Raw genomic sequence first — 115,415 nt, 5'->3', positions numbered from 1 at the left:
ATCCCCACTATCAATCAAACCCACTCCTTATCGCCAAGGTAGCCGTAAAGGTCAAAATCTCATTTCCTATGACCGTAATGAACGTAAGTGGTTCAGCGTCTCTAAACGCAAGGCTGAGCTCAGCCCTCTCCTTCCACCTCCATTACCTCCCCTGCTGAATCAGACCGCCATCAACTTGTTGGAAGGGGTAGAAGACCTTTTCTAGCCATATGCCCTAGATGGCTCTGAACCAGCTGCCTTCTGCTCCACAGTCCAACGCACTAACTGCCAGTCGATGGAGTTATCCAATCACATCGCGAGGAGACTCACCCACCGTGAGGTTCTCTCTCGTATCAAACCGTTCGTACGAATGGGAAATAATCCAGGAGTGATGATGGGTCAGGTGTGTATGAGATGAGAGGAGGATGGGAGGCAAGGCTGGGGAAAGTATAGGTGGCGCTGGCTGGCGTGTCGTGCAAGCTGCCATGGAGGACCGAGGTCATGACCCGGCAGTCTGACATTTACAATAATTTGGCCAGCGGCGGAAGAGGATAATAGAGACTGATGGAGTTCAATGAGAGCGTTCTACTCTGGAACACGTTTGTTTTATTTTCGCTGCCAGCTGCACAGACAGGAAGCCGCCAATCGCCTACTCCCACACTTTAAAAAAAACAACAACAAAAACAACAAAACAAAAGCTTTTTTGGATGGGAAGTCCTTAGCAGAAGTGAAAAGCCCCCTGGAAAGCTGTGAAATCTGTGGTGTGGGTACACCCTGAGCTGAGGGATGGAGAGACCTGGAAGTCAACAGGAGAAAAAGGGAGCTATTTTTAGAACTTGACAACCTCCAAGATATTTGAGGAAGAAATGTCGCCTGGAACTCTCCTCCTCCTCCTCCCCACACACCTTTCCTACTCCCTGACCCTAGTTTTCAACAGCCGAGCTTTTTCTTTTCTTGATCCTGGCATGGTGAAGCAGGGCAACGGTGCTTTCAATTTAGAAAAATAAAAAAAAGTATAACCCTCCCGTGGCTTAAGAATCAATTTCCGGGTTACAATCGAGGACTGGGCAGATCGTGGAAGGGATAAAGTTTTGCCTTCTACCGTATCTGCCCCTCTCTCTCTCTCTCTCACCTAGTTCAGGTACCAAAGGTTCGAATCTAGTCTCTGCTGTTCTTTTTCAACAGGTGGCTTCTGTTTACCGTGATATAATCTTAGTTTGTTAAGTGATGGCTCGGCAAAAATACCCTCCCTCCTGGCATGCCACTTTTTTTTCTTCCCGTCTTTTTGGTTTTCTGTAGACATTCTTCTTTGCATACTATTTCTAACCTGTCTAAAACTGTATTCTTATCTTCTCTTCATTTTTTTTTTCAATGCTTTGTATTCGTTTTTTTAATATTTTGATTAGACAGGTATTTCAATGACTAGAGAAGAAGGGAAAAACTAAATAAAACTGAAGCTGGTAAATATGGCGGAAAGACTTCTTGACAAGATCCGTGGATCATAGACCTATTTTGAAACTCGTAAAATATTGGCTTCATGTTGTTCCCATCTTTCACATCGCCTTCACACCTTCACAGTAATGAAATGACGATTGTGTGGCACTGGCGGACACGCACCACTAAAGAAGAAAGTAGCCTTATCTACATCTTTCTCCACCAGAGTGTGTCGGACGGGGCAGGGAGTGCGGACACGGTGGAGAAAATCCGTTGCAGCCAGAGGCTGACTTCTGCGGAACGAAAATATCGAGCGCCCCATCAGGCGGTCGGACGTGAAAAGCGAACGCCGCTGGTTTGTGGTGGAGCCGCACACACTTCGCTTGACTGACCATGCGCGAGCGTTTAACGTGCTCGGCGTGACGAGGCTGGAGTGTTTTTCTCAATGCTGTCAGTTCACTGCTGCCTATGAAGAATGAACTTAACTTTTTTGTGGGGAGAAAAAAGAGTAAAAGGTGTTGCTTCTCAAAGAGATGCAGACACGAAAAGAAATTATCAGACGACTTCCAAGAGCCGACTGGTCATGGAGTGCGAGACACAAAAAGATGACATACCGAGGAAGATGCGAAAGTTGTCGGTATTAAGATTGGGATAAAGGATGTCTTTGATGATGATGATTGATGATGCACCTTATCAGTGTAAAATAACGGTCATTGGGATTGAAATGTCACACTTATCTTGGGACTTTTTGTGATGCTTGTATTCATTTCTTCTCCTTCGCTATTCTACATTCCGAAACGCTCTAAGGAATCAGGAACATATTCCATAGTCCATCAATTGAAGCAAGCACACTGCGCATCACAGGTATCGAACCGGTGAGTGTCTGCGCCTTGACGGATACACAGAAACGTCACATGTTTGTGGAAAGCAAGGGTGACGTATTACAACGATTATGTGTCACGCAGGTCAGAGGAGCTCAGGCTTTCTTTACTGACTGTGATGTCGATGATATGCTATTTTAGGCTAAACAAACATCTATCTTCTCGCTGTAATCGATGATATGCCGGTTTTAAGCTGGGCAAACACTTATCTTCACATCGCTTTCCTCTCGGCTTTGTCGCTAGGCAGCCATCTTTACGAGGCCAAAGCCCTGCCCTTTGACCCCCCACCTCCTGCTTCCATGTCGGTCTTGAGCTGCTTGCCTCCACGCCTCCTTGTAATCCATGACACACACACACGCATAGACACACACACACGGATACACACACACACGCATACACACATGCAAATGCACACACACGCGCACACACGCATACGAGCGCACAAGTACTTCCCGAAAAATCTGAAAACTCCGATCTTCAAGTGCAATTTTCTCCTTCTGCCTCTCACTTTAAACATCTATCCAAAGTGACGTCATCGCAAACATCAGCAACTTCCGGTGGCTCCCCATTGGCGAGCGTCGGAGGCCAGTGCTGTCCCCTGTGACCACAGGCGTCCGAGGTCTGGGAAGGGGAGGTGACTCCGCTTCTTGTCTCGAAGTCATCGACCGCGACTGGCGTCTTTGAGCAGAGGTGGCGGCCAAATAATGGTGAAAACATTTCTGCTGCCTCGTAAACTTTTTTTGAACTTTGGGAAATGACATCTTGTTTTTTTTTTTGTTGTTTTTTTTTTTGTTTTTTTTTTTTCTGTTGTTTTTTTTTTTTTAATAATTGTGAATAGGACAGGCACATTATTTGCTCGTCCCCATACCCCCTCGAATCATTGTCATTGTTATTGACAGAATTATTACCATCGATGTTTTCATCGCTCACACATCTCTTCTTCTTTGTTTCACGAGTATGTACAATTTCAAAATCTTTGTCTATGACTGATAAAGCTGATTGACTTCCTGCTTTTCACCCGTGTGTGTGCTTTTCTTGAAGAGATCGTAAGAGGAGGATGGAAGGAACAAACGTGTTATATAAAATATTAATGGGAGGTCACGTGAAGAAATGTTTAGACCACAGAAGGTCTCATTTGCACTCTTCATTGTCAAGGGGGGACAACGCACCATCACTCCTTAGTAACAGGGAAGGACAACTGTGCTCTTTAGTGACAATCAGCGGCCCAAGCATCGTGATCCTCGCCATTTGCATGACAGTACACCTTACAGACGGTGAAAAATCTCTCCCCTTTTCGAAAAATCTGCTAGTTCCCAATCTCCGCCTGTTTTGTGTCGAGAGAAAAGCAGAAAAAGATGCGACTTTAACCAAACAATGGCTTTCCTACATCAAAGCTTCCCCTCTTGGGCATTCCCTTTGCAAAGTCTGTTTTATGCGCCGAGCGTTGAGCGATTGCATTTTACTCACAAAATTTTTTTTCTTTATTTCTCTCTCTCTCTCGGAATCCGCCACGAAAAGTCGCTTCAGCCAACGCTTTGTTCTGAGATCAAAGACCACCGTGAAATTTCCCTCCACTGATCCATGTTTCCAAAAGGCCGATAACCCCAGCAGGCGATGCATTAGTGAATTAGCTGCAACACGGCAAAATGGCGCCCTCTGCGCAGGCAACTCTTGAACACCCGGCCGCCGATAAGATCATCGGGTGCACCGTTTGGCACGAGACCCGTAAAAATTACCGGCTGACCTTTACAGATATTATCGTTCTTATCGGTCATCATCGCCATATGCATCATCATCATTGCTACCATGATACATTGCTGCTGGATAATTGTGTTATTAAGACAATTACGGGAAGATCTTTAATTTATGACTTTGACCTTTGGATAGTTATGTCCTGACCTCTTTCCTTTTTTTTTCTTTTTTTTTTCTTTTTTTGTGAGGAGTTGAGGGGGTGAGGGTTGGACAAGAAAGAGGGTAAAGAGTGTTGCTTCTTGGGTGTGCACCCTTCTTTCCAACTGACTGACCAGTCATGCGCATGATCACGTGATCTGAAATGTATGGCTAAACCGTACTGTGATGAGAGAATAATCAGAAAAATATTTAGTGTTTTTTTACAATTTAGGATAGAAGAAATTTTAATTTTCATTAAATTACTTCCTTTTTTATAATTCTCATCGCCATCAAATCACTGTCGACATAATCATTATTATCAAAGATTTCTTTCATTTGGAATTGGCAGTAACAACATTTTAAAAAGATTTGCTATTCTCCCACTTCATACCTGACCTCCGACATTTATGAAACCTACTTTGCACCTGTCGGCGACAGGTGTCAGACGCGAGAGCTGAGTATATGCAGAAACGCACTCCACTTTGACATATCATCAGACATTTAATCCACAAGATAAACACTTTCTTGCAGCAAACCTTTTCTGTATTAAAAATACTTGATGTTTGCTTTAGATCATCATTTAAAGGGTGAGTCAAAGCTCCTCATTTCGAGATATATTCTGTAAAGCAGTGCAGACCTTTTTGACAGACAGACGAAGGCCTCGTTATTTTTTCAATCACGAGAGTGCAAGAAAGGGTATGATGGTTCTGATAGCATTTTCAGTAAACAGCTCTCAACACAACTTTTCTCAGTTCCGCCAAAAAAAATTTTCAAATGTTAAAATATTATTCAAAGATTTCTTTTAAAATCGTTCAACTTCTGAAGCTGAAGATTAACGAACTGCTGTGGGAAGTCTGTTCAGGCCGGTTACCGGAAAACCCGCCCTTCTTATGAATAGAGTTTGTTTGTTTGTTTGTTTGTTTGTTTGTTTGTTTGTTTGTTTGTTTGTTTGTTTGTTTGTTTGTTTGTTTGTTGGGTCGGGTTGGGTTGGGTTGGGTTGGTTGGTTGGTTTGCGTCTTTAGAGAGAGAGAGTGAAATAGGTATATGATTATTCAGTGAAGGTAAAGAATGAGAGGGTTAAACCCCGCAGTCATATGCCATGCTCTAGACACGGTGAACCACTTACAATCATTGCTCCTACGGGCACTGGGCTATAAGACCACTGCCACTTACTCAAGTTGAAAACGAGTTCACGTGGCGCATCATACTGGTACTATAGTTGATTATCAATGGAAATAAGAAACAAATAAAGTGCGGGTCTCGGCACATTTACCTCTTCACTATCAAACCACCAAAAAACTAGAGGCTCTTGTACTAAACAGAAATTCTACACAACTCATTCTCTTGAGCGGTCTAGTTGATTCTGATGTTCGATGTTGTACGCAGGGTATCGGACAGACACTGATCTGTTGTTGTTTTGAGTTCTATACACACTCCCTTTGAACCTCTCAACTTCTCCTCCACAGACTTGTCCTGAACATCTCCACACTTTTCCCGCTCAATTTGAGAGAAGAGAGCGTGTATATCCTTTTATCATCTCGCCATCGATGTCCAGTAATGTTTCACCTGCAGGATAAAGTCTCAAGGACCTAAAACTACAGTCCATTCATTTGCTTAATAGTTGCAGACGACAAGCGATCGAATCGGAGCAACGAGGTCGTAATGGGCGCGCTGGACTCTGGGAAATCTACTTTGGCCCCCAGTAAACGGCGGCTGCATTGGCTGAAATGTCATGAAAATGGAGGGCTTCCACGGCTTCCGGTGCAGCCAGCTGCATGACGTCATGTTCGCAGCCAATCTCTCGTAACGAACTTTTCTTTAAGGTCATCAGGTTAAACAGAAGTAGGAGGCATTCGTGGATGCCTTTCCCCACCATCAAGACCTTTCTTTCGTGAAGGAGTGGAAACATGGCGACTTCCTAAAACGAAGTTATATTTTTAAGAGACGAGTAAAGCGGTTTGTTTGAGACCAGGAGCAAGTAATGGAAAAAGTCAGAAACTATCATTTAAGCCCAACTGCCATTTCACTTGACTTTCCTTTAAAAGTTTTACTAAAGCAATAAATCTTAGTTTATATAGTTGAACAGCTACAAATTCGAAAAAATATTTCTTTCAGTGCATCAAAGCGGAAACATTTGCCATTCACAGCAAATAGGTTCTGGGGATGGTACTCTCAGGACAAGCTTTTAACCGCTAAAAGCCTGTCAACCAGTAATTTCAGTGCTTTCCCTTTTGCCTTTTAAAAGTGTCCTTCAGTACCTGCCGACATGACAAAATTACAGCAAATTTATGACAAGGTTTGGGCTCGCCACACCGCAGAAACAAAATTAAAAATCCCATTCCTGGTCAAAAAGCGATTTATTGACTTCGTTGTCCTGCCATACTTTGCTTTCTCGTGTCTGCGCGCTGGTGCAGCCAGGTGAGACTTTGGCTGTTGGGGGATTCTTTCCCCTTCTCTTGGCAGGTATTTTCTTCAGCAGTGGGGTATGATGTTACTCCACCCGAGATTGCTTGTTCCCCTCCCCCAGCCGATCCTCCTGCTGTGTTGCAGGCTGTAACACTGAGTACAACCCTCGTTTACCGGAGGACCTTTCAGGACGTTAGCAGCATCCTTCTCCTCCCGACATTACCGGAACAAAGCATCGGAATACTTGTTTATCGATCTATATACTGTATAATAATTCCATAATTGACAAATATATGCAGATATGGAGGACTGAATAACATGAATCATGGCTAACCCATGACCTTTGACATCTATGACCCCTTAACGCCGTTTCTCTCTTTTTTTCTCTCTCTGTGCGTTTTGTTCGCAAGAGAGGGAGAATAAAAGATAGATATAAAGATAATTCATTGTTGCATGCATTGTTAATACACATTAACTGTAGAATATCTCTAAGGTGACTGGGTGCGTGTTGCGAGGCTGAGACAAGTCCCAACTCCCATCATGCTCTTGTCTGGCGGAGTAATGGCGCCGATAATTCTTTTCCTGCATGATCACTGCGCGGCATGCTGTAATCCATAAAACACAATAATTTCATTAGAGACCTTATGGTAGATTGTTCCGATACATTTCAGACCAGAGTCGCTGGTCCGTGACGAGGTGACACTCATTCACTCCAAGCTCGGTTGACGATGAGATGAACGAACACGACACGGTCCGTGGGTGAGTGGTGTCCAGGGCGGTGGTGCGTGAAAGGTCGCATCTTTGTCCACACATTGAAAGGTAGGAAACATTTACTGCCAGAAATTTATGAGCAAAATTATGTGCCACTGACATCGTGATTTTTAATAATCAGATTTTTTTTTTATTGTTATTAAATGTCAACAAATTCTAGCACAATGCTGTTAGGTACAGCCGTAAACATTTCCACTAGCTCCAATGTGATAAGAAGAAAAAAAAAGGGGAAAAATCATCATTAACGCAGAATAAAGGCTGAGAGTAAACATAAGTAAAGTTGTCGAGAGGTAAAGGACTACAAGTTTACTTGTGAAGATCAACCTATTCGGTAACATTTCCCGAAATGCCTAGAGTCCACTTGGTGCCGAGGCTGTGGAGGCATTCTCTGGATGAAAACGAGGTCGTTTCCGGCGATTAATCGTGATTGATGATTAATGTTCTCCCTTTCTCCCTCCTTCTGTCTCCTCCTCTCCATTTCCCATCTCTCATTTTCTCTCCCTGCTCGCTGTTCCTCCCTGTAAGTCGTCTATGAAAAAAATGTGAGCAAGTGCGCAAATGGATGTCTCCTCGCAGATTAATTACCTGGGAAATGTCGGAGGGCGGATGAGGAGCCAAACAAAGGAATAACGGAACGACAAGGAAGTAGTCCGAGCAGCGACACAGGTTTAATCACGATAATCCGATGGTATGAACGATCGCTGCGATGATGTCCTCTACAGAGTGCGGGTCAGGGTCGGCACTCCCATACCTTCAATCCCTTTGACAGAGCATTAGCTGGAGGATTTGATGATGATCGTGGTCTTGAATCATCATCATCATCATCATCATCATCATCATCATCGTCGTCGTCGTCGTCGTCGTCGTCAGAAAGAAGAAAAGGAAGAAAAAAATAATAAAAGTAATCCATCATCTTTCAATCATCTTTAAGGACACGATGACTCCTCTACGTGGGAAGAAGACCAAGGAAGGATAACTCGTGTGAATTTCCGGCCGAAACACAGGGGAAATCAGTGATGACGTTGTCAGCGCCGACAATCTGTCCCCTCCACCGGTGACGATGCTTTCCTCTCGGTCTTTCTCTCAACATCACAGCTCCTCGCCAAAGCTTGGCTTTCATTCTAGAGTTTTACAAACCTGTTGTTAGCTTGTGAAACAGAGCCGCTCGCCGATGCACGTGCGTCTTTTGTTACACATTGTTTCTTATGTTTACAATGCTGCTATCGTCACCGCCATTGCGAAACCACCACCACCACCACCGCCACTACCGCCGCCGCCGCTGCCGCCGCTAGCTGCACAATAACCACCACATGCTACCACATAGCAGGATCTTGCCTCTACACCCACCTCACCACTCGCACACACAATGGAGAAAATTGGATTGCGGTTATTACTGGTCATGCATCGCAACATTTAATTTCTCGAGACATCAACAAATTCTTTCATCCTCGGCGACTTCGCGTTTGCAGCGCTCTCCAGCACCGACACTCGCGGCTTGTAATATTGCCGGCAGTGGTAAATCCATGGACTGTTACATACAGACGGTTGGTGCACGAGCAGGACGGGACCCCTGCCGATAACTCAATAACAGCGAGATCTGACACGCTGGACATGTCTTTTGGGGCGATTCGTCAAACAGAAGTGGGTCAGACCTCCCATTTATATTTCCTTCATAATTAACTCGCGTCCCAGGGTGCCACTCTCTCCCACTCACCCATCCACTCTGCTTCTTTCTCTCACTTCCTATTTTTACCCTAATAACGCACGTCTTTTAGTTGTCTCCCTTTTTTTTCCTTTTATGGTATTTCTCACCTTTTCTCATTATTTTTTTTTTTCTTCCAGCCATGTTGCTTTCCCCCAGTCTTCTTCCTCTCTCCTCCTGGACTTTCCGATCCGCGATGGCGTCTGAGGGCAATAATGGACTTGCGCCGCGACTTCAGCGCGTGCCCCCGGCTCCTGCGCCCGCGGGCAGCCCCGTTCTCTGAAAGCAGCAGCGAGAACTCGCGAGGTTTGGCGTGGAGAGAGAATGGGGGGAGGTAGAAATGAAGGGAAGAAGGAGGAGAAGGGGGGAAGGAGGGTCTTGGAGGTAGAGAGTGGGGGAAGCGTTCGACGCATTGCTTACGCCGCCGAACCACTCGAGGGAAAACTCCATCGAGCAACTGCCGAGACCACGTCCTGCTTCACGTTGCGCCGGAAGTCTACGTGCGTCGCTGACTTACGGCCCTTGTCGTTGTGGTGTATACTGTTTGTGTGAATACTTCACAGGACTGTTAATCTATGACCTGTGTTTTTCTCTGGCATCATTGAGAGGTTCGTGAAGAGACCAGTGACACTCTTACACGAAGAACTTCAGTCATTCTGCGGACGAGTCCCGTTGGTGCGTTCTCAGTGTCCACACAACGAAATTTCAGTCAACTGTGACGATGAGGTTTACCTGAAAGGACTGTTATCGATATGGTGTACAGTGTTCTCGATGTTTAAAGCTGGAATTTTTTTTCAGCAGTGTGAACAGCAAGGAAAAGAAAATAGAGGAAAAAATAACAAACAAGCTCCACTCGACAATACGGCAACTTGGAATTAATTTCATGTAAATATTTCGCAGATAAATTTGTGAAGATTTTCTCTTCTTATTCATTTTTTCTTAAAGATTCTCCACGAGATCATCACAGTGTCCAAAAAAAGAAAGGGGAGTGTGTGGGAGTTACTTAGAATGATTTGAGGCTTCCAACCCTAGTGATGAACATGTCCTGCAGCAGGTCAAACATTGGATATGCCTGTGACCTTTCACCTGTTGCCTTGGGCACCAATCGACTGCTCTCCTGAGTTCTCTCCCCCCCCCGTGATTGTGAAATTCACGTGAAATTATTGAGCAGCGTGTAGTCTGGTCGTCAGCAGCGGTGCACGGAGATAATAAAGCGGAATGATCGGGGGCCACGGAGGCTGACTTCACATCCAGAGGCAGGTAACTCAGATAACCTATTTCTTTTCTTAATTCTCCTCGTCGCTTATTTCCCCTTTCATTACTCTTAATAACATTTTTTTTAAATTTATATCCATATATAAGTGTTGCTATACATTGATAACTTATTCTACTAATAATAATAATAGATAATGAAGATTTGGAAAGTTTTAACAAATGTTATTATTAAACACATTAGAAGAATGTATTATACAATAGTGGGTTTTTATTCTTTCTCTTTTACGTCTTTCTCTCTTTCTGTTTTGTCACTGCTTTTTTGTGTCTCTGCTCTAAATCCTTTTTTATTCTTTTCTTTTTCTCTTTTTCACTCTTTCCCTCACCCGTTTTCTCGTTCACTGGCTCGTTCGCTTTTTACACACATTCTTTCGCGATGTGATCACACACACACAATGTTCCACACAAAATGTAGCCTTTTCTACCCCTGTAAACACCAAGTAATAAATAATAAACAAATGCCTGTATAATGGTATCCTCTTCCCAATTAGCCTATTTTCCAGGATTAATTGAAAAGAAGTATGGAAACCCCATTTTTTTCTTAAAACATCCACGTTTCATCTCGTCTGTCTGCAAATGAGGTTTCTACAATTCTTTATGAGTTTATGCGAACGGATATTTCTGAACGAACAGCGTGACTAATGGGGCTGTGGCTATCTTTCATCTGTTGCGGCCATGCGTGTAGCAAATAGCATGTGATGATCATCAGACAGGTGGGCAAAGCTCCACACCTGTAATGTATCGCCTCTGACGGTGCTGCTGTTGGTGGCGGTGGTGATGATGCTGCTGTTGGTGGCGGTGATGGTGATGATGCTGCTGTTGGTGGCGGTGATGATGACGACGGCGGGCTGTGGTGTGTGTTGGGCGAAAGTACAACACAGTATTCCCATAGCAACATCAGCAACAGCTACAGCCACAGCTGCAGCACAATCCACAAGAAAAAGAAAGAGCAGCAAACGAGAAGTAATGACCCAGGCAGCAAGTGATTTAATTTAATTTCAACAACAGCGATGAACGAGGCGGGTGGCATCGGGATGGAGGTGAGGAGAGAGAGAGAGGGAGCGGGAGCAGGTTTGCAGCAGATGGAAGGTGGGAATTAAGGATGGGGAAGGGTAGAGAAGTGGTGAAAGCATGATAATAGCAAAGACGAAAGAAAAAAGAAAATAAATTTAATCTGTATGAGAAAAGGATGGAGAGGTGAGCTTCTATTGACCTGTCAGTACGATGCCACGTGAAATCGATTGGAGGAACACAAAAACTTTCATTATTAGGAGACATGCAAAATCCGGGTCTCAACACTTCATTCAGAGGTCTACACACCCTCAAGACACTAGTCACTGCCACTGTCGGCTTTTTCATTATTCTTGGTTCGAAACCTGAGTAGGTCAGCTGAAATATTAATATTTAGCCAAGGTTTTTGCTAGAAAGTTATTTTTAAAGATGAACATGAAATCTGGAAACTCACTTCTTGTGTCATTTCACGAGAACAAACAAAAGTTTATGAAACTTTGAAAGTTTTTTTTTTTTAAGAAGTCGAAACATAAATTGTCGAAAGGGGGATCTCGAGTACACTCGCTGGCAGATTTCCTAAAAGCAGTTGTTGAACCCGCTTCTAGCTGTGAAAGATGGCGAGAGAAGTGGCAGTCATGAACAAAAACTGATTTCATCCTGTAAAAATAGCAACTAAAAATAATTTATGTAATCTTTGTCTGTTTGGAAAAACAATAAAAGTCATTCCTGACATCCTCCTGTGGCAAAGCAATTTGGTTGGATGGAGGGTTACGTACGTAGGGTGTGTGTACCCCTTAGTCTGGCAAAGGTAGTAGACAGGTAGGTTCAGTCCTTTGACATGTGACCGTAAGAGGACATGAAGGATAAATTATCTGTCGAGTCCATCTTGGTCTGTCAAAGTATCCGACAGAGCAACAAAAATCATTTTTCATTTTATTCTTTTCTATTTCTTGTAGTAAACTTGCGAAAGTAAACATTCATCCTTCTTTTCTTGTGAGTTTTCCAAGCTCATCCTTACTGACCTGTATATCAAACGATACAGTTGCCCTATCGTCATAACATCAGTTCTATCCGTTTATCCCGATGTTAGAAGAAAGCAGTAATGGCCCCTCATCGCACTTTCCACGAACTGCTTCGTATCCTTTGACCTCTGCCATCATTTCGATTCGTATTAACGCTGACATATGCTTGAACCGCCAGACAGGTGGTAATTCTTCTGCTGTTGCAGGTAAAGGATAGGTAAGCGACTTGCACTTACCGCAACTTTCAGTCTGGATGCGAGACTGCATTCTTCACTGTCAACAACAAAACAAAAATCACTTTCGCTGCAAAAAAAAAAATAAATAAAAAAAAATAAAAGAAAGAAAAAAAGCGAGAAGGGAGAAACTGTCGATTGTAAATACGATGCACATGTTGCTGGCGGTGAAAAAAAAGAGAGAAGAGTGTGGTATCGGCCATGATGGCCCGGTGGCCGGACCGCTATCAATCTAGATATAAACCTTTTCGATCACTCGCCATGCTTAACAGCGTTAGCAGCTTCATCGCGATGCCCGTACAGTCGGCTTAACATGATTAACCACAACAGGAAAGAGCACTTCCCACCCCACCCCACCCCAACCCTGCCTCCACCCCTTCCCCCAACCCCACCTGCCCATCCAGCTCATTGTTAGCCGCGCATGCGCAGAGGATGGCCCCTTTTGGCGATAGATTGCACTGCATCTCCGGAAAATGAATCAGAGAGCGTGCGCTGAAAAGTGGTTTTGAGTTTCTGGTGGGTAAAGGTCTGGGGGACAATGGTAGGTTGGAGGAAACCGTTTAGAAACGGGGAGGAAGAGAGAGTGTGGGGGTAATGTGGGAGAACGGGTTCAAAACCAGAGCACTTTTTAGATGATTTTAAGAAGTTAATCGCATAGTATAAATCAAGAACTTAATAAATAGCTTCCTTTCATTTATTTGACTTTGTTTCAACTACGGAGAGGAGGGTGGAAACTCGAGTACCTGAAAAAAGACAAGTGTCCTGAGTAAGTGTCACAAACAGGAAGTGGCCCGAGAAGGGATTCGATCAGAGGACGCTCCGAGTCTCATTGAAGTGTTAGCAAGTGAGGGTTTTGTGTCCTCCCGTCCGTTTGCGATATGCAAGCCATTTATTGTGCTGAAATGCACATTGAAGTATGGGAGGGGAGGATAGAAACCCTTCAACATTAGATGTTATCAGCTCTCCGACTGCGTTTTATTAAGGGTATCTATGTAGTTTAATATGGAGTTCTATCTGCGCGCATTCCAACGCCTCAATGAAGGAATAAAACAAAAAAGAAAAACCCAGAAAACTGGAACTTTTATTCCTTCATTCCACCACCAGTTACTAACATCACGGACGTGTATAGGTGGACTGCTGTCTGCCGAGACCAACGCTTAGCCTCTTGCGAAGTTATCTGCTGTTAGTCTCGGCGAGCCTGAACAAAGAATGTGACTAAACCGGAAGCTATGTAGTATCATGCCTCGTTTTAGTAGTTAACTGGAAAAAAATCGTCTGTCAGCAGTCCAGTAATACAAGTTCGTGGTAACATGGCCAGCTCGCACCTTCCGCTTACAAATGCAGTGTCGAGATGAGAAGCTCATGGCGAACTTTTCTTTCTTTGACAAACGTTTGTGTCACTGGCTGACGTATGAACACTGCTCACTATTGTTTCTGAACACTGTTCACTAGCTGACATTGTGTCGAACTCTCACGAACTGTTGTATCGTTCACTGATCTTAAACTGTGACAAGGTCCCTCCACGCGCAGTAACAGAACATGCTAGAGCCATCTTACCACTCGTAATACCGTTAAAAGACTTCCAACATGGCGGACAGTGGGTTCCAGCAGAGCCAGCCAGGAATTTTTCAGTTAGTTTCACATCAGTAGGTCTCGCTCGCTGGCGAACGTTTGCACTGCAGCACTTTGCTGTCTCGTGTTGCCTTGCGCCACCTCTCGGCCCTGACAAGGTTCGCTATTGACGTCGCGCGGGGAGACAATCGTTTCAAGGGAACCAATTCATTATTTTTTCATGCCCGGAAAAGGTTATCGTTCCTGCGTCAGCCATCAATCTTACTACAGTTTTAGGTAATGCCGCATTCTCTTCTCTGCTGCGACGTCTGACGCTTGCAACGTGGATGGTCGTCCCTTGTACAAAAGTAGTGCTCTCCCCTGAGTAAGTGAGTGACACACGTATCTGCTTCTGTTATTAAAATAAATTTCAGTTTAGTTTCATTCAGTCGCTTTATTCTATGCATAACCATGTCTTTGTTTACACTGTGCACAAATAGTTTGTCGAACACTTTTCAAATGTCTGTTTGTCTCTGTTTGTCTTCTCTCTCTCCCTCCATCTCTCTCTCTGTACTTCACACATGTGCAGACTGTTGAGCATTACCACTCATGATTTATTCATCTGGTTGCTACGCTTGTGCGTCTGTCTGCATTGTCCTCCTTTCTCTGGTCTCAACGATGTCTGCTTCAGTTATTTCATCATGTCCAACTGTACAGTACCTGACAATTTGCTAAACCTCTTTTGTTTCTAATTTTTCTTTTATTTTGTTTTCTTTAATTTTTAAAGCTGTTTGGGTTTTTCCGTTGAATTTTGTTTAGTTTTGTTGGTTTTGTTTTGCTGTGGTTTGGTATTGATTTGGTTGGAATAGTTCTGTTCAGTTTGGTATATTTGGTTTGGTTTTGGTTTTGGTTGAGTTAGTTTGGTTTGATGTAGTTTGGTTTTTATTAGTTTGGTTCTGCGTGGGTTGGCTAAGTCTCGCTTGGTTTGAATTTATTTGGTTTTCGCTCCCTGCCTGTCCTCCATCGGTCTTTCAGCTCTTTGGCGAACACAGATTGGTTGCGAGATAAATGTTCTGACAAAATTCAGCATTTCTTTTTATGTTGAAGGGGCGAGGAGGTCGGAGTGTAAGATGTGATGCCTTCACCCGTGCTGCTGCTGTGGTCGCTGCTGTCGGTGCTGGTGGCTGGCACGTGCACTTTCACCTTCCTGCAGCCCTTCTGGCTGGTCCACAGCGACCTGCTCCACGCTTTCGGACTCGTGGCCTATTGTTATTCCGGTTCCAGTCACCATGACGACCGAGAAACGTGCAGGTGCGCAAACCCTTTCAGCTGGTCGTGGGTGTATGTCTTGTTGGCGTAGGTGTCAGCCTTAAATATGTACATGGATAAATATTATAATGTCATATGAATATGAACAGTGACAATTAGCACAGTACAGCTTGGGTAAGAAGCTCATCCTCGTTTTCATACTAAAACACACAGTTACCCACACTGACAGAAAGATAAATACAAGTATGTGCAGTTGCATGAGTCTTTGTACGTGTTTGTTGGCATAAGCGAGTGAGGAAGAGGGGTTGGTGGGAAGGGAAGGAGAAATAGTGTTTTCAACCATCGGACACCACGGTACAGGTCCAAGCAAATGGCCGCTATCTTCCTCAATCATGTCTAAGCCAGTACAGATTGCAGGAAGATGATCTCTCCTCATCGATTTACAACAAACAGGTTAACATGCAGTCAGACAGAAACGAACCCACGACAACCAAAACGGATTGATGACTCAGCATGTATGCATCTTTCTTTCACGCATGCGCACCAACGCTTTTTAGTCTATTTTCAGTCGATGACCTCATCCAAACCACGTGGTCTTTCTTTCTGTCGTAACCAAGTTTAGTTCTGCGAAGTTTAAAAACATTGACAGAATTTAAAGAAAACTCCAATGGGCATTGATCACTCTGCAAATTCATCGATGAATTCTTTCTGTGCATGTCAAGCGCGTACGGCGGCAACTTCCGGTTGGGCAGCATCCCTTCCGGTGCCTGGCAGGCGGCGTGCGTGTTGTATGGCGCGGGCTGCGTTCTGGCCTGTTTGGGGGCGCTGCTGTCCCTGTGCAGCGCGTGCATGCCGGGACACTGCCGGAGGAGAGTGACAAGGGCTGGAGGCTACGTGCAGACCGTCTCAGGTGAGCAAACAAGGAATTGTGGGTAATTCCAACTTCTAACTAAAAAAGACATTGTGTATGCCACGTGATGTATTTAAGGGAGACAACTTTATAGTCCAAGTGCAAAACTATTTCGGTGAGGGTCATTCCAACCTTTGACCACAAAATGCATTATTGGGGTCGCCTCGTAAATCGTGATGCATCGTGGGCAACTAAAGAATAATTCGAGTGACAAATTATTTTCAAATCAGTGTGATTCGCGAATGGAAAAATTCCTTTCACTCTGATTGAGCAGCTCAGCTATGTTCACATGGCTTGTGGAAAGAATTGAAGACCTCATTTCCTGTCACACAGATAGAGCAGCACCTCATGAATATGTGCTCAAACGTTCCACATTGGCTGCTGTCAGAGGTTATAGTTCAGATCAATCCACTTTTGGGTTTCTTTAAAAAAAAATCGTATGTATCTCACATTTTTACAAGAGACTAATGAATCGCCTGTGATCGCTTAAGACATTGGGATTTTTTTTTTTTTTTTTTTTTTTGTTCTTTAAATCAGGAAGCATCGGAAAACTAATTACAACTCGGTAAGTAGATAGGTCAGTACTGTATGTCAGCAGTGTTAGAGAAAGGAGAAAGGTACCAATGGAAAATTTGAGCTGAAGGCGATCGAACTGCTTCACTCATCCATTCTTCATTCCTTTCGTCTCTTTCTATCTCCTTCCTTGTGCATGTTCTCTTTACATAAAAAAGGAGCAGATGGAACGCAAGATCCTTGGCTTCCTGTCGGCAACAATGCGACTTCTTCGACACTTTCCACGACCAGCAACTTTTTGCCGACTGTTGCGTGTAATGTGAAAGTCATGAATGTCTTGACCTCTTGCCGAAAGGGGGAGACAAGTCTGAGTGGGCACGACGCTGGCGGAATGGCGAATGTTGGTGCGTTAAACAGATGAGTCTGAGTGCGGCAGACGTAGAGAGAATTTTGATAATAAGATATTAAGAGATGAACCACACGCTCAGCACAAGAGACAACTATCGACCCCAGCTACCCGCCTTCCTCTTGGCCGTCTGTCTGTCACGCACTCACACAGAGCTTCATTTTATTCTTTCTCACCCTTTCTGTCTTTCACAGTCTCGTTTTATTCTTTCTCATTCTTTTTCTCGCTTCTTCGCTCTCTTTCTCACTCTCATAAACACTTTCTCTGCCCCTCCCCTAGCCTCCACAGAGAAGAATCCGTCAGGAGACATTTTCAAGGTGGGAGGCAAATAAGATATCTGCGTCTGTCACACAGAGGACCGTTAATCTCACTGTCCAATTATTGGACGATCTCATTTGCATACCCGCTCCTCGCTCGGCCGCTGATTGGTCACGAGAGGCGTGCGTGAGTAGAGAAAGGAATAGTCTGCGCGCGCATTCCGTTGACGTTTGGTTATGTCCTCCATCCTTTCTACACAATGAGTTCGATGATCTTCATGTCCTCGATTGCCCCATATCCTCTTTATCCCTCTGTTTTGTTTCCCTCCCACCTGTATCCCCCTCCTTCTCTCCTCCCGTCCTCTTATCCACCCCAATGCCTCCTCGCTACACCTCTGTCCTCAATGAACTTTGCCCTCTCCCCCTACCCAGGCTTCCAGTCCGTGACGACCTGTCACTGATGACACTCCATTATTTTTGTCATCGCGTGCTGTCGCGTTCCCATCAGCACACGCGCGTAACCGTGTTCTCTTGTAATGAAGTTACAAAACTGTTTTTTTGTGTTTTCTCTTCTTCATTACAATGATTTTTTTTCCCTCATCTTCATGTCCCAATGTCGTCTCTCTTCTGAATATTCCTCCTTTTACACCTTCTTCCTTGTCTTTCCTAGTCCTGCCTCCTGATAAATGTTCTTTTCAAAGATTTTTAATTATTTGGGGTTGGGGGTTGTTCGACCCTAGTTGTCACCCTTTTCCCAATTCCTCTTCTCCGCTTCATTCACTTCTTCTTTCTCCTTCACAATCATTTTTATTTCTCCTTCTCCTCCTTCCATTCCTTTCAATCATCTTCGTTTATCTTCCCTCTCTCTTGCCCTTCGATTGGCCATTCTCTGAGATTGCAAGGTGTTCTTCATTACAATTCTACTGAACCACGACCTTTTTTTTTTTTTTTTTTTTGAGTTTGTTGATCTTCTGGAGGGACGCAGAACAGATCCGGCTGGCACACTTACAAGACTATTGTTGTATCTCACCATACCATCCCAACGACTGGACCACCTGCTATTTCTTTTGACTGTTATCATATTCTTTTTTCTGAGACCATAGCTATGAAGCGAAAGTAAGTCGTTTCCCCAGAGCAAAATGAGGAGCTCAAGGGGAAGAGTCTCGTTTCCAAAAGTTGTAAAGGGATTTCTAGACCCCGCGGGCTCTACTTCACATTTCTTTGCCCTAGGACACTTTTGCCACCGCCTTATAACTACGGGTTCAAGGGTCAGACATCTGCAGGGTCTGAACACCACTTTATGACTGCGGAAACAGGACATTTCCTTGATCCCCCAACACTATCCCAGGGCAACCACTTACCCTCGCTTCATAGCCTCGGCCCCAGGAAACTTTCTGCAATCTCTCAATATAATAGATTAATATTAGGCCTTAATTATGTATGCTTAGTCCTCTGTAAACACTCATTCCACGCTCATTTCACCTTCATTTACATAAATAATCAAAATAATTCACATTACAGTATCAGGAATAATGACCTCGCGAGTAGAAAAATTCAAAGATATAAGAAGCAGCTTCTTTGTTAAGTGCTAAAGAGCTCAGCCATGTATATCAGGATCCCAGGTATTTTAAAATCATCAAACTTTAAAATAAAATAATAAATCATGCACGTAGCCCTAACATCAATGTGATCAACCCCCCAAAGCCTGTCGGTAACCAAACTGCCAGGCAATTTGAATCTTGCTGATAACATCTGCATTCTGTCCTCGTGTCTCTGATGTATGAAAAATGATTGGCTTCTAAACGAGTAACCGGTCTCTGTAAAAATAAAAATAAAAACACGAAGCTGGTTCAATCTATCTCCAACCACATTGTTTATACACTAATCTAAAAAATAGCTTCTCAGTTTGTATCAGGATAGAGATCATTTAGTCCAATTCCCAGAGGGCTCATGACAGGATGACGGTTACAAGATAACGGACAGATGGTAAGGTATCATAGCAAATGACTGTCCATACTAGAAGGGGGAAATTATTCTAGAATAATGGAAAGAATCATCGTGCAGGCGATTTCCTGTGACTGCCGGCCATTTGGGTTGGAGGGTGTGGTGATCATTGCTTGGGCTATTAGCCGGTGATATATGATTTCATCCTTTTGCTACCAGTTCCCGGAGCCTGTCATCTGCTGAGCTTAAGTTCAATGAAGCAAAGTATGTGTGTGTGTGTGTGATTTGTGCATGCATGTGTGCTTACTTTCAAGTATTTGTATGTGCTTACTTGTCTGTATATCTATATATTGTGTTTGTCTACTCGTGTGTGGGGTCAAATGTTGAGAATGAAGCTTGAAAACTAGCAACAAATATAATGGAATTACTCCTCTTCAGCTAATTAACATATTTTCCCAGATCTCCCATTGGCTGAGGACTTCACAAAGTAAACATTTCCGTGTACTCTCTGACCTCTGTTTTCTTCACCTGTGTAAGGATGTTTCTGGAAGTGCATCTCGATAACAAAAATATTCCCCAAATTTCGGGGAAACAGTATCTTACACTGAGCATTGCCAATCCTTAGAACAAATCTTGAACCCCGCCAATCCTTTAATTATAAGAGGACAACGCCTCCTACACTACACTTTCATGACTAATATTTTTTTGTGTCAAGAAAACTGTCAGTGAATTTAAAACTCGATGACAGCGACATTTACTTTTATCATTCAGAATCCCATTCAAGTCAAAGAAACTGTAGTCCGTTGATTGGCTTTGAAATGAAACAGCCACTGCACTCTGCGATCCAAAAGCAAGTGCACAGTCCTCTTCGTCGACCTTTGACCTCACTCTTGATGTCCCGCGCTACGGAGGGCTGTGATCGATGCCAGGATCCGCCAGGAGCCCCAGAAGAAGCCGGCGGTATCTCATGATTGGTGCCTTACGTCAGCTTTGCAAGTAAAATGCGATTCTCTGTTACCATCCCGCCTGCAAATGTTCTCTGTCGGTAATGACCATTCTGCTATTTCCCTCTCTTCCTCCGAGGTCTGATGACTCCATTTCGCTGCGTGGTGTCGGAGGGAAAGTCTCTCGGTGCACGTGCTGCGCGAGGAAAAGGGTCATGACGCACTTCCGCCGTGTGATGGTCAATGGCGCGTGAATGGCGGTGCGAGTGTTTCAGGTCTCTCACACCTATTCTCAATGCTTTCCTGATAGTTTAATGATGTGTTGTACTTTTGTATTATGATGTTGTCATTATCTGTTTATCTCCTTAAGAAATCCACGCTTGATGTCAATGTGTTGAACTATTATCGTCCAGTTTCCATCTTGCCTTTTCTCTCAAAGATAATAGAGAAAATAGTTTTAACAGCTCTGGGGTTACTTACAAGACCATCAGCTCATCCTCCATGTTCAGTCAGCATACAGACCTTTTCACAGTAGTACAACTACTTTAATTAAAGTGACCACCCACATATTATCTGTCCTCGACAGTGGCGATGTGTCTACTGGACCTGTCTGCTGCATTTGACACCATGGACCACTCTCTGCTCCTTCATAGACTACACACCCTCTAAGGGATTTCTAGCGGGGTTCAGCTCCTATCTCACTGATAGGACGCAGACTGTTTGTTGATGATCAAACATCTCGCCTGCTCCTTGCTGTGTCCCTCAAGGTTCAGTACTCGGCCCAGTTGATGTTTATTCTGTATCTGAACTCACTTTCATCCTGCATCCAGTCTCACAAGGTTTCTCATCAATCAGATGCTGATGATAAGCTGCTGTACTCTATATCTGCTTCTAGCACCATAAAATTCTTGTATCAACGATGTCAGAGACTTAATGTTAACAAACAAGCCCTCCTTTGTCACTTGGATCCTCTTTACCTTTTTTGTTTTTGTCTTTTATTCGTCATCAGTACTGTTGTTTATTCTTCCGTTGGTCATGTTATTTGTTTGTTCTATTCCTCGTATGTTGCTCATGTTCGTAGGCACTAAGAGCATGCTCCTCAGGACTATTGCATTAGTATTATTAATTAGTATCTGTTTCATATATATATATATATAAAGACATAGATATAAACACAGAGACGCGAACAACCACAACAAGAGAGACCCACACAGAAATGCACAAACATTCAGTACAAATAAAATACATACATAAACACACACACACACACGAGAGAGAGAGTGAGAAGGTCAAGTGTAACAGAAGGCTCTTGAATACCAAATACTTAACATTTAAAGGTAAAAGAACAAAAGACTTGGTGCAAATGCTCGTGCTGACACAAATGTCAACTTGATTAATATTTCAGAATAAGAGTGTTGTTTGTCAAACCCAGTTCTCACTTCAGAACGCTACAAGAATGGATTTCTGAAGTTAAAAAAAAAAAACTCGTATTGGCTGTCTGACAATTTTGACATTTCGCAGAAAGCTGATATCTCATTGAATATGCTCCCCTTCTCCTCTTCCCCAGTCTCCAAGTAGTGTCTGATGACATGAGGTTTATTTAAAATAGTTTTTACCTGATGTTGGAGGCGCTGCTCTCGCGACTCCTCACACAACCCTAAGTCCTCCTCCAGCTGTCAACACCACTGCCACTTGAGACAGCCACAGCCATCTATACACTTATCCATTCTGATCTCATCATCCTTCTTTCACTCAAGCAAACAGCTCCAGTGCCTGTATCAGTCACCCAACATATGATCTATTCCTACTTTCTTTTGCACTCCGAGACAATATTTATACATTATAAAATATCGTGTTTCGGGGGTTTTGTTTGAGATGTATAAATATTGACAGGCCTGTAAATTATTTTAAAAAAATAAGACAATATAGGGCTAAGAAATTTACTGGACGGAGCAGTTAACATCTGTATCTTTTATGATAATTTTTTAATGTAGTAAAGGAAGGACTCTAAGACAAAGTATATATCAATGGCATTGGTCAGAACTTTACAACTGAAGGTAGTTTCAAAACCTACTTAGCGATAGAAGAATAGTGATTGTTTTTCCCCCCGAAAGAAGCTACCATTATGATAAAGTTTAAAACTTAATCATAAAATGTCAGTTAAACTATAGTGTTAGTCAGTGTACACCCGGGATGGAGCGAATATATCAAAAATGTACTGCTCGTAATTTAGGAGACAAACTTTATTATTTATTTGTATATCTTTATTCCGAAAATAGAAAATATTATCTCAAAAGTATCATTACTAGCATCCAAATAATAAAATAATACACACACCAATTAAAATTTTAAAAAGTCATTTGTTACCATTAGTCGAGTTTATTCACAATCTATCTTCCCATTTATGGTCTTTTGTACCTGTATTTAACTTCAACTTTTAATTTCAAAATATATCAATTTTTTTATTAATCCTTTGTGAATCTACCGGGTTTTGTGAATAAAGTTGAATGAAACATTTCCTGGCCTAGCAATCTTCATGCTTTGGACCCCAACTTGACACGTGTCACCAGGAATATTCGATTACTGATAAAGTAGATATACACAGGCTCTCGGCCAAAGCTCCTTCGTTGGCCAAATACATAATCTCGTTAGCAAAGCTCTCAGAAACTTTCCTCAGCCTGCTCACAAAACTTTTTTTCAAGTGTGAAATCTGTGTCAACGGTTCCCACGGATCGATTCCAAGAGAAAATTTTTGCAACTATGGAGGATAGAAAGATGTCATTATATTCTATTTGCATTGTCTGTATAACAGTTATGTCTATATATATTACCGATTATCTATAAAATACCCATGTTATATTAAGAATATATACATATTTACTAACCCTAAATCTTGGTGATGGAAGACATACTTATTTTATCATTTAGGGACAATAAAAATAATACCTAGGATTATGGACAGAAGGGAAGGTTTCCTTAAACAAGTGTGGGATGTTTTATACATGGAATAGTGTACACACAGATACAGGGATGGCCAGCATGTGTCGGGTGTAAAAAGCAGCAGCTGATGGACTGCACCGGAGCCAGATCCACCCAGAGATGTATCTAAACAGTAGCTGATGCCCTGCACCGATACGCAATAACAGGGCGATGTTATCGGCATCTCATCATACCTTGTATCTCTTGTGGTGATTCCTGCAGTCTAAACATCTTTCACTCTGTCTTCTTATCTCCTTTCTCCCATCTCTCTCTACTGAATTTTTATTCCTCATTTTCTTTCTCTCTCTCTCTCTCTGTTCGTTTGTGTGTTTTCGAGCGCGCATGCATGCCTGACTGCACTTACATTCGAAGCAGCTAGAAAGATTTCTGCAACTGATACCTGCTATTTTGGTTTGGACCTGTGCCCGTCATAAGCAAAGAATTTCTTTCATTTTCTTCTTTGCTTTGCTTCAAAACAAAAAAAAAAAAAAAAAAGAAAGGAGGAGAGAGTTTGAAGAAGAGTGCGAATAAGGTGGAGTGAAAGAAGAGAGGAAAAAGCAAATAAACGAATGTCAGTTTCACTCGGAACCCTATCAACGAAAGAAGAAAATTAAGATGTTGCTGGTGCCGTCAGCTCTGAGGTTTAATTTCCGTCTCCTTTTCTGCACATTAAAGTGCCCACAGACCTATTTACTCCCTGATTGTTGTTGCTGTGCGTGTGTAAGGGACATCAAGCACTCATGTACCCCTGTGATTTACTTATTAGGATAATGTACACAGTTACTGTTCTTAAATTGACAAAGACAGACTATCTAGATATCTACCAGGCTTCTCTTTCTCTCTCACACACACTCACTGAAAGAAGGAAAAACAAATGACAAATCTTTATTAACGACTAGGTCAAACAATTTTACTCCCTGTCGATTCAGACATGAAACCAACCTTTTGAAAATTTTATAATTTTTCTCTTTTGAGATTTTAATGCCTTTGTTTTGGAATAATCGAGTGTTTAAGTTTCTTCTCCTGAAAGATAGATGTAAAACAAGAAGCATAGACTGTAGACCTCTGTAATATAATAATTATACACAGTATAGACAAAGTGGAATGTGGTGGACATCAGCAACTTCTGTGGGCTTTGTCTGGACTGCACGTGCCTGTTAGTCGTTTGTCGCCTATCGACAGACTTGACCCTCCCCGCCCTCCGAGTGGTAATTGATGAGGATTACCCGCCCACCTACCACCCAGTATGGGTCTGGCATTTGGTCCGTCCTGGAAATGAGACAAGAGAGAAAGAGTGGTATTTATTTGTAGGTTGAGAGACGGGATGGGAGGAGGAAGGGAGGGAGGCAAGCTGCCGGGGCATTGTTTTTGTATACAAGTGTGTTTGTGTGTGAAATGGGAAGACAAGTTTTACGATTCCTTCCCTGCAAAAAAAAAAAAATGCAACCGAAGTACGTTGTGGGGAAATATCGATAAACTAGTTCGTTCGTTCATTCGTTTGTTTTCCTGCTCGCTCGTTCAATTACTGAATTTTTGTGAGTTCGGTCGATCGTTTGCTGGCTCCTTTATTCGGGTGACAGAAATGGTGTCCGGCGTTTGTCGTTAACAGAAATGGTCTTCTCGGCGCAAATATGCAATGTTCTTTATATTTATTTCTTGAAATTGACCAATTTGCCTCCCAGGGGACGTAATTTCATCGTGAAATGCTGACAGCTGGAACGAATATAATGTTTGAACACATGGGAGAGTAGCAGTCTGCCCATTTTTTTTCCTTCGTTCTTTTGAGGCACTGAAAAACAGAAATAGTTTCACGTGCCCAGCTTTTGTTGTTGTTTTTGTTTTTTGTTAACATTTTAACCTACTGTAACCCTACGATAAGTTCTCTGATACTGAAAAAAAAACAACAGATGGGATTGTTACAACAAACTATAGTGACAGTGCAATGTTCTCTGACACTCCCTTTATCTTAATTTTATGTATGACATTTTATCCTTTAATTCATCAAACATTTAAACTGTCCAAGACCAGGAACTATTGTTACCAATCCAAAGAAAAAGTCTCTCCTGAGGTTGTACTAGAGGAAGGTTTTTTTCTGACATGGAAAGTAGATGGCTGAGGGACAAGGGATAATGCAATCTAAAGCTTGTTTGTGAGGATGAGGGAGGCAGAATTACAAGTTTGAATGAGGCCTTGGTGGGAGCTTGCACATCAATCTCGCTGTAGACGTCACTGATGTCTTAGTCTCGCGAGAAAACTCGTGCTTTACAGTTTGCTGCGATGGGAATAGGGATGTGATTTTTGGATAAAACAATGGTAAAATTATACAGCAGTGCAATTCATTAAGTCTGGGGGTCGGAAGTCAAGAAATCAAATCGTTGTCGAATGTCAGGAGGGCTTGTATCCCTGCTGCTTAGTAATTCAATAAATATGTGTCATTTGCCGGCAAGGAAAGTTGCATGTTATCGCTCCCTAACTCTGCCATACCGCAGACAGCAACCGGAAGTCTCTGTCTTCTTTTTGGCTGATAGCAAATTCCATGTCTGATAAATGTTTTAAGAAGTATGACTCGTATCTTTGATATGTAGTACATGTAAAACTGTTATGCTAGATTGTTTTTAAAAAATAGATATTCTTTAAAATAATTTTTTTCTATTCCTGCACGCTTTTATGCTACCAAGACTAAAAAAGAATTTTAAAAAATAAATAAAAAGTAACAAGTAAAAAGAAATGTTTTTGAAAGTCTATTGTTGACTTTAAGAACTTTATCGCGGTTCCGGATATTAAACTGTTGAAAGGTTCGCCGAGACCTGACAGCCTACAATTTTCCGAAAGGTCTCGGCAGATAGCCAGCAGTCCAGAGATGTACCTCCGTGGTCTGACCAGGGACCAAGTCGATCTACTTCGAGGGTCAGGGTAATAAGGTTCGTGAAGTGTCCTCAGGCGGGAGCGAAAAGATTGTCGGCCATGTCATCAGGACCAGACAGGGAAGAGGAACACAGACAGAAGGGCAAAAGAGAAAGAGCAGGAATGAGAGTGAGAGGAATGAGGTGCCAAGAAATGTCAAAACACGGTTTTGAAAGTTCTGTGTTTACATGACATCGCCATGAGATTAAATTTCTTTGGGTTAATTATCTAGGCAAAGACTTTTTAACCCCAGACGGCAAATCGAGAGTGACAGAGACGTGCGCTGCCATAACTGGCTTGGCTGACAGATTACCTGTTCTTTAGCACTTGGCCTTGTTCCTCGTTGGATGAGAGATTACCTGTTCTTTGGCATCAGCTTAGGTCATTAGTCAAGCTTGTAGGAGCGGGACTAAAATGGGGGAAGGATGAATAGTTGTTTTACACCGAGCCAGCAACCTAAAGCTATATCACGGCAAGGCAGCCAGCCCTGTAAACAGAAACCATATGCAGAGAAAGATCAGCGTTCCCGAGACGAAAGCTGAACCCAGGACAGCCAACCCTCGCTGTATTGGTGACCGGCACTAACTGAGCCACCCTGGCTAAAGGATAGATTATTCCATAGTCTTTCAGTTACACGTTACATTTCGTCTCCTTGTTTGTTGTTGTGATGAGAGAGAGAGTACTGAGCATGCAGTGGCATAGCTTTAATTATACCTTATTATCGCTTAATTTTCTATACAATTGTAAGACTTCGAAAGTAAAGCTCTAGGTTTCTAAATGTTTCAGCGAGGAAGAAAATGGCGTTAATCTAAGAGGTTTAATTCATTCTCATTGATTATATTTGCTTTTAAAACGTTTCTTAAAATTATTATTTCTCATCTTTTATGGAGTCTGCAGAGGTTACGTAACATAACAGCAGGATCGGAAGTTAACAGGGTTACTGGGCATCCAGTGCCATGCACACTTACCATAAAGCTTTGCTTAACCAAAATAAGGTTTGGCTCTTAGAAATCTGTTGTTGTTGTTGTTGTTGTTGTTGTTGTTATTGTTATTATTATTATTCCAGCGGGATTGTAAAAGAAATTGAATCTGTTTATTTTCAGTTCTCATCATGATCGCCGGGCTTCTCATCTTCCCTCTAGGCCTCAGCTCCAAATTTTTCCGCCATTACTGTGGCGACAGCGCCGCAGCCTACAACTCTGGACACTGTTTGATTGGCTGGAGCTACATGCTAGGCATCATGGGAACGGCGCTGTCTATCTTCTGCCCCTTCCTCTCCCAGTTCACCGACATGAAGGCGTCGGACATCTTTTCTTGATGGATTTTTTCTGAGTTAGATCGGTGTGTCGTGGTTATATCCTCCGGCTCATACACAAAATATTATTTACAATTCCGTTGCTCAGTCGTGTAAATGCAAAGATATGCTTCGATGTGTCTGTAGTTTTCATTCTGGTCACGTGATTCATTCTGGTCATCAATGGGTCAAACAAACGTGTGTGGCTCGGTGACATACTGTGTGGTGATCGATGTTGTTTTGTGATTTCCAGGATACTGCCGAAGCAGACGACAGAACTGTTGATCATGATGCATCATTTTTCTTGTATTCCTTTTTGTACCACCATGAAATCTTTCTGGAAATATGTACAGTAGAAAAGTACATCTTTAACAAGCATTATAATTTACCCTATCATGCAGTTTCGATGCAGATTTGTTTGAAAAGCATAGATTGTACTAAGGCGAAGTGGAATAGGTAAACCTAGAATATGTGTGCGCGCGCGCATTATAGAAATTAGAAAGTGTATGAGAAAAATTGTGTGTGTGTGTCAATGGGAGGAGGGGTGGATGCGGGACTTCTAGTGAGAAACCAACAAAAAAAGAGAGAACATATTTCTCTGAGCTGCGTCACAGAGGTCACAGGGGCATCCCTTGCTGCGCGGCAGGAATCGTTCTTCTCGTCTCTAATGTTTCCCATCCAGCAACCGCTCACAGGCTACAGGACATCAGCGTAATTTCAAACCCTGAGCTTGGATCCAACTGTAGTCGTTAAGCGACCTTTGGTCCCTCGACATTAACCATTAAGACATAAGAATTACACAGTGTGAGTGCGGGTCGAGTGAGTTAACACTTTGCATCCAAAATTTAAGTTGGTATAAAAGAAAAGTGGCATGAACTTCATATATTTCGAATCACATAAAGGTTAATAATGATGTATCTCGGTGTGAACTAAGTTGGAAGATAACAACGGGTGGGTGGCAAATGTTTACAACTAGATACAATGTCTATGAGGTACAGAAATAATTAATGTTTTTGGGCGGGAGGGCGTGGTGGAAGCCAAAGTACATGGAATAAAACTGACTGTCAGTTCTGCAAAAAGGTGTTTCGAGACAAGATGTGATCCCAGGACCTCTTGGTTCTCACTGCAATGGCGACAAGCGAGTGATTTATCACTCACTGCTGAGCGTCTCTGAAGGGGCAGTAATTCGACCAGACTGCTTTATAGTGCAAGGGAAGTAATGCACCAAATTAGGAACCGCCTTTTGAAAGAGGAAAGCCATAAGTACTCAATGTAAGTCACAGAGGTGACGATTAAGTGTTTATCAATCACCATTTTTTTCAAGCCAACAAAGTAAGAGGGAGCGCTGGCCAAGGTAGAGATCCAGGCACGAGGTTATTAGTTTCGACTCTCAAATTGCTATGGAGACAAATCGATGACCAGCCACTCAGGAATGTGTTCTGGACAATAAGACGCATGTAGGTTTAAAGCTTCAAGAGCAAAATATGACCGAAGAAAATATAGAAAGTAATACCATCAGACAATGGGGATAATAGACAAAATTCATGAATTGCCATCGGATTATTTTTGGTCTGGGTAGTTCACTGTATGCGGCTGCAAGTTTTTGGCCCAGGGGTGGCTGTCATAAGACTGACGATCAATGGGCGACACAGAAGCTTCTAACATCTCACTCACCTACGACTGCATTGTCTTGGGACTATCTTAACCTTTTTTCAGTCAAAGATCAGCTGTAAGAAGTACAAAGCTTCACGCGGCGGTCCAGACGGCTCCCAAAACTGGATAGGGCTTCAAGGGAGGAAAGCTGCATCGGGGGACACGATACGAGTTGATACGAGTAGCATCCCTTTTTGTCCCCCGTATGCTGTGAAAAAGGTCCGCGCACAGTGGGCACGAGACATTTTGTGGACTCTTAATTTAACGACCTTTTCATCGTAATCGTTTACAAATTTCATAATTTATATGTAAAACTCATGATGTGTTAAATTCATGTTTCAACGAAATAAAATTAATATTTTTAAAACGGAGTTTGGTGTTTTGAAGATTTGGTTATATGTGTACTCATTGTAAGGGTCTTTATCTGAAAAAGGACCAGTCTTCCCCCATCATGAAATCACTCAATAAAACAAATTCAAAAGTACATGCTGAAAAATCAGTCAAGAAAGCAGCCATAGAGCAAATGTTTTAATTCATTTGTCATTAATAAATAAAAGAGTTAAAAGCATGTTTAAGAATTCAGTTCTGAATAAAAATGTTGTTGTAACCTGAATGCCATTTTTTAAGCAACTTTAATTTCTCATCACAGTTTTATATAAATTAATGCACTTCTTGAAGATTGCATGTCTGTTAAAGATGGGAATGACACTTTTTTAAAACCCACTTGACATGTATTAATGAAGAAAGAAAAACAAATGTTTTTAACATTATCATATCAAAGGTGCCATACTGCAAGATCAAAACATTTGGAATTTCCTTTGATTTAAAAAAAAAAGTAAAACAACTTTTCTTGAAATTGATATGTAATGTATAAAGATTCTGCATAGACAGGTCTCTTTTATAGTACAGAATGGCAAGCTGCCTTATAAATTACAGCAATCAAAAATACCAATATGAAATCCCAGAAAATACAACCTTTCACATTTCTTTGCAACCAGCATGGACATTGTAACAAAGAAAGAGAAATATTGCTGGGACTGTAAGTACTGCAGTCAGATTTCATTTACAGTAGAAAAAATTATTATGGCATCTTCATTCATTATCTTGAAGTGAAACCCTTAAAGCATTTAAACAATGCCATGATTATAGTTCATAAAGGAATTTTGACTAAAACATGAGGAGGGAACATGTCAAGCACTCAGCGGTCTAAAGAACTAGATAGCAACCAACCAACGTTTTCTCTACATTTAACTGGTGTATCAGGCAAAGCAAATTCCATAAAACTCTATTGTTAAGAAGCATGCATAAAATCAATGCACTCAGGAAATAAAAGAAAAGTATAAACATTGAGGCAAAGTAGCAAATATATTACAGGGAGGCAGGATTAAGTAAATGATAAACATGGGCTCTGAAAGTTGAGCCAATAAGGAATGTTTGCCCAAGTGGTCACTGTGTGCTGGAAATGCTGTACTATCAAAGAGACATAAACTATATGTTTCAGGGGTTGAGATGCAATAGAAAAATGCAATAAGATTGGGTGGAATGTAAACCTGTTATAGCACAATTGCCATTTTTTCTTTTCATTAATAATAATCACAAGCTGAAATTTACTCACTAACTCCCTGAATGCAAATGTAAAATTCAATTGTAAAATGTAATTCATATCCTTTTGCTTTCATGCAACTCTGATGCCAGATCTCTAGAGAAGGTAATAAGCTGCTGACAGAAAAAAAAGTAATGCAAGCAGAAATACCAAAAGCTTGTAGATAAGGCTTAGCAGTCAGTGGACTAATCAACTGCTCCAAAACAGAAGCCTCATTTCAAGGTAGACATCACAGAGCCAATTGCAAGTCACAACCACTTTAAAATTTGTGTAAATAACATGCACATAAATATTTCTATGTGCTAAATCAAATTATCATGATTTTAAGGCACACCTACCACTCCCATATTACTATTTGGGACATGATCTATTGCCTGTTACAACTTTTAAACTCAAAGTTAACAATGTTCATGATATCCAAATCTCATCAATGTAATAACAATAATAATAAACAAACAGTTTACGGTAATACAACACGAAAGTATCAAACCATATCACAAACTTAAGTAAAATTCTAAAATAAAACAGGGCTATGCTGACAATAATGTTTTAAAATGGTAATCACATAAAACAGATCTGGTCTTGCACATTCAAAAACAGTTATATCGAAGGTATTTACTTAAATAATGAAATAATCTTAGGGCAGCATTGGATCTAAACTTAATGGAATTTATTTTCTTTTTCTTTTTTTCAAAAACTAATAATGCTTACAAGTATATGTGTGTTGTACATAATTTATGCACTGGGTACATTACTGTTATAACAAATCGAACACAGACAACTTATTGACACACTACAATACCTCATGAAGATTAGTGGTACATTGCACCATGCAGATATACATTTTCAGTCTCTTGATAAAGGTTCACCGGTAGCTGCACCATACACATATGCAGTCTCAAATTACAAAACTAACAAACTCCAAAGTCTTTGTCCCCAATATTAAATAATTTATCAACAGCTTTCCAACCATTCTGGGGAGCATTGCCAGCAAGGACGGTGGAGCGGATGACGACATCAAATGATGCATCAACAAGGCAGGCATGCTTTCAACAGCCTACCGCCCATCTGGAACTCCTGAGCATTATCCTTTAGCAGCAAGATCCGCATCATCAACACAAATGTGAAAACTCTCCAACTGTATGGTTCTGAAATCTGGAGAGTGACAAGCACCATCAACAAGCTTCAGATCTTTACCAACTGATGCCAACGCCATATTCTGAATAAGATGACCTTAAAAGATCTCCTAGAGTGGCCTGTGGAAAAAAACCAACCAGAATGCCACTATCCAAGACATCAAAATGCACAAATGGAGCTGGACAGGACACCTTGCGCAAACCAGCTGACACCATTGCCAAGCAGGCACTTGACTGGAATCCTCAGGGGAAGAAGAGAGTTGGGAGACCAAAGCAGACTTGGAAAATAACAGCAGAGAGCGAGGCAAAGGACGTCAGAACCACATCGGCCCATCTGAGAGACGATGTTGCGGCCCTATGCTCCTCAAGGAGAAACAAGGAATAAACTAACTAAACTTGCCAACAATTTGTGAAGTGCAAGAATATTTTGAAAATTTACATTATCTAACAGTTATCACAGATATTCTGCTAACATAGATATGCATGAAAGGCCTGTCATAACAGTAACTATTAATTTTAAAACAAAATCTACAATTCCCAAAAGTTATGTTTTGTGAGCTCACATATCCAATGCATCATTTGTATCACGGTTAGGGTTAGACTCTGTAGTTCCAGACTGCATGCAAAGCAAGCTTAATTTGCAGCTGCAGCATAAATTCAATTTAACAAAAAGTCCACAGTGAAGCGCATTTAAAATATATGCAATATTAGTTAAGTACACTGTTTGCAAAAGCAGAAAGAGTAAGAGAGCAATAAGAGAGATCACGTTTTTCAGTGGATCTACACCCTGTACGAATGACACACTTTCAAAGAATTGCTTCATTGCAGCAAACCAGAAATAACTGCACAAAAGCAAAGATAAGATGATACAAATGCTGCCACATTTTTGAAAACCTGCTGTTACTGGTAGTCAACAGAATATTTCTTTTAATCTCTTTTTTGTCATTAATATCTTTAGAAACCACCCAGTTTATCATGAACAAAAATACTTCAGAGTTATACCCATGATCACACAAACATTTGACGGCATGTATTTTGTAACTTTGTTTAAAAAAACAAAAAGGCTGCCATATATTCGGAATGGTGCTGTAAGCCAAACATATTTTGAATTCACAAAAAAATTGCTTTATCACAATGATTTGCTTATTTCAAAGCAAAAATTTGTTTGCATAATTCATCTGAAGAAACATGGTGTGGAGAAAGTTACAACAATATGTGATCACATCAGAGTGATTTTTTCTTTTAAAGATGCTGCAAAGGCTTTTCTAAGCCTTTTCATCTTCATTTCTGCCATAGTAATTTATTTGTTTTTCCATCAGCTGTAATGTAGCCCACAGGTTAACATCATACAACTGAATATCTTTCACTACCTGGAAAGTAAGAATAGAAACAACGTAAATGAGGTCAATTTTTATCCAAATCTCTTTTGTTGTTTTTGTTCCTTTGTCATTTCCTTCTTCCACTCCTCCCCCGTACACTTTGAGCTTTACTCTATGCTTTAAAATAACACATCAGAAAAATATTTCAGCAGGTAATAATAAGACAGACAAGGGAGCTCAGTATTAGTCACAAGATCTTAAAATTCTGTTCCAAAACAAAAAAGTCATGCAACTTTGAAACATGCTACAGGTACTTTAGTACCAAATAGTAGTTAATAATTTTCCGTTTTTAAGAAATGCTGTCATCACTGACAAAAAAAGTTTTGTTAGGAAAAAGTAAACAACTAAACCAGTCCCAGCATACAAATACTTACATTATCAACAGTCGCAGAGTTATGTAGAAAAAGACGCCTCAAAAACTCTTTTCTTCCAGGCAATATACGAGTTATACCCTGTTAGCAAGCAGAGCCAAAGAACTTCCATATTTTAATATCAAAGTGTTTCATTTAATGGTTCACCCTGATCCAACATATTTTCAAAGCATTAACTTCTATGCTAAACTTGACCCTAACCCAGTCAAATCTTTTAAGTCTAACCCACACTCACTCATACACCAACTCCTTTTTCTCTCCCTTTTAATTTAGCCAGGGTTAGGGTTAACCTTGTCAGAGAATAAACCAATGCATATAAACATTTCTGTTACTTACTGAAATAGTTTTTTGCATCAGCCACCCATGATAGGCTCGAAGTGATGCATCATAAGCTCGCCTGATGGCTGGTCCAATGTCATCACTTGTTACTCCATTCCTGTGATCCTCAATCAGCTCAAAAAAGAGACGATGGACGAACATAAGCCCCCTGAAAATGTTAATTATTTATTTTTTTTTTTGTGATCTTCAATCAATTTGAAAATGAGACGAAGGATAAACATTAAAACGTTAGCTCCATAAAAATGTTCATAAACTTTTTATATAAGTCTGTTTGAAGACAAAAGCACAATCTACATCATGTGTCAACATAATGAAAATGTATAAAAGTAGGCTCCCTATTAAAGAATAAATTTAAACTTTTCCAGATTAATTCATGCTTTTAGTTCATTCAGTCTGTTCTAAAACCATGTTTACATAGTAAAGTGAAAAGTCCTAAGTTTTGAATGTCTTTCTACAATATCACAACTTTGGAAAAAAAAAAAGAGGAAAAGAAGACACACAATTCTTTCCACCTAGTTTGTTCTTGTACTCTGTTTCCCAAACAACCTTTAAGAACAAAATGTGGAAAGCTGACCTCATCAACCACAGCAGCCCAACACACCCCTCTGACATCTTTTTCCCAGCATCCTCTTCTAAAATGGCTCTGATAAAATGATACCTCGTTGGATCTTTGTAGAACCGCCTTTCTATTTTCTGCACAAAAAATCAACAGCAAATCTTACTATTTGTTACTCACATGCAGGGATAATGTAAAAAAATCTAAAGGAATTCATATAGTCACTGTAACACATTGTCATAACACAGCCAATTACTTATTTTGAAACATAGTTTCTTCAAGCTTCTTTTCTCTCTTAGGCATCTAAAAAAATCATAACACAAAGCTGCTGAAAGTTTTGATGAAAGAGTAAGCAAAGCACACAGATATTATCTTGTCTGAATGAAGCAAAGTGATTGGCAGCAGAACTGTATTGGCTGCTTTCAATGATCTTAAAGGTCATGGGGCCATATTCATAGTTTGTTGACACACCAGTCCAATAAAACATACATGCTCTCACTCCACCCCAAAGCACATCACCCCTATTTGTCCACCCATCAAAATATGGTCAGTCTTTTAAATGAAAATAGTATTTACCTCAATATTTCCCAACACATCATTTCTCACAAATGTAAAAGCAGTTCCAAGCTTTTCTGAAAAAAATACATATCTAAAATTGCACAGATGCATATAAGAGCATTTCCTAATCACATAAATATCAACATCTCTGCTGAGACAACCCTTTCTTAACTTTAACAAGCCTTTAAAAAATGTCATTACAAGCAAAACAAAACACTGCTTTTCAATTTTCAAAAAAATACAAACTCATGTGAAGTGCGGCAGTGATTTGATTTTAAATGATAATAAAATAAATAACCACTCCGCCTGCTAAGTAACAGATGTCTTACTGACATTTTATTTTTGCCCAATAACACTTTCAAAAGCTAGGAAAAGTGGTGATTAAGATCACATTGATTTTGGCAACTCAGAAATGGCAAAAGGAAAGGTCAGCATGAGAGGTTATGCTGGCATTTGACAACCATAAGAAAGACAAAGACAATCATCGGTGATCACAATGATAAGAAGAAAAATGAATGTCTTCCTTGATGCTATTCATCTTCTTGCTTTATGAAGTGATGTGCCATGAAGGGTAAGCTAAGTTTTAAATTATTTTCAAAGGAGTGGGTTTAGTTCCCTTCAAGATAATTCTACAAACTGAGAAAATGTCTCCTTTATTTTCAACAGATCCAGGCCTGTGAACATTAGATTTCTCCCTTGCACCTTGTAAAGAGCTCAAAACCTCATTTCCTGCAATGTCACAAGAGCAGATTTGGTGTAGAATAATAAAATTAAAAAAACCTAGCCAATGGTCTTCTACAATGACTCCAGAAGTCCCCTGAACCAGGTTTGATACTATCACTCCCAATGAACAACAAAATTATACATAAACTGTAGCTAGGTAATATCTGACAATGATAGTAAATTCTTGTGGAGTTGGTCAACGGTACTTATATATACTGTCATTTATTTTAAATGAATTTAAAATTGAAACAGTTTTCATAACAAAACAGGCTTGGCATACACTCAACACCCACACTGAATGTTTGTATCTTTGTCTCCTCATATTTTTCAAAATCAAAGCTTTCAAAGGGTTTTTTTTCTTTTTTATCACTTGCAAACAAAAGAAATGATAGTTTGGCCAGCATATCATATCTGCCATCACATGTACAAAACAGATCAGAAGTGCGAAACCATGAACCGTGGTGAAACTCTCTGCTATTTTTCCCCATAACCATAAGGCCCACAGACTTCTATGATTTCAGTCTGTGACAAAGCCCATGAAGCCTCGTTCTGGAAAGCCGGAAGTGCAGTGCACGAATAAGACCTATTTATATATAATATAACAGAAAGGTATGGCAAAAAACAATAATGAAAGTTGTAAAACAGCATCAAAATTGAAACATTATAGATTTATAAACAATGACTTGATTTTCTCATTTAGCTTTTAATTATGTTTGTTGCAATGGCTTCCGTTCATGTCATGTAAAAATTAGGTGTTTGCATTCAACCAGGAGTTCCGTGCTGTCTCCGATCACGAACTTGTATTAAACATCCGTGCTCAGACATAGGGCTGGCGATCATACCTAACGCTCAGCAAAATTAGGCCCACTGCCTGCTGCCAAGTCAGTGCTTCAAATAAAATGCACAACTCGCAATCCCAACGATATATTCTTAAAATCTCATAATGTCATCATTTTAAATTAAGCTTAAATTAAGAACATGAAGATTGACAATTTGTTTTTAGAATTACCTAGGAATGGTAAGATTTGTCTTGCCGCTTGCGTGAAAGGCTCTGTTTCAATATTTTCATCTGATGTTGGCAGAGAAAACTTTGGTGTACAAGCTCCAAAATATGTGATGTTTGTGTATTCTCCTTGGGCTGATAGGTGTTCTGCCATATCAACAGGCATTAATCTCGTTACTAATGCACCGGGTTACCTGCGATCTTTCCTCTGACATACAGAAGCTGCTTGGCACAACAAGCTGTATGAGGACAACAGAAGCGATATAAAGATTCCAGTCTACGATCAAGAACACAGAATAAATTTAAGACTTTTACAAAAAAAGAAACATATTATTGTTATTTCTAAAGCATTCTTTGTTGAATCGACAGCGAACTTTTGTGTGATATAATGAATGATGCACAACTTGATTTGCTTTGACATCATACTGCTCAGTTGTATAACAGGGCTAGCTTAAGCATACTGCCGCCATCTTAGTTGACATTCACAACGAGATAGAATAATCGAGGGAAGCGTGTGGTTTGAATGATAGATAGAGAGACAAAGAAAAGGAGATTCAGATAAGTATGTACACTTTAATAGTAACAAAGTAGTACGTCCTTATATTATCGTAGTTTTCCGTGGATATTACATTTCATTGTGATCTGAAAGAGAATTGCATGCAGTGACAAGTCATATATATAATTATATAGGAGTCAAAAATATAATTAAATATGAAAACAGAATGCGATATCTGAAAGAATAATAAGACATTTCCGTCTTCGGCAACAACAACAACAACAACAAAGAGAGTAGCATGGATTAAATGTCTGGGATCCGATTGCAGTCACATAAAATTTAATTATTCGCAGGTAAATCTTTTGGTTGAACCCAGCGAGACTAAGAGAATAGTATAGAGAAACAGAATGCAGAAAGTAAAATGTTTATATTTAGGCTAAATTTACTTTTCGTAGATTAGTAGTGGTTTTTTTTTAAATATGCAGTTTTAAGATGTAATGCTTCTTTGTGAATATTTTTTTTTTCTTTCAAATTATGAATCATTATTCTACGTCTGTACTAGACATCTATTATTTCTTTTATTTTTTTAATTTTGTTTGAAGTCTTATGGCTTTACCGACCACTCCACGTTACTGGATGAACAGGAAGGAAGCCTATGAACACTCCATTGCAAGGCATCGGAATCAGGAAAGTGACTTTCGCCATCAATGGGAAGAACATGCAGATTATTTTAAGAAGAACAATGTTGTGGCAGCCAAGCAGCAAGCATGGGAGTCAACTCCAGCATATAAAGATAGATGGTGGGATGACCTTTTTTATTTAGTAATGTATACTGTAATGTAATGTGTAATATGTAATGTAATGTGTATCATTTATATGGCATATAGTATGTATGGTATATAGTAATGATATATATATCTTCGCGATGACGATCGGGGTCCGTCAAGGGTGCCTACTCTCTCCCATCCTTTTTAACATCTTCCTTGAAAAAATCATGCAAGACACCCTCCACAACCACCTTACCTCAATCTCCATTGGTGGCAGACCCCTGTGCAACCTCCGCTTTGCAGATGACATTGACCTCATGGCAGGCAGTAACAACGAACTTCAGGATTTGACGGACAGACTCTCCAGGCGAGCGGGGGCCTATGGCATGGAAATAAGCTCAGAAAAAAAGCAAAGTAATGATTATTTCCACCACCGACAGCAGCAGCAACATCGTCATGAACGGCCAGAAACTGGAGGAGGTCAACAGCTTCAAGTATTTGGGTGCCACCCTGACTAGAGATGGTTGCTGTACAGCAGAGATCCGTATCAGGATTGGTATGGCAACATCCGCAATGTCCAGGCTGGATAGGATCTGGCGAAGCAACTCAATCAGCTTCAGTACCAAGCACAGGCTGTACAAGTCCCTCGTAGTGTCAATCCTACTCTACGGCTGCGAGACTTGGACGCTGCTTGCCGCAACGGAAAAGAAGCTCCAGGCCTTTGAGAACAAGTGCTTGAGAAAGCTGCTCCGCATCTCGTACCGCGAACACAAGACCAACGCATACGTACGGAGCACCGTAACCTCCCTCGTGGGCCCACATGAGCCCCTTCTGGCAACAGTGAAGCGGCGCAAGCTCGCCTGGTTCGGTCACGTCACCCGCCACAACACCCTGTCCAAGACGATCCTACAAGGAACCCTCGAAGGGAGCCGTCGTCGTGGTCGTCCGAGGAAAAGCTGGGTCACCAACATTAAAGAATGGACCGAACGCGAGATGCCAGACCTGCTCTCATCTGCTCAAGACAGGACCGGGTGGAAAATTCTGTCTGTTGCTGCTGCCGGACGGTCCCCCCTACGCCCGGACCGGGCATGGGACTGACCTGACCTGACCTGAATGCAACAGGTGTATTACTTCTTTGAGCCCAATTATTACATCTAAGTCATATGCCAAAGTATTGATTAAATGTCTTTAAGCTGTTACATTAGTTGGTTTATTTCAGTTTTAATTGAGCGCATTGAGCGCATCTTTGTGATGCGGATACTAGCGCGCTATAAAACTACATCATAAAACTACATCATAATTAAATTGATATTTTACGATTTTCATTTTTCTTAAGTAAATATTGTCGGAAATATTGTCAATATTTTATCAAATAGTCATGATCTGAAAGGCTGCAGCTGTCTAGTGGGCAGTCATGATATTTAATGTTTACATTATCAGCACCGATGCCTTCAAGAAATCTTCAGAGAGAGAGATGAAAGCTCTAAACTTAAAACAGCGACAGGAAAAACTACGGGCCATGCTGCTTGAAGAAAATCGCCAATGGGAAGTATGTACTACCGACATAGAAAATGTAAATTCAAAAGCCATTTTATCCCTGGGATACAATGTTGTGATGGACTATTTCAGGTGTAGTAAAATGTATTACAGGAAGCTCTAAAAACTAGCTATTGTAATTTTATTAAAGTAAAGTGTTTTAGGGAAGAGTCATTTACTTGTTGCAATGATGGCATGAAAATTTATTTTGTATAATTTAATGGAAATTTACTTCAACGCAGGCTGAGCTGAAGCAAGTGTCAAGACAGAACTGTGACAAAATAGAAAACATGAAAGACAGGGCAGAAGAACTTAGAAGTGCCCGTGAGGAGAAAAGAAAAAAGGTTTGTTGAACTCCTTGTATGCACACAAGCATTTATATATGTGTGTTTGGGTGTATGGGTGTAAAAGAAGTATGCATGCATGTAAGCATTTCAGGATATTTTTATATCTGGTAAATAGGAATGCTAGACATTGAGAAATTTTTATATAATATCAAATATTATATCCAACAACAGCTTTAAGAGGTCATAGGCTATATATGTCCCACATAAAAATAGAAAACAAGATATGGCAGAATTTGTTGCTCCCTAGTCATTTTATTTTTTAGTTCATGTTTAAGTAAGAGTTTTGCATCTAACATATATTAATTGTAGAAGATATAGTGACAATGCCAGTCAGGTTTCTATGTCATTTCTAAGAAGAATTTGTGAATATAGGTTATGAAATTTGACCTGTGAAAGACTGTGATCATATTGCCCAGTTTAAGTTACATATTGCCCAGTTTAAGTTACAGAATGCCTGATTTAGGTTACGGATTTCCATTTAATTTTACAGATTGCAGAAGACAAATTGTATGATCACTGGCAGCAAAATAACCCAGACATCAGAAAGGTGGGGGAAATGTCATGTTCTGATTTCAAAATGGCTTTACTGTCAACTGCCTTCTGAATCCAAAAAAAACTTTTTTTGTTGTTGAAAGATTTAAAGATATTTCACATGAATGTGGCTAAGAAAACACAAGTGCACTTCTTCTTGTGTTTCCTGAACATACAGTTATCAGTTTGATTTACATACATGTCAACTTTCATACTGAGTCCTTTTTTCCTGTTCTTTTTATGACAGGTTAGGTCAGAACTCCTCAAAGATTATGTAGTTGGACAATGGCCCACACAGATTGAGGAGATGAAACAGGTAAAAAAAATTAACTTGCACATATAATGCATATCCTACTAGTGGCAAATGAAGTTTATCTTATTTTAACAGATTAAGAGATTTTAGCAAGAAGAAAAAGAGTAACAAAAGATATGTGCTTAAGTGGTAGCAGAAGAAAAAAAAAGAAAAGAAGAGTGGCTGATTAAACAAGAAAATGGAGTGTAGCCATGTGTGCATATTTGTGTGCGAGAGAGAGAAGCAATAGCTTGCAGATATATGTTAAACCACATATTTATGGTTTAATTCATTAATGGTTAAGCGTCCAGACTTTGCTGCAGTGTCAGTGGATTATTATTTACAGAAAGAAGAAGAGGCAAGGCGTGAAAAGGAGGCTATTGAACGACAAATGGAAGAGGAACGGCTAGCTGCCTTGGAAAAAGAACGGCAGGAAGAGGCCAAACGATTGAAGGAGGAGAGACAACTGAGGGAACATCTGAAGCGGCAAATACAAGAGCTGAGGCAGAGAGAGGCAGAGGTGGGCTTGTGGAATATTTTAACATCTGTTTAACCAGTTGCAGAGTTTTAGAAAATTAAAGCCCACATAATGTAAGAGATGAAATGTGAGTGCACAGACTTTCCCACTAAATCAGTCAAAGGGTTAAAAAAAATTCTTGTGGTGACATTTACAATGGCTGTGATAATTACGTGACTCCTCTTGTGGTGGTGATGATGTTGAGATTATATCTGTCTGAGCTACTGATCCCCTGCCAACCAAGTCAGTCTCTTTGATGTGCTTCTGCATTTATAATGACCACTATAGTGACATTACTTCTTCGATAATGGTGATGATGCTGACATTATACCTGTCCAAATACATTTCATAGTCCAGCCAACTCTTCTGCTCACTTCTCCATTCCTGATTTTCATCCATGCGTTTCTTTCATGTTCACCACAATGTATTTGCTCCTGCTTGTGTTTCTTTGTTGTATGGCTTATTTGTACTCTTTCATCCACAATGCATTGAGCTACCTCCACACAGGAAAATTCACAAGGAAAATTCTATTGTTATTATTACTATTATTATTATAGTTACATTAGCATATACATGACGACTGATAATGCCTTTGCCATCCTCTTTCTGAACCACAACATTTTTATGGTCATTATTTCAGGCAGAGCAGCTAAAGCGCCAGCAGGATGCCTTGCTACTTCAGCAGTGGGAGGTGGAACAACTGGAGGCGGAGCGCAAAGAAAAAGAACAACAGCGGAAACGTTCAGACCTTGGGTGGGTGTTTGCTCAGGACAGTTTGAATGCAGCAGTTCTTTCCTTTACACATTCTCAAGTAAAACAGTTTCAAAATCATTGTGAATCTCCCCTGAGATGAATCACAAAATGCTGTGTTCCTTGTCACAAATGAAGTTTTAAGTTGCCTCAAGTGAGTTAAGGTCATTGAGGTTTTCATGCACCTGAGAATTATTTACTTCAAATGCTGATGGTTTCTTTCCGTACCCCAAGCATCTTGTGTTTCAAGAAATGTAGATCTAAATGATGAATGTTAGACCATTTTCTTTTTAAAAAAAAAGAAAACAAAAGCTGTTTATTTTCATGATAACTTTTCCAGGCGGATTTTGCTACGCCAGCACAAGGCACAAATGATGAGCAAGTCACGAAGAATCCAAGAAGAACTAGTGGGTCATGCTTCTTAACTATTTTAGCATTCGCATGAACAATAATCAGCATATCTTATCCCATTTGTTTAATTGTGATTAGCAGATGGAGATGCTTGCTTATCAAGGTTATAGTCAATTGGAGATCTGGGAATGAATGTTAATTAAGTGCATCTGTGCTCCAATATAACATCATAAGTTTTTCCTTTTATACGGCACAGGTGAGAATGTGCATACTTGAAGGTATAAGGGAAGTCGTATGCTCACATTTTGAAAACTAGTAACCTATAATGAACTTAACTTAGTACTTTGATCAAATTTTTTACAAGAAATAATTTTTAAGGATGTGTTTAGTCTTAAATTTTTATTAACCACTTAAGAATGAAGCAAAAGGATAATCTAAATGGCTTTGTTGTTAAAAGATCAGCACCCTTGACACAGTGGCAGACTCTAAGAACCTTGTAGATTCTTATGGCGTAAATGAGCTTTGGATGACACCACAATATTGTTGCCTGTATGCCTTCCAAAGGTGGGTACTGTTGTTGGAGTGTCTTGTGCTATGCTGCACGAAGATGACGATTGCTTAGTATTTGCGAGTTGGTCTCCTTCATGGTGAACTTTACTATCTTCAACAGGAAGAAGACAGGCTGCTGTTAGAGATGCTAATCAAGAAGGAAGAGAAAGAGGATGTGCTGCAGACTGCTCGCAGGGAGAAGGCTAGAGCAGATGCTCAGTGGATGAAACAGGTGGGCTTTCGGTATTGTGGCAAACTGTGGGAATTGTTTGCAATGAGTTAGCGGTTGTAGGTATTGTATAGTATTATGTAGTATTGTATGGTATAGCATCCAAAGTTGAAAAAAAATTGTGATGTTTAACTTTTTCATGAAGTGTTTGAGTGTGGTTTTGAGCAGCTGTTGTTTGCTTCCTGCAGGTGATTGAGGACCAGATACGACTAGAGAAAGCCAGAGAGGCTGAACTCGATGTTCTCTTCCAGTAAGTTTCAGTAAAATTCTTCCCAGCTACATTTCTCAATACTAGTTCTTCATATATTATTTTTGCTTTATGCTCCTCCATTTCCTCAAATAATAGGATATTAGGAGTGTCGCAGACTATTATGAGTTGTTGTTCATCCTTCTTTCAATTGTTGATCTTTGGTGCTCTGACCTTTTCTCCTCTTATGCGCTTTTTTCAGAGTTTGAGAGATTTATTGAGATGTGGATACTATTTTTCCTTACACCTCTGGAAATTTTATAGCTGATTTATCAAAATTCTGTCTGCTTCCTTTCAAAAATAAAAAAAGGGATGAAGCTGCTCGCATGTGGCAGAAACGAGATGCTGAATGGGAAAGAGAGCGGCTAGCGAGAGAACGACTCATGAAAGAGGTAAGAAAATGTTCATAAACATGAACACTGTCTTGAAAGCTCTTAAGACCATAGTCAACCAGACAAGGTTTCACAACCCACATGATTCTTTTGATTTCATTAACTGTTGTTTTCGAGGGGGGGGGGGTCGGTCAATAAAAAATGCATTCCTCATTTCTGCAGTTTTGGTTATTTTCTGTTTTCTTGTTAAATGAAGAAAGGGAAACAATCCAGGGAGGGACCTTAATTTACTGTCAGTGCCGCTAATTCTTTGTAGACTTTATCATTTCTATGACATTATAATACTGATAGTAAAAACCATCCATGAAGGATATCACCCTTAAAATGCTTCATCACAGGTGCTTGAAAGCCGCCAGGAGCAGATTGCCGTCAAGCTGGAAGAAATAAAACAGCAGCACCAGGAGTCCATTGAACGTCGGGAGGAGCTGCTGCAGGAAATTGAAATTGCTAATCAACTGACTCAGCGTGAGCAAAAGGAGGCAGAGGCCACACAGAAGGCTTTCAAGCATAGTCTGGAGGAGCAGGTGTGCAGCTTACAACACTGATGATAGTTAAATTGCCTGATCATTTTTGTTTTGTTTTAATGATGATGATAGAAAAATAAATCATTTAAAGCACCCACATTTAAAAACTCTTGGCACATCAATTTAATTAACTGCAAAAGATACCTTTAACAACATATTAGAGAAAAGAATACTTAACTCTTACCTATGCATGTGCACTAGTTAGAGGATAAAGTAAAAATTGAAGGTAAGTTCATGGTTATGTAAGTATTTAAAACTGTTTTCATTGTATATAAAAACATGAATGATGCAATTAGGATTTTTTAAAAAAAAGAAAATGTGAACCTTGCTGTCTTTTTTTGTTCTTGTTGTTATTATTCATGGTGTAATATGCAAACAGTGCTCCTTGTGGTATGCTTGATTTATGAGAAATAAATGTTGAGATTTCATTGCATCTTTCATGTCTATGCAGGCGGTTATATATTATAAAAAGTGTTTAACAAAAGTTCAAGACATGGAGAAAGGTGTAAATTTTCTTCTTGCTTGGAATGTGCAGATAACTGAACGGCGCGAGCAAGAAAAACTTGCTCGTCTCAAGCTGCAGGAGGAAGAAGAGGAGGAGGAGAAGGCAGACATGGAGTACCAAGATTTTGTGCAGCAGGAAACAGAACGACTGAGACAGCGTGGCTACAAGCCAGAGGTATGGACATGTAAACAAGCTTTGTACTCACAGCATATTATTGTCAGACATTGTTTATAACAGGTGGATTGTGGATAGAAGGAGTGAGTGGGACTTACTGACTGAATACTTGAAATAGGAATAAAAGGAAGATGATTCTCTGACGCTTTCACCTGCTTCATCAGTTCATATTTTGTTTCATTAACTGTATAGCGTTATTTATTCTTAATAGTGTGTCTAAGATTGAAGATCAATCTGTTTTTCTACGTTTAGCTTCAAGGCAGGAAACAAGCATGGACGTGAAGCTCATTCGACATATGACAAGAGTGTTACTTCTGCCTTTGTCAGAACAGCAATACCAACATCTACATAAATCGCCATTGCCCAGTTAGCAGTTTAATATTTGACCAGGACTACCATGTCATTCGCATGGAATCTTAGGCTAAAAAGCTTGCTCTTTTTAGTCTTCATCTTTCTTCTCATTCTTACCATCTGAGTCTCTTCATAGTCATAATTACTAGTAGTAATAATTAAATTAGTTATAATGTGTACAAAACTGATTCTATCTGCTTAGGTAAATAACAGCAGAACCAAGAATTTTTTGCTTGTCTGCAACACATAATTGAATGTTATTTCTATCTGGTTACCTTAAGATGCATGCACAAAACTAAAAGGTTCACTTTTCTCTGCACACGCTATTAAAGTTAACACTTTGTCGACATTTCTTTTATGTATAACAAGGACTACCTGTCCAATAGGCTTGAAGCTATTTGATCACTCATATTTTGCAGATGTTTAAACCTGCACTTCTGACTATATTTCTTAAAATAAGCAAGTGTTAGTTAGGATGGAGGTCACAGGTTAAAATGTCTTTTGGCTGTCCACCAGATAAAAAGTTAGTTTTTTTTAGTGGAAACATGTTTGTGTGTAACATATTGCTGAAAATATCTATATTTTCTGTTATTTTGTTTAACTTATTCCTACTGTTATGGGCTTCAGATGCATATTCATGTTATCAGTGATGTCCAAAAATGAGACTGAAAAATGTAAGTAGTAAAAGTACAAGTCATTGTATTATAAAAGTTTTAACACTTTTCAGTGTTTATGTGCTCATTTGAAAGAATTTTTCACAAGACTTGTGAAATCTCATTAAAAGGTGGAGGGGAAAAAAAAAAGCTTCATTGGAGGGAGAAGGGAGGGGGTGAGGTGTTAGAGACCACTTTTCTTTTTGATCAGCTTGTTTTGCAATTTGTTTATGGAATCAGGTGCCCATTCCCACTCACAACAGCTGGGTTGAATGGGAAGGTTTTCTGCGCTACACTGGCATCCAACTGGTGAGCCTAAGTGTTTGGATGTAGTGCTCTGACCCCTTGGCTCTCTCCTTCCTCTAAATCATTAACACAAAAACACAAACATACAGTTGTTTACAATCTGGTTCGTTTCATTTATTGTTAAAAGTGTAAGTGGGCAAATTGCCATTACACTGGCATTCTTTCACATGCATGAGGTCCCCTGAAAATGACTTGGACATTAGTGTACAAATGAAAATGATGAAAAGAGAACAATTGCAAAAACAGATTCAAAACTGTACAGCTCATACTTGGCCCATATTTTTTGCAGACAGAATTTTAAGTTACAAGTAAAGAAGCACTTCCATTTTTGATCTTTCGGGCATCATGTGTACAGCTTATCGCCCAGATTAAAGTCAAGAACAGACAATACAACCAACACAGACATCAGAATCTCATTTGAGCAGCCTTTTTTTTTTTTTTGCATAATGGGTGCTGTGAAGAGTGGGCTTGGAATTAGGAAATACTGGTGCAATGAGAAATGAATTTGGTAGAGGAAGGGGCTGGGAATCAGTTCTGCCCCAGGATCTCGCTACTGGTGACATGACAGCATAGATTTTCCATTCAATAGCATTAGAGCTTAATGTATAATCTGCATTGTGGACAACCATATAGCAACATGATGATGAAAGTTGAGCTGATGCGAATTTACCAGTTTTTTAATCAGGGGAATGGATATTTTAAGCCTATCCTCCTTATTTTTGCGAGGAGTATATAGTACACAGTTTCAATTTACAATCAGCAGACTACAAATTTCATTTAAAATTCTGACCAGACTGAGCAAAACAAGACATAAATATAAATACAGATCTTCAACGTCGCAAACGTTCCAGGACATCCTGAGCTTAGGATATTTTGGTTGTTGTTTTTTTTAAATCACAAACTTTGCCATTTCCATTTGCCATTTGCCAAAGTTTGCACCTGCAATAAATTTGCTGTCTAGAATACTGCAGAAACCTTTTGTAGAGAGAAATGGTTGTGAATCAGTCTCATGCATGTGCCAACAGTAACAAGTTAATAATAAAGCAAGTTTTCCTTAACAAACCTAAAATCTTTGACTGGAATTTCATGTATGAACAGTTACCATCATGTCCTGTTGCCTGCAAAAATTTACTTTTAATAACACAAACACTAAATATAGATCAGAAAAACAAGTTTAAGTAGCCAAAATCATTTACAGTTTAACTTTCACATGAAATAAACTCTTTCCCCTCATAATGCACAGCTCAAGCATATAATTTGGTCCTGCATTCACCTGCTTTCTATACAAAACAGATCTGACCAGAGAAGCCTTAAAACAAAGCCCAAGAAGAACCACAAGAAACAAATCAACGTGGGTCAATATCTGGTCGTTGAAAAATAAACCGCGTGTACACCCTACTATTTGGCAATGTTGGTACATGAAAAACTTGCAACACTGACATGCGATAGCAACATAACAGCCAAAAAGATAAAACCCAAAGATAAAAAAAGCTAGGACAAAATAATTTCAGCATAATTTATGGTATACCATGAAAACTTGCAAGCCAAAATGTCCTCTATCAAAGGAGAAAGTGCAAATGCTCAACATCATGCTTGACGCTAAAAAAAATGTAGGTGATGTTATCAGTCTCATTGCTAGCATTGCACGTTATACAATTTCAAGGAAAAACAAGAATTCTTCATATATTGTATTTCAAGTTGTCTTCCATTTGGATACTTATAACGAGCCAGTAAATACTGCCAATTGCTGTACTGTCACTTTGGTACCATTGCTGTACATGCAAACGAGGGAAGACGCAAACTGACAGCATGGCTTAGGGGTGCATAATCAAAACACTTCTTCTTCATGACTAAGTCTCATGATGCATCAGTCTTGACAAGAGTGTTGAAGCAGGTGATCCAAAGCATCGTGATTCAGTGACTCTTATGGAAGCAGTGTTACCCCAAGACAAATGGACTGACAGTGGTAAGTGGTGATAGAGACACGAGATGATGATGAAGTGTCTAGAGGAAGTAGTCTGGCTGTGGTTTCTTGGATGGTATACCTCGAGCCTCCTGCAAAAGTTTTTTCTAAATATAAAGTCATCAAGTGCTCCAAACTTTCCAAAATTAAGACAGTAAACTCTCACTAGCAGCCATGCATTTGATTATGCTGCATTCTGGCCCTGTCAAATTTGTATTTCTACTTCTGTCACATAATTTCAATTAACTCACATAGAAAAACTAGCCATATAACCAATTAAGGCCAAATCAAGCAAAAGTTGATACATCAAGATTAGCTGTCTAATTAATGATGAAAAAAGCACAAAATTGATAAAGGTTCCTCATCTGCAAACTACAGCAAAACAAAAGCAGCTACAATTCTTGTACATTATCACAAATAGGAATTTGGAAATCCATTAAACTGTGGCTGAAAATTGTAATACCCGGCTATTCTTATAAAAAAAAAAAAATGTACGGGGGCACTTACCTGGGGAGCAGCTTCAAATATTGTGAAATCCCTTTGTAGGTGCTCATCCAGCTCTAATATAGCTGCCACATTTCCACACCTGCATAGGTTGGGTTAGTGTTAATAATAACCATCATTATCATCACTTATGTAAAGCATTTCTCTGCTAGGCAGTGAGCATCATATGCCTGAACAAAAAGCAGCACAAGAAATATATAAACAAACCACAGTTACAAACAAGAGGGGCAGGAGGAAGGGAGAGAATAGGCAATGGCCCAAAGTAAAGATCTGTCATAATTCTGGTAAGCACAGCTTTGACTGAAATGGGACACAGCTGATATAATGGCTGCTTTTAAATGTGAGTTGGTATTTGATGTTTGAGACAAAGTGGTGCAACTCTCGGCTTCATTTGCATTTTGGGTTTGACAATGGTGAATCCTGAAGGTTAGGGTCATCAGAAACACTAGCTGTAGAAGTACTTGCTGTCTCAAAAATTCCAACACTAACTTGTCCCATTTTTAGTCTTTTTTCTCACTGTGTAGCCACAGCTTTTTGATAGTGTGTCTTTTGCACTGCTTTCCACTTAGGTGTTGTCTTTGCTTTGAAATAGAAATTTTGTCACAGTCCACCATAATCTGCTCAGCACCAGGAGACAAACATTTTTTTTTTCAAAAATAAAAGGGAAGCAGCTACCAGTAAGGGCTCAATCCAATTGGATTACACAAAATTTTAACCAAAAACTACAAGGAAATCATGGAAATAAAATTAAGATTATTGCTTGGCTTTTCCATTTAGACCATAATGTTGGGGAGAGAATATTACAATGGTCTATACAACGTCAGGTAGAGGGAGACTAACATGCACATAACCAAGTCTCAAACATTATTTCCAGGATCAGTACGAGGCTTGAAGATAATCCATCGGGAATATGATTTAATTCATCATCAAAATGCCCATTTTTCAACAAAATCATATATGAACCTGTTTTAACGTATTTTTCTATATATATAGCATTAACTATACATTTCCTATCTCTAAGCACCAGAAGTGCAGCAAGGGTTCTGTGCTTTCTGGAGTTTGTGAAGAAGGTATGCAGGACAGCTAGCAAGCAAGGAGTTGCAGTAATCAAGCCTGGATAGAAAAAACGCACAGACAAGAGTGGTGGTAGCGCAGGTAGAATGTGACAGATAGTGCTGACCTTGTGTTGTTAATAATAGGCAGACTGACAGCTTTAACTTGTTTAGCAAGAGTCATGTCTGTAGAAACAATAAATCCCAGAACCAAAGGTGATGTTGGTTTCACCCACCTTGATGTGATTTGGTGGACAAACGAGTGGAGATGAATCTCTCCTTTTTGAAAATAGGAGGGCTTCTATTTTTTCCTCATTGAGTTTAAGTTTGTTTAAATGGTTTAGGGAAATTAGCCTTGGCACACTGCAGAAAGATGAGCAACTGACACTGACCTGTAACAGTAGTTGGGTGCTGACCACACTGTCAAAACTGTTTCATTAAAATGCCACTTGTAGCCCTCCATCACCAGCTGATGGGCACGACATATGAGGTCAATGTCGTTAGCTGCATTAAACTGCGACACCACATCACTTCCAAACAAGTAGCCTGCCCCTCGTGGACTTACTCCCCATCCTTGCATATCTGTCAAAAGGAAAATTTTCTTTGAAGTCTTTATTAGTATGATAAGATGGATATCAATGTCTCGACAAACTTACACTAACCAGACAACCTGTTTTAATCGAACCTTAAATAAGCAGAAAGCATCTTACCCTCTGGATCTGACCAAAGCAAATCACACATAGGACCATCATGGGGAACTTCTTGTTTGCGATCGATTGCACGGATCTGATCAAGAGTCTGAATGGAAGGCGATAGTCCACCATGAACACAGAAAATCTGGAAAAGAATTGTTTATGAACTTTGAAGCTGGTAGTTGTACAGGCATCAATATCTCACACTTTGCAGACCCTTAGTTCTGCAAAAAGCAGATTTCTGCAAATTTTCTAGTTCAAAATATACTCTTAATTAAAACTAGTAAAAAAAAAAACCAGTGCTATAACCTGAGGAATCTTAGAACACCCCCTTACCTTTCCATCAATGATGGCAGAAAGACTTAGATAGTCAAAGATTTCTGTGCAGTAACGCCAAACTGTGATTGAACCATATTTCCTCAAGCACTCATCATAAAAACCATACACTTGTGTTATCTGTCTACTTTCATGGTTTCCACGGATTAGCGTGATTCTGTCTGGGTACCGCACCTGAAAGAACATGAATATATATATATGTCTCTGCACTTTTCACAAAATCATGTCATGGGACTGAAAATGATTATAGCAGAAAATGAATAGGAAAATAATTAAAACAAAAACACTTTTCCCATCTTTGCAGTGGGTAGGGTTGAGAAAGAGAGTTAAAGACACCTACTTTGAGGGCGAGGAGAAGGAGAAATGTTTCCACACTGTAAAATCCTCGATCTACAAAGTCTCCCATAAATAGGTAGTTTGTGTCTGGGACATCCCCTCCAACTTTGAAGAGCTCTTTCAAGTCATAAAACTGTCCATGGATATCGCCACATACCTGAACACATAAACAGTCTCATCATTGCAAAACAGAAAAAGTCTAAACGTCTAAATTTGTAGTGACGAACGAACCATATTACATGCTTATTTTTTTTAAATATCATATAGAATAATGATATAAAAGCAGGTTTAACTCTAATGAAGTCACTGAATATTTGACAGAACTGTAAAGATTTAAGCAAAGAACACTCCACACTATTGCCCCTTACTTCAGCATACACATTTAAAATAAATAAATGAATAAAAGTGCTTACTGTAACCGGAGAATCAACTCGCTGAACATTACTCTCCTCCACAAGAATTTCTCGGGCTTTTGCACAGAGGGCCTTTACCTCACTTTCTTTTATCACTTCACACCTTCGCAACTGCTCTATCTGCCTGTTTAAATAAACATTATAAAACTGCAAATAAAATTATTGATCCCACTCAATATAGAGGGTGAGGTGTTGAGTACAATCCAAGCAAACAAAGGGGAGCACGGTCATAAACTGCCTTTAATAGCATGGGGGATAGGGATCTTTTGTTTGTTTTTCAGTATCAGTGCCAGGACATGGTGTTGTATGCTGCTAATAAACTGCTTTTAATAAAACAGGTGATATAGGGTTTTTTTTCTTTTTTGCAGACTTTTATAAACTGATGACTTACTGCAAAATGTAAAAGATGGTATTTTCAAAGCTCTTCTACAGAAATAATTTCAACTTCATTCCTGATAAAATTTTCTTTTTATTATTAAAAATACATTTCTTCCCTGAATATGTGTTAGATTTTTGCTTAGCACTTAAACATAAAACTTCTATTATTAGTATTAATTCAATTAAATTGCTAAAAAGAAAATGGTTATGGAAGCTTGATGGCAAAAGTGAAAAATAAAGAGAAACAGATGTGAAAACAGATTTCATACCTGTCTAGGTCACTGATGTCTGTCATGATGATCTGCAAATAAAAAGTACTAAGAACTAAAGTATATTCACTGTACAAGGCATTTACAACAAACTACAGCACAGACCACTTGGGATTGCTTCTTGTTTATGATTTATGTCAAATTAACAAATACAATTCACGACCGAACTTTGTGACTACCAATTCCACTGAATGATCATCCACTGAGAGTCAGTTTTTTTACCTTAATACTATTCTCAAGAAACTGTTTATTGCTCAATCCAAGACACTGAGTGAACAAAACGCAAAGCAAAAGTCTAGGGAAATGTAATTCTGAAGGATGACTGTTATGACTGATTCAGACGTTACAAGTTAGAGAGAAATGAGCCAGAGCCAATATTTTCATGATCCCGAACAGTAAAAAAAAGTCAATACAAGCGAATATATTAATTGATCCAGCAACCTAACAACCACAAACGTGCTTCCAAACTAACAAACTATAATAAAAATAAGCAAGAAACGTGACGAAACAAGAACTTACAGAATTAGAAGGAACTCGTGATGTGAAAGAACAAGCTCTACAGAGCTGAAGCAACGAGCGCGCGGGATTTTATTATAATGTGAATTATTTTTTAGTATTAGTAAACTTAGATACTATATTACGTTTAGTTTATCTTGAAAATTTACCTAAAATATACTTTAATTGCATAAATTATAAATTTTGTAACTATCGCGTACAACGAGATGTCATGTAATTGGGCAACAGTTTTCGAGCAGAAGACGACCTGAAAACACAGAAACCTTGCAGCTTTGTGTCTGACGCCTGCTTATTTATAAGCCATGGGTAACATTCACACAGTCGGGCCCAATGAAGCGCTTGTCATTTCGGGTTAGTACAAATTTACTGGCTTATGATTCGTTTGTGGATGATTGCAAATGTGTATTGTTGTAAACATTATGCATGACCTGTGGCCTTCACCCGCGAACCACAAACTTTACATTCTTTACGATTAATTAGCAAATCAATGAGAACAAAAAAACTGATGAAATATCTTAACTTCTGAATGCCACTCGCTTATCTTCTCAGCTTTTCCACAGCCATCCTAACAGAGTAAAAGAATGTATGTTATCACAATCAGAAAAATAACTTTCACCGATGAAAAGCGCATTGCGAAATGTTTAACGTTTTCCATGTTTATAGCATATAGTATAGACAGCATTTTTGAGCAGCATATAAAGTATATGCCGATTCATCCGGTTTATTTTTAATTCAATGGTAATAGTAGAAAAATATAAGAAGGTCCGATCATCTAAGTGTTTTTCATGTGTTGCATAATCTGGAATAATTCAGTATATGTGGCCATGACTGAATTAAGATGAAGGAAATTATAGAGGGTAGTATCCGGGACTGCATAGGATTAGGTAGAAGTGAAAAGAATATAGTGATTGAGTGATTTTTAGTTTGCCTCAGAAACTCGATCATTACTGAATGTGGGTGTAGAACTTCAGTTTATCTTTGAGCTGATAATTGTAGCATCTAAGTCCTCCTCTCAAATTTTGCTCCTACTTTGTTCAAGTGCAAGAGAGAGATTTATTAAAGGACAAGACGTTACAGTAATATTACTAGTTTTATAGAATTAAGTTATGACTGTTTTGCATGGTCCTTGTGCATAGCCACGCATGCTTTTTTTTTTTTCCTGCCAGGTGGCTGTTGTGGAGCAGAAGGCCGAAAGTACATCATTGGTGGATGGGGCTGGGCCTGGTGGCTAGTTACAGATACTCAGAGGTAAATTGTGGTACCCCCCGTTCTTGTCTTTCTCCTTTTATCACTATATCAATGTCATCAGATGGTTTATATCTATGGACAAAATACTGTGAGAGATACATCGCAGGGAAGAAAAATGTTAATAAATAAAAATAGCAGACTTTTATCATGAATAAAGTTGAAATTATTTCTGCAGAACTTACTTTATTTATGCCATTTTTTATTTCGCAGAACGTCATCAATTTATAAAAGTCTGTTAAAATGTACCTGTTCTAAATCTTATGATAGTGCTTTGAAATTAAGAAATAATAATTGATTCAGATTCATTATAGCGCTACAATCCTACAAGGCCTTGTCTACATTTACTGATAGTTTTGCAAAAATGACTCTGATGAAGAGAAATTTTGTTTATATTTAGAGGTCAGAGTTATTTGTTTATATCAATATCATGGACTGTAATATTTAAGATGATATACATCTACTTTATTCTTTCTCTTCAGTATCTTTTTACTCCTGTATTTTTTATTACTGCAATCTTTTATATCTTTTGTGTGTTTGATAGCATTTCGTTGGAAGTTATGACTTTGAATCCTGTCTGCGAGAGCGTAGAGACATCAGAAGGTGTTCCAGTGACTGTAACAGGTGTTGCACAGTGTAAGATCATGAGGGCTCCAGATATTCTGAAAAATGCCTGTGAGCAGTTTTTGGGCAAATCATCAGAACATATCCAACGCGTCATTCTGCAGACACTAGAAGGCCATCTTCGTGCTATTCTGGGTGAGCCAGTCTTTGCACTTGGATGCTTTCTTTATTCAGTTTCAGGTTTTCTTTAAAAACTGCTGCAGTATAAAATTTAGTGCATAATGTATAATTCCTTTTCATGTGATCGTCGCTTTGTTTTATTCAGCCATTCTGTTCCTTTATTTGCTTCACTTGTGAAGCTATATTATTATTACCATAAAGCACATTTCACACGACCGGGTGCCCGGTTGTGTGAAATGTACTTTATGGTAATAATATAAGAACCATTCTTACTGGCAGTCGTGGCAGAAGGGGTGCAAGGTCAGTGGTTTGTTGGTAGGTTTTAGAGTATTCAGGAATTTAAGAATGAGAGAGTCAGGCAGAAGTAAATATAGTGCTTAAGACACTCACCTGTAACCACAGCAGTCAATAGGTCCTTGCTTCTGATTTCTTTTTTGACACATGTTCACATGGCTGGCCATTGGGAATTTTCTCTAGGTACTCTGGTTTTCTCCCCCTCCATCATCCTTCTCCTTCGTAGTGCGAAATCTCAAGATAAAAGCACTTTCCTATTTAGCCGACCAGCCAATCAACCAAACAGCCTGTTGACGAGCATAAAAATGGTACCAATGTCCCATCCTTTAAATGAAGATTAGACATATGTAGTGTATGTTTAGCCTTTACCAATACCATTGACCAGCACATGATAAGCATACCAGGACACCACAATTTGTGTTGTTGACAGGAACAAGGGACTGTGCAACCACCCGTTTCCCCCAACGACCCCCTCCCCCATCTCCCAATTAAATGGCATGTAAAAACATAGATCAGAATGAAAAAGGTAGGGCATTGATTTCTCGCAAACAAAAACACTCACACTCTCTCTTTCTCTTCCCCTTTGGGTATAAAACTCCCCATTGTTACAACAGGAAAAGGAAGAGGGAAATAAAAACCTGAATGAAGAAAAAAAAAGGGGGGTGGCATATAGGTTCAACAAGACTGCCCCTGTTCATCAAAGGTCACCAGTTTTATATTATAAAGGCCTAGACCTCTCTCAGCCTTCATTTCTCTGGACACTTCTCGTAGTGATGCATACAAATTTGAAATACTTTGCCATTGTTACTGTATATGGTCCATTACTTTGTGAGTGAAACTAAAACGTATCCTCACTGTACAAAATGACAGAAACAGGCACCATTTCATCATCATTGAGGTTGTTTGTTTTGTTAGAGCTTTTACCAATAGGAGTCAAAATTTCTTTTACTTGATGTTTTTAAGAGAGATAGAATTTCTAAAATTTTATCATCATGCTTTATTCTGTGCACGTCTTTTAAGTCATTTGATAAGTATATTCTAAGCATTTTAAAAGTTGAAGAGTTTTGTTTATTGGGCTATTAAGACTTCTGAGTCTGAATGCTTCTGTTTTTATCATAATTAATTTTTAGTCCTGATGTCTTACCAAATTTATCTACTATTCCAATTGTTTTTTAAATGAAATTTGATCAGTTTTTTAGATGCTTTAGATTCCAAAATTTTAAGAATGTCAAGATTTTTAATGGGGGATAAGGAAAGGGGGTTATCCTTTGGGATAGGAAAATAAAAATAAGCCTTGTCCTTTAATGATAATATGGGAATTTATAAAGGGCAATATCTCCGCCAAAGGTGGACTCAAGGCACTGAACAAGATCACAGAATAGTAACACAGATGTAAAACAAGTTAATAAAACAGTAACAAAGATGTGGAACAAGATCACAAAAAAGTAACAAAGATGTAGAAAGAAAAACAATGTCAGGACTCTGCGAGTACTTGCTGTGTTCCTGGCAGCAAAGAGGGATCACTGTAGATTTAATGGTAACCACTCCAGAGAATAAGGTTAGTGACATCAGGAGAATACTGGGAAGATATTGAGTAATCTTGAGAATATGAAGAAATGTTATCATATGAAACTACAAAAGGGTGATCATCACTTCAGTTTATTCAATACAGCTCAAGGTCGCTGCCGAAGTGAGTGAAGCATGGCGGAGTGGAAACCAGTCTTTCTGTTAATTTTTGTCTGAAGCACATCTCTTGAACTATTTCCCAAAATCTACTATGTATAATTTTACATCTGGTTGTAGATGAAAATTGTAATTGTAATTGTCAGGCACACTGAGTGTGGAGGCTATCTATCAAGATCGTGACCAGTTTGCAGCCCTTGTTCGTGAGGTTGCTGCCCCTGATGTTGGTAAGATGGGAATTGAGATTCTCAGCTTCACTATTAAGGACATCTATGACAACGTGGAGTATCTTTCCTCCCTTGGACGTGCCCAGACAGCTAATGTCAAGCGAGATGCTGACATTGGTGTTGCTGAAGCCAACAGAGATGCTGGAATCAGGGTAAAGAGCTGAAAATTGTTATCCATTTACCTTGTTCACTTGTGTATCAGACATCTGTCTTACCACTGAAAGTAATTTACAATCCTGCTGTGGTTGGAGAAGCTGTCGGCTTACTTGCTTAGTAGCAACAGCTGGCTTTCTGACCTTATATACTCGAAGCTGTTCCAGATCATGTAAACATGGAAAACAGTTAAATAATCAGTCCTTACGTTTTTCTTTCGTTACCCTTAAATTAAAAGCTGTCTTTTGGACCATTTTCTATGCTAGTAAATATAAACATTAAAACTTGTGACATGTGATATGATTCTGGTTCTCCCCCCACCCACCCCAATGTTTGCTTTTTTTTATATTATCTGAGAATTCTATATTGCAAGCATTAAGACTCAGATTTTAAAATGTAAGTTACCATTTATAACTTGTACTGGAGGCGATGCAAAGAATTTTGTTTGTGTTTAAGCTTTATTTTGGAATCTATAAAAATGATGATTGGCTAGACTATTGAGACAGCTTAGTATGTTTCAAAGGGGTTTTAAGTCTAAGTAATCACCTCCATTTCAGGAAAAATGTCTACTTCAGGTCACTACATTTTGGCCATAAAAATATATAACTAGAGAAATACATGTATGTCACAAAAGTATAGTTTCGTTTTTTTTTTTTGTTTTTTTTTTGGGGGGGGGTACTTATTTTTAAAATCTTCCCTTATCAATTTCTGTGGTTGCATTATGCTTAGTCTGATAATGTGATGCATGAATAGCCTTGCCACATACTAGGATTCTCTGCTATACAACATCATTAATGTTGTTGCTACATACTTAAAGAATTGTGACTTCTGGAAGGGAGTAGCAATCGAAATGGTAAGTTGTGCTTAAATGATAGATACTGAGTCATTTCTGCTCAGACTTTTGGATGTCAAAACAATTGTTTTACAGTTCTATGTAAAACACATCTCTCAAGCAGCATAAGTTGGCCACTATGTTGCAGTCAAGCTATATCACTGAATTTATCCAGTCTAAGAGTTAATGCTGTCTCCTAGGAAGTTGGAGTGGGTTATCAAAACACTGGCATCTGGGATTTAAAGATAACACCATAAAATGTTGAACCAGAGCACAGTAACGAAAAGCTGAGCAAATTGGAGTGGCATGACAGAGGACGAGGCTAACATCCAGTAGAGTTTCAAAGTGGCAATTGTATGCTTCATTATGGCAATCCTCAAAGAAACTGTTGGACTAACCATATCTGTTTAACATCGAACTGTCATTTCAAAACATAATCTCCTTCTGCATCTATTGCATTCAGACCTGTTGCACTGGAAGTAGAATTTTTACAGGTCCTTGCATATAGATAAAGCATGCACTCAAAGGTAAGAAACAACAAAGACTAATCTGTTGGCATCCATCATACAGGCTAAGCCTTTTTGCAAGCTATAAATCAAGGTCACACTGGGCAGTTAGCAAAACTGTAAAAGCACGCATGGTCACTCAGCACTTTTGCTGTCCAATGGGGCTGCTTCTGTCATGTCCGTATAGTCTGTTTTCCTTTGGATTTTGCCCAAATCTGTTTTAGACATGATTGTAAGTCAACAGTTTTTCAATGAATCAATATGTTAAAATCTGTCATTAAAGCCTAATATATTAGTTCACTTGCCTGTTTATTTAATAAATGTCATTTTTAAAACAGGAGGCGGAGTGTGAAAAGCTGCGAATGGATTCCAAGTACAGGGCAGATGCCCGTGTTGCTGATTCTGCACGTGAGTTCCAGATGCAAAAGGCACATTTTGATAGCGAGGTCAACAGCAAGGTTGGTACTTAGGGGTTCTTGATGTCAACTACATATTTACTATGTGAGGAAAACTTCACATAAAATGTTCACTCCCTGAATTTTAAATCATGATATAAAAAGAAGTCTTCTCAGACTTTACAAATGCAAAATATCATAATGCAGATTTACCTTAGGCATATAGTTCTCATATTTCTGAGTGATACAAAACAAGGAGGCAAAAAGAATGTTTCAAGTGAAGTAAAGAGATTTTCTTTTTTAATTTGCTAATTGTACACACTTTAATTTTACTAATTTAAACACACTTTAAAATATTCCATTTTGTATCATTTTGATGCCTTTGTTACTTCTACCTTATCACAGTAGTTATGCTCTAAATCATGTACTTCAGAGGGCTGAAGCTGAACTAGCTTATGAGCTCCAAGCAGCAAAAGAGAAGCAAAGAATTCGCGGTGAGGAGATTGAGATTGAAGTTGTGGAACGTCGTAAGCAGATTGATGTGGAGGAGAAGGAAATCATACGCAAGGAGAAGGAGCTGATTGCCACAGTGAAGCGTCCAGCAGAGGCAGCAGCATACAAGATGACACAGATTGCTGAAGGACAAAGGTTGGTAGCGTGAAATTTACACCAGGGGTGTACCCTCTTACCGAGTACATTTGCTCTGGTTTAGACTGAAGAATCATGGATTTAAAGAACATATGATTATTCTTCTTTGCCCTGATCAGAACCAAAGAAGGTCCATTTGTTACTGTACCGGACTTTTCTCTTTGCCCCAACCCAAGTCAACGTAAAGTTTGAAATGCTGACATAGGGCGATTTTCCTTAGGGTAAACTAAACCACTAGTCTTGTGAGAATCAAAAACTAAGGCCAAGACATTTTTGAGCAACTGTTCAAAAATCTGTTCTTTGGAATATATGAAATAAAATAGTTATTCATTATCGACATTATTTATTGCAAAGTCTTCAACTCTGACAAAGAGTACCCACAGCTTATTTATATCGTGTTAAATACTCTCACCTGTTATGCCGTGGACTGTGAAAACAGTATGTACTATATCTGCAATGTGAAGGATCAGATTTATGAAAAGAATGTTATTCTGTTGTCACCTTTCTTTATCTAAGTTGATTTATGTAATTTCAGGTTTCAGACCGTCGAAGTTGCCAGAGCAGAGGCAGACAAGATCCGGTTAACTGGTGGTGCAGAAGCAACAGCCATTGAAGCTGTTGGCAAGGCTGAGGCTGAGCGTATGCGGTTGAAGGCAGCAGCATACAAGCAGTATGGAGAGGCCGCCATGTTGAACCTTGTGTTAGAGACCCTTCCACTGGTCAGCTCTGAGTTTTTCTTTGTTAATTTTCTTTTTCTTTACTGTGAGAGATAAAACGTGTATGCAGGCAAAGTTATATATGACAACATGAAGGCCTTCAGGAAGGTTTCTGCATATAGAATTTTTGTGTTTTGTTGTTGTCTATTGATACCCTTTATTTTAACATTTATGTAGATGAACCTTATTTTCAAATGTAAAAACTAGCAGATAACTTTATAATAGGTAACCATGCTACAGATTTCCACATTTTATGAATTTTTGCTGGGTTAAAAGCAAAAAGTTGGATTTATATTAGAAGGCAATCATGCAGAAAAGGATATTAAAAAAAATTTGCTTTAGCATCAGACAGAAGACACCACGATGAATGTACAGGCAAATATTTTGATTAATCCAATTTATTTACATTGGGAAGGAAAAGCAGAAGTGTAAGTAAACTAAACAGAATGATGTTTGCAGATTGCGGCAGAGGTGTCTGCCCCGCTGTCCAAAACAGATGAGATTGTAATGGTGGGAGATGATCGCATGACAAGTGAAGTGTCGCGTCTTCTGAGCCAGCTTCCACCTGCCGTTCATGCACTTACAGGAGTTGACGTGTCTAAGGTAAAAACCTTCATAATTTTTTTATCATATAATTTCTGTAGCAAATCTCATTTTCCTCGCAAAGAATTATATAAGAAATCCAGGCATTGAGCTGTTTGGATTCAAAGTAAAAAAATAGAATAGACCACTATTTAGAATGTTTTTGCAACTAGGCCCTTGATATAGGAGAACAAAGTTTGAAAAACTTCAACGTAAATCCTATGATTGTTAGGGAGCAAGGTATTTCAGACTCCAGGACCAGCATTTAGAGGGGGCATTGCCTGCCTTCTCTCCCTTTACTTTTAGAGTTTATTTGGATAATACATGTAGAAAGATGATGTGGAGTAAGAAGTCACCCATCCTGTGTCAGAATGTACATTTCTGTTGTGGATGGGGGAGGGAGAGAAAACATTAATGATATAACCTAATAGTTAATTAGTTTGAAAATGAATGAAGTACCACAGTAGTCTAACCATTAACTCAATACAGATGTCATATTTAGGAGATTATTTTTTCTCAAAAGAAAGCACATTTTATAACTTTAAAAAATTGTTTAATAAAAAATATCAATAGTAAACTTTCATCTAAAACATGTTTTTAAACAATAAACAGTTCTTCCTTATATCTTTGATTTGCTTTGTTTTTAATTATATCCAAACTGAAACAAGGACTTTGCGCAGTCCCAGATGTAGTCCAGGGATTGGAGGGAAGTAATATGGATAAACCAATGCTTTTATGCATCCTCGTGGGGCATCACCAGAAGAAATTTTAGAACAAATGTGATTGATGGAGATTTGGTTCTCAAGAGGTGACATCCTAGTTTTATATTATTTCTATGTACACACACAGGTTCTTACAAAGTTGCCTGGAGCACAGTCCTAGGTCATGTCCACAAGAGCAGAGACCTGATTGCAAGACCGCAACAGGCGTGTGCAACATTGATGTGTCCATATGCTGTTGAGCCTTTTACTCTGCATGTTCTAATTATATGTATTGGTACATCAGAAATGCTAGTCTAATTGTTTCAGAGCATAATGAAGGTAATAATCTAGTATGTTCTAAATGGTAAAGGCAAGAAGGGAGTTGTTATGAATTCCCAACCTTGAACCCTTTCTTATACTGCTGTTCTACCTCAGAGAAAATTAAGGGGCATAAAGATTTGTAGATCTGCATGAATTACAAAGTGTTGCCTTTTCTCCTCTCAATATAATATCGTCTGACAAGATCTGAGATGTTAAATAGCAAAATGAATGTTAAAAGTAACTTTTATGAGCAGTATTAGGACAAGTGCTGAGAGAAATTTAGAAATTCTAACTTTACTGGCATTTGTTAAATGCCTATCTTCTAGTGCATTCTACTTGCAAAAAGCCAGCAAGCATACCTGTGTAATGCTTATTTTTATGGATATTCTAACAGTTGTAATGTCCTGTCATAAATATTATGTGAGCATTCAGTGCTGGTGGTTAATATATTTTATGGACAAACATTGTGTGTGAACACCATTTCTTTCCTTTGATAAGCATAACAGGAAGATTTGGTTAAGAAATAACCTTGTATTAACCTCAATTTATGCCTTTTTACAAAATAAAATTTGTGCAGGTTGAGTAGTACCTGCATATTCTTCTTTTACATTTCTTAGAATTTTCAGTAAAAATTGAAGAATGATTTGTTTTAATGAACATTACTCTGGCAGCATAAGAGATTGAGTTTTATGTATGTGCAAAGTGTGTTTGCTTGACAGCTGGATTTTCTTTTTCTCCAATTCATACTAATACTCCTTGTTGTGTATACATGTATTTAAATTTTTTATACAACAATGTTGAGATTAATCAAGTCTTTAGCTGGCAGGTAATTTTTTTTAATTTCTTAGTTTTTACCTAAAAATTGTTTTCTGTACATGTCCCTTTGACTACTATTTCTATCTACTGTAAATTTTTATTCAGATTTTGGCAGGTGCAATAGAATTGTGAATGATGTTTAAATAAGTGAATGATCTTTGAATCGGCATTGTTTCCAGTGTTTATAATCTCTTTTTAAAATGATAAACTTTTGTGAGACTGCTAAATGTCAATAGCAGAAATACAAATGGGTCTACAGTTACTGAAATGGGCTCAGCAGGAAAAGGCATTTGCAATTTAAAGATCATTGACTCCCTATTAAGTTACCAGGAAGGAGCAAACCTGTGTTGCTGAATTACAGTGGTATTGGAATTTGGTCTTTCTTGGTAAAAGTTAAAATATGACTATGATCAAGCAAATAATCTTGACACTCCCGAGTTATCATCGCTGTTCATCAGATGTTGATTAAGGCATTAAAAATGTACAAAAATAGTTTCAAAATAATCATGATAAATCAAGCAATTAATGGGGGTCCATGTGATTCTTTTTCAGACTTTCATTTTATAAACATGTCATGCTGAATGGCACTTTACAAAAATGTATCAGAAGTTGAAAATTGCTAAAATACTGCTATGGCAGTGTCGTACAGGGAGTGGAGCAGACGTTGAATATTCTTGAAACAACATGGCAGTAGATAAAGACAAGTTTAGTTACTTGGCTTAAATAGGCTGATGTTTGTAGCATTTGTGGTCTGGAAGAAAGGAACAAATTCTAGCAGGATGCATAGATGTTTGCATGCAAAAATGCATATACGTGTTAGAACTATAATCTAGTAGTATGGCAGGAAGGAAATTGGCACCAATGCAAAACAAGTGCACAGCACACTAAGGAGCACAACCATTTTGTTTAGCCACATCTGTGATTATGGTTTTTTTTTTTTTGGCAAATGATGCCAGCATATGCTCAAAACCTTTTGTTTGTAATGAACTGAGCATATAAATTGTTATTATGTCAGTAAATGGCTTTGCAGAATATCATAGTTTCCCATTATGTTGGTTTATACAGAAGTATTAAATGCAGAAAAATGCTTGCTCAAGATCAAACACACAAAGTTACATATATACATTGTCATGAGCCATTCTTTTTTTTATGTTGTAGAATGAGATGGATGAATTAATGGATATCTTCTGGAGACTGAAGATTGAGAATAATCTTTGTTATACTGTTATTTTTTAAACAATTTATATTGTTATCGAGCAATTTAAAGCTTTCACGTCATACAACATTCAGGTTTTGCAATCTTACACCATGTTTGATGTCTTTGGTAATTTATTTATATTTTTGTTACTATTTTTATTAGCCTTGTGTATTTTTTTGTGCAGTATGTCATTTCATACAAAATTTATATCTTATGTAATAATACTTCTTGTACGCAAAGTAAAGCCATCTTTTAAAAAAGAAAAGTTTGCAACATTTGTATTTTTTCCTCATCTTTACCTTTCCTCAAACTATTCAAAACAGTAAACAAAATTACAGAGAAAAGATAATTTTGAACACATATCGCATTCTCTAGGCAAAGAATCTTGCAACAGGATTTTGTCAGCTGAATTCCAGAAACACAAAGAAGAAAACAAGTTCAAAGGAAGTTTTTACAAATCTAAATGGTGTACAAATGAATTAACAGGACATTCACTTTCTGACTACATGTACAGTTAAATTTAACACTGATGAGCTACTCCAGCAAGGTGTCCAGCTGAAAAGGACTGCATGCATTTAGTATTCAGTGCCTCTATAGAGCAGCTATTATGCATTTTAGCCTTTCAAAACAAAACACCAATTAATCTCAATAGTTATCCATGATATAAAATAAGTTGCATAAAACATTAATGTGCACTTTATATCCTTGTCCATGAATTCTTTTTGTGATTTCAGGTCTCATTTATTCCACTTTTGATTATTTTTGGTACAAGCCAGCATTCAAATAAAAAAAACATTTTAAAAAGAATTCTTCAAAATGGTTTATTAAATTCTGTCAAAGGTCAAGTGAAGTTCATTCTCAAAGTTCTCCAAGAACAGTGGATGATGCTGAAAAGGAGAACAATAACCTTATTTGACCCTTCTTGAACATCATGCCTAGCCAAAACCAGATTCACAGAAAACTAAATAATAAATGTATAAAAAATATATAAATATACAGGTAACAGAGTGATAACTGAGTATGCTCATTCATACTTGGCAAAGAATTAAATAGTTAATTCTAATTTTAACACTGAACGTCCCTCCCATCTGAGTTCCAGATTGTAACATTTTTATTTCTATTTTGGCACACATTTACTGAAAATGTAACTGGCCATGGATTTCTTCTATTTAACATCTGGGTGTTGTTAAGAAGATAAAAATAGCACATTACCTCAGGAAAAGTTAAACAAGGTAAAAGGCAGAAGTTATCCCCTAACAATTTTTAGGTGTTAGCAACCCCACTTGTCTAAGGGCTAGCTTGTTTGTGAGGGGCAAGCCCATCTCCTCTTCCCCAACCCAAGCTGAGTCAGCTGGGGGAAGTTCACCTTGTCATTTGGGTATCAAACTAGCATGCCTTCAGTTTTGGACAACAGCGCTCTTCCAGTCGTTTGTCCTTTGGCTTGTACAGGTCACTGTGGGGAGCATTGCAGCTGAGAAGGCCTTCCACTCATGCCTGTTTTGGGTGATAGTGAGCAGGTCCTGCACAGGGTAACCAGTCCATTCCTTCATATTCTTAAGCCAGTTTTTCCCCCAGCCACTGCAGCGTTGATCATCCTGCATGGTACTTTGCCTTCTGCAAGGTGTCATCCATGATGACATCGCCAAACGCATTTTAACTTGTGAATAGAGTTCCTGACGTCCCAAAAGTGTGGAAATAGTGCTTCGTACAAAGTCATTGGTTTTTATGTTCTTTGTACGAAATCTGGAGCAGCCTTCTCAGGCACTTGTTTTCGAATGCCTGGATTATCCTCTCTGTATCAGCAAGCAAGATCAATGTTTCACATCCGTAATGCAGGATAGGTACTATGAGGGATTAGTACAGATTATGCTTCCTAGTAAACCTGATGTTATGGTTGCGCTAGACCAGCGGTTCTCAACCTTTTACTTGTGACGGCCCCCTGACGAACAAAGGTACGTCCGCGCGACCCCCTTAGCCAGCAATGTAAGCTAATTTCACTAATACTGGTATAGGAAACTTTTAAAAATGACCACCTTCGCGCCACCCTTGTAAGCACGTCGCGCGCCCCACCGTTTGAGAACCGAGGCGCTAGACCCTGTCTAGCTTAGCATTGCTGCTGTTGCAATCCTGATGTGGATATCTGGTGGAGGTGCCATCTTTGGAGAAGGCTGCTTTCAAGTACTTAAAACTGTTTACCTCTTCGAACCATACCCCATTCATGTAGATCTTTGCTTTGCTATTGCCTGCAACCATGATTTTACTCTTGTCAGTGCTGGTCTCCATTCCATATGTGTTTGAACTTTCTGTCAGTCTGTTAGCAAGATCTTACAGTTCGTTGTTATTGTTTACTACCAGATTGATATTGTCTGCAAAGTATAGGTTGCAAATTGGTCTTCCACCAATGGAAATGAAAGTGTGATGATCGTAGAGGGTTTTAAGCTTGATGTTCACCAAGATGATGTTGAGCAGCACAAGTGATAGGTGACAACCTTGATGTAAACCTACTGTCCAATGAAAGTAAGCTACTAGTTAGCTATCCAGCAATACTTCACTAGTTCTTTGTGCCAGACTGACAAAACCTTTTTAAAGTCTGTAAAGTTGTGACAGAGGTCCCACTGATGTGAAGATGTTTCTCTACCAGGATGCAACAGTTGAAGATATGCTCAAGTGCGTTCCTAACTGGTTTCAAGCCAGCCAGTTCTGTCATCAGTTCCTCAGTGGTGTTGCTGTTGCGTTCCTGTATTACTTTCAGCATGACTTTGCTTGTGTGGCTGACAAGGCTTATGGTTCTGTAGTTCTGGCACTGTTTACTGTTTCCATTTTTTTGTTTTGACATGGGGCAGAGAGGTTCTTCATCTCCATGCAGAATGAGCAGCTCAGTAATGGCACTTTCAACACCAGGTGACTTTCCTCCCTTCAGACTGCATACTGTTTTTTTACCATCATCTGCCTGTAGGAATGATAGGTCTGCTGGTTCTAGTCTAGTTGTTTTGAAGGATGCTAGCATTTCTCTTCAGATGGAAGTTATACATTTTTGCAATATTCAACCCATCAGTGCTCTAAGGACTAGACTATTTTCTACCACTGAAAAGTTAACCATGTAAAAAATTTAACATCAATTTGATAAAAATATTGTTTTAAAAAAAAACTCACTTTGCCTGCTGACTTAAACTCCAACAGATGATTGAGTTCAGACTCCAGTTTTTCTACTTCCCTGCGATAAGAGAAAATGCTTATATATATATAAGGCTAAGCCAGAGTTTCTTATTCATAAAATGAAAGAGGTTTTTAGACTCCAACTGAAAATTGTTGACAATTTTAAGCCCTCAGATACAATACCAAGAGTTTTATTGACCAGCCACAGAAGACAGTGTTATGTTATCATCCATGAGTTAATGCTGAAGTGATCTTCATTCATTTGATCAAGAAATGGTTTTGATTATCAGCACCTTATACTTGTGTAATTAAAATTGTGCCATTTGTATTTGATAAGATATATCAGACTTTTATGCCAAAGGAAACTAGCAGAACGTAACGATTTTAGCTTGTGTCCCTGAGGCACTTGTACATAGTGTCTCTCGTTCACTTAAAAGCATAATCAAGCGCACTCTTTTTCTAATTATTAGGTAAAGCTTAATGCAAGATGCTATTTTGTCAAATCTCAGTAAATACATCCCTTTCAGATGATAACAGTTTTTCTGTTCTCAAGATACCTTGCACAGAAAGAGGTCAACAGTATAGAGGTCAGGATTGTGAAGACCTGAGCCAATGGGAGAGCTGGCACGTGTTAATTAGGCATAACATTGCAATCATGGTGTCACAATTTTGACCTCTGTGCATGGGGATGCTTCGACTTGTGTGTCTTGAGAACAGAAAGAGATGTGTTCACCTAGATTTTCTGAAATAAATCTTTGTTCTTCAATCTATCTTCTCCTAGCCCTATAAGCAACATAGCCAGATCTTACTTGCTTTGAAGATCAACAGATTCTTCAAGAGACTTCAATCTACGATCCAGCTGCTTTCTTTTCTTGCGTAGTTTCACCTGTAACAGCAACAGATTATCTTTGAAATATCAAAATTCATATCACCTTGTATGTCACTACTGTTGTAAGATTGATGGAAATGACTTCAGCAACATAGGTTCAATGCAACATGTTATTATGGATGCAAGAAATTCAGAAGTTTGAGATGATATATATATCAAATTACTTCTTTACACCATCAGTTACAAAACAGGACGAAGTTGTTGTTTTGTTTTTTTTTTAAAAAGTGAGGGGAGGGGACAGAAAATCCTAGTCTCAAAGTGACCTAAACATTTCACATTTCAAAAGACTTGGTGAACGCAAGATGTCACAGTATCATCTCATCATAACACAACAAAGTTTCACTCACTCGTGACTTCGTATAAGAAATCAATTTACACACAAGTAACAATATATAATTTATTCTACTTTTGAATGCAGATCCTTCCCTAGACGAGCAGACAGTTCTTCAGTACAAAACTTTCAAACAAAGTCCAGTTGCTGGTCAGCAGTAAATGCTTATACTCTAATGTACTTGGCACTCCAGGGTGTCTACTAACCCTAAGCAAAATGTTCACTGACCAATGGCACTCCTGGATGTATTAATTGTTACTCTAGGGTGTCACAATTGAGTTAAAACCTTAACTTTTAACCAAAACATTCACTGACCAATGTACTGCCATCACTGATGTAATCATGGCTACCAGGTGGCACTTTTAATGTTTCCAAGTTGACGGCCACCCTGTTGCATGTTTAAAATAAAGTGACTGCTTTTAGAACTTTTGATGAACATAAATGTAAATGAGACAACATTACATTTTATGAAAACTTTGTGTTATGTGTCCACATAATGTGTAAATTTGTGTGGTGCACAGCTAATTACATTTTTCTCTGCATGGTACACATTACAACCTTCCTGAATTTTACCAGAATCTGTAACTAAGTTTACAGTTTCTAGAAAATGAAAAGCTTAGCATCTACAACAGATGATCACACTGACAAAGTAGAGATATACTTCAATGTTAATAAAGAATTTTAACCTTAGATTTCAACTTGTAAATAAAAATATCAAAATTAAAAGGTAAGAAGTAGCTACCCCTTTCACTATAGTCAGATGTAAAATAAATATAACAGTATTATTTTTGTTTTAAAAAAAAAGATGCTTAAAACCCCAGTGCTGCCAGGACAATAGGAGCTGAGTTGACAAAAGTGACTGGCCAACGATAGGAATGAATTTGATGTTGTAACAGACTTGCCTATTTCTTGCATCAGTAAGAACTCTGTGCACCTTTTCTGACGACCTCTTTGGAATCTTAAGCATCAGCAAACTGTAAAGGAATAAAAGGTTGATATTTCTTGGAAAAGAATTAGAAATCAAGATCTACAAGTTTACTTGCTTACAATTGAGAGTAAAACTGGCTGAGAGAGAGATGAGGGTGTATGTGTGTGTATACAGTATATGCCTGATTCCATGCATATTAAATATAACATTTAAACAATTTCAAAACAAAATTTAAAAAAAAAATTAATATGCAGCAACAGCATACAAAAAATTTTATGTAAGTTTTGCATTTGAAGAATGTACACTTGTGCATATGCATATTTTGCACTTCAAAATTAGCCTAGCTTCTGTCCTCATGTGCAAAATGTTTCTTTAAAACACACACACATACATCTCTAATATTCCAGTCCCTGGCTGAAACAAACAAAAAAAAAAAAAAGATAAATATAAACTGACGTACATAGAGGTACCAGAGCAAATGCAGGCTGTTAAAAAGTAGCGATGCTGACACTAGACACTCAATTAAACTCACCGTATTCCGTCATCGAATAGACGTAAAATAAATGACTTGGCGGAGTCACTCAACAGTTTCCATGATGATGGGATCGCACCTGCCTTTTGTGGTCTTCTTTCTGCACAAAACCATCATGACATTGTTCTAAAACAAAACTTTCGTTTCTTAAAATCGTGACATTTTGTTTTTGAACTGTGATAATAGGTGCGCATTTCTTTTAAAAAAATTATATTTTTCTGCGTACATTACGTTTTATCACGGACTGATTAAATGAATAGACCGAATCGCCATCAATATTTTAAATCATGAAATGCTGTTCTCAAAATTTGAGATTTATACTTTGCAAAACAACTCACTCGTTTTAACTGGACTCCGTTTCGCCTGACGTTTCTTTGTCTGAAAAAATGTTGAATTTACTTCGCGTTTATCTACTTTATGAGCTCTTGGTGGCATTGTGTTATATACCTATCACATTTATCGCTGTGAGTCTTGGATCTTACAGTGTACATAGTCACAGGGGCTACAACCATGAGAGTTTCGATGTTAGTGATCTCCCTTTATCGATCTCTCGCCGGAAGCGCAGGGTCGCCGGCGTCATCTGCATTGTTGCCCGTCTACTCGCAAATTCTGACTGTATTAATGTAGTTTCAGATATGAACGAATCGCTGTACAGTGCAACAATGTGAGCCGCGAATGTTCATAATTACCCATCAATAACTTTACAAGATGTCGTTGGACATTGCTCTGTGACACCTTAGGTCACAAAGGCTATTTTGTGGATTATACTGTCAAACTAATATTTTAAAAATTGAAGTAATTAGTAGAGGCAGTGCAGCAGACAGGTAGTTCCCTGTTTGTTCTTTGTACTTTTTCAGATCAGATTTTCAGTCACAGCTGGCCTTGGGCGTCAGGGTTTAGGTGACACAGACATCTTAGACACAAAGGTGAACAAAGAAATCATGTATGTGCTGATGCAACAAGAGGAACTGGGCAGCATTGATTCAGAAATCGGAAGATATTACATTACTGTTGACATAGCCCACACAGGCGTCAAAAGGTTGCTGCAGATAAAGGTTTGCTGTTGGCGCGATACCATCCTCGTTAAAGCTTAGTCCGGAAGCCGGCTGTCACGTAGAGTTCAGCCCCTTTGCTCCACCCTGTAGTTTCTTCGTGACGTTTTCATTACCCGTGAGTTTGTCTTGAGCACCTGTTGTTAAAGAATGTTACACGAGGGAAAAAAGTTTGAATGCACTAATAGGTTACCTGTTTGCACAATTTACTTACTTGAATGTGTGGACTGTCATGGGTGAAGAATGGATGAGGCTGAGTGGTGATGATGATAGGATGCTAGGAGAAAGAATTTAAGTACTCAACCTAAAGTATTGTTAAAAAAAGAGTGACGCCTACGTCATCCTCCATTGCAGGGCGCGGTGGAAGTGTAGACGATGTGTTCATACAGATTAAGTTAGATTCATCACACTGTTTACAGCGCAAGCAGTCGTAAGAAAATCACATAGACATGCCCAGCGTAGTTTTGGAGGAGTGGTTGCACATTGCGCCATGTCTAAACAGTGTATCTTTACAGGTGGCCGGTATAACATTTGCCTGAAATTTTCATCCGTCTTCTCGGAAACAAAACAAAACAAAAAAAAAAAAAAAAAAATGTGAGCGAAAAGAGTATCCAAAAGACTCAATAAACTGGTATCCAGTTTCATGGTTACTGGTTGCGGCCCTATGCTCCACTGGGGGAGAATGGAACAAGAGGAAGACGAATTTTCATGCTACTTTGCAAAGAACGATTCACTTTGAATGGCTTTTTCAGATCTGAAGACTTTCTGTCACCTAAATTTGCCTCCGCTTGAAAAATGGCAAAACTCTGAATTCCAAAATTATTAGTATGGTGCTCAGTGCTCACAAGCAACCGACGCTTTAGTCACCGCACTTGTTAGCTGACTAGTGTTGACCGTTCCTCCTGTTTTTGGTTCTAGGGAAGAGGTTCGAAGTTACCAAGAATTCATCTCGAAAAATCTTGCTCTTTAGTGTCGTATTTTTCCAAATTCCTCGCTTTGTTTGGTTTTGGTCTTATTTGTTGGGTTTTTTTGTTGTTGGTTTTTTTTGTTTTTTTTTTTGTTTTTTTTGGGGGGGGGGGATGGGCGGTTTTTTTCCCCGCCGTTTTTATTCGAAAGTGTAGTTTTATTCCGGATGGCTTCTCTGACTCGTCATATGTGCTTCTCGGATTTATACATTCACCTACAGTCATAAGATATATTTCCTTACAAATAAATTAATATTATGGCATGTATCAGACAGGGATAGAGTTTTATACATAAAGGGGCAGATGTAGATCGCCACTAACATTTTAAAGGACTTTTAGCTGGCTGTTAGGTGCGAGCCATCCTGCTGTGCACCTGGCTTCTTAAAGGTCGAATGTCTTTAAAACTCTTGTTTGATGTTCTTAAAACTGGCGTGCAAACAGTTCGCTGCTGTTTACACAAATATTTTTACATGTTTATGATTGTGAATACAACCGGATAATTGTATTTACAAGGATGTGCAGTCTGCGTACACTGCGGACAGGTTTCAAGTTTTGAGATCGCTTAATTGTAACTAAGTTAATCTCTAGAGATGTAATACGATATCAGATATAAAACTCGTCCGTAGCAAAAATCTGGCTATGTGGTGTTTCTCAAACACAATAATACGGGGAGTCCACTGTGAACTGGAATGTTCATAAGCTCCCTTTCTCTTCCGTAGTAATAGTCTGTTTACAAAGTATACATTGGCCGTCTGTTGAATCTATAGCCTGCTTGCTGGGGCGTATGGCCATATCTTTTGTCGAAGCACGTTTTCACTACCTTCTTTTCGACAGTGTGGGCGCGGGTGATTAAGAACGTTCCGTTTTTTTCCAAAGATGAGTGAAAGAAAAAAAGAGCGATCGCTCTTTGCTACGACTCCACCCCCATGAGAATTCCCTCCGTTTTGGCACGCACACAGCTCGGCAAAGGGAAAAATGCTCCTTCAAGAGAAGACTTCAGATCCTTACTCCCGACCCACAACCCCCCGATTTCGATCGCGAGGGACAGAATGAATGGCACGGGGCGGAAGCTTTTGTCTGTGAGTAAACCTTCATCAAAGATGAGGCTTGCCGCACGGTTTACTCACTTCTGGGGTGGATTACAGTTCCTGTCCACTCGTTTTAGGATTTCAGTGGCTAAAATTATTTATCTCATTAGCAACGATTGTTGAAATAATTTATCCCTAGATTTTTGGAAAAACATTGTTGAAAAAGTAGAAACCTGAAGAAAAATGACCGTAGATTATAAAATACACTCTGCTGCGTCCTTTAAAAATAAACAAAAAGGAAAAGAACAAAGTCAGGAAGTATAGGAAGCCCCAAAAAATGAATAAAGAACAAGTGGAGGAGGAGGAGGAGAAGAAGGTTGAACCTTTTAATCTTTGTAACAAAGTGAGGGAAATGCATCAAAGAGGTGCCAGCCGTTGTTCTTGACAGCGACTTTAACTACTTTAAGTGAGGAGCTGTCACACTAGTCCAAAAGATTTGTTTGAAAGGGGCATCCAGTACACGCTGAACTGCCGTCTTCATTTTTGTGGATGTGTGTTTCACAATACAGGTGTGAAACTGCGATTAAAATATTACTTGTTAGAAGGATTTATTTTAGCTGCATGTGCCACTGCTGAACGATTACCAAATTTTAAAGAAACCCAGGCCAAAGCAGATTGGAATTTTAAATTTTTTTTTTAGACGTTTCTTAAACATTGCATCTTGGTTTTGCTTATTGCAAGTTATAATAACTTGCGAATGGATGAGCAGTGCATAATGCAGTTCTTACATCTGCAGCATCACTACAACTGGAAGAATTAGCTCCGGGATTCGTAATTACGAACCAGGTGCACATCCCTACATCAGGATTTGATTTACTTCTCTTCTGTACCCACAGCCTGTAGACCACAAGACAGGGGCGTCTAAATTGTCAGCAGACCACCTGGGTTTTTACCCACAATACCCCTTAACGGTTCCTGTTCATAGCTAACCTGTTTGTTTTCTTATTCGTTACTCATGTCAACAATTCTCATTTTCTTTATTTGTGTAAGAAGGGTGGAGCGGTAGCGCAACATTAAAGTGTTTATCATCAACACGGGAAGAATCGTCGGCAGTGGGTTCAGATTTTGCTTCGGCACACATGTCATTTCTTTCCGGATATAACACCTACTTAAAGGGATGGTCTAGTTCTCCGTTTAAAGTACCAGTAGCTAGCTCGGTCAAAAATAAGTAGCAGAGACGTTGTGATGGAGATACCGGTCCAATGTGTGACATGCATGTCACAGACCGAGCACCTTTAGTTGTATTCATAGTACTACAAAGAGAATCACAAGCAGAAATAGTCTCTAGAGCATATATACTTACAGACAAATTGTGAACCCAGGGACAAAGTAATTGCACATTAGAAATGCTAGCCAAATGACGAGGACATTTTGCTAGCTTAACGACACCCGTTGACATCATTAAATGTATATTTTAATCAGGCCCGTTCTTAGCCCCCACGGGGCCATAGGCATACGGCATGCGCGACCCTCGACGCCACGGTCGCCACGATGTTAATTAATTAAAAGCGAGGGGCCCTAGGCAGATGCCTTGTCTGCCCACGAACCAATATCCCTGGATTGCTTGCAGACAGTTAACTGCTAAAACGAGGCATAAGACGACATAGCTTCCGGTTTATTCACATTCTTTGTTACGACTCGCCGAGACTAACAGCGGATCACTTCCAAGAGGCCAAGAGTGAGTTCATGGTCTGTCTGCCCCTAAGCACGGTCCTGTTTCTAATGAGCACATGCTAGAGCAATAGCAACATGCTAACCTAAAAGTGTTAAAAACGCAGGAAATCGGGACAACAACGATTGAGTCTCACACACAATATGTTGTTTTGTTTGTTTGTTTTTGTTTTTTGTTTTTTGTTTTTTTTTCTAGAGCCCCGTTTATTGAAGGTTTTCACACGCTAGGACCAATAGAGAAACAAACAAGTCCATCATCTCCTGCCGGAAGTTCCTATCCAGACAGAAGTCGACAAAACGCAGTAGCAATCTTTTACAAGCGAGATCATCCACAAGTTCCCGTCAGGAAGAAATCTGTGTGCGCCTGTGTTGTGTGGGGATCGACTAGGCTATTTACCCTGAAGAAAGGATAATTTTCTCGAAAACTCTAGGCTAAAAATTGTCTTGTCAATCTGCAAAGTCACACAAGCATCAGCAGATAAAAACAAAGCATTCATGTGTTGAAAATGTTGTCTCCATGCTGCTACAGGACTCGACAAGGGACAGCACTGAGAACAATGGTGTTATGTCCCTTGTCTTGCTGCCCAGCACTGAGTCACCGGTCGTGCGGTCGATGGTCTATGCGTCGAACATGAAACAACGGATAAACAGTTTGGCGAGAACATTTTTCCTGCAAAACTAAAAATGTCAAAACAAATTAGCTCGCAGCATCCAAAGGGATCGTTAATGAAAATTCCTTTCCAAAGAGAACAGAAAATATTCTTAAAAACTTCCGTATTCAGCTATTTTCATCCTTGTCCTGCGTGACGCCCGGGGAAAGGATGGCCGAGGGGTTTGAAGACACTCAACGGTTCGATACCCGCATGACGTAGCAGACTTCCCCCCAGTTGACCCAGCTGAGGAATGGGTTGAGGGGGATAAAGCATGAAGAAGATGAGCACCATCCTCAGATAACCCCAGGATAGATGAGTGTCTCTAAAACACTCGCTCCCTCAAGACCGTGCGTAAGGTCAGTGGACCTTTTTTTTTTTTTAACCTGTGTGAAGCGCAGTCCTGGCATCCACTTCTGCAACAGGGGATCACCATGGTGAAGGAGACAATTGTTTTTCCGTTTGAAGGTGTTTTGGGGATTCTTTTATGCTTTGCTTTGGCACGGAGATATATTCCGCTCCATACACTAGTTTGACAAATATGTTATTTTGTATTCACTTGACGGCAATGGTTTTATGGTGCTTTTAGTTCTAGTGTGTTAACATCAATGAGCTGTATTTGTCTCAATGCTCAGTGTCTCAATGTTACACAATTAGTAATAATAAATAATGATAAGCCGATGTTTATAGCGCATTTCCCACTTTAAAAGTAGGCTGACTGCTTTAATGCTTTGATTATAAGGACAGGCAGAATTTATGCAAGACAAAACAACGCAGGCTAAATCAGGGCTAGTTGAAGAATCGGATTCGCACTAAAAACTAAAGCTTGTTCTCGTAGCTAATGATGGAAGGACCAGGTTAAATAAGGAAATAGAAAACAACTGTGGGCTGAGGGCTTTTCTAATAACCCAGAAGCTTACCCTCGCAGCTAACTATAGGGCAGGATGTTGCACACATCTCCACTGGTCGACTTATGCGAAGAAAATGGACAACACTGGATGGCCGGCAAGAGACATCAGTTTATAGATATGAGTGGCAGTATTTACCACATAACAATTCCTCCTCCAATGAATACGAATTATAACTAATATGGTCATTACTACCACCATCAACGCCACATCCAAGTGAACGTGCGCATGCGTATGTGAGTGAGAGAGTGTATGTATATAAGAGATCGTGTGTGTGTGTGGGGGGGGGGTGGCTGGGTGGCTGGGTGATTGAGTTTCAAAGGGTGAGAGAGATGGTGTGTGTGTGGTTGTGGACGTGTGTAAAGGTTTGCACGTGTACGCGGAGAAATACAACTAATCAAACAAAGTCCTCAAAACAACTCGGATTTCGTGCAGCGCCTGTTTTGAAGTGCGCACACACAAGCGAGAGCGGAGAAGCTTAGAGACTGGAACGATCAAGATACAAAGAAAGAAAGACAGAGAGAAAGAGAGAAGTTGAAGTGTTAATCTGTGACCAGTGGAATCTCACAGCAAGTTACTGTAATATCAAAACAACAGAACACTACCCAGAACTGTTTCCACTTTTTCTCTCATGCCTGATTTTGTTTTCTTTTTTTTTTTGGTCGCTGTTGGAGTACACAAGCTGAACTGAAGGACACCTGCCAGGGCTCGTGCCCAGAAACACACATCAGGTCTGATGACAAAACCCGTCGAAACTTAGCTGAAAGCAATTTCTCAAACTCAGAAAGCCCCCTCTGACGTTTTTGGAAGAGTTCGAAGCTTGATGTCTGGCCAAACGGAAAGTTTTTTCTCCTGTACCCCAGACAATCCAGCTACTAACTGGTTCCCTTCTGTTGCATCTTGTGGACGCCGGGAGCTGTTGCGCTTGAGCCCAGAAGTTTGGGGAGAGACAGGAGAGATTAAGGTTGTGTGAAGAACCGCAGGTACAAGCTGTGAATCTGACACAGGGTCTTAGGGGTTCAAGGTCATCGGTGCTACCGGAAGGATTCTGTGATGAGCGAGTGCCATCTGTTGAGAAAGACCTTATGGGAGATGCTGGACATTAAAGAAGACTGGCGAATGTTATTTGTTATGTCTTTTTATTTTTTTCATACTTTTCAGCGTTTCCAAGAGTCGGTCTGTAGCATTATAGATGATGATAGGTAAAGAAGGTGTTGAGAGGAGAAGGGGAGGAGCAGGAGGAGTTAGAGAATGCGTGCAATGTGCATCAAAGATTAGAGGAGACGGAATGGAATTTACGACAGGTCGACAAGGACAGAGGTGTTAAGAAGAGAATGACGAGGAAAGACGGGAGGGAGGGCTAGAGGAATAAAAACAAGGAGGATGAGACACGGCGGAAGAACAAAAGAAAAGAAAGAAAAACGATGGGAATGCAGAAGGAAAGAAGCAGCCTAAATATGCATCATCATTACTTCCAACACACCCCTTAACTGTAATTAATCGGAGTTGAGGGGGGTGGGGGTGACCACCTTGCTCTAGCCTGCTCCCTCTATTTTCTGTAACGGTAAACCAGTCTACTTTATTCAATACTCTATCCACACTCCTGTACTGTTGTCTTTGGCCCCAAGAGTCGTTTCATTGTGTCCAGAAAGTCTTCAGTTGTCCAGTTTCTGTTGGTGTTGTGGTGTTTGAAAGAGATACTGAGCTTTCTGTAACATCTCATTTTCATGACCTGTTTTCTCTTTTTCAGATCCATAGTCAGGGCCCAAACTTCACACATACATAGGAATAAAATGATGATGAAGAGTCCCCTAGTTTCATCTGAAGAGGAGAGAAACATTTTCGTTCGCAGGCTCTGCTGCCGTCTGCGCTGTTCTGAAGAACACTTTGACCCTTAGTCTGAAAAAATTGACCCCAAGCGTCTGAAGCAAGGAATTCTCAGTGCAAGTCTGTGTTTATAGGGCTATAACACATTGTTCACCAGTCGCCATGTGCGTTTTCATTAATTCCTTTTCTTCCACATGAAATAAGTTATCCTTCTTCATACTTAAGCTTCCATTAGCGCATGTGCTTATAAGATACCGAATATGTAACATATCAGTCAACAAATTGCTCTTCTTGTAGTTCTTTTTTTCTTGTTTTTTTTTGTGTTGTTGTTGTTGTTGTTGTTGTTGTTGTTGTTGTTGTTGTTGTTGTTGTTGTTGGTCTTCTTCTATGTTTTGCGTTTGTTTGGCAATTTTTTGTTGTTATTTTAAGGTTTTGGTTTGAATTTCGATTCATTTTTATGTTTGTGTGTTTGTTTTGTATTGTTTTTTTTTTATTATGTTTTGTCAGCCCCCAATACCAGCCTTGTTTCACCTTAACATCCTTGCCCTCAGCTCTAATTATGATGACCTCCATCACCTTTCTCGCCTTAGTACGTTCACCCTTGAGGTTTAATGCAACAAGCGCTTGTTTATTTTGTCAATCTTCTTCGTCAACCCGTTGTATGTCTGGACAGGGCTTCCCTTGTTCTTACTGTTGGCACACGATTACACAGGCGTGCGGTTTCTGACGTCTGAGCGAATAATCCCAACATATTGAACACGTAGGTTTATTTGTTTTTTGTTTGTTGGGGATTTTTTTGGGTGGTGGTGGAGGGGGATGGGGTCGGGGGTGGGGGCTGTGCGGTTGTTTTTTTTTTCCACTTTCAACTGTCCCTTCCCTCTTGCCTCCACTGCAGCCTCTCCTCACGATAGTCGTTTAGAGCAGGTTTACGTGCATTCCAAACACACTCCCCATCCTCTCCCTCCTCCGACAGACTCCGCCTACAGCTAGGTTAGCCACGCCCACTTGGTTTTCCTGAGATGTCGGCGCACTACATATCACCTGGGTTCAGAGGTGCGATCGGAGAGGAGCGCGTGAGGACATCATCTTGACGATTCACTGCCGAGGACTTCTATAAAGACCTTGACACAGCCTCCTACCTTCAGGTTCAAGTCAGTTCCAGAGATGTCCACTACCATGGCAACGATGCTGGCGCTACTTGGTAAGCGTCCGTGGCTGTTCATTGATATTAGAGACTTCAGATTTTAACGACTTGCGTCACTTCCTTTAACTCCTGTCAGGGTTTGTCTCACCCAAACTCTTACAGCCTATAAACTTTCAATGTCTCAGTAAACAAAGATTATTGTTGTCTTATTACTATTTTGATTAACTTTGTATACGACATCATCGAGAAGTTTTGCTCTCTTAAACTAGTTTCTGCTGATTTTAAACGATGTTTGTCAAAACTTTTGTATTTCTGATTTGGTCAGTTTTGTTGCCATGGAAGGAGGTAAGTGTCCTGGTTACGAAGAAGTCGAAATGTTACTGGCTTTGCTGTAAAGACAGTTGAAGTACCAACGACTTTTTACAATGATTGTTCTTCGTGTTTACGGTTGGTCACAGTACCTTTGCATCTTCTGTGTGTTGTCATAAATTCACACAAAAAGATACGATAGACAGAACAGGTAGAATGGACTACAGTTGAAGCAGCGGGTGTGGAGTGTCTTGTTCTCGGCTGTAAACGAGCAAATCAAATTAAAAAAGCATTTGTTTTCTTCCTGCAGTAGACCTTTCTTTTAATCTCTAATTTCCAGAAACTATGATTCTTTAACGGTTTATCGTTGATATCTTTTCGTTGACATATGGCTGTTCGTACAACTGAGGTTTAACCCTTCGTGATCTCCAGATCATGAAGTCACGCTTTACTAAAAAGGTGAAAGGTCGTAAAGGCAGTGGTTCGCCATGTCTATGGTACGGTCCTTGGAAGGGGAAGTCGAACCATCTCTTTACGCCGCCTTGTATCATCCCTAATAAATCGTGTATCCATCGGATGGGCTGGGGATTTTTTTCGAGAGATCCTAAATTCCACAGCCAGAAGTCCATGGCACCAACCTTTGTTTACCGCCCTGTGTCCCACATTCTCAATAAATCCAGCAAACGTGCGCGATTGGTGCATCTCACTGCAGCGTGTGATTTGCGAGACCATGAGACATGCAGTAAGGGAGACAACACGCGTTAAAGCCCCATTACCCTGAGCTTGTCACCGGAAGTAGACGAGTAACCGCCCACTATTTTTTATCCCCAAATCCAGGTAAACCCGGGGCAGTGGATGTAAGAGCAGAAGGGTTGAGGTTGGGGAATGAGTCCTGATGTTGGACGAAACGGCTCCGTTTGTGTCTTGCCGTCATATAACAGGTAGGTGACCAAATCGAAATCTTGATGTAGGTAAAACTAATACACACCACGAAACAAAAGCTCAAGAATGTTTCATTTTCAACATAAAAAAATGTATCCTCTCTCTGGAGATACAGGACTGCTCACAATGGCGTCTCTGAATTCATCGCAGGTTGTTTTTGAAAGCTGTCGCTTCAACCCCATTTATTCATTCTTCAAAGGAATTTCTGAAAAGTTCCGGTAACCGGTGCTGACGCTGCTTACATCACTAAGCTTGGAACAGTAGAGAGGTGAAGGTTGAGACCACTTCTCTTGGTCTCTTGAAACACTTCACTTATTCTACTTGGACGAACACTTTACACCAGCACACTAAGCACGCTGGTCATTTCTATCTTGATTAGCATAATTTAAAGTGTGATGGGGTTAATAATTGTTGTATTTTACAAATTTATGTGTACAGCTTTAGGGATATTTTGTTCACTCTTGGCATTTCTGATTTAACAGTTTTTGGTGAGGTTATACTGATGTTACCTAATAGGAATCTAACATATGAAATGGTTACAGTAGAGTCGTAATCTTAATTTTCATTCATTTTTGTCCTTCGTAGCTCCTACATTATAGAACTGATTACTAGCGATTTCCATTGAAGGAATTAGATTTCTAGGACTGGGAGTTTCCTCCAACACCTGACAGGAATTACCCTTTCGTTGAACCTGGAGATGGGAGGTTGGAGGGATGGAGGGAAATCACCTTCTGAATGTGGAGGCAACCAGCTGTTCACACAATAATGCCACTCTCTTGGTTTTTATTGTCTATCAACCAGAAAAAAAGAAGAAGAAAAACAGCGAGAACAGCATCTGAGGGGTAACGTCCTTGGTGGAGTGGTGTATCAATCTCTGGCTAATCCACTTGACCTTCACAACAGTGGTAACCCTGGCCCCTGTGCCAAGGTCCAACATACCATCCTCCTTTACTCACGAGGTCCCTAGTCCTTGCAGCACAGTTAACCCTCCCTTGAGGCACAATTAACCCAATCCTAAGACTACATTTAACAAGGTTTCTTGAAACACTTAGGCTCTTTTACCTACAAATAATAATTTTTTCCTTGTGCAGGCGAAGACATCCACGAATGCTTGGGTCCTTTTCAACTCGAATATCCTTGGAAATCTGGTCACATTGCTAAGACCTAGCTAACTGGCTAAGGTGAAGCAGTCAGCTAAATTCATATTTAATGATCGTTTGAACCGAATACTTTGTCCAGCAGCATGTTGTGCCCCTGGCCCCTGGCCTCTGTCCCCTGGCCGGCTGCGCCAGATGCGGAGCGCGCGACGGTTGCCGAGCAAACGGGACTGTAATCCTCGTCCACACGGTGACAATCTGTCGTGTATCCGTCCTACTGTCTGCTTGGCGTGACCAGCGTTGTTCTGTCCATGTAGTCGCATACCCTGGCAGTGGACACAGGCGGACACACCACGGCCAGAAAGTCATCGTGCCACGCCATTGTAGGGCGGTTTGAGACGAGCGCTTTGATTGGCTGCTTCTTGTCGCCATTTAGATCTAAGATCTCTGTGTGAGTTGTCGGAAGACAAAACAGATAATTTTACCTTTTGTACATGTGAGTATTCTGAGTTTCAAAAGCGAATGTAAGTATACGTGAGTAATTGTATAAGATTTATTAAAAAAAAAAAAAGATGTGATTGTATTCAGGAAAAGAGGAGGAGAGTAGGTGAATTTTTGGATTTCTGAATGTAAAATTTTTGTACCGCCATGTTTGCTACAATCGCAGTCTAGCTAGAAAAAGCTGAGACACAACCACTCTTTCAAACTATTTATTGCTTGTAAGACTACTAAGAGAATTATAAGAAATCAGAGAAAAAACTCAACAGTATGTTATGATGGTCATACTTGTTCAGGTGGACAGTATTCATCAGAATCAAAGACTGGATAAACCCAAAGCAGAAAGCAAGAATGTCATTCGAAACTTCTAGCTACAAAGTTAAAATATTAACAATAATTTTCGAGCGTAGTGTGATCAACTGCAGTATCCAGATATATCTTTCTCTGTAACAATGCTGCATCGTCCTAAATGATGATGAAACAGCAAAATAACAAGCTGAACCGTCAAAACAGTCTGGACTCTCAGTGTGATGGAGAGGTTTACGCAGCTGACAATAGCTGCAAAAAAAGTCAGCACATGGCAAGTTTAGCCATCAGCCCCACACCACATAGCCACAGGGCGGTCGTGTGTTTGGCCGACCATTCTTCTTGCAAAAGCTGGCAAACAGCCTGGTTGTTTGAAACTATACTCGGCTTACCCCAGCCTTAGCACAGAAAGCCGTCTGCGCATGTCAGGACAGACACCATCGAGTCCACGGGTCGCATTCTGGAGCATTTGTTTAGTTCTCTCTGTTTACATTCTAGTTTGTGTTTAGTTTAAGTTTTTAGTTTTGAATGGTTTATTTTGCTGATAGTGTATCGTTTATTCGCTTCTATTACTCTTTTTCCCCGCTATTATCATTTAAAGGATGTGGTTTATAATGGCTTTTCTAAGAATAAGACTTCTTGTTGTCCTCTTTCGGTCATATTGTTTTGAGTCAGTGATGCCTTTATCTCTGTCGACTTGTGTTGTTGGCATCCTTTTCTAATTGATACGTAAGTACATCTTTGATCACAGACTTTGAACTGTTTGCAAACGAATTTTCCCAGCGTTAACTCCTAGAACGAGACCAAAGCACAGATTCGCTTCTGGTTTAGCTATTAACATAAAGAAGAAAATCAGAGTTTTGCGACTTCTTTCTAAAATAGTGAGCTGCTCAAATAAGCATAAGATCGGGCTACCAAGATGGCATCTCGTGAAGTCTCAGTTACAATATTTCTTGACAGAGAAACTAAACAAACTGAGAACCCTCGGTATCCTCTCTCAGGGCATTACTGAACATCTTAATTACATCTCCATATCTGGTATTCCATTTCACATTTTCTCTTGTTTCAGGTTTGGCACTGGTCGCTCTACTGGGAAGTGTAGAAGGCCAAAGTGAGTAATCTACAACAGACCCTGGAGGAATTAACTGAATCCTGTCCTTGCCTCTCTCTCTCTCTGATGCTGCTTCCTGCATTCCATAATACTTCCATTTTCTTTTTACCGTCTTGTTCATTCGTGCTTTACAAATGTCTTTCAGCTACAACATACAGAAATTCAAGTTTACAACAGCACACTATACATACACCATCATACACACACACACGCACACACACATATATATGCACGCACGCGCACGCAATATTAGCGATCACACACTAGTTCTAACAACCATTCACTCACGACTACAATTTTATCTTCAGCCTCAGCAGTTATCATCACTTATTGTCCAAAGAGGTGGTGGATGTCAAGTTAAATATAGACCCTACGAGACGATTGTTTTAGGGAAACTCTTAAAATAGCTTTTCTAAAAAAAAAAAAAGGTAAGGGAAGGGAAGGAAAAAACGAAAGAAAGAAGAAAAAAAGAGAGAAATCTCCAACTGGACCTCACACAGTTTCGTAAAACCATGCTTCAGTGTCAAAAGCCTCTACCACACTTGGTATGTTGCCATCTTGAAACGCGACGGACCTGCCCTCTGGTCAAGCAAAGCGACCCTCCTCCTTGATCCTCCCAAAGTCCCAAGCAGGCGGCATAATCGATGGAATCTTGTGTCCTCGAAACACGACATAGCGACGGGGCTGGCTCCACACTGTCTGCACCCAAATATATTTGGCCGCCATCTCTAGCGTCGCGAGTGGACTCCACAGAAATTAAGAGCAGGGTGTGGAGGGATGGAGAATCCACGGGGAAATAACTCTTACTCTCTTAGGTGTATAGACAGACAGGAACGAGCACCGAAGGACGGCCAGTAAAGGAAACAAAAAAATGATAAATGCACCGGTCAGCATGGATAGAAAGTATTGACATGGTCACAAATAAACGTCCATTTTTCTAACCAACGGAAGTGTCGTCATCAACACAGCCAGGTCTCCATTTTTTAAGTCACAAATTTACAGTTGCTTCCCTTATGTTTCCGTTTTCCGTTTGGCATCAGTTGCTTTCGTCTTGTATTTATCTTTGTTAGCTTTCACACATTTCTCGTGTCTACTACTGCATTTGATTTAGTTAGAAAGTTGATTATTTAGTATAAATCTCTGTAAATGTATTTTAGGTGGATCTCAGATAGGTCGATAGATTATTGGATCTTTTGAACAATGGAAAATTTTGCACACTGTCTCCTTAATCTCACTTTCATCCTTTCAGCCTGCGAGTATCCGCCATGCCCATCCGACTACCCGGAAACGCTCTGCTTCCCGTACTGGAGAAACTGTGACTACTACTACAACTGCACCCGGGGTGTTGTCACCATCCAGCGATGTCCCAACGGCATGGACTTCGATTTCTACTCTTACGAGTGCGTGACCCCGCCGACCTCCAGAGCCGACCTTCGCTTGACCTGCAGGGTGCTGGTCAACGGAATCCCATAGCAACGTCTTGTTTACAAATCCGTCACCACTCGGGATATCGAACTTTTGAAAAAATCCAGCCTTTGCCGCATCATTGAGTGCCTTCATTCTTCCTCTGCTAAAGAACTAAAGTGTCTTTTAACTTTCTTCAGGAAAGAGTTTTAGATCTTCTCATTAGTTTCCATGACAAATTTAAAGTCGGGTGGATATGCTTGATGAGTTACGATTGTTTGGGAGATTCAAAGCAAACTGTTTACCAACACGTTTCTTCTGGTCATCATGCATATTTATGTTTCTCAGGTCTGTGGGGGGGAATATTGTATGTCACAGCCATAGAAAACCTGATGTTGTAGAAAAGTAAGGTATCTTTAACATGAGTTAGTTCCGGTTTCAAAATTTTGACCCCATGTATATTTGTCAGCATGGCAACACTACAATTGTCGAAGACCATTCTGTAAAGATTGTATATAGAGACAGGCTGGTTATATTTTCTTTGTGTTCATCTCTTTTGTCTGTCCAGGCCAGCAGACAGTAGCCTTCTTGAATTTTTTCGTGTCTACACTTGATCTAATTGTTTTAAGCGACATAATATTCTCTTCTCTGATTTTTTAATATATAATTTTTGTATACAGTGCAAGCAGACAAGATATTTCACAGGACAAAATAGAAACACAAACATGTCATTCCGTCTTTCAAAACACACACACACACAAATACACACAATGAATTCTTTTGAACCTGATCGGTTTAGTGGTGTTCTGTGTAGTTATGACTTCAGACTGTATAGAATATGAAAATTTTTTTCATCCACGACACGTGGAAATAGTTGTTGTGGAAATAAAAAATAGCAAACTGCTGTTCTCTTATTTAGTCATTGAAATGCAAGTCATGTGGTAACTAAGCGAATGAAGGCAAAACTGCAAGTGTATGCACATACTCTTCACAGTATTTTTTAAAGCCTTATCGATCGTCCCTTACCCTTTCATTCATTCAGTCAGTCTGGTGTATGCACGCATGCGGGTATCTTCTTGTTTTTCTTCTTCGTCGTCTTCATATGCGTTCTAAAGAGCATGCATGTCAGTAGTATGTTGTTAATACGAAATGTGTCTTGAACGTAAGCTACAGAAATACATTTCTCCCTCCTGTACTCCCTCTCTCCCTCTCTCCCTCTCTCACACACACATGAGATAGCAAACAAGAAAGGAAAAATATCTACCATGCTTTTATTTTGATCTCCTCCAAGTGTAAGTGGAGAAATCTCTGAAATACACACAGAAATAAATCAAAAATTAAAAAAAATACTATGTCCAAAAGGAATCAAATCACATATGCTGACAGTTCACACGTCTAACCGTAGTTATTTTCTTTATTTATTTTGACGGGTGGAGATGGCTTGCTGTGTAAAGCACATTGATATTAGTAATCAACCAGGCACCATTTCGAATAATAGGTTACGCATAAGTGCACGCGCCCACAAGCGTAATAAAATTATCTTCACACCAACAGTGGTGTATGACAAGAAGGTGTACATGCTTTGCTGAGAAATGTGTTTGCTTATACGTTATTTTTGTCCTGAACTAGAAATGTGGTGATCCTTGTCCTTGATCCTTAACACAGCCAAAGTGCAAATAGCAAACATCGTTTTTTGTCGATTTCTCAAGTGTTGTGAACATGGTAGCTGATGTTATTTCTTTTTATCTTTATCTTAATTATTCTCTATAACAGTTTTGGTATCCTACAAGTACAGAGGTATTGGTAATATTTACAATACTTTTAATCTATATTTCCATCCGCTGCAGTTCTCTCGTTTCCTAGAACTCTGCGGTGTGACGGGATCCATTTAAAGACTGTTATGCTTCAGAATGACAGAAATATATATTACTATCCAAATTATAAAATTCCATTAGTTTTGCCAGGAATATTAATTCTAAAAATCTAGTGTTTTGTTGGGGGTGATGAATTTTTAAATTTTATTTAACTGTTAATGCTGCCGTTTACACCTGGGCTGGAAATCTTGCGTTTACCAGATGTCGTACCCAGGCTCCATGAGGCTTTTATCTTATTTCTTCTTTATTCTTTGTTCTTTATTCTTACTGCTCTATCTAACGAATTCACGCAAGAGTAGTATGAATTTCAAATTTGTTGTTTTATTCTTTCTGTCATTCTAAAGACATTCTTGTGGGTACAAATTTTTCACGATGGACAGTAATTGATTAGCATCGAAGGACAAAGCAGCCCTCCTCTAGTAAAACACGTTAAAGAAACGAGAGTGGTTTTTATGGGACAAAGCGCCAAAAATTATTCGATGATATAAACGAAGAAATGACGGATGCAAACAACATTATTTCATGAAGAAAATTAAGATTATTAATATAGTTTACAATTGTTTCACTCCTACTTAGATTCTGTTGGCTTATTGCTACCTGTCTGACTGGTTGGGTGGTTGGCTGATTGCACGGTAAAGCACTAAAATACTCAAGATGGAGTAACATAAAAAGGACGATTATTAATATGCATATATTTGTAAGATTTGATTAATCTCATATTTAATATTTTCACAATAATTTCCAATACGATGGAGTATGAAGCAATGACAGAGTAGACCTTCTACAACAAGAAAGCCTGCCTTCCTAAAAGATCATGGATTTTAAAACTGAGTTCTGCTATTTACTATCAAAAGCACTTTTTTCGGGCGAAAGGGATTTGTGGGAGAGTTGCATTGCCGGACAGACTATAGAGTACATCAAGGGGCGGATGCTGAAAAGTCTACGATAGCACAAAGCGTATACGAAGCAGGATGAAAGAGAACCTGGGACAACATGAAGTAATGAGGGTAGATGGTGTGAAATTTAGGGTGTGCAGGAGTGTAGTAAAATTGTGATGTAGGGTGGGTGTTAGGGTAGGAGAAATTCCCTGGTGACCGTGTGGGGAAGGTGAGAGGTGTGATCGTGTGGGGTAGAGGTGACAGACTTAGAAGGAATTGAGATTTAACAAACAAACAAGAACCAAAAAAAAAACCTTCATCCCGGACCACACACGACAATCTTTATACAACCGCCGAGAACTTTCATCAACCAATGGCCACGCCTGTTCGGTAAAGACCCTCAAGATGGTTTACTTCCTCGATGGTCTATGACGTACCCGGGGTAGACGCTGCTAATTACCTGCAGGCACGCATGTCAAACAGGTAAAAAGGTAGGTGTGGTGATCGCAGCGGAGGAGACGAGGGGGACAAGGGCGTGGCGAGGGCGTGGCAAGCGCTGTGATTGACATGAGACTGACAGGAAGGTGCGCCTCCAAGACAGGGACTTTGTCTTGGCATGCGATATAACGCAAAGGACTTGATCTGCGCAAACAGGAGCCCAGGCAAGCGACACACCGCCCGAGCCCACCGAGGGGATCACAACAGCGACACCAGGTAGAGAAGACACAGGTTGAGAGCGAGACAAAGACAAAGTCGAGACACGCAGACGACGGTGATGAAGATGTTGGACGTGAAGACGGCCGTGATTTTAGCAGGTAGGCATGCAGTTGAGTGGTTTTAACACAGGTTTGGGAGGAGGTAAAGAGAGGGAGGAAATGCTGTCATTCCTTTCGAAGAATTCTGAAAATCTTGCTTCAATTCTGTTTTACTGCTACAAACAAAATGTTTAGTGTTCGTTTTTTGAAGTGGCCTATAAGTCTTGGGGCTTACATCTTTTAACTTAAATTCTGAATTCTGCATCCAGAATATTGGTCTCGTATTGTCAATCTCCGGTTTGTTTCCCACAGTGCTGTGTGGGAGTGTCCAGGGCCTGGTCAAATACGACTCCCTGTGTTCATCCTCTACCCGCACGGTAGCTTTTTCTCCAGACGACAGGGACTGTAGGCTCTTCTACGAGTGCAACTGGTCCACCTGGATCCCCAAGACGTGTGGTCCAGGGACAGTCTTCAACCCCACCTACAATATCTGCGACCACCCGTTCAATGTCCCAGGATGCGAGGGTACAAGTAGGTTGTCCAACACTAGCCAAGTGTAACGGGTGTCTTACTCTAAGTCTCCATTTTCAGTGAAAGTTTCTTTCTTCTCCTTCATCTCTGTCCTTATCTTCTCAACACCCACCTGTTTCTCTAACTCCATTTCCTCTATTCCTCTCTGTTCCTATTCGTCTGTAAATCTGCTATGTTTTTATTTCGGTATTCAGTATCAAACAGGCATCCGCATCCTTATGGAAAATTAATTGGAATCCGGGAGGCTTTTAACACATTTCAGTTACTTTTCTGTATTCTGACAGCTACTTAAACCAAATTTCGTTTCAGTAGTTGCCACGTCGCCTTGCTCGTCCAACCCTTGTCTAAACGGAGGTGTGTGCTCTGCCTCTGGGAGTAATTACACCTGTTCTTGTCCATCCGGCTTCACTGGGACAACCTGCCAGACAAGTGAAGTATTTTATTTCAGCTTTATTCAGATTTATCAATATAAAGATCTGCGGAGAAGAGGAAAACGGAAAAAGATATCAAAACAAATAAATAAAACGAAAAAAAAATTTGCAGTAACATTTTTAAATTTAATTTTAATTTAATAATTTTACCTATAACTCTTTTGTTTCTTTTGTTAATTGAATGTTACAAAGTAGCAGTCAGATAACAATCACTTATTTATGGTGAATCATAATATATATACAAGCAATATGTTTACAACACAAAGTAGTCAATACAAACAGATATATAAAAAATTAAATTACCAATGTTGCCTACTTGATTATATGTAAAAGTAGGTAAGAAAGGAAAAGTTTCTGTAGTATGTTGCATAGGTCTTTGGGATTTAATCGTTTAAAGGTAAAGTTTTGCTTACCGCTACTATTTTAGCTGTGTGTGAGTCTAGTGAGTTGACATCAGTTGTATCAAACATTTTCTAACAGGTGTTTGCTCCCCCAACCCTTGTCAAAATGGAGGTGCGTGCACAGCGTCTGGCTTTTCTTACACGTGCACCTGTCCTACAGGCTACAGTGGAATCAACTGCCAGATAGGTGACATACTCATGCTGTATTTTTAGGACAGACAGACAGACAGACAGACAGACAGACAGACAGACAGACAGACAGACAGACAGACAGACAGACAGACAGACAGACAGACAGACAGACAGACAGACAGATGCTATAGATGTACACTGTAGCACGCTGAGAATGAACCTCACTTTTATCTTCTGACAAGCGGTTGTCTAAGTTTCGGATGAGTTTTGTATGAGTCTATTTGTTGAGTTGACATCAGTTGTATCCATCATTTTCTAACAGGTGTTTGCTCCCCCAACCCTTGTCAAAATGGAGGTGTGTGCTCAGCGTCTGGCTTTTCTTACACGTGCACCTGTCTTATAGGCTACACTGGAACCAACTGCCAGACAGGTGACATACTCATGCTGTATTTTTAGGACAGACAGCCAGACAGACAGACAGACAGACAGATGCTATAGATATACACTTTCTTGGACATTCTTTGCAGTGAGTCTTTTTATTCCTTATTTGTACTTACATTTGTTGAGACGCTTAAATGTAAATAAATATTTAATTTCTGCTTTCTTTATATACAGTCTCCGGTCCTTGTTCCCCTAGTCCATGTCAGAATGGAGGAAGTTGCAGTGCCTTTGGGGCAAATTATTTGTGCGCTTGCCGTACTGGTTTTACGGGATTCAACTGTCAAACAGGTAACAAAAAGTGACGACGACGACGATGATGACGATGATGATGAGGATGCGGATGATCATGATAAAAATATTTAATGAAAATTAACAAATAAATGAAATATTAAAAATGTCAATAAATTAATTGCAAAGTTGTTTTGAAAGTTGTATTTTTTTTCTAAATTTATATCTTTATAGCCATAGTCCTTACTACAGAATCAGTTAGGCATTCTTGGTTAACCAAAAACATGACACTCCGTATAATCAGTATTCCCACCAAAGATGCTTGTACTAATAGCAAAACAGAGCACAAAGTTTCTGCTGTCACTGTAAGTAGTTTGAAGTCTATTATCCGAAAATAAAAATGCCGCTTGTCCAACTTTCTTATGATTAACACCTCGCCTCCCGGACCCCCTACAACCCTACTTTCTTCACTCTTTCAGTGTACTTTCGATTTACATTTTCCAAACGGTCGTCATAGTTACCGAAAAGTCGTAGATTTTCCACCCAACAGTAACTCCTTTGTCAGCAGTCTACCTCCGTGCTTGCTTCTGCAAATATCTAGTGGTGGGCAAAATACCTGTCATTAACATGTTTACCTGTTTGATTGAAAGTAAGCAGAGGTAAGAGATGGAATGTTTTGCAAGCTTAAGGAGTAAAGATTTGTACGATTTTTATTTTAGTTCTGTGTCTTAGTCTACCTGTAGGCTGACTTCAATTGTTTATACATAATGTAGTAACAGCTGCCAATCCCTGCTCCTCTACCCCTTGTCAAAATGGAGGTGTGTGCATTGCTTCTGGGACTTCTTATTACTGCAACTGTCCTTCAGGATTTACTGGAGCCACATGCCAGACAGGTGACAAACGCTAGATGATTTTATTTGCTGAAAAATCCAACGAGAGTGTACTTTCTTTCTCTTTTGACTTTTATCTATATTATGTTTACTACAAGTTCTCAAAAGTCAAGTAAATAGAAGAGATGGGAGATTATCAACTTCCGTTCTTGAAAGCTTTTTTGACTTGTTTTTCTTTCCTCCGTCTTTCTCTGCAGCTGGTGTCTGCCTGGATATTTTTAAGCCGTTTTCATACTTGTTTATACATAATGTTGTCACAGTTGTCAATCCCTGCTCCTCTGCCCCTTGTCAAAATGGAGGTGTGTGCATTGCTTCTGGGACTTCTTATTCCTGCAACTGTCCTTCAGGATTTACTGGAGCCACATGCCAGACAGGTGACAAAAGCTAAATGATTTCATGATATGCTGAAAAATCCAGTGTACTCTCTTTCTCTTCTCTGAGATATGAGAGAACATTATATCCTGTGGGTGTACAAATGAATCAGGGGTCTCTACATCCCACTTATCAAGTCTTTTGTTGGGTGTACGAGCTTTTTACTTCAAAATGAACTTTTCATCTAGATTTACTATAAGTTTATGATGTTGACTATAAGTTCTCTGTTATGTTTTGACCGTATGAAGACAAAAAGTCAAGTAAATAGAAGAGATGGGAGATTATCAACTTCCGTTCTTGAAAGCTCTTTTGACTTGTTTTATTGTTGTTGTTTTGTTTTTTTTTTTCGTCTTTCTCTGCAGCTGGTGTGTCTGCCTGTATTTTATAAGCCGTTTTCACAGTGTTGTCCATAGGAATGGGAATCCCATGGGAATCCCATGGGAAACGTCCCATGGGATGGGATGGGATGGGACAGCACACATTTGTATTTCCCATGGTAGTCGATACTTGATATTGCAAAATAAATTTACTGTTATTTCATTCATCAAGGATTTAAATCTTTCCTCTGAATCATCTATTGTATGTGAAGTAGCAGGAATTATAGAACAAAAGCCGAAAAGTGGTTTTCAGTGTTGTCCATAGGATTGTTAATACCATGGGAATCCCATGGGAAACATCCCGTGGGATGGGACGGGATGGGACAGGCATAAATTGCCATGAGATGGGATGGGACGGGATAGAAAAATATGTTCCATGGACAACCCTGCGTTTTCATAGTGTTTATTCAAAGTGAAAATAACTGTTTTGTTATTTTGTTCTTCATATTCAGTTGCCCCTTGTTCTCCCAGTGCATGTCAGAATGGAGGAACCTGCTATGTGTCTGGGACAAGTTATTTCTGCGGTTGCCGATTTGGTTTTACAGGGACCAACTGTCAGACAGGTAACATTGAAGATCATCATCATCAGTTGTCATAGACCGCTTGTGATAGAAAGCATGTACACTATTTTTCCCCTGTCTAACCCTAGCCCTGACAAGGGATGTTGTATGTATAGAGGCCCTGTCCTGACTAAATCTTTGATTCCACCACAATGTAACGAAGACTAGAGTACACTGAGTCAGAAAGTTTTGTGTAACATGTACACATTTTTTAAACAATAAAAGAGTTTTTTTTAAATAATACCTAATTGCGATTTACTTATAAAATAGTTTTGTTGAAAGTAAAGTTTAATGGCTATTTCCTTATAATGACTACAATGGCACATCACATGCAGGTGGCTGAGATACCGAATTGTTAAAAACATAGAACCACGGAAGGTAGAAGGGACAAATAAAAACAGAGGCAGGGGTATATCAACCACATAACAACTTAAGGCAGTTTTATTATTGTTCTCACTTCATTTACGCTTAATAACTAAATGGTTTTAAAAGAAACAAAAAATTTATGATCTGTATATTGCAACAGAGAAAAAAAAACTGGGAAACGAATAACTCTACCTCATTCAACTTAGTTTAACATCTTCAATCATTGATTCAAAAGGACACATATTCGTTCGTACATGCATGAACAGACAGAAAACCTTAACCGAACTCAATATTGTTACACAGACAAGCAATAATACCCATATTTCATAGTTTGTTTATTTTTCTGTTTTAATGACTAAAATGTTTATTTTTGCTACGTCACACAAACAGTCATTACCGCCTGTTCTTCTAACCCTTGCCTGAACGGTGGAGTGTGTTTCGTGACCAGCACCGGGTACACCTGCAACTGTCCCAGCAACTTCGTCGGCTCCAGATGCGAAACAAGTGAGTTTTTTCAACAAAACATTCTTTTGAATGCATCACGACCGCTTTCTTTCATTAAAATAATAATGTAAACAGCACAGCTTTCGTATAATCTTTACAAACGGAAATCTTTTAATTAGCGGCTTACTAAGATGCATTTTCTTCTTTTTTTTTTCTTCTGCATTCAGACGAAATATAACCTTGAATATTTAAATCTCAAAATTGATGCTCTTACAAGTGGACTGGAAGAGACAGGAGATGTTTTCAAAAATTTTAAAGATTTATATCCATGTTACCGACATTGAGTTTTAAAGGCAACAAAAGCTTTTTAAAAGGCATTGAGAGAATAAAATAATCAAATCATTGTTGCTGTATGTCCAAACTTCCCTAAGATAACCTTCTGATACTTGCTTAATGTCTTCTATGGCCAACAGCTCAGCAGCTGACAAGTAAACAAGGAGACATGCATTTTTAAAAAAAAATGAAATTTCCAAAATATTTTGTCGACTTTAACTTGATATTTCACTTTTTTTAAAAAAAATACATTGAGTCTAATAAGTACCTGGAATTTTCTGGGGGTTGTTTACTCGTGATCTCTTTCAGTCCCCTATCCATAGAACAATTATGCTTTTAGAATGAGTTAACCAGTTTGAGTCGCAATGATGTAGATGTCTGTTGTCTACCAGCTTCACTTACCTTTGCCTGCGGGTCCAACCCGTGTCAGAATGGCGGCTCGTGTGTCCAGCAGCTGTCTGGCTACCTGTGCTTCTGTCCAACGGGCTTTAGAGGCGCCGACTGCGAAATAGGTCTCTAGCACTCCTTTCCTTGTCTTTCTCTCCATCCACCTGCTGGTGTAGCCTTGGTGTGTATCTAATCTGATGCTTGAACTCATATGTAAACTCACTTTACAACTGCTTTTTAAACCCAGCTTTCCACTCACCTTTTGACTTTAAACACACCTTTAAACTAACATTTCATCTTACCTGTCGATTTATTTGTCTTATGTGTAATTGTGCGTTTGTGAGTATGTGATTGAATGTAATTCATAACTTTTATGAATGTAGGTCTGTATTTCTGATCTTTTTTGTGTTTCTGTGTTGCCCTTTTTCCCGCATTTTTTTCTTAGCAGAATCTTTTAGCGAGTATATGCTTTGCGAATTTTTCCCATATTTTTTCCTATCATAATCTTCTAGCGAGTATATGCTTTGCGAATAAATATAGAAATGTGTAGGCATCACTAATACTTACAAAAGGTAGAAATACTTAGAGACACTACTAATACTTGCAGATACTACTAATACAGACATTATTGATACTTACAGACATTAATACGGACACTAATAATAAAGACAATACTGATACAGACTCTACTAACACTTACAGACAGAACTAATATTTGTTACTAATACTGTATCGAACCACAGCGGCCTTCTCCATAAATTTTATTCTTCCGCGTCCCCTTATCACTCACTACACCTTACCTGTAATCATATTTTATGGATTAGTTCAACTCTACTTTTTCTATTAATAGATAATATATGTATGAAAGAGAGTGAGTAGGGAATCAAAGGGTTTGGTGGAGAGAGAGAGAGAGCGGAGAGCATTTTCAATGGTCGCCAAGATGCTGGCTTCATGTCATTAGAAAGACGATAGGAATCCTCTGCCAGCATACATAAATAATTTGTAAGAGTGTTAAATTAGCAAACTTTCAATATTTTAATAAATAAATAGTCCCTTTTTAATGGGATGGAATAGAGTAGGGGGAAAATCTGCTTACCTTTAAAAACAAAGAAAAAAATGCTTTCTCTTCCACTCGTGGTTTTTATCAGTCTGTTTCTAAGTCTTAAATGTTAGTTCTGACTAATTTGTCTTCGGTTTGGTCTTATATTCTTTGTCTCTTTTGTGAGTTTTTTGTTTGTTCTACTTGTTTGTTTGTTTGTTTGGTTGGTTGGTTGGTTGGTTGGTTGGTTAATTTATTTTTGGTTTTATTGACATTTTTGTTTCCTTGTTTATTTGGAGTTACTACTATTTTGTTTCATTTCTTTATTTTTTATTGCAAATGCAATTTACTTTTCTTTATTTACCATTTCTCTTTTTTCTTTTCTTTTCTTTTCTTTTCTCTTTATTTACAGTCTTTCCCCCGCTTTTCACCATCTCTCTCTCTGGTTCTGTCGGAATGCCTGGTGGAGATTGGAAGTATCAAAAAAAAAAAAAAATAAAAAAAAAGTGTGGTTATGAACTGAGTGCTCTCAACTTCTCTTTCGCACCCTGTCTCATGATGTGCAGCAGGTAGCCCTTGCAGCTCCAATCCCTGTCTGAACGGAGGTCAGTGCGTGACCTTTGGCACCGGGTACGCCTGCAGCTGTCCCGCGGGTACCTTCGGCGCCAACTGTCAGACAGGTGTGACCTTGCACCACCAGCTGTCAAACGTGTAAACTAATTAAAAAACCGTTGGTCAAAACGTCATTGATTGAGCTTTTGAAGGGTTTATTAAATTATTATGGTTCTGCCCATTCCGCCAGACGACCTGTACAAGTAAAGGGACTGAACTGTAAGTAACTGACATGTTTGAAGTGATCTTCAAAGTCATCTTTTTTAATTCTCAGCAACTTTAACATCAACCGCCTGCAGTGTGAATCCCTGTCAGAACAACGGGACCTGCCAGCTGGCCAGCAACACCCTCGGCTACGTCTGCCGCTGTGACAGCCTCCACACGGGTACCAACTGTCAGCTTCGTGAGTTATCCACCTTTCTTTTGCTACCCACCCCTCCCAAGCTTCCCTTCCTCATACGGCGATGTTTGTCAGATGCAGTTGTTGATGCTTTCTCCTGCTGAACTTTCCATTCTAGTCCACTGAGTACCCGGAATAAAGCATGCCTTCACACGCACTCACACTTCCTCACACCCCACATAAATGGAAATGACCTCAAACACATACATATTAACATATAAATATAGATGTATAAAAATATAAATCATAATCAGCACAGCAAAGGTATGTTGATGATAAATGACAATGTCTGCAAGTGGGCAACAGCATGCGAAAACTTTTTAGGGTTAATTTTGAAAAATGAAAGTTGACTTTCGATATAGTGAACGATCCAGATGTATTGCCAACATGTTCAGCTTCCCCTGCGCTGTATCAAAGTCCAAGGTTTCATTCTAGACATGCTCCAGTTCTCACAGGCGTGCCCAATGCTCTTCAGGTTGTAACGGCTTTCACGAGCCTGGTGTGTGTGAGCAGTCCTCACTCGACTTTCACACCTGCTAACTGCCATTTCTCACACTATGCGATGCATCTGCGCAGCGTGCTAGCGACTAAGTCCCTGCTGCTATGTCAGGTCTGAAACAGGTATTCCTATCTCGGGTATGGTGCAGACTAGGTTCCGTCCATCCCTGGCAGCTGTGGGTAGTTTACAGACAGGTTTCCATGGCATCGATAGAAGTTGTCCAGAGAACGTCTGTAGCAGTGTTTGCCGTCGTTGTTTGTTTGTTTGTTTGTTTGTTTGTTTGTTTGTTTGTTTGTTTGTTTGTTTGTTTGTTTGTTTGTTTGTTTGACCAGGCATGTTTTTCCCGTGTCTCAGTAACTGGACGTGGCTAGTTGACGTCCTCGCACTGACCGCATGGTGACAGTGTTCCCGGCATGGCTGACCTAATGAAGGGGTACGGTGCATGCTTTTTCCAGGCTCAACGTTGAACTGTATTACTGGTGCTACTGTTATTACTGGTATAATAACAGATTACAGTGGATGTAGCGGCTGCACGGCATGCCAGAGTTTGTTAAAAAGTCTGTTTTTCTGTCCTCTGTATTGTGTCTAAATGAACATTTCTCTCTTTGTGCCTATATGGCGTCCAACTCTTGAACTTGAGAATAACGGCCACGTGTTCCGGGTAGAATTGTGAAACATCTCAGTGGTCAGATAGTACTAAATATGTTGAGTTAAAAAAAAATAGACACGAACAAACAAACCAGGTCTACAGAGTTTGAAGAAAACCTATTATAACAGTAAGCGAATTTAAGAGACCACGTGACAAGATGTTTTCTCAGTCACATGATTACATTAACAATTGCTATTTTTCTGTTATATGACAGGTGCTACTTAAATGAATTTTGTAGGAGTTCTTTTTTTTTTCTTGTCTATCGTCTTGTTTTCTGCTAGGTTTTCTCTCTTTCCCAAAAGTCATCTAATTTTTTTTTACTGTATATAACATTTGTTTAGTATATCTATATATCCAGTAGACGCAAGGAAGAATGAATGGATGCACAGGTCTCCAGCTTCCGTGCATATGTGGACAAATGTGTGTGTGTTGAACGTACGAGAGTAATAGCGATTGAAGGGGAAAGAAGCAGCGAAAGACAAAGCAGAGAGAGCAAAAAAAAAAAAAGGTTAGCAACGAATGGAGGGAGAAAGAATAGGCAGAGATGGTTACTAATGTGTCTTTGTCCGTCCATCTGTCCTCCTGTCTGTTCCTGTGTACACTGTGCATGCCAGCTGGGCTGTAAACCTTGTTTCATATTTTCTTTGTAGCACATCTCTTGCTTCCGAGACTCTAGTACATTTTATTCATGCCTCTATCAGTCTATGTGTATTGTGTAAAAAAAAACAAACAAAAAAAGGTAAGTGCATGATAATATGACCATTTCCTTCATGCCTGTGTATGCTCATGTCTGTGCCAACAACAAAATAACCATCTGTGCATGATGACATGTCGTGATGGCGGCGGCATGAAGACACTTTGCTTGCATGACGTCCCAGCATGGTGTTGGTGTAGGTGTTCCCTGCTCCAGTGGGCTGTGCCTCAACTCGGGAACCTGTACAGACACCCCTCTTGGTTTCGTCTGCGCATGCGCGTTTGGTTGGACTGGAATAGCCTGTGACCAGCCGCGTAAGAGTGCTCTCCCTTCGTCTTGTTATTTTTACTTATTTATTTATATTTATTTATAGTTTTTTTGTTTGTTTTTTTTTTTGCTGGCTAGTAATAAGCAGAGGTCTGTCTCAGGGTAAATCGTGTCAGCGCAGATGTAGAAAGCACAGCTAAAACAGCTAAATGGTTAGCATGTGAGTGGAGGAGAAGTAGGGTGGGACGGTCGGTAGGTCAGTGGCGCCGTTGACCACTGAATGTCGTAAGCTCCGATCCCTGTACCGACACATCTTTTTCTGGTCATGACACCTGTTTACAGGGCTAGCCTTTGGGGATTTTTTCCCGATCCCAGTGAACTGGTTTCCCCCATATCCACCCTGTATGCGTGCGTGAAGATTCACTATTTCAGTCTTTGGTTTGTTTGTTTGTTTGTTTTTTTTTGTTTGTTTTTTTTTTTTTGGTTTTTTTTTTTTGGTTTTTTTGTTTTTGGTTTTGGTTTTTGTTTGTTTGTTGTTTGGGTTTTTTTTTTTTGGGGGGGGGTTGTTTGTTTTTTGAGTGGGGTCTTTAATTTTTTCCGCATTTTTATTTTATTTATTTATTTTGAAACGGTAGGGTTCTGGATTTGGGGATAGAAAGCCGAAGTGTCACGACACACAGTAAATCAGTGCTTCCAAACACTAAGAGGAATAAACATAATAAATAATTTTCCATTTATTTTCTAGGTTATTCTACCTCTATTTTACCCGATATAAGAGAAGTTGTAAAGAGAGAAACGGAACTCAAAGCCTCGTAGCACGCGTGCGAGACAAGCCTCTGCGGCGTAGTGCGCAGCCTGAGGTCACGTGGGTGATACGTAGGTCATGGCGCTAGGTAACGTGTGTCCGGCGTCTTGCCAGTGTTGGCACCTGCCCTTACACGTGCAGGTAGGAAAACCGTTGAACATGTCTTGGTATCAGTCTGCGCCTACAGGTCTGACATCATCCTACAGGGAGCGAGAAAAGTAAATAACGGTACGATGTTTACAAGACGGGGACAGTACCGCTAAACAAGGGAAGTAATACTTGCTAGAGAAAAAAATGATATTTTTTAAATAAATGGTGGTTCTGAGAATAAAACCAGTTGATAAATATGTTATTTTAAATGATTAAATAGGGGAAAACTAACCGAGTCTTGGTGAGATTTTACTAGGATTTTCTAACTTTTCCGAATAAATAAAACCTACCAACTAGTCTCACAAGAGTTACCTCAACAGTTGCCTGCCTCCAAAGATGCTTAGAAAACGGTTTGTCCCCGGAGTGCCTAAACTTAACTCGAATCTATATCGCTCATAGTTTAAGTGTATAATCATAAAATAATATTAATAATAAACAGGTAATAAAAACAACCAGCGGCTGAGAGGATAATAAGTGCGATAGAGTTGCTGTTCTTGGACAGCAGCAGTGAACGTTCACTTGCGTGGCGCGCGCGCGGGTCGAGATGCAGTGTGTTTGAAAAAAAAATTTGCAAAGCGTATATATTTATACTGGCAGACACCCGGAACATAACGACAGCGACGATTTAGTGTGGTGGTTGGTTATTGTTGTACAGTGGAGTGGTGGTGATGGTGGTGGAGATGGTGGATGTGACAAAATGAAGCAGAGGGTGAAGATATGGGTAATGAGGATGATAATAATTACTGGTTTGATCGATCTGCTTGCGTCACCAAAACCTAATATGAAAGCTAGTTGTTAGCGGTTATGTCTCTCGTCTGCAGAGCGGTGTTCCTCCGGCAACCTGCGATGTGTGAATGGCGGAGTGTGCGTGGACACGCCCCAGGGCTTCACGTGCAACTGTCCCAGCGGCTACTTAGGGCGGCAGTGCCAGAGTGAGTCATGTGCTATATTTAGCTTCCATTTGCAGGCTCCAGCTCGGGAAGAGTTCGAGCGAGAACTACATTTCCCGTGATGGACTGTGGCAAGTGTCCCGTGTGATTTGGCCGTCTGCGGTAGCAGGAACCTTAAATGACAGTCTCATCTATTTTACTTCAAACATGCCCATACAAGAAGGAGAAAAAGAATAAGATGATGATGATGGATGATTGATGATTGATGATGATGATGATGATGATGATGATGATGATGATGATTGATGATGATGATGATGATTCTATTCATTGCTTGCTTCTTCCTTCCTCGAACTGATAATTTCTAAGGGACATAACTGACTCCATCATTTTGTAATGTGTTGCAGTCTGCGCCAGCGAGTACTGTCCCCAGTTCTCCATCACCATCCCCGCCGTGTTCCCCTACCCGACTTTGAGGACCGTCGCTACGTGTACGTCTGCAACGGCACCGGCCTGTACCACCAGCTGGCCTGCCCCATCGACAAGATCTACGACCCTCGACAATATGTGTGCGTGTGATGATAAGGCCACGTGATCCCGTCACCACAACGTAGTGAAGACGCTTCCTCCTTATCTTGTCGGTGCTTCTGTTTACGTCCTCCACCTCTCTACAACGTCAACCTCTTTCCTCCACTTTTAAGTGAAAACGGTTATCATTCGTGATTAGAAAATTTTTTTCAAAAAATGAACAAACAGAAACGTATTTCTTTTTTTTTTTTTCTTTTGAAATTTTTTTAAAAGACATTTCTTGCTATAACTTTATTACCAACCATTAAAACAAAAGTAAGACTTGTGTTAACCCTTAATTACTTAATTATCTCCGTTTTAACGCTGATGACTGTTCTCAACCGTCTATCATTTCATCTCCTGCCCCCTTCCTCAGGTCATCTCTCCAAGCCCATTCGTTCTCCGTCTTTTCTAGAATGTTCTGTCGTCTGCTTGGGGTACACAGAGAAGCAGACGACAGGCAGTGGGACGTAGGTAGCGCTTACATACTGTTCATAATATGGTGGTGAAGTCGCCGTTGTTGTAGCCTTTGCACTTCTTTCATCAGTGAAGGTCTTTTGTATCGAGTTCTCTTTCATTTTCAGCTTTTCGCTTTTCTAGTTTTTTTTTTTCAAAGATAAAACTGATGTAATACTTGAAGGTAAATACTTCTCTCCTTTCTTCTTTGTATATTAACAAATGTTTTTTTTATTAAAATTACTGAGTCAGTAACCAAGTTCAATAAAAGTCTTTAACATTTTTCTGTATATAATTGCCCTGAAAAGATTAATATGCTGGAGTCTTTCATTCTTTGATAAATTACTTCGCAAATAAATATTTTACACTCTTACCTGCTTTGAGCTTATGTATTAGCTCGGATGGAAGAACTATTGTACAACAGACGCTCCCCACCCACCAAAAGAAAACAAACAAACAACAAGGGAGAACATAAAAAAAAAATCACGGAGTTGATATTTAGTTTGGACCAATGTTTGGTTTTGAGCAAAGATGACATATTGTCACAGTTTAATGTTTAACTGGCATGCTGTCATTGTGGATCCTCTCCTCCCCTTCGACTTGACCATCCAGTCAAAGAAAGCAATCTTAAACACACGTACACACACACAGACAGACAGACACGTAGTACTCAAACACGCACAATTCACACAATTTTCTTTCTTTCTCTTTCCCTGTCTTCCTATTTTCTAATAAAACGTTCTTGACATCCGTTTACCATGTGTGATTGACATGAAAAATGTTATTCAGTTTTTTTTACGATTCTTTAGGACATGAAATAACATTGTGACAAGTAACCATTACTGTATTTTCAAACGGGTACAGCCCACTGTAACTTTTTCTGTAGAGGTACCCGGAATGACAAGCAGACCTTTGACACCTGATTTCACATCAAATTTTCTCACGCCTGCTGTAGAAAAAAAGGACACACAGTTTTACAGAGAAAAAAAGCGACAAATTCAGTTCATGAAATGAAAATGTATATTTTCCTACACAAGAATGCATCCGAATATTTAGCTGTGTGGTTATTATGAAATGCATAGCACAAAAAATACACTGCGAATTTACAAAGAAAAGATAACAAAACTGCAGAAAGTTACTCTTCCGTTGTCTCATTCTCTTCTTTTTCCCTTTTCTCTTTTGCATCACACTCACATACACATGCACCACACAGACAGACCGACAGACAGACAGACAGACATCCGCATGCGGTCACAATAACAAGTTTTGCTGGAATGTGTGTGAGTACCAGAGATGATTACAACAGAAATCACAGACTATCTCCATTTAGCTCACAGATAGTTTTGTCTATATTGTCACATGTTACCTCTCAATATCAACATATCACCCAGATCTCTCAGTTCCAACACTAACCTACAGGAAAACAAAGTGTGAAAGACTACTCAGCTCAGGACAACAAGTAACGAAGGATTCACAACTCCGAATGACAATTCTCCAACAACATGCGAACAGTGTGAGGGGTAGATATAAACATTAATAACTGATGCCAAACACACTACTACCGAGCTGACAGCCATGAGCTGGATGCTGATATGTTTTGTACAAGGCACAAGGCCCTACGCTACATAAGCACGTGCAGTGCCACGTGACATGTTTGTTTACACAACCTCTCGTGAGCTTTACAGTCATCAATAATATGCAACGATGGAGGTAATCCTGTCAAGTACATTAATTCAGTCCAGAACAGTTTGTGAAAACACTTTCAACTGTTTTGTTTCGTGATTTGCAAAGGCAGAAAAACACAGCAAAACAATCCAATATCATAAACAAAAAAAAAGTTTAAACAAATAAAATTATAAGATACATATATATAACCAAATAAGAAATAAACCATATACAGTCAAATCTCCCTACTATGCCACCTACCGGGACCGAGCAAAAGTGGCATAGTAGAGAGAGTGGCATAGTAGAGAGGGTTCGTAAAAACGGCTTTATTTGTTCAAGTTACCTGTCAGTCCAAAGCAGGGGTGGGCAATTAATTTTCCCAAGGGGCCGCATGAGAAATTGGGATGGTTTTAGAGGGCCGGACTAATATAGTTAACTCAGTTTTACCTAATACTGTATGTATAGTATATATACTGGCGGGCGGGCCGCTCAGAGACTGCAGGAGTCCTTGGGCAAAGGTCTGGTCCAAAGCTCTCAAGAATCGTCGGCTTCGCTAGCTGTCTCCTCTCATTCTCCCCCTCACCTCTTCATCCTCCACCCCTCCCAACCACATCCGCGCACCTGCATCCTGTCGCTAGTCGACCCCCTCACACCTTCCCTCTGTCACGTGGCTGTCACCCGGCCAGCGACCACCCCCCCACATCGCCAGACTCCACCCTCCCTGTGTGCGTGCTAGGTTCCATCCCACCTAACTGCGATGTCCCACACTACCATACAGTATAATAGTCGAGCACTGCGTAGAATTTCACAACTTGTGTCTTTTAACAGTCACAAAAAAGTGGCATAGTAGCGAGAGTAGGGGTGGCATAGTAAATTTTTTTTTACATTGAATTTATAGTCGGGACCGAGCAAAAGTGGCATAATACCGAGAGTGGCATAGTAGAGGGGTGGCATAGTAGGGAGATTTGACTGTAATAAACAAACAAACCAATATAATAAACAATAAATCAATATAATCAACAGAAACCAACATATTAAACAAATAAACCAATATATTAAACAAATAACCCAATAATAAATAAAACCATAATAAACAAAAAAACCAGTGTAAGCAACATATCAGCCAATACAATCAACAAAAACAAACAACTGAGGCCTTAAAATGTACACAGAGAATGTTCAAGAACTAACACTATGTTTACAAAGTCTTTTGTTGTTGAAGTGCCAGGCCGTTCAGGTGAATGATTATGCTGAGCTTCATTTCGTCGATGAATGCTCGTCCTCTCATGATGACAAAAACAAACTCTCAGAGTTCAGTGGTTAGAGTAACGGCATCTGAAACCACCAGACCACGTGACACAAATGTGGAGCGGGTGTCCGGGTACGTGAAGTGCTGGGGAAAGGTAGAACCGCGAGGGAAAGAAGATGGGGCCTGACATAAGCAAAAGCTTTATCACATCACTCCCTTCCTCCCCAAACACCTCTAAGATCACGAGAGCTCACCTCAACCTGTATAAACACAAAACAAAATTTAACGAAAAAAGCTCGCACCGCTGAAGGGTTCACGACCTTTGAACTAACGAGACATAGATCATAATGGACAATGTTGGGATATCTCCTTGGTACCAAGACACTACCAAGACATATACGGGTGGTCTTGTAAATATGCGCCCTTCGCTCAATCCACGGATGTGTATAGGTGGATTGCTGTCTGTCTGCCAAGACCAACGCTTAGCCTCTTGCGAAGTTCTCCGCTGTTAGTCTCGGCGAGCCTCAACAATGTGACTAAACCGGAAGCTTTGTAGTCTCATGCCTCGTTTTAGTAGTTAACTGGAAAAAAAAAATCGTCTGCCAGCAGTCCAGTAATACAATTCGTGCTTACTCTGTGGATGTCTGCACAATACACAAGGAGTTCAGAGTTCAGGACATACTTCTCTTCCAACAGAAATTATCAGCCACGATTTATGTTGAGAAAAAAGCCATTTACACCTTGAATTCAAACATCGTTGGGAGGGTTGACCTTAGCTCAAGCGCAGACAATAGATATCCTCGAGCTGGGCTGGTGTGGGGTAAGGGGCGGGCTGCTTGGTTGACCACGTGGTTTGGGCCAGCACTCCATTGGAAATGAAAGCTCGTGCACTGATTTCATGAAACTCGTCACGACAATGTTGTCGGTCTTGTGTGGATTCCTGCATACTTGCTTAGTTTTCCGGAAGTGATCTGTTCATTCTCCCAGGGCAACACCTTGGTGGCGCTTTTTTAAATATCAAAATATTGAGAAAGTGCAATAGATCGTGTGCATCGTAGGCAGTCACATTGCGGACAGTTCTGAACGACCGATTCTTGAGAGGTTGGTGGGATGAATCCTTTGGTCCGTCAAACTGTCTTAATGAAGCTAGCGCCATCGTCTGAACACACACACAAACACACACACAGCAAGCTAGTGATGTTCCGGTGATGTGCTCGCTTTCTGGCTGTCCCAGTCTGCCTGCATGTTGTAAGCTGGAGGAGGTGGATGTGGTGGGGGCGGATGTGGTGGGGGCAGGACAGTCGCATGCTTTGTCATATCAGGGCAATAGGGAGGGGGAGCTTCGGACGGCAAGCCCCCCGAGTTCGTGATGTCCCCAGTGACCATGTCGTAGGAGGGCGGAAGGATGGGCGCAGCACCGTACACCAACTGGTCCCGCCGCACGTCGCCGAAGTAGGGCAGACGCACCACATCGCCCTCCGCGTCCTGCAGAACGATGGTCACGTGACAGCCGTTGGCCCCACGGGACAGGAAGCCTGTGCGGGGCCGGCGGCGCACCAGACGGTTGCTGAAGACCAGCATCACGCATGCGCAGAGCGTTGCCAAGGAAAGCGAGGCGATGACCAGTCCGAAGCCCCAGTCCAGCGTGCCGATGTTCACTTTGTTGACGTAAATCTGATGAAACTCGGCGGCAAAGATGATGCTGCCGACGAAACCTGCGACGACTGAAAAAAAGTGTTTCATGTGAACTAAAGCATGTTTTATGTGAAGTAAAACATGTTTCACTAGCAGCAGTTTTCACGAATCCTCTAGTCTAAAGTCTAAACCAGCGGTTCTCAACCTGTGGGGCGCGACCCCCTGGGGGGTCGCGACGTGCCTACAAGGGGGTCGCGAAGGTGGTCCTTTTTTTAAAAGTTTCTTATACCGGTATTAGTGAAATTAGCTTAGATTTTGTAACCGAGTGGTGAGGGCGATCAAACTCCAAATCGCTTCTCCCTATTCAAGTACACTGTCTCGGCATGCAGTGACTTCTCACTTCCAAAACTCAAAACACAATCCCCCTCTCAACAATTAAGCCTCCAATCTCCCTCCTCGCCTTTTGCCCTCTCTCTCTCCCAGTCTCTCACCGCTGACTCCCCTCTCCCTCTCCAGTCACACCTCTCTCTTTTAAAAAAAACAAACATCTAAACGGCACACATTCAGGAAACGTCCATCTTTTTTTTTTTGTCGTTCGCCTCTTTCACACTTGGAGACCAGCTCTTGATATGAAATTGGTGGTCTTCTGTAGAGTCTCCACTGGCCCGTACAGCTTGTTGTGCAGGGTCTCCGACTGTGGCCACGTCTCTTTCCTCAGGGTACGGAGATTCCTACAGTCCTGTAGGATGTGTTCTACAGTCTGGTCTGCCTCTCCACAGAGCATCTCGGGGACGGCACGAGGTGCAACTTCCTGTGTAGGTGGTGAAGCAGCCTGTTGTGCCCGTCCTGAGCGGAAGATAGCGACCTGGTCCGGTCTGGACAGCTGATGGTAACTGTCCAGTGGTTGCTGTGGCCTGTACAGAGACTTAATGATGGTTTTCATCTCTGACATGTTGACTGCATTGTCTTCTTGCTCGTCTTCTGCCACCCAACTTAGCCATCCTGTCAGCTTCCTCATTCCCATCTATCCGCAGTTGTGATGGGATCCACTGCAGAGCCGTTCTGAGGCACTTGATGTTTTCAGCAGCGCGGCTTCCAGGTCTGGCAGTTTGTTATTGTTGACTGCCTGCAGCACCGACAGAGCATCGGTCAGGAAGACGACCTGGCTTGTCATGGTCTGTTCTGGCTGCTGATGATGTTTTGCTGCGTGGACCAGGGCTTCTACTTCTGCTCTATAGTTTGTACAGTGGAGGCCAGTTGGTATTGCTGCTGCCTGCCACTGTCCATTTGGGAACTGGATGCACACGCCGGCCCCTCCCCCTCTGGAGAGTGTCTGTGGCTGACCCGTCTGTGTAGGCCTTATCCATGATTCCTGGGGGGTACCTTTCTTCTAGCATGGCTAGCGTCAGGGCTCTCTTGCCACGTCGCTATGCTCATCCTTTGTTGAGGAACTGTGGTGCAGATGGTAATGTTCCCTGTTCTGTCTTTCCAAGGAGAGGATCGAGGTAGAGAGTCGGTACCTGGACCTGTGCAGGAAGCTTTGTTTGGTATTTTCTGTGTAGTGCCTGCGTCTCTCGCACAAAGCTGGATCTTTTCAGCCTTCCCGAGGACAGCTGTTTCTGTTGGCCACTTCATCAGGTGGTCTTCACTGTGTCTGTACTTGGTGGCCTGCACGAGTGCTTGCATTCCCTTCTCTTGTTTTTAATGGGGGTATGCCTGTTATCTGCTCCATCTTTCTATTGGCGTAGATCTCATGGCGCCTGTTATTACTCTCAGTGCTTGGTTCTGCACCTTGTCCAAAGTTGAAGGTTGTGACTTGGCTGCTGTCATCCAGGTGCTTGATCCGTACTCAAGGTGTGGTCTTACAGTACCTTGGGTACACGGTCTTCAGGATCTTTTCGTTGGCGCCCCAGTGTTTCCTGCCAGCTTTCTCATGATGTCAGCTTTCTTCTGGCTTTTGCTTCTGCGTTTTAGGATGTGTTGCTTCCATGTCAATCTTTTGTCAAAAGTGACTCTCAGGTACGTCTGCTGGTCTTCAAGTGTCAGTGGAGTGTCTCCCAACTTTAGTCTCCCAGCTTGCGCTTTGGTGGAGAGAGAGAAAAGAGTGGCTGTTGTCTTGTCACGGTTGATGGTAACGCACCAGTTGTCTGCCCAGGCTGCCACTTTGTCTAGTGCAAGCTGCATCCTGTAGGTTGCTGTTGTTGCATACTCTTCTGAGCACCAGGAAACGTCCATCATTCACACCCTTTCGCCCTCGCACGTGCTCAGTCTTAGTACTCTAGGTCCCTGACAGAAGGCCATGACCAGACAGTGCGGAGTGGGGGCTTAAGAACGACCGATGGCTGCTGCTAATGGCATATTTATCGGACATATTTGAGAAGCTGAACGTTGTGAATACTTCTCCGCAAGGGAAAGACACCACCATATTACAAACAACTGACAAGATGAATGCTTTTGTCCGAAAAATTTCGTTGTGGACGCAAAAGATATGCCAAGAAAATATTTTTGATATGTTTACGTGCTTGTGTAAGTGCAAGGCTGACAACTTGATTCTTGATCAGGTGAAGAATGTAATTATTGCCCATCTAAGCGGACTGCAAGAAAGGTTTCAGCATTACTTCGCTGAAATTGATGTGACTAAATACGATTGGATTCGTAATCCATTTCTGGCTGATCCTAGCACAAGCGGTTTGTCCACGGAATAAGAAGAGCAGCTCATCGACCTTTCAATAGTGACCAATCCCTGAAAATGGTCTTCCAAACAACACCAGTGCCAACATTCTGGATTAGCGTCAACGGTGAATATCCTCTCCTTTCTGAGAAAGCAATAAAAAGTTCTTCTGCCATTTTCAACTTCGTATATGTGTGAGCAAGGATTTTCAGCATTGGCAGCACTTGAAGTCTCAATACAGAAAATCGTGTGGACGCCAGAGGCTGAGCTGCAAATAGCAGTGGGTACGAACATCGCACACAGGTTCGCTTCTCTATTGCAACAGCAAGCAGGCTCAGCCTTTCTCATTAATCAAAGTGAGTGTCCCAATTAAAATAATATTTATTAGCACCGCAGAATTTGCTTTAGTAAAAATTTCATTAACAGTTATACTTCTTGCAGATACGAACTTTGTTCTTCCGTTGTTGATTTCCTCGACGCGGCGTTCGAGGTTAGCTAAGGCTCCCCCCCCCCCCTCTTCCACCGACCTAGCTGGCTAAGGGGGTCGCGGACGTACCGGTGTTCGTTAGGGGGGTCGTCACAAGTAAAAGGTTGAGAACCGCTGGTCTAAACTGAAGATAAGCTAGACTTTGTATGGGTACGTGTGTGTGAATAAAGAGGGGAGGATAGTTACACTAGTCTATTTTCGTTCTTTTTCAAGGTTTCCGACAAAGTTCAAGCAACGTTCAAAGACACATTTATTCCGTCAAGTGCTCTCTCTCTCTCACACACACAGAGGGAGACCGAAACTTCAAGGTGTGTCATTCAAAAACTCAACTTACCAGCCAGCAAAGCCAGGCACTCCGAATATCGGGAGGACACAGTCACCACCGAGCAGAAACTCGCGAAACCAGTGATGATGGAGAAGATGAAGAACACCAAGCTAATGCTGCACAGCCCTCGCGCCGCATTGAGCCAAGCTGAGAAAATCAATTAGTCAATCAAGCAATTAGTCAGTCACAACCAATCAAAGAATTATTCTTTTAGTCACTGTCATCCCTATTTTACCTCAAAGCCATACAATACCACCTTTTAAGCAACTATTACTTCCATTATTTACTCATAATTAAATAAAAAAAAAATAAGAAAACACAAGAATAAAACATAAAAATCAAAGAAAATTAAATAAAATTTAAAAACAAAACAAAAAAACAAAAAAAAATAAAATAATAAAAACAAAGGAAAAAATAGAACTAAAAGAACAATAACACAAAGAAATGGAAAGAAAATCGAGAAAAACAAAAACAACAAGACAAGCAAGAAGCAGAGGAAGAAGAGAAGATGACGAAGAAATTAATGACAGTCACAGAAGTTCTTTGAAGATGACATCGTGGCATTGAACTATCCCAGCATCACCAGAACATGAATTATCAGACATCGCACCGAGAGCAACAGGACGTAAGGGACGTGGGCTGTGGTGAGGGTACAACTATAGGCCACGTGGCACTCGATGACGACATCAACAGTCAATTTTACTGTTGTAAGACTTTTATTGTTATTGCTATAGATGCTAAACAAAGTAAACAGAAGACATTTCTTTTCTTAACGTCCCATTTGGTTTTTGTTTTGTTTTGTTGTTGTTGGTTTTTGTTTTTTTTAGGGTGGGGATGTATTTTCTTAAAATCTACTGAGGAAGACTGCAACGATAACCATAAAGATCCACAATAAAGCCAAAATAGTCTTATATTTGTTTTCGTTTCTAGAAATGACTGAACCTATCCGAAACTAAAGGCGTGCACTTACTGGGATTGTTGCGGCTGACGCCGGACACGCACGTGCCGAGGTCCACCGTGCACACCTGCCACAGCCCGATGGTCTGGTCGTAGTAGCCGTAGTCCTCCAGCTGCAGGTGAGACCAGTAGGGACACGAGAAGCACGATGTAGGCCACCCCTGCCATCAGCAGCCCGCAAAAACACAGGATGTAGATGGCGTGACGCTCTCTCCACATCGCCATGGCAACGGTGGGGGCAAGTCCACGCTTATCTTCTCTTCGGGCACCTTGTCTCAGTATCTATAACAATATAAATATAGATTTGTAAATATGAGAGAGAGAAGTGTTTTCTCGAGTTTCGACAGGGAACAGATCATCCGAGATGACGATGTCCTACCCACAGACACAGATCTTGCATCAGAATACTAGTAGTAATAATAGTAGTAATAATAGTAGTAATAAAAGCAGTAATAATAGTAGTAATAATAACTCCAAGGATACCTTCCTATATTGGGTAATCATCCAGAAAGCATCGCAAACACCAATGGCGTGAAATTCTAAGGGCTGATTGAGTTACAGGAGCTTAAAGCGAGAAAGGAGAATCCCTGGTTATAAGATACCGGGAAGAGAAACTCCACCCGGGTGACGATGTGCTCGAGTTAAATTTAGCGAGCAGTGAAGAACTAAGGTGGCCTTGCACTTCACACAAAGAATTTATCCTACAACAGTCGAAATACTGCGTGTCCACCTCTCCGTTTACTTCACTCACTTTGTCAAAAAAAGCAGAAGGTTGGATTAATTCGTGACATCAAGTGGTTACAACGAAATAAACCAAACAGATGTTTTTTCTGCATGCTAGAACTTTGGTGGCACGTGTCTCTACAGATGATGCTTCACTCTTCACTGCGCATGCCAAAACAAAAGACGAAATAAAAACAAACAGTCAACATCCTCCATAGCAACGGCCGGCGTAGCCGAAGTGGAAAAACAGTTTTGCCCTCGACTCGAAAGTTTTGTTGTTTGTTAAACAAATACTGAACCGTGATGTCGCCTGACACAAACAACATCAAGAAGTTCAGACCCAAACAAGAGTTTAAAAGACCGAGAAATGTGACGAAAACAATATCAAACATTTTTGCACAGGGAAACCCTTTTCGTGCAGGAGTCGTGCCCCAGGGGTCGTTTCCTTGACTGTAGCCTCCAGAGAGAAATGATGCTGTGAACAATGATAAAGGCGGACCGGGAAGGAGGCTGGGCAGTCCAAACCTGGGAGTGGCCGGGGGAGGTCTCGCTGGGAGGAGGAAACAAAAAGATGCAAATGCAGCTTCGTGCAAACAGGAAACTTGCTAAACGTGCAAAGATAAATCGTTACCAACAGTCATTTTCAGACACGCACGCACCTACATAGACTGGGATGAGCAAGAACGAGAAGTCGCCTTAGTGACAGTCAATAAGAGAACAAAAGAGGAGACAGACAGAAGAGAAGAAGGACAAAGAGGACACCAAGAGAGAGAGAGAGGGAAAAAAAGATGGAACGAGTGAGAGAGATGAAAAAGAGAGCTATAGCTAGAAAGAGAGAAAGAAAGAGAGTTAGAAAGACAGAAGCTGAGCGGAAAGAAAATAAAGAACAGAAAGAGAAGGAAACAGACGAGAGATAGAAGAAACAATCAAGACAGAAAAAAGAGGGGGAAAAAAAGATAGGTAAGGAAAGTAAGAGATAGAGAAAGAGAGAAAGAAGCAAGAGAGAGCTATGCAACTGTTGATGAGAAAATTGCTAAAATAAATAAAGGAAACCCTCTAGGAATTAATAAGACTCGCCAACCCTCAAGCAGGTAAACACTTTGTACAACCTATACAAGAGCTGACCTCCATGTACGTGGTGCGTACACCTGTCCCTAGTCAACACGTGACCTCCACTGTGACCACAAGTGCAACAACCTCGATGTGACGCACGCACATGACAGGGGAGGTCACTCCTGACTACGGGGAGGCAATAAATTGTGGCCTGCAGTGCGTCACACAAGTAAAAACTGAGGTGACGTGCTCTGCACTCGGGCCAGTGACATGGAGGGTTTCTACTGCTCCAAGGGAGGCAAGGTAGGGGGAGGGGTCAGTAATGGACAGTTTGTCGTCTAATAGTCCGTTATTACCAGGAATTTAAATTATCACACAGACATGCGCTCTTTTCAATATGTTTGAGGCAACACCTCGTATGTGTGTGACTGTGCGTGTGTGCGATCGCATTAATTAAAAAAAAAAAAAACCGAGAAAATGGCCGTCGGCAAAGTGACAGCGAATGAGAGAATAAATAAGACAGGAAACAAAGGTGGCAGGGGGAGAGAATAGCATGACAATAGATGGCTCGCCCACCACATGTCCGGGTTATCTTCCCCTCGCTTCGCATTCCTGCTGCGAAATAAAACCACTTCACTTCTTTTCTCTGACAGATAACAAGATTGCATTCGAGAGATCTTAATGAGATTTTGACGAGATATTGATGGGATTTGGACAAAAAAAGGTGGACATACTTTTCTGATCCCGGTAAACGACGTGGGCACTGGTAGAGACTGAGAGAAAGCCGGAATCATGAAGCATGGTTTGTCAAATGGTCAAATGGTTCACATGGTGAACTGAAATTAAACTAAAAAATAAATGCTTACAGTCAGATTTACTGATGACACTACATGTGTTGAAGAAACTGGACTCATTGACAGCAGTACTGACAGCCAAGGAATCTTGACTTATTGCGACTGTCCCGCTACAAGCGAGTCGTGAAAGCTCCAGATAAAAAGTAAACCCCAGAGGGTTCATTAATCGGAAACCGAACACCGAAGACAAAGGCTTCAGGTTTTTTTCTCATTCTCGGCTTTTACTGCATACTTATATACTGGTATACGAAAATCGTATCGTTATCGTGTCCCTTGTTATATAGTTGCACCCACACGGCAGCACTCCCCCACCTAATCACCCGATATGTAATCGATAGCGACTAGTGCAGCTATATACCAGCCTGACAAGCCACAAGGAGGGAACTGGGGCACGAATGGCTGCGGTAGGAGGAGGGTACAGGCGACTGCAACAGGAGGCAAATGTCTGAGCCTCAACATCTCTGGACTGACGAGGGCGATATGTGAGTGTGTTGGTGGGTAGGGGGAAGTCGGGAGGAAACAGATGAACGTGGGGGACAGGGAAGGACGGTACGACGAACGGAGAAGTGATGCAGTCAGAAGGTGGGGACGACTGGGTGCGGCCTGTGATATTTCTGTTGATATTTCAGTGATGCTTCAGTCCTGACTGAACTCGTTAGGGACATTTTCAGCCGTTTGCACTGATACAGACTGCGCCATGTCGGCAAAGAAAGCATCTTGCAACTCTCTCATTCAATTGCCTCCTAACTAATGTTATTTCCATTTCATTCAGAAAGCATGGAAACAGCAATAACGAGAAATTCTAAGAGAGGGGGCAGGTACAGGAGACTAAAGTGAGAAACAAGAATCGCTGTTGATCAGATTCTGGGAAGAGAAACCCCAAACAGGTGATGATTAGAGGTAAAAACCTGTGGTGGCTATGCACCTGCTATTCCACAGCGATCAACATATTTTTCTTCACCCAGTTAGACAGGAAAAATTAAACCTCTTTTTTCATAAAAGCAGAAATGTGGGTGAATTGCTAAACAAGTTACAGCTGTCTCTCAGTCTTCCTATTATTATAGACTAGTCACAGCTGTCTGTATGTCAGTCTACTATGATAGACAAGTGACAGCTGTCTGTATGTCAGTCTACTATGATAGACTAGTCACAGCTGTCTATGAACTACGCAAGATCAGCGTGTTTTAATTTCTTAGCTGGCACCTGTCCTGACTATTTCTCTGAACTTCTTTTCCCCTACATCCCGGCTTGACAAGTCCGCTTGTTTATCCTCTCGTCGTTCATATGTTATTTGTTCTTCTTTCCCTCGTATGCTATCCATGTCTACTTTTTGTTCTTAAGCACTACGAGCATGCTCCTTGTATGGGCTCTACATATCTTGTGATTATAATTATTACAACCAAGTAATTATTATCATCTACCTTCACTGTCGCTGACATCAAATAATGAACCAATGTGGAGTACTGTATCAGTCCCAATGTGACATAACGAATTGTTATGAGTGGCATGTAATTTACTATTCGTAGCTCTCGGAATGCTAACAACCTCAAATGCTGGCGAAGCTGTGAGAAACAGAGATAACAACCAAAAAAAAGTTTGTTGTTGTCACGTTTCAATACCACAGAGACTGCTATAAGCACGCAGGCCACTGAATAATGTAACACCACCAGCAGTGGATGCTGCTGCAGGACATGGCAGCTGCAAAGGGCGGTGAGCCACGTCCGTGAATTTCCTCATTCAGCCACTCCTCCCTCCCCCCAAACCCTCCTCCTCACTCTCGTCAAGGCGATGTGTGTGTCTGTGTCGATGTGTTATCGAAACGACCCTCCGGTGCTAGTCGACGACAGCCATTCCCGTCACACCCGCCTTCAAGCATTGATCGCTGCTGACACCGGCGGAAAACGAACAGGTGCGCACCCCCGTCAGACAATGATCGATAATTAACAAAGACCTAATTAGTGTTTTTTTAAGTAGAGTGGCAGGTAAACACTGGTTATTGTTTGATTAAAAAGGTGATTAAGACCTGGTGCAAACCTCGTCCTTGACCCAACAGTCAACTGTCGCCATGTTGTACCACCACACGACCCATATCTATGACCGCAAAACAACGACTTGACAGCACAACCCGGGGTGGTCGGCAAACAAACAAACAGGACAAGGAAGCGGAAGATATTGATTCGTTCTGCTCGCATCCTATGCTGGCTAAACGTACAGACATACAAACACACCGACCTCTCATCATGGAGAATTGAATATCATCACTTACCTCCAGCCACAAGTTGGGTCACAGCTATCCTGACAGTCACCGACACAACCTTGTCTCCGTTTCCAATCCACATGAGAGAGAGAGACAAATCAGTGCCGAGGGGTTGAAGAGCGCTGGTAACCACCCAACGCAACCTGTTGCACGCCTCGCAACACCCGACTTTTTAAGAAAAATAACAAATAAACCGCATTCTGGGTCCAAACACTGGAGAGCCCACCCCTAACCGCGGTTTGCGGGTTGCTGCAGTCTCAAATGACTGACATCGGAATTTTCAGCCGGCTGGTTGCAGGTGAACTAATGTTCGCCGTGCGTCAAGCGCGACTGCCGCCAAAGGTGGGACTCGTGGTGTGGGTCGGGTTGCGGG

The 115,415-nt window shown here is 40.3% G+C and overlaps 8 protein-coding genes across 22 annotated transcripts; 5 read left to right on the top strand and 3 right to left on the bottom strand.

The window, feature by feature from the left end:
- The first annotated feature begins 8,005 nt into the window (after positions 1-8,005).
- On the top strand, positions 8,006-29,592 carry LOC112562986 (transmembrane protein 211-like). Of its 4 annotated transcripts, none has more exons than XM_025236648.1 (4): positions 8,006-10,319; positions 15,260-15,463; positions 16,144-16,331; positions 27,382-29,592. In XM_025236648.1, the coding sequence occupies exons 2-4, from the start codon at positions 15,288-15,290 to the stop codon at positions 27,594-27,596; spliced, it is 579 nt and encodes a 192-aa protein (XP_025092433.1). In that variant the 5' UTR covers positions 8,006-10,319; positions 15,260-15,287; the 3' UTR covers positions 27,597-29,592. The 4 variants fall into 4 exon arrangements, with proteins under 4 accessions (XP_025092433.1, XP_025092432.1, XP_025092435.1 ...); XM_025236647.1 differs by having other exon boundaries at positions 8,007-10,323; XM_025236650.1 differs by lacking the exon at positions 8,006-10,319 and adding an exon at positions 11,786-14,537.
- A 146-nt stretch (positions 29,593-29,738) lies between these two features.
- On the bottom strand, positions 29,739-37,143 carry LOC112562984 (glycolipid transfer protein-like). Of its 3 annotated transcripts, none has more exons than XM_025236644.1 (6): positions 36,900-37,143; positions 35,186-35,241; positions 34,628-34,746; positions 34,051-34,201; positions 33,718-33,795; positions 29,739-33,460 (listed from the first exon to the last, which is right to left on the bottom strand). In XM_025236644.1, the coding sequence occupies exons 1-6, from the start codon at positions 37,057-37,059 to the stop codon at positions 33,230-33,232; spliced, it is 795 nt and encodes a 264-aa protein (XP_025092429.1). In that variant the 5' UTR covers positions 37,060-37,143; the 3' UTR covers positions 29,739-33,229. The 3 variants fall into 3 exon arrangements, with proteins under 3 accessions (XP_025092429.1, XP_025092431.1, XP_025092430.1); XM_025236646.1 differs by having other exon boundaries at positions 29,739-33,334; positions 36,900-37,141; XM_025236645.1 differs by lacking the exon at positions 36,900-37,143 and adding an exon at positions 36,348-36,884.
- A 177-nt stretch (positions 37,144-37,320) lies between these two features.
- On the top strand, positions 37,321-46,647 carry LOC112562981 (trichoplein keratin filament-binding protein-like). Its single transcript, XM_025236641.1, has 15 exons — positions 37,321-37,455; positions 37,992-38,189; positions 39,597-39,705; positions 39,935-40,036; positions 40,530-40,586; positions 40,818-40,886; positions 41,209-41,382; positions 42,020-42,132; positions 42,470-42,536; positions 43,151-43,261; positions 43,447-43,508; positions 43,816-43,897; positions 44,236-44,421; positions 44,957-45,100; positions 45,353-46,647. The coding sequence occupies exons 2-15, from the start codon at positions 37,996-37,998 to the stop codon at positions 45,380-45,382; spliced, it is 1,500 nt and encodes a 499-aa protein (XP_025092426.1). The 5' UTR covers positions 37,321-37,455; positions 37,992-37,995; the 3' UTR covers positions 45,383-46,647.
- On the bottom strand, positions 46,500-52,948 carry LOC112562983 (serine/threonine-protein phosphatase 4 catalytic subunit). The gene is made up of 9 exons (XM_025236643.1): positions 52,873-52,948; positions 52,354-52,385; positions 51,707-51,830; positions 51,298-51,450; positions 50,958-51,131; positions 50,640-50,766; positions 50,322-50,511; positions 48,881-48,959; positions 46,500-48,465 (listed from the first exon to the last, which is right to left on the bottom strand). Exons 2-9 carry the CDS (start codon positions 52,377-52,379, stop codon positions 48,415-48,417), a joined length of 924 nt encoding a protein of 307 aa, XP_025092428.1. The 5' UTR covers positions 52,380-52,385; positions 52,873-52,948; the 3' UTR covers positions 46,500-48,414.
- Positions 52,949-53,064: 116 nt separating this feature from the next.
- Positions 53,065-64,195, top strand: LOC112562982 (flotillin-2-like). Its single transcript, XM_025236642.1, has 9 exons — positions 53,065-53,220; positions 54,036-54,117; positions 54,659-54,873; positions 56,982-57,214; positions 58,892-59,011; positions 59,382-59,596; positions 60,132-60,315; positions 60,772-60,915; positions 61,744-64,195. The coding sequence occupies exons 1-9, from the start codon at positions 53,172-53,174 to the stop codon at positions 61,774-61,776; spliced, it is 1,275 nt and encodes a 424-aa protein (XP_025092427.1). The 5' UTR covers positions 53,065-53,171; the 3' UTR covers positions 61,777-64,195.
- Positions 64,196-64,732: 537 nt separating this feature from the next.
- On the bottom strand, positions 64,733-70,877 carry LOC112562987. Its single transcript, XM_025236652.1, has 7 exons — positions 70,105-70,877; positions 69,767-69,866; positions 69,209-69,280; positions 68,622-68,694; positions 67,896-67,972; positions 67,084-67,144; positions 64,733-64,817 (listed from the first exon to the last, which is right to left on the bottom strand). The coding sequence occupies exons 1-7, from the start codon at positions 70,199-70,201 to the stop codon at positions 64,755-64,757; spliced, it is 543 nt and encodes a 180-aa protein (XP_025092437.1). The 5' UTR covers positions 70,202-70,877; the 3' UTR covers positions 64,733-64,754.
- An 8,087-nt stretch (positions 70,878-78,964) lies between these two features.
- On the top strand, positions 78,965-85,484 carry LOC112563231. Its single transcript, XM_025237049.1, has 3 exons — positions 78,965-79,128; positions 83,293-83,334; positions 84,584-85,484. The coding sequence occupies exons 1-3, from the start codon at positions 79,092-79,094 to the stop codon at positions 84,805-84,807; spliced, it is 303 nt and encodes a 100-aa protein (XP_025092834.1). The 5' UTR covers positions 78,965-79,091; the 3' UTR covers positions 84,808-85,484.
- Positions 85,485-87,990: 2,506 nt separating this feature from the next.
- LOC112562964 (fibropellin-1-like) lies at positions 87,991-101,536 on the top strand. 10 transcript variants are annotated; one of them, XM_025236600.1, is made up of 16 exons: positions 87,992-88,305; positions 88,558-88,776; positions 89,089-89,205; positions 89,688-89,795; positions 90,063-90,170; positions 90,356-90,469; positions 91,183-91,302; positions 91,560-91,673; positions 92,501-92,611; positions 93,365-93,478; positions 94,144-94,263; positions 95,744-95,857; positions 96,064-96,192; positions 98,232-98,345; positions 100,075-100,185; positions 100,551-101,536. In XM_025236600.1, the coding sequence occupies exons 1-16, from the start codon at positions 88,266-88,268 to the stop codon at positions 100,736-100,738; spliced, it is 1,941 nt and encodes a 646-aa protein (XP_025092385.1). In that variant the 5' UTR covers positions 87,992-88,265; the 3' UTR covers positions 100,739-101,536. The 10 variants fall into 10 exon arrangements, with proteins under 10 accessions (XP_025092389.1, XP_025092385.1, XP_025092393.1 ...); XM_025236599.1 differs by having other exon boundaries at positions 87,995-88,305; positions 89,086-89,205; XM_025236604.1 differs by lacking the exon at positions 98,232-98,345 and having other exon boundaries at positions 87,991-88,305; positions 89,086-89,205.
- Positions 101,537-115,415: the final 13,879 nt, after the last annotated feature.

The sequence above is a fragment of the Pomacea canaliculata genome, linkage group LG4, assembly GCF_003073045.1.
Source record: "Pomacea canaliculata isolate SZHN2017 linkage group LG4, ASM307304v1, whole genome shotgun sequence".
NCBI classification, from domain to species: domain Eukaryota; kingdom Metazoa; phylum Mollusca; class Gastropoda; order Architaenioglossa; family Ampullariidae; genus Pomacea; species Pomacea canaliculata.
Note: the sequence above shows the minus strand (reverse complement) of the source record. Positions and strands in the feature narration are given on the sequence as shown.

What these genes read in the sequence shown, in the direction of transcription:
- LOC112563231 (XM_025237049.1), top strand. Translation starts at nt 79,092, where the DNA reads ATGTCCACTACCATGGCAACGATGCTGGCGCTACTTG. An exon ending in AACGATGCTGGCGCTACTTG is followed by an intron (nt 79,129 to 83,292) that starts GTAAGCGTCCGT and finishes CTCTTGTTTCAG; the next exon opens with GTTTGGCACTGGTCGCTCTA. An exon ending in GGGAAGTGTAGAAGGCCAAA is followed by an intron (nt 83,335 to 84,583) that starts GTGAGTAATCTA and finishes TCATCCTTTCAG; the next exon opens with CCTGCGAGTATCCGCCATGC.
- LOC112562982 (XM_025236642.1), top strand. Translation starts at nt 53,172, where the DNA reads ATGGGTAACATTCACACAGTCGGGCCCAATGAAGCGCTTGTCATTTCG. An exon ending in ATAGCGAGGTCAACAGCAAG is followed by an intron (nt 59,012 to 59,381) that starts GTTGGTACTTAG and finishes CATGTACTTCAG; the next exon opens with AGGGCTGAAGCTGAACTAGC. An exon ending in CAGATTGCTGAAGGACAAAG is followed by an intron (nt 59,597 to 60,131) that starts GTTGGTAGCGTG and finishes ATGTAATTTCAG; the next exon opens with GTTTCAGACCGTCGAAGTTG.
- LOC112562964 (XM_025236599.1), top strand. Translation starts at nt 88,266, where the DNA reads ATGAAGATGTTGGACGTGAAGACGGCCGTGATTTTAGCAG. An exon ending in CCCAGGATGCGAGGGTACAA is followed by an intron (nt 88,777 to 89,085) that starts GTAGGTTGTCCA and finishes ATTTCGTTTCAG; the next exon opens with TAGTTGCCACGTCGCCTTGC. An exon ending in AGGCGCCGACTGCGAAATAG is followed by an intron (nt 94,264 to 95,743) that starts GTCTCTAGCACT and finishes CATGATGTGCAG; the next exon opens with CAGGTAGCCCTTGCAGCTCC.
- LOC112562986 (XM_025236648.1), top strand. Translation starts at nt 15,288, where the DNA reads ATGCCTTCACCCGTGCTGCTGCTGTGGTCGCTGCTGTCGGTGCTGGTG. An exon ending in GACGACCGAGAAACGTGCAG is followed by an intron (nt 15,464 to 16,143) that starts GTGCGCAAACCC and finishes GTGCATGTCAAG; the next exon opens with CGCGTACGGCGGCAACTTCC. An exon ending in CTACGTGCAGACCGTCTCAG is followed by an intron (nt 16,332 to 27,381) that starts GTGAGCAAACAA and finishes GTTTATTTTCAG; the next exon opens with TTCTCATCATGATCGCCGGG.
- LOC112562981 (XM_025236641.1), top strand. Translation starts at nt 37,996, where the DNA reads ATGGCTTTACCGACCACTCCACGTTACTGGATGAACAGGAAGGAAGCC. An exon ending in GTGAGGAGAAAAGAAAAAAG is followed by an intron (nt 40,037 to 40,529) that starts GTTTGTTGAACT and finishes TTAATTTTACAG; the next exon opens with ATTGCAGAAGACAAATTGTA. An exon ending in ATGCTCAGTGGATGAAACAG is followed by an intron (nt 43,262 to 43,446) that starts GTGGGCTTTCGG and finishes TGCTTCCTGCAG; the next exon opens with GTGATTGAGGACCAGATACG.
- LOC112562983 (XM_025236643.1), bottom strand. Translation starts at nt 52,379, where the DNA reads ATGACAGACATCAGTGACCTAGACAG. An exon ending in CTGCCATCATTGATGGAAAG is followed by an intron (nt 50,767 to 50,957) that starts GTAAGGGGGTGT and finishes ATTCTTTTCCAG; the next exon opens with ATTTTCTGTGTTCATGGTGG. An exon ending in GCTTTGGTCAGATCCAGAGG is followed by an intron (nt 50,512 to 50,639) that starts GTAAGATGCTTT and finishes TCCTTTTGACAG; the next exon opens with ATATGCAAGGATGGGGAGTA.
- LOC112562987 (XM_025236652.1), bottom strand. Translation starts at nt 70,201, where the DNA reads ATGCCACCAAGAGCTCATAAAGTAGATAAACGCGAAGTAAATTCAACA. An exon ending in CTATTCGATGACGGAATACG is followed by an intron (nt 69,281 to 69,766) that starts GTGAGTTTAATT and finishes ATTCCTTTACAG; the next exon opens with TTTGCTGATGCTTAAGATTC. An exon ending in TCTGTTGATCTTCAAAGCAA is followed by an intron (nt 67,145 to 67,895) that starts GTAAGATCTGGC and finishes CTCTTATCGCAG; the next exon opens with GGAAGTAGAAAAACTGGAGT.
- LOC112562984 (XM_025236644.1), bottom strand. Translation starts at nt 37,059, where the DNA reads ATGCCTGTTGATATGGCAGAACACCTATCAGCCCAAGGAGAATACACA. An exon ending in ACAAATCTTACCATTCCTAG is followed by an intron (nt 35,242 to 36,899) that starts GTAATTCTAAAA and finishes TATTTTTTTCAG; the next exon opens with AAAAGCTTGGAACTGCTTTT. An exon ending in ACTCTGCGACTGTTGATAAT is followed by an intron (nt 33,461 to 33,717) that starts GTAAGTATTTGT and finishes GTTATTTTAAAG; the next exon opens with CATAGAGTAAAGCTCAAAGT.